The following is a 144,179-nucleotide window of genomic DNA, read 5'->3' as shown; positions in this document are numbered from 1 at the left end:
TGCATAGTAAAGCAGGGCAATAAGAAAAAAAGCATCCTGAGGATCCACTGCATGCGCAGAAAGTCTTTACTGCATTCAGCTACACTTTACTGCAGCTTGTTTCACTGACTCTGCAGCCTCTCACCAGATTGTCACCCAAAGACTTCTTTCGTCCTCCTTTTTTCTTTCCATTCAGTTCCTTCTTCCTCCCTTGTTATTTTTCTTCCTTTCTGGATCAGCACTCTGAGAGAAGAATAACAGACGAGAGAAATAAGAGAGAAAGATGGATGAGTTGAGCATGCTAAAAAATCTAATCAAATCAAAGTTTATTGGTCGCATACGCAGATTTGCAGATGTTATCGCAGGTGTAGCAAAATGCTTGTCTTTCGAGCTCCAACAATGCAGTAATACCTAGTTAAATGCTGGTGTTAATAGCTCCCACAGTCCAGAATTACCTAGCTAAATGCTTGTCTTTCGAGCTCCAACAATGCAGTAATACCTAGTTAAATGCTGGTGTTACTAGCTCCAACAGTACAGAATTACCTAGCTAAATGCTTGTCTTTCGAGCTCCAACAATGCAGTAATACCTAGTTAAATGCTGGTGTTAATAGCTCCCACAGTCCAGAATTACCTAGCTAAATGCTTGTTACGCTCGTCGTTGGAAGGAGTAGACCAAGGTGCAGCGTGGTAGGCGTTCATCTTTCTTTTATTGATGACACTGAAAAAAACAACATATACAAAACGAAACGCACAGTTTTGTAGGGCTGGACAGCAACAGTACAAAAACAAGATCCCACCAACAAAGGTGGGGAAAAAAGTAGTATGTAGTATGATCCCCAATCAGAGACAACTATAGACAGCTGCCTCTGATTGGGAACCATACCCGGCCAACAAATAAATAGAAAACATAGATTGCCCACCCTAGTCACACCCTGACCTCACCAAATAGAGAATTAAAAGGATCTCTAAGGTCAGGGCGTGACAATGCTGGTGTTATTAGCTCCAACAGTGCAGTAATCCCTAGCTAAATGCTGGTGTTATTAGCTCCAACAGTGCAGTAATACCTAGCTAAATGCTGGTGTTATTAGCTCCAACAGTGCAGTAATACCTAGCTAAATGCTGGTGTTACTAGCTCCAACAGTGCAGTAATACCTAGCTAAATGCTTGTGTTTCTAGCTCCAACAGTGCAGTAATACCTAGCTAAATGCTGGTGTTTCTAGCTCCAACAGTGCAGTAATAACTAGCTAAATGCTTGTGTTTCTAGCTCCAACAGTGCAGTAATACCTAGCTAAATGCTTGTGTTTCTAGCTCCAACAGTGCAGTAATCCCTAGCTAAATGCTTGTGTTTCTAGCTCCAACAGTGCAGTAATACCTAGCTAAATGCTTGTGTTTCTAGCTCCAACAGTGCAGTAATAACTAGCTAAATGCTTGTGTTTCTAGCTCCAACAGTGCAGTAATACCTAGCTAAATGCTGGTGTTATTAGCTCCAACAGTGCAGTAATACCTAGCTAAATGCTGATGTTATTAGCTCTAACAGTGCAGTAATAACTAGCTAAATGCTGATGTTATTAGCTCCAACAGTGCAGTAATAACTAGCTAAACGCTTGTGTTTCTAGTTCCAACAGTGCAGTAATACCTAACTAAATGCTGATGTTATTAGCTCTAACAGTGCAGTAATACCTAGCTAAATGCTGATGTTATTAGCTCCAACAGTGCAGTAATAACTAGCTAAATGCTGATGTTATTAGCTCCAACAGTGCAGTAATAACTAGCTAAATGCTTGTGTTTCTAGTTCCAACAGTGCAGCAATACCTATCTACAAAATAAATGTAAGAAACTATACACACATAATACAGACATTTTTTTTAAATTAAGAAATGTGTATAGACTGTATGGACAGTATAGGAATAGAAAAGGTGTGTATAGCAGTAGTTATATAGGATTAGCCATGACTAGAATACAGTATATAAAAACATCCCTTTTTCAGGACCCTGTCTTTCAAAGATAATTCGTAAAAATCCAAATAACTTCACAGATCTTCATTGTAAAGGGTTTAAACACTGTTTCCCATACTTGTTCAATGAACCATAAACAATGAATGAACATGCACCTGTGGAACGGTTAAGACACTAACAACTTACAGACGGTAGGCAATTAAGGTCACAGTTATGAACACTTAGAACACTACACAGGCCTTTCTACTGACACTGAAAAACACCAAAAGAAAGATGCCCAGGGTCCCTGCTCATCTGCGTGAACGTGCCTTAGGCATGCTGCAAGGAGGCATGAGGACTGCAGATGTGGCCAGGGCAATAAATTGCAATGCTCGTACTGTGAGACACCTAATACAGCACTACAGGGAGACAGGACGAACAACTGATCGTCCTCACAGGTGAGGACAGACCACGTGTAACAACACTTGCACAGGATCGGTACATCTGAACATCACACCTGATGGGCAGGTACAGGATGGCAACAACAACTGCCCGCGTTACACCAGGAACACGCAATCCCTCCATCAGTGCTCAGACTGTCCGCAATTGGCTGAGAGAGGCTGGACTGAGGGCTTGTTGGCCTGTTGTAAGGCAGGTCCTCACCAGAAATCACCGGCAACAACGTTGCACAACAGGTCCCAGCACATCTTGGACCTGTTGGATCGGATGGTGAGGGCTAGGGTCATTCCCCCCAGAAATGTCCGGGAACTTGCAGGTGCCTTGGTGGAAGAGTGGGGTAACATCTCACAGCAAGAACTGGCAAATCTGGTGCAGTCCATGAGGAGGAGATGCACTGCAGTACTTAATGCAGCTGGTGACCACACCAGATACCAACTGTTACTTTTGATTTTGACCCCTTTGTTCAGGGACACATTATTCCATTTCTGTTAGTCACATGTCTGTGGAACTTGTTCAGTTTATGTCTCAGTTGTTGAATCTTGTTATGTTCATACAAATATTTACACATGTAAAGTTTGCTGAAAATAAATGCAGTTGACAGTGAGAGGATGTTTCTTTTTTTGCTGAGTTTACATATAAAGTGGGTAAAACAGTGACCAGTGGTCCTTGACTATGTACATAGGGCCGCAGTCTCTAAGGCTCAGGGCAGAGTACCAGGTGATAACAGGCTAGAATAGTGATTAAGATTCAGGGCAGGGTACTGGGCGGAGGCCAGCTAGTGTTGACTGTTTAACAGTCTGATGGCCTGGAGATAGAAGCTGTTTATCAGTCTCTCGGTCCCAGCTTTCATTCACCTGTACTGTCTCTGCCTTTTCGATGGTAGCGGGGTGAACAGGCCGTGGCTCAGGTGGCTGAGGTCCTTGATGCTCTTCTTGCCGTTCCTGTGACACCCTGGGTGATATCCTATTCCCAGGCACACAGAGGGAGATATCCTATTCCCTGGCACACAGAGGGAGAAATCCTATTCCCTGGCACACAGAGGGAGAAATCCTATTCCCTGGCACACAGAGGGAGATATCCTATTCTCTGGCACACAGAGGGAGATATCTTATTCCCTGGCACACAGAAGGAGAAATCCTATTCCCTGGCACACAGAGGGAGATATCCTATTCCCTGGCACACAGAGGGAGATATCCTATTCCCCGGCACACAGAAGGAGATATCCTATTCCCTGGTACACAGAGGGAGATATCCTATTCCCTGGCACACAGAGGGAGATATCCTATTCCCTGGCACACAGAGGGATATATCCTATTCCCTGGCACACAGAGGGAGATATCCTATTCCCTGGCACACAGAGGGAGATATCAAATTCCCTGGCACACAGAGGGAGATATCCTATTCCCTGGCACACAGAGGGAGATATCCTATTCCCCGGCACACAGAGGGAGATATCCTATTCCCCGGCACACAGAGGGAGATATCCTATTCCCTGGCACACAGAGGGAGAAATCCTATTCCCTGGCACACAGAGGGAGATATCCTATTCCCTGGCACACAGAGGGAGATATCTTATTCCCTGGCACACAGAAGGAGAAATCCTATTCTCTGGCACACAGAGGGAGATATCCTATTCCCTGGCACACAGAGGGAGATATCCTATTCCCTGGCACACAGAGGGAGATATTCTATTCCCCGGCACACAGAAGGAGATATCCTATTCCCTGGTACACAGAGGGAGATATCCTATTCCCTGGCACACAGAGGGAGATATCCTATTCCCTGGCACACAGAGGGAGATATCCTATTCCCTGGCACACAGAGGGAGATATCCAATTCCCTGGCACACAGAGGGAGATATCCTATTCCCTGGCACACAGAGGGAGATATCCTATTCCCCGGCACACAGAGGGAGATATCCTATTCCCCGGCACACAGAGGGAGATATCCTATTCCCTGGCACACAGAGGGAGATATCCAATTCCCTGGCACACAGAGGGAGATATCCTATTCCCTGGCACACAGAGGGAGATATCATATTCCCTGGCACACAGAGGGAGATATCCTATTCCCTGGCACACAGAGGGAGATATCCTATTCCCTGGCACACAGAGGGAGATATCCTATTCCCTGGCACACAGAGGGAGATATCCTATTCTCTGGCACACAGAGGGAGAAAGAGAGGGAGAGAGAGAGGCACAGTGCTGCGTAGTGGTCAAAGTAAGAAACACAACTGGACTGGTTCTACTGGTCGGGCCTGTTCGGTCCTCTCTGGACTGGTCAGGTCCGCTACTTCCTCCTACCTCACTTCCTATTTCCTTCCTGTTACTTCCTTGCGGTTACAACAGTGAAGTGAGTGACTGGTGTATCTGGTAGAGAAGGAGAGGGGGAGTTAAAGCCACAGCTCACATATTTGCTCTCTCTCTTCTCTCTCACTCTCTCTCTCTCTTCAACTATGAGAAAAGGAGGATTGTAGATGATGTCTGGCACTATCCAAGCCAGTGAGAGTTGAGGACTGGGAATCACTGTACGAAGAGTTTAAAAGAGGAATGGTCTCACAATAGCGGTCATCCTTATCTGATTGACTATGTAGACTCTGGATTAGGTTTGTGTCTTTGTTTTTGAGGAAAAGGCACAACTTAGACCAGGATACAATATGTCTATTCAAATTACCTTTAGCCGAGCATGGAGTAGTCACGATATAATCAAGACTTGTTTTGATATGCAAACACACACAAATAGCCCTCATTTGTTATCGCCCCTCTCATCTCGTTCCTCCTCTCGGTTCAGCGGGTGGGCAGCCAAAAAGCATGCCTTCCCCCGACAATGTCACACAATTACCTCTTAACTGCTCAAACATCGGAACTGCTCAAACATCTTAACGCTGAAACAAATAGAGCAACCCACAGAGTGACATGGAATAAAAAAAAAACAGGTGATTGAGTCTTCTCATCAAGGCAACCCGTGTCATGCGATTGAAGAGAGCAGAAGTGTAGAGGGGGACAGTATATGTAATGGTAATGATAGGGAACCATGCCGGCTCTGCTCCTGAAAAGACATTGGATACTAATGGGGTTAGATTACATAGGGTGGAGGTTCTAGGGTGCATCCCAAATGGCACCCTATTCCCTGTTTAGTACACTATTTTTGACCAGGGGCACATAGGGAACAGGGTGCTATTTGGGAGGCAGCTCTACTAAACTCAGCCACATCACTGCTCTGCCATATAAAATACACACAGCTAATGGACAACACAGACAACTTTTATGAGGGAAATGCAATGATCCAATCACATGGCGACTCCCTTATGATTAGGTGATGTTGCAAATAATTTCATGTGAATAAATAAATAGAAAATAAGGTTCATTTAAATGTATGCATTATGCATACTGTATGCATTAGCCTAGGAAATGGAACCCAAACCAGATCCTGTATTTTATAATTATTTTCACACACAAATCATAGGAGAGAGAGGTGGGGGGGGGGGGGGGGGAGTGAGAGAGAGAGAGATTAGCAACAAGATGATGTTGTCAGTGGCTGATGTCAATTGGAGAGTGACAGTCAACAGACATGGCTGACTGGTTGCCATGGTAGAGCAGTGCGGTGGGGCCGTGACACTTTGGTCTGCAGGTGACAACTGTCCTGTTCCAACACAGACAACACTGATTGCCTGCCTCCAAAACCCCCTCCATCTCTCTTCCCTCTTTTCTCTCTCTCTCTCGTTTCTTCTCTTTTACCACAATCTAAAAATACACCACCCCCATTATTATTATTTATAATAATACACATAACAATAACAACAATATATTATACAGATGTTTAACAAAACATTCATACCTTCGTTTTTGTGGTAAATGTGAATGAAAAAAAAATCTGTTTTGATAAAGTTTTTCATACACATACCTTGTCCATAATGTAGAGGCCTATTTTTGTTGAAGAGGTAAGGGAAGAGGATGGTACATGTGATCTGCATAACATAACAATACCAATTTACATACCTTTGTATGCCTCCTCGTCTGTATACCTGCAGACACAGACACAAAAGCGAGCAGTTCAGTCATCTGCATCCAATACAGCTAGCCTTCAACATATTCTTATAGCCTTCAACATATTCTTATAGCCTTCAACATATTCTTATAGCCTTCAACATATTCTTATAGCCTTCAACATATTCTTATAGCCTTCAACATATTCTTATAGCCTTCAACATATTCTTATAGCCTTCAACATATTCTTATAGCCTTCAACATATTCTTATAGCCTTCAACATATTCTTATAGCCTTCAACATATTCTTATAGCCTTCAACATATTCTTATAGCCTTCAACATATTCTTATAGCCTTCAACATATTCTTATAGCCTTCAACATATTCTTATAGCCTTCAACATATTCTTATAGCCTACATATTCTCACCTCTTTGTTGATTGATATCCATTGAATTGTGCCCATTTTCTGTTTTAGAAAGATTTGCACAAATATGAAAAGAGAGATGGTATCATCATAAAACAATATCAATTTAGACTAACCTTACTTTAAATTGAGGAGATCTTAACATTTTTCAGTTAAATGCCTCAGATTCAAATCCAACTGTTCCAGTTGGGCCGTTATGTTCGTTTTTGCGTCTTTTACCTTCGGTTTTGTACACCAGCTTCAAACAGCTGAAAATACAATATTTTTGGCGATTGAAAATATATTTCACAGCAGTTTAAATGGTACAATGATTCTCTACACTATACTTGCTTGTTTTATCACAAAAACTGAAATTAGGCAAACTATTAGACTTTTAACAACCAGTAAAAAAAAGGCAGAGCGATTTCTGCATCGTGCATCCAAATCCCTATCTCCATCCGTGGCTAATTTAGGAAAGGGACAATTTTAACTAGCTAGCTAGCTACCGGAGAACAAAAACACAACAAAATGCAACAATTCAAGTTTTTGTCTGTTAATTACGTTTTGCTCTTGATGAAATATGAGGGAATCCCATCTGACTTCCCTTGACACGTCTTTCTGGTGCGCCAGGACCAATCACAGTTGAGCTCACTCAGTTTAGCCTAACGCTGATTGGCTATTATTTTATAGTTTTTTTAATCAACGGAGGCCAAATGCTTGCTGGCTTCCCTTGCATTCAATGCTGCGGGTGGCAACAATGTCATATTCTTTTTGACCAGACAGCATCAAATAGATGGCCTACATATACAGAGACAGAGGGGCGCTGTTTCGCTTGATTTCTCCATTGAAATACATTCAGCCTATTTTGAATTGAAGGGAAATTATGAAACACAGAGAGACGAAAGATACATTATTCGGTATGTTTTAAATTTTTTTTCTAGGTCCATTTTTTGGGATGCCTGGCTTCATGAATGCATGCCACTACTCCTTTAACAGATTTGCTGCTACTTCACTCAATCCTGTTTTAAAAGCCTCTCTTCCAAACTGAATGACATTCCCTGAGACCAACAACAAAAGTTTCCTTGGCCAAATATTCCCAGATTTTCATAAAACATTCAGGTGTGGCATGACCAATTTTTTTCTCTATGTACTCTTCAATGAACTCGTTCGGTGCAGCGGGAGCAGGGGTTTAGTCCTGCCAGAGCACACTGGAGCATCCTCCGCCACGTCACACTGGAGCGTCCTCCGCCACGTCACACTGGAGCGTCCTCCGCCACGTCACACTGGAGCGTCCTCCGCCACGTCTCACTGGAGCGTCCTCCGCCACGTCACACTGGAGCGTCCTCCGCCACGTCACACTGGAGCGTCCTCCGCCACGTCACACTGGAGCGTCCTCCGCCACGTCTCATTGGAGCGTCCTCCGCCACGTCACACTGGAGCGTCCTCCGCCACATCTCACTGGAGCGTCCTCCGCCACGTCTCACTGGAGCATCCTCCGCCACGTCACACTGGAGCGTCCTCCGCCACGTCACACTGGAGCGTCCTCCACCACGTAACACTGGAGCGTCCTCCGCCACGTCACACTGGAGCGTCCTCCGCCACTGGAGCGTCCTCCGCCACATCACACTGGAGCGTCCTCCGCCACGTCACACTGGAGCGTCCTTCGCCACGTCACACTGGAGCGTCCTCCGCCACGTCTCACTGGAGCATCCTCCGCCACGCCTCTCTCTCTCTCCCTCTCCCCCTCTTTCTCTCTCTCTATCTCTCTCTCTCTCCATCTCTCTCTCTCCCCATCTCTCTCTCTCTCCCCATCTCTCTTTCTCCCCATCTCTCTCTTTCTCTCTCCCCTCCACCCCGGCCCAGGACTCCCCATCTCTCTCTCTCTCTCTCTCTCTCTCTTTCTGTCTCTCTCGCTATCTCTCCCCTCCACCCTGGCCCAGGACTCCCCATCTCTCTCTCTCCCTCTCCCCTCCACCCCGGCCCAGGACTCCCCATCTTTCTCTTTCCTCTCCACCCTGGCCCAGGACTCCCCATCTCTCTCTCTCCCTCTCCCCTCCACCCCGGCTCAGGACTCCCCATCTCTCTCTCTCCCTCTCCCCTCCACCCCAGCCCAGGACTCCCCATCTCTCTCTTTCTCTCTCCCCTCCACCCCGGCCCAGGACTCCCCATCTCTCTCTTTCTGTCTCTCTCGCTCTCTGTCCCCCATCTCTCTCTCTCTCTCTATCTCTCGCTCTCCCCATCTCTCTTTCTCCCCATCTCTCTCGCTCTCTCTCCCCATCTCTCTCTCTCCCTCTCCCCCTCTTTCTCTCTCTCTCGCTCTCTCTCCCCATCTCTCTCTCTCCCCATCTCTCTTTCTCCCCATCTCTCTCTCTCTCCCCATCTCTCTTTCTCTCCATCTCTCTCTCTCCCCATCTCTCTCTCTCCCTCTCCCCCTCTTTCTCTCTCTCTATCTCTCTCTCTCCCCATCTCTCTTTCTCCCCATCTCTCTCGCTCTCTCTCTCTCTTCCCATCTCTGTCTGTCCATCAGTCCGCCCGTCCTTGTCTGTGTCTGTGTCTGTGTCTGTGTCTGTGTCTGTGTATGTGTATGTGTGTAAGGGTTGAGGGGGACAGATTTATCACTGTTGATCCGTCACTGTGATCATCTACAGCTGAGTGAGAGGAGAGAGACCCAGGCATCACACACTGTGTGCTTAGTGCATGTAGTACCAATTTGTTAAAATATATATTTAGTCATTTTATTGGGCGAATGCTTTGTGATGCCTGTAGTTGTTGTTCTCACAAGTAGAATACCATAGAAGTCTTGTGTGTGAGTGAGATATTGAGTGACACAGTGCATTTATGTCATATTGATATGCTCTTGTCTTGCAGAGCAATTAAAAAAAAACTTGCAGTACAACTCAGAAGCAGATCCGACAGGAAATTAGGAGTGTCTGCACCCTGCTCCAATTCCACCTCCACCCACCTTCCCATCCCTCCCTCTCGTATCCACAGGGCTAACCATGCCATAGCAGTGTCCACAAAGAAAATGAAAGAGAATGGTGGGTTGGGCGTCTGGGAAGCAGCCTTCCCCAGTCCATGCTGGGGTAGGAATCACACAGCAAGGCCCCTAACCTGGCCTCTGTCACAGCGGGTCAAGATTAATGATAATTATCGCCTTGACACGAGTACGCTTACTACAACACAGGATCAAGGACAGAGGCCCCTAGGGACCCTGAGACGCCGGTGGTCTATCGATACTCTCCGGAATATTGGCTCTCTGGGGCCCCAGATTGGGCTTCGGGCACTAAACAAACCATTATGTCCAGGGTGCGTGACAGCTTAGGGTCTGAATTTGTGAGTATGAGCTCTAACTCTCCTACTGCTTCTGTAGCATCCTTTCTCAGAGCTCAGGGTTCCCCCATGCCTCAGCACTCAATCTTCACCCAGCTGGGGTGGACAGTGGTGGGGCTGGTGGGTATACACATGCCCCTCGGCTCTTAGACGCTGTAACCATAGTGATGATGGAGAGAGCTAAAGTACAGTGTGAGATTGGATAAAGTGAGCAGTGGGCCTTGGTAATGTGACCTATAGATTGGATACAGTGAGAAGTAGGCCTTGGTAATGTGACCTATATATCTGATACAGTCAGAAGTGGGCCTTGGTAGTGTTCACCCCGTTACCATCCAAAAGGCAAGGTCAGTGCAGGTGTATCAAAGCTGGGACCGAGAGACTGAAAAACAGCTTCTATCTCAAGGCCATCAGACTGTTAAATAGCCATCACCAGCCGGCTACCACCTGTTTACTCAACCCTGCATCTTAGAGGCTGCTGCCCTATATACATAGACATGGAATCACTGGTCACTTTAATAACGGAACACTAATCACTTAAATAATGTTAATATATTGCTTTACTCAGTTCATATGTATACAGTGCCTTGCGAAACTATTCACCTCTATGGCATTTTTCCTATTTTGTTGCCTTACAACCTGGAATTAAAATAGATTTTTGGGGATGGTATCATTTGATTTACGCCGACCACTTTGAAGATGCAAAATATGTTTTAATGTGAAACCAACAAGAAATAACAAAAAAAACCTGAAAACTTGAGCGTGCATAACTATTCACCCCCCCCCCACTGTCAATACATTGTAGAGCCACCTTTTGCAGCAATTACAGCTGCAAGTCTCTTGATTATGTCTCTATAAGCTTGGCACATCTAGCCACTGGGATTTCTGCCCGAAGAATGGGCAAAACTGCTCCAGCTCCTTCAAGTTGGATGGGTTCCATTGGTGTACAGCAATCATTAAGTCATTTCACAGATTCTTAATTGGATTGAGGTCTGGGCTTTGACTAGGCCATTCCAAGACATGTTTCCCCTTAAACCACTCGAGTGTTGCTTTAGCAGTATGCTTAGGGTCATTGTCCTGCTGGAAGGTGTACCTCCGTCCCAGTCTCAAATCTCTGGAAGACTGAAATAGGTTCCCCTCAAGAATTTCCCTGTATTTAGAACCATCCATCATTCCTTCAATTCTGACCAGTTTCCCAGTCCCTGCCGATGAAAAACATACCCACAGCATGATTCTGCCACCACCATGCTTCACTGTGGGGATGGTATTCTCGGAGTGATGAGAGGTGTTGGGTTTGAGCCAGACATAGCGTTTCCTTGATGGCCAAAAAGCAACAACAGAGTACCTTCTTCCATATGTTTGGTGAGTCTCTCATGTGCCTTTTGGAAAACACCAAACGTGTTTGCTTATTTTTTTCTTTAAGCAATGACTTTTTTCTGGCCACTTCCATAAAGCCCAGCTCTGTGGACAGTATGACTTAAATAGGTACTATGGACAGATACTCCAATCACCGCTGTGGAGCTTTAAAGCTCCTTCAGGGTTATCTTTTTGCAGACTCTGGGGCCTTTCGAAACAGATGTATATATTTATTTTATTTTACTAGGCAAGTCAGTTAAGAACAAATTCTTATTTTCAATGACGGCCTAGGAACAGTGGGTTAACTGCCTGTTCAGGGGCAGAACGACAGATTTTGTACCTTGTTAGCTCGGGGATTTGAACTTGCAACCTTTCGGTTACTAGTCCAATGCTCTAACCACTAGGCTACCCTATACTGAGATCATGTGACAGATCATGTGTCACTTAGATTGTGCACGTGGACTTTATTACTTTTTTTTTCATTTCACTTCACCAATTTGGACTATTTTGTGTATGTCAATTACATGAAATCCAAATAAAAATCAATTTAAATTACAGGTTGTAATGCAACAAAATAGCAAAAACGGCAAAGGGGGTGAATACTTTTGCAAGGCACTGTATACTGTACTCTATTCTACTGCATTTTAGTCAATGGCACTCCGACATTGCACGTCCTAATATTTATATATTTCTTAACTCCCTTCTTTTACTTTTGATTTGTGTGTATTGTTGTGATTTGTTAGATATTACTGCACTGTTGGAGCTAGGAACACCAGCATTTAGCTAGGTATTACTGCACTGTTGGAGCTAGGAACACAAGCATTTAGCTAGGTATTACTGCACTGTTGGAGCTAGGAACACAAGCATTTAGTTAGGTATTACTGCACTGTTGGAGCTAGGAACACAAGCATTTAGCTAGGTATTACTGCACTGTTGGAGCTAGGAACACAAGCATTTAGTTAGGTATTACTGCACTGTTGGAGCTAGGAACACAAGCATTTAGCTAGGTATTACTGCACTGTTGGAGCTAGGAACACAAGCATTTAGTTAGGTATTACTGCACTGTTGGAGCTAGGAACACAAGCATTTAGTTAGGTATTACTGCACTGTTGGAGCTAGGAACACAAGCATTTAGCTAGGTATTACTGCACTGTTGGAGCTAGGAACACAAGCATTTAGTTAGGTATTACTGCACTGTTGGAGCTAGGAACACAAGCATTTAGCTAGGTATTACTGCACTGTTGGAGCTAGGAACACAAGCATTTAGTTAGGTATTACTGCACTGTTGGAGCTAGGAACACAAGCATTTAGCTAGGTATTACTGCACTGTTGGAGCTAGGAACACAAGCATTTAGCTAGGTATTACTGCACTGTTGGAGCTAGGAACACAAGCATTTAGCTAGGTATTACTGCACTGTTGGAGCTAGGAACACAAGCATTTAGTTAGGTATTACTGCACTGTTGGAGCTAGTAACACAAGCATTTAGCTAGGTATTACTGCACTGTTGGAGCTAGGAACACAAGCATTTAGCTAGGTATTACTGCACTGTTGGAGCTAGGAACACAAGCATTTAGTTAGGTATTACTGCACTGTTGGAGCTAGTAACACAAGCATTTAGTTAGGTATTACTGCACTGTTGGAGCTAGGAACACAAGCATTTAGCTAGGTATTACTGCACTGTTGGAGCTAGGAACACAAGCATTTAGCTAGGTATTACTGCACTGTTGGAGCTAGGAACACAAGCATTTAGCTAGGTATTACTGCACTGTTGGAGCTAGGAACACAAGCATTTAGCTAGGTATTACTGCACTGTTGGAGCTAGGAACACAAGCATTTAGCTAGGTATTACTGCACTGTTGGAGCTAGGAACACAAGCATTTAGCTAGGTATTACTGCACTGTTGGAGCTAGGAACACAAGCATTTAGTTAGGTATTACTGCACTGTTGGAGCTAGGAACACAAGCATTTAGCTAGGTATTACTGCACTGTTGGAGCTAGGAACACAAGCATTTAGCTAGGTATTACTGCACTGTTGGAGCTAGGAACACAAGCATTTAGCTAGGTATTACTGCACTGTTGGATATGGGAACACAAGCATTTAGCTAGGTATTACTGCACTGTTGGAGCTAGGAACACAAGCATTTAGCTAGGTATTACTGCACTGTTGGAGCTAGGAACACAAGCATTTAGCTAGGTATTACTGCACTGTTGGAGCTAGGAACACAAGCATTTAGCTAGGTATTACTGCACTGTTGGAGCTAGGAACACAAGCATTTAGCTAGGTATTACTGCACTGTTGGAGCTAGGAACACAAGCATTTAGCTAGGTATTACTGCACTGTTGGAGCTAGGAACACAAGCATTTAGCTAGGTATTACTGCACTGTTGGAGCTAGGAACACAAGCATTTAGCTAGGTATTACTGCACTGTTGGAGCTAGGAACACAAGCATTTAGCTAGGTATTACTGCACTGTTGGAGCTAGGAACACAAGCATTTAGCTAGGTATTACTGCACTGTTGGAGCTAGGAACACAAGCATTTAGCTAGGTATTACTGCACTGTTGGAGCTAGGAACACAAGCATTTAGCTAGGTATTACTGCACTGTTGGAGCTAGGAACACAAGCATTTAGCTAGGTATTACTGCACTGTTGGAGCTAGGAACACAAGCATTTAGCTAGGTATTACTGCACTGTTGGAGCTAGGAACACAAGCATTTAGCTAGATATTACTGCACTGTTGGAGCTAGGAACACAAGCATTTAGCTAGGTATTACTGCACTGTTGGAGCTAGGAACACAAGCATTTAGCTAGGTATTACTGCACTGTTGGAGCTAGGAACACCAGCATTTAGCTAGGTATTACTGCACTGTTGGAGCTAGGAACACAAGCATTTAGCTAGATATTACTGCACTGTTGGAGCTAGGAACACAAGCATTTAGCTAGGTATTACTGCACTGTTGGAGCTAGAAACACAAGCATTTAGCTAGGTATTACTGCACTGTTGGAGCTAGGAACACCAGCATTTAGCTAGGTATTACTGCACTGTTGGAGCTAGAAACACAAGCATTTAGCTAGGTATTACTGCACTGTTGGAGCTAGGAACACAAGCATTTAGCTAGGTATTACTGCACTGTTGGAGCTAGGAACACAAGCATTTAGCTAGGTATTACTGCACTGTTGGAGCTAGGAACACAAGCATTTAGCTAGGTATTACTGCACTGTTGGAGCTAGGAACACAAGCATTTAGCTAGGTATTACTGCACTGTTGGAGCTAGGAACACAAGCATTTAGCTAGGTATTACTGCACTGTTGGAGCTAGGAACACCAGCATTTAGCTAGGTATCAGTGCTCTGTTGGAGCTAGAAACACCAGCATTTAGCTAGGTATTACTGCACTGTTGGAGCTAGGAACACAAGCATTTAGCTAGGTATTACTGCACTGTTGGAGCTAGGAACACAAGCATTTAGCTAGGTATTACTGCACTGTTGGAGCTAGGAACACAAGCATTTAGCTAGGTATTACTGCACTGTTGGAGCTAGGAACACAAGCATTTAGCTAGGTATTACTGCACTGTTGGAGCTAGGAACACAAGCATTTAGCTAGGTATTACTGCACTGTTGGAGCTAGGAACACCAGCATTTAGCTAGGTATTACTGCACTGTTGGAGCTAGGAACACAAGCATTTAGCTAGGTATTACTGCACTGTTGGAGCTAGGAACACAAGCATTTAGCTAGGTATTACTGCACTGTTGGAGCTAGGAACACAAGCATTTAGCTAGGTATTACTGCACTGTTGGAGCTAGGAACACAAGCATTTAGCTAGGTATTACTGCACTGTTGGAGCTAGGAACACCAGCATTTAGCTAGGTATTACTGCACTGTTGGAGCTAGGAACACAAGCATTTAGCTAGGTATTACTGCACTGTTGGAGCTAGGAACACAAGCATTTAGCTAGGTATTACTGCACTGTTGGAGCTAGGAACACCAGCATTTAGCTAGGTATCAGTGCTCTGTTGGAGCTAGAAACACCAGCATTTAGCTAGGTATTACTGCACTGTTGGAGCTAGGAACACAAGCATTTAGCTAGGTATTACTGCACTGTTGGAGCTAGGAACACAAGCATTTAGCTAGGTATTACTGCACTGTTGGAGCTAGGAACACAAGCATTTAGCTAGGTATTACTGCACTGTTGGAGCTAGGAACACAAGCATTTAGCTAGGTATTACTGCACTGTTGGAGCTAGGAACACAAGCATTTAGCTAGGTATTACTGCACTGTTGGAGCTAGGAACACCAGCATTTAGCTAGGTATTACTGCACTGTTGGAGCTAGGAACACAAGCATTTAGCTAGGTATTACTGCACTGTTGGAGCTAGGAACACAAGCATTTAGCTAGGTATTACTGCACTGTTGGAGCTAGGAACACAAGCATTTAGCTAGGTATTACTGCACTGTTGGAGCTAGGAACACAAGCATTTAGCTAGGTATTACTGCACTGTTGGAGCTAGGAACACCAGCATTTAGCTAGGTATTACTGCACTGTTGGAGCTAGGAACACAAGCATTTAGCTAGGTATTACTGCACTGTTGGAGCTAGGAACACAAGCATTTAGCTAGGTATTACTGCACTGTTGGAGCTAGGAACACAAGCATTTAGCTAGGTATTACTGCACTGTTGGAGCTAGGAACACAAGCATTTAGCTAGGTATTACTGCACTGTTGGAGCTAGGAACACAAGCATTTAGCTAGGTATTACTGCACTGTTGGAGCTAGGAACACCAGCATTTAGCTAGGTATTACTGCACTGTTGGAGCTAGGAACACAAGCATTTAGCTAGGTATTACTGCACTGTTGGAGCTAGGAACACAAGCATTTAGCTAGGTATTACTGCACTGTTGGAGCTAGGAACACAAGCATTTAGCTAGGTATTACTGCACTGTTGGAGCTAGGAACACAAGCATTTAGCTAGGTATTACTGCACTGTTGGAGCTAGGAACACCAGCATTTAGCTAGGTATTACTGCACTGTTGGAGCTAGGAACACAAGCATTTCACTACACCTACAATAACATCTGCTAAATATGTGCATGTAACCAATAACATTTGATTTGATACAGTGAGAAGTGGGCCTTGGTCAAAGCTTACACTGAAAAGAGCAAACACACGCACGCACACAGATAGACAAACATTCCCCCTGATCTGTATGGTGGCAGCCTTCAGCTTCTCTCCTCTTTGATTTCTCAACAGTCCTCCAGATCCCTTGTTTTTCTCTTCTCCTTTTTTAATCCGGTCACACCTGTAATCGGGCTCTACGTCAGGAAACTTCAGAGAATCAATTAGTCCTCTCCTCATCCAGGAGCCAAGACGATTCCTGGACACTTGTGCCTCAAACTCCTTCATTTTGCCTTCCTAACACCCAGCCTCCTCTCTCCTGAGCCCGGATACGTTTGACTGTAAGCCTCTAAAACGTTGACAACGCAAAGCGCCTTTCTCTCTTTCCTCGAACTCCTACTGCCTGCCTGCCTCACCCCAGCACTTCTCTCTTCTCCTCTTTTCTTCTGTCTCTAAATAAAGCTACAGATGTAGGATATTAATTTGAGCCAGTTTGCTACAGCAGGAAAATAAAATCCTGCAACAGGGAATGTGAATTATTATATGGATTATAATTACTGGACATTTAGGTAGGAGTTTTTTGTTAGGGCAAACAAAGTCTGATATTTCAAAGTGGAAATGACAAAACTTTTGAAGCATTTTAAAAACTAAAAAACTCAAACTACAAGTTTGCATTTCCTGCTGTGCAGAAACATTCTCAGCAACAAAAAAGTGATCAAATTAAGATCCTACATCTGTAGGACTTGTTTTCACTTTTGCAGCCAGTGATAATGGCTGCCACGTTATATGGCATTTCATCCGCAATTAAATAAACAGTCCTTTTTAAGAATCTCTGAAACTCCCCCTTCTCTCTCTCTGCCACCGAAGCCTGCTCGGGCTCCTGCCTCCATTCCTCCCTTTCTCAAGGCTTGGTGACAAAGAACTCTGGGGGCAAAGCCAACGACTCAAGCCTTTCTTTTGTCGTCCTGGGTGAAATTAGCGACTGAAGAGGCTTCATTGTGGGGGCCGTTGTTTTTAAATGCTGACGCGTCACACAAAGGCAAACCTGGGGGCCTCTCCCTCCTCTCCGGACCCTCCAAAGCCCTCCACTCAGGGAACAAACAGCACATTGAGGGGTCATCTTTAATCCCCCTCCGCCCCTGCCTTTTGTATTCAGATTAGAGACTAAGAAGGATTTGCAAGAGCCCGAAGCCTCTTGTTAAAAGGCGGTTTCCCACTTAACCTGCAATTTACCTGTCACTTAAGCCCGCTGCAGAAATCATACACAGCCATTCACACACACACCTCCTGCAGTAAGAGGCACACACACACCTACCACAGTAAGAGGCACACACACACCTCCCACAGTAAGAGGCACACACACGTACCTCCCGCAGTAAGAGGCACACACACACCTACCACAGTAAGAGGCACAAGAGGTATATACATACAGCTCCCGCAGTAAGAGGCACACACACCTCCCACAGTAAGAGGCACACACACACCTCCCACAGTAAGAGGCACACACACGTACCTCCCGCAGTAAGAGGCACACACACACCTACCACAGTAAAAGGCACAAGAGGTATATACATACAGCTCCCGCAGTAAGAGGCACACACACCTCCCGCAATAAGAGGCACACACACACCTCCCGCAGTAAGAGGCACACACACACCTCCCGCAGTAAGAGGCACACACATACATCCTGCAGTAAGAGGCACACACACCTCCCGCAGTAAGAGGCACACACACACCTACCACAGTAAGAGGCACAAGAGGTATATACATACACCTCCCGCAATAAGAGGCACACACACCTCCCACAGTAAGAGGCACACACACACCTCCCACAGTAAGAGGCACACACACACCTCCCGCAGTAAGAGGCACACACACGTACCTCCCGCAGTAAGAGGCACACACACACCTACCACAGTAAGAGGCACAAGAGGTATATACATACAGCTCCCGCAGTAAGAGGCACACACACCTCCCGCAGTAAGAGGCACACACATACATCCTACAGTAAGAGGCACACACACCTCCCGCAGTAAGAGGCACACACATCTCCCGCAATAAGAGGAACACACACACCTCCCGCAGTAAGAGGCACACACACCTCCCGCAATAAGAGGAACACACACCTCCCGCAATAAGAGGAACACGCACACCTCCCGCAGTAAGAGGCACACACACCTCCCGCAATAAGAGGAACACACGCACCTCCCGCAATAAGAGGCACACACACACCTCCCACAGTAAGAGGCACACACATACCTCCTGCAGTAAGAGGCACACACATACCTCCCGCAGTAAGAGGAACACACACACCTCCTGCAGTAAGAGGCACACACACACCTTCCGCAGTAAGAGGCACACACATACCTACTGCAGTAAGAGGCACACACATACCTCCCGCAGTAAGAGGCACACACATACCTCCTGCAGTAAGAGGAGGGGGATAAACATGGGATAAACATGGGATAAACAAACATACAGTCAATAACACAATAGAAAAGTCTATATATAGTGTGTGCAAATGTAGTAAGATTAGGGAGGTAAGGCAATAAATAGGCCATAGCGGCAAAATAATGGTTCTCTCCAGTGATTCTCTCTCCACAGAACAAAGAGCATGTAGTTTTATAACCCAGCCCTAGCCTATGGTTGACCAATTAGAATTCCTTGCAATAAAACTAGCCAATGGCCAAATAACAAGTATCCTATTTCAGAAGTCATGTCTCTGAACCATTGATCGAAAATCCAGATAAAAACTATTTCCATTCCAGTTCTATTTTCATTCTCGGTCTCTGCTTTGTGTGTAGCAGCAGTGTACCAATGTAAGACTCTGGACAAATGGCACCAATATAAGGTTCTGGACAAATGGCACCAATATAAGGTTCTGGACAAATGGCACCAATATAAGGCTCTGGACAAATGGAATCAGTATAAAGCTCTGGACAAATGGCATCAATATAAGACTCTGGACAGAGGGCACCAATATAATACTCATGACAGATGGCACCAATATAAGACTCTGATCAGATGGCACCAATATAATACTCATGACAGATGGCACCAATATAAGACTCTGATCAGATGGCACCAATATAATACTCATGACAGATGGCACCAATATAAGACTCTGATCAGATGGCACCCATATAAGGCTCTGGTCCGTAGTGTGTTATACAGGGAATAGGGTACCATTTGGGATGTAACTTGAGATTCATGTGGCCAAATCAGAAACAGGCTAGGAAGACATTATTTATCCATATCCTCCCTCATGTGAGTTATGCTGTCTGTAACGGTCTTCTTGGTGAGAAGGAGAGTCGGACCAAAATGCGGCGTGTCTATTGCAATCCATGTTTAATGAAGTAACACACTAAACACAAACACTATCAAAACAATAAACTTAACGAAAACCGAAACAGCCTATACTTGTGTAACCTAACACAGAACAATGACATCAGGACACTAAGGACAATCACCCACGACAAACTCAAAGAATATGGCTGCCTAAATATGGTTCCCAATCAGAGACAACGATAAACACCTGCCTCTGATTGAGAACCACTTCAGACAGCCATAGACTTAGCTAGAACACCCCACTAGCTACAATCCCCATACATACACACCACATACAAAAACCCATGCCACACCCTGGCCTGACCAAATAAATAAAGATAAACACAAAATACTTTGACCAGGGTGTGACAGAACCCCCCCCCTAAGGTGCGGACTCCCGAACGCACCTCAAAACAATAGGGAGGGTCCGGGTGGGCGTCTGTCCATGGTGGCGGCTCCGGCGCGGGACGTGGACCCCACTCAATCAATGTCTTAGTCCCTTCTCCTCGCGTCCCTGGATAGTCCACCCTCGCCGCCGACCATGGCCTAGTAGTCCTCACCCAGAACCCCACTGGACTGAGGAGCAGATCGGGACTGAGGGGCAGCTCGGGACTGAGGCAGCTCGGAACTGAGGGGAAGCTCAGGAGTGAGAGGAAGCTCAGGAGTGAGAGGAAGCTCAGGAGTGAGAGGAAGCTCAGGAGTGAGAGGAAGCTCAGGCAGGTTGATGAATCTACCAGATCCTGGCTGGCTGGCGGTTTCGGCAGATCCTGGCTGACTGGCAGATCTGGAAGATCCTGGCTGACTGGCAGATCTGGAAGAGTCTGGTCGACTGGCAGATCTGGAAGAGTCTGGTCGACTGGCAGATCTGGAAGAGTCTGGTCGACTGGCAGATCTGGAAGAGTCTGGTCGACTGGCAGATCTGGAAGAGTCTGGTCGACTGGCAGATCTGGAAGAGTCTGGTCGACTGGCAGATCTGGAAGAGTCTGGTCGACTGGCAGATCTGGAAGAGTCTGGTCGACTGGCAGATCTGGAAGAGTCTGGTCGACTGGCAGATCTGGAAGAGTCTGGTCGACTGGCAGATCTGGAAGAGTCTGGTCGACTGGCAGATCTGGAAGAGTCTGGTCGACTGGCAGCTCTGGCTGCTCCATGCTGACTGGCTGCTCCATGCTGACTGACAGCTCTGGCTGCTCCATGCTGACTGGCAGCTCTGGCTGCTCCATGCTGACTGGCAGCTCTGGCTGCTCCATGCTGACTGGCAGCTCTGGCTGCTCCATGCTGACTGGCTGCTCTGGCTGCTCCATGCTGACTGGCTGCTCCATGCTGACTGGCTGCTCCATGCTGACTGGCAGCTCCATGCTGACTGGCAGCTCTGGCTGCTCCATGCTGACTGGCGGCCCTGGCTGCTCCATGCTGACTGGCTGCTCCATGCTGACTGGCGGCCCTGGCTGCTCCATGCTGACTGGCGGCCCTGGCTGCTCCATGCTGACTGGCGGCCCTGGCTGCTCCATGCTGACTGGCGGCCCTGGCTGCTCCATGCTGACTGGCGGCCCTGGCTGCTCCATGCTGACTGGCGGCCCTGGCTGCTCCATACTGACTGGCGGCCCTGGCTGCTCCATGCTAACTGGCGGCTCTGGCGGCTCCTTGCAGACTGGCAGCTCTGGCGGCTCCTTGCAGACTGGCAGCTTTGGCGGCATCCTGCAGACAGGCAGCTTTGGCGGCATCCTGCAGACAGGCAGCTTTGGCGGCATCCTGCAGACAGGCAGCTCTGGCGGCTCCTTGCAGACTGGCAGCTCCTTGCAGACTGGCAGCTCTATGCAGACTGGCAGCTCCTTGCAGACTGGCAGCTCCTTGCAGACTGGCAGCTCTATGCTAACTGGCAGCTCTATGCTAACTGGCAGCTCTATGCTAACTGGCAGCTCTATGCTAACTGGCAGCTCTATGCTAACTGGCAGCTCTATGCTAACTGGCAGCTCTATGCTAACTGGCAGCTCTATGCTAACTGGCAGTTCTGAACAGGCGGGAGACTCCGGCAGCGCTGTAGAGAAGGAAGGCTCTAACAGCGCTAAACAGGCGGGAGACTCCGACAGCGCTGGAGAGGAGGAGGGCTCCGACAGCGCTGGACAGGCGAGGCGCACTGTAGGCCTGATGCGTGGTGCTGGCACTGGTGGTACTGGGCCGAGGACACGCACAGGAAGCCTGGTGCGGGGAGCTGCTACCGGAGGGCTGGGGTGTGGAGGTGGCACAGGATGGGTTAGACCGTGAAGGCGTACTGGAGATCTTGAGAGCGGTGCTGGCACAGGACGTGCAAGGCTAGGGAGGTGCACAGGAGGCCTGGTACGTGAGACTGGCACCATCATCACCAGCCGACTAACACGCACCTCAGGACGAGTATGGAGCGCTGACCCAGGTGCCATCAAATCCCCGACACGCTCCGTCGGGCGAATTCCATGTTTAAAACACCAACACAGCAACTCCCTCATTTCTCTCTCCTCCAATTTCCCCATTAACTCCTTCACAGTCTCTGTTTCGCTCACCTCCAACACCGGCTCTGGTTCTGGTCTCCTCCTTGGCTCCTCACGATAAACAGGGAGAGTTGGCTCAGGTCTGGCTCCTGACTCTGCCACACTCTCCCTGAGCCCCCCCCCAAGAAATTTTTGGGGCTGACTATGGGGCCTCCGTCCGCGCCGCCTTGCTTGCTTCGCAAACTCCATTCTCCTATATCCTTCCGCGCACTGCTCCATCGAATCCCAGGCGGGCTCCGGCACTCTCCCTGGGTCAACCGCCCACCTGTCTATCTCCTCCCAAGAAGTATAGTCCATACTGTACTCCACTTTGGGCTGTTCCTGCCTGTTGACACGCTGCTTGGTCCCTTTGTGGTGGGTGATTCTGTAACGGTCTTCTTGGTGAGAAGGAGAGTCGGACCAAAATGCGGCGTGTCTATTGCAATCCATGTTTAATGAAGTAACACACTAAACACAAACACTATCAAAACAATAAACTTAACGAAAACCGAAACAGCCTATACTTGTGTAACCTAACACAGAACAATGACATCAGGACACTAAGGACAATCACCCACAACAAACTCAAAGAATATGGCTGCCTAAATATGGTTCCCAATCAGAGACAACGATAAACACCTGCCTCTGATTGAGAACCACTTCAGACAGCCATAGACTTAGCTAGAACACCCCACTAGCTACAATCCCCATACATACACACCACATACAAAAACCCATGCCACACCCTGGCCTGACCAAATAAATAAAGATAAACACAAAATACTTTGACCAGGGTGTGACACTGTCCAACACCACCACTGGGCTGCTGTTGGCTAATGCCCCTCTAAATCTTCCCCGTGACTTGGGCTCTCCGGGTCCACGATGGTCTTCAAGTGACCCATTCGTTCTCAATTGTAGAGCCAAAGAGAAAATAAGAGTAGCTTTGGTAGTAGTGTTGCTGAGACAGTCACCCATTTTTTAACCAGTCAAGAACAAATTCTTATTTACAATGACAGCCTACCCCTACCAAACCACAACCCGGAGGACACTGGGCCAATTGTGCGCCGCACTATGGGACTCCCAATCACGGCCGATTGTGATACAGCCTGGAATCGAATCGGGGTCTGTAGTGACGCCTCTAGCACTGAGATGCAGTGCTTTAGACCGCTGCGCCACTCGTGAGCCCCACTATGTAGGGAACAGGATGCCCCTATGAGCCCTGGTCAAAAGCAGTGCACTAAATAGGGAATGAGATGCCATTTTGGATGCAAACTCAAAACAGGCTGCCAAAGCTCTGCTCCAAGCCCTTCGTGCTTTTAAAACCATGAAGCATCAGCCATCCGTCGATACCCAGCACCAGACAACCGCTCCGTTTCTGTCGGAGCTTTGATTCATTCTCTCTAATCTCTCCATAAAATATCCCACTGGTTTTAACAGTAACACCCCCGATGGGTTAGCCTGTTTTATAACTCAAAAGAGTTTCTTGATATATGCGCAAAATATAGCTACGTTTTTTTCTCTGGATTTTAGAACTCTGCGCAGCTTGAGTGAGCAGCATACCGATTGATCCGTTGTCACAATGCAACACAGGACGGGTATATTGTTTGAAAAATGAGATCCCTACTGCCATTGAGCCATCTCAGATTAAAACCATTTGAAAACTCATCACTTCACCATTTAGGAAATACAATCATCTGGACAGTGGAGATCATTTCCCCTTCATCCTGATTTGTTTAAGTCCCCTACTACAACTGAGAATGCACCCAAAACAAAATACAACTTATTTTTTAAACGGCTTCTCTACTAGACCAAAGTAAAGAGCAGCAGTACGGTGTCCATATTAGTACAGCCTGACATTGAAACAAGTCTTGCGGAGACTGAGATTGTCCAAATATGGACACCGTACAGGAATATGGAGGATAAAAAACAGGTCCATCATCCAGTGGAAAACGACTTAATTTCCTCCTTGTGTTAAACTGGATCCGTTGCTGGCCTGTTTACATTTCCTCCTTGTGTTAAACTGGATCCGTTGCTGGCCTGTTTACATTTCCTCCTTGTGTTAAACTGGATCCGTGGCAGGCCTGTTTACATTTCCTCCTTGTGTTAAACTGGATCCGTGGCTGGCCTGTTTACATTTCCTCCTTGTGTTAAACTGGATCCGTTGCTTGCCTGTTTACATTTCCTCCTTGTGTTAAACTGGATCCGTTGCTGGCCTGTTTACATTTCCTCCTTGTGTTAAACTGGATCCGTGGCTGGCCTGTTTACATTTCCTCCTTGTGTTAAACTGGATCCGTTGCTGGCCTGTTTACGTTTCCTCCTTGTGTTAAACTGGATCCGTTGCTGGCCTGTTTACATTTCCTCCTTGTGTTAAACTGGATCCGTGGCTGGCCTGTTTACATTTCCTCCTTGTGTTAAACTGGATCCGTGGCTGGCCTGTTTACATTTCCTCCTTGTGTTAAACTGGATCCGTTGCTGGCCTGTTTACATTTCCTCCTTGTGTTAAACTGGATCCGTTGCTGGCCTGTTTACATTTCCTCCTTGTGTTAAACTGGATCCGTTGCTGGCCTGTTTACATTTCCTCCTTGTGTTAAACTGGATCCGTGGCTGGCCTGTTTACATTTCCTCCTTGTGTTAAACTGGATCCGTTGCTGGCCTGTTTACATTTCCTCCTTGTGTTAAACTGGATCTGTGGCTGGCCTGTTTACATTTCCTCCTTGTGTTAAACTGGATCCGTTGCTGGCCTGTTTACATTTCCTCCTTGTGTTAAACTGGATCCGTGGCTGGCTTGTTTACATTTCCTCTTTGTGTTAAACTGGATCCGTTGCTGGCCTGTTTACATTTCCTCCTTGTGTTAAACTGGATCCGTTGCTGGCCTGTTTACATTTGAGCCTCTCTCCTCTTCTTTCCTCTGCCCTTAATCCTCCCCTCAGAACCCAAGAGAGTTGCTCCCTTCCTTGTGGAAAAACCCACCTGTCTGGCTGCACATCAAGCAGCCTGTCCCGGTGGGGCCCTCGGTTGAATTCCAGTATTAAAACCCATTACAGAGCTATCAGCCCTCTATCAGCCCTCTATCAGCCCAGTCATAGGATGCGTCCTATACACTCTTTCTTTCCATGACACAGACTGACCAGGTGAATCCAGGTAAAAGCTATGATCCCTTATTGATGTCACTTGTTAAATCCACTTCAAGCAGTGTAGATGAAGTGGGGGAGACAGATTAAAGAAGGATTGAGACATGGATTGTGTCTGTGTGCCATTCAGAGGGTGAATGGGCCAGACATAAGATGTAAGTGCCTTTGAACGGGGTATGGTAGTAGGTGCCAGGTGCACCGGTTTGTGTCGAGAACTGTAACGCTGCAGAGTTTTTCACACTCAACAGTTTCCCAACAGTTTCTTGTATCAAGAACAGTCCACCAACCAAAGGACATCCAGCCAACTTCACACAACTGTGGGAAGCATTGGAGTCAACATGGGCCAGCATCCCTGTGGAACGCTTTCAACACCTTGTAGAGTCCACGCTCCAACGAATTGAGGGGTCTGGTGGCGCAACTCAATATTAGGAAGGTGTTCCTATTTTTTTGTACACTCAGACTAATGGCCCCTAGTCAAAAGTAGCACACTACTAAGGGAATAGGGTATCATTTGGGAAAAACTCATTATCACACATCTCTCTACGTGTTAGCCCTGTCAGTCACAGGAGGCTCCGTTGGCCCAGGCTGCCACCACACACCACCGCTGTCTGAGGTTTCCGTCCGCTGTGAAGCATCGGCATCTCCGCCACCCTCCGGCGCTGCGTGGCCAGTCCTCATCAAAAACAGGATAGAAATGCTCATTCCGTGGAAATATGTCAAGGCAACTGGGGAGGGAGAGATAGAGAGAAAAAAAACGCTTGGATATTAATCAGAGCAGCACAGTCAATCAGGGCCCCATTTTGATTTGAGGTCAGGCACAGAGAAGAGGAGGAGGAGAATTGGCACATGATGGCTAAATGGCTGCCGGTCATGGGTTGGCTATCCAAGCTCCCTCTTTTTACGACACTCTTTAGGACTGTACCCTCTCTTTAGGACTGTACCCTCTCTTTAGGACTGTACCCTCTCTTTAGGACTGTACCCTCTCTTTACGACACTCTTTAGGAATGTAGCCTCTCTTTAGGACTGTACCCTCTCTTTAGGACTGTAGCCTCTCTTTAGGACTGTACCCTCTCTTTAGGACTGTACCCTCTCTTTAGGACTGTACCCTCTCTTTAGGACTGTACCCTCTCTTTAGGACTGTACCCTCTCTTTAGGACTGTACCCTCTCTTTAGGACTGTACCCTCTCTATAGGACTGTACCCTCTCTTTACGACACTCTTTAGGACTGTACCCTCTCTTTACAACACTCTTTAGGACTGTAGCCTCTCTTTAGGACACTCTTTAGGACTGTACCCTCTCTTTACGACACTCTTTAGGACTGTACCCTCTCTTTAGGACTGTACCCTCTCTTTAGGACTGTACCCACTCTTTAGGACTGTACCCTCTCTTTAGGACTGTACCCTCTCTTTGCGACACTCTTTAGGACTGTACCCTCTCTGTACGACACTCTTTAGGACTGTACCCTCTCTTTACGACACTCTTTAGGACTGTACCCTCTCTGTACGACACTCTTTAGGACTGTAGCCTCTCTTTAGGACTGTAGCCTCTCTTTAGGACTGTACCCTCTCTTTAGGACTGTACCCTCTCTTTACGACACTCTTTAGGACTGTACCCTCTCTTTACGACACTCTTTAGGACTGTACCCTCCCTTTAGGACTGTACCCTCTCTTTAGGACTGTACCCTCTCTTTAGGACTGTACCCTCTCTTTACGACACTCTTTAGGACTGTACCCTATCTGTACGACACTCTTTAGGACTGTACCCTCTCTTTACGACACTCTTTAGGACTGTACCCTCTCTTTACGACACTCTTTAGGACTGTACCCTCTCTGTACGACACTCTTTAGGACTGTACCCTCTCTTTAGGACTGTACCCTCTCTTTAGGACTGTACCCACTCTTTAGGACTCTACCCCCTCTTTAGGACTGTACCCTCTCTTTAGGACTGTACCCTCTCTTTATGACACTCTTTAGGACTGTACCCTCTCTTTAGGACTGTACCCTCTCTTTAGGACTGTACCCTCTCTTTAGGACTGTACCCTCTCTTTACGACACTCTTTAGGACTGTACCCTCTCTTTAGGACTGTACCCTCTCTTTAGGACTGTACCCTCTCTTTAGGACTGTACCCTCTCTTTAGGACTGTACCCTCTCTTTACGACACTCTTTAGGACTGTACCCTCTCTTTAGGACTGTACCCTCTCTTTACGACACTCTTTAGGACTGTACCCTCTCTTTAGGACTGTACCCTCTCTTTAGGACTGTACCCACTCTTTAGGACTGTACCCTCTCTTTAGGACTGTACCCTCTCTTTACGACACTCTTTAGGACTGTACCCTATCTTTACGACACTCTTTAGGACTGTACCCTCTCTTTACGACACTCTTTAGAACTGTACCCTCTCTTTACGACACTCTTTAGGACTGTACCCTCTCTGTACGACACTCTTTAGGACTGTACCCTCTCTTTACGACACTGTTTAGGACTGTACCCTCTCTGTACGACACTCTTTAGGACCATACCCTCTCTTTAGGACTGTACCCACTCTTTAGGACTGTACCCTCTCTTTAGGACTGTACCCACTCTTTAGGACTGTAGCCTCTCTTTAGGACTGTACCCTCTCTTTACGACACTCTTTAGGACTGTACCCTCTCTTTATGACACTCTTTAGGACTGTACCCTCTCTTTAGGACTGTACCCTCTCTTTACGACACTCTTTAGGACTGTACCCTCTCTTTACGACACTCTTTAGGACTGTACCCTCTCTTTAGGATTGTACCCTCTCTTTAGGACTGTACCCTCTCTTTAGGACTGTACCCTCTCTTTACGACACTCTTTAGGACTGTACCCTCTCTGTACGACACTCTTTAGGACTGTACCCTCTCTTTACGACACTCTTTAGGACTGTACCCTCTCTTTACGACACTCTTTAGGACTGTACCCTCTCTGTACGACACTCTTTAGGACTATACCCTCTCTTTAGGACTGTACCCTCTCTTTAGGACTGTACCCACTCTTTAGGACTGTACCCTCTCTTTAGGACTGTACCCACTCTTTAGGACTGTACCCTCTCTTTAGGACTGTACCCTCTCTTTACGACACTCTTTAGGACTGTACCCTCTCTTTACGACACTCTTTAGGACTGTACCCTCTCTTTAGGACTGTACCCTCTCTTTAGGACTGTACCCTCTCTTTACAACACTCTTTAGGACTGTACCCTCTCTTTATGACACTCTTTAGGACTGTACCCTCTCTTTAGGACTGTACCCACTCTTTACGACACTCTTTAGGACTGTACCCTCTCTTTAGGACTGTACCCTCTCTTTAGGACTGTACCCTCTCTTTAGGACTGTACCCACTCTTTAGGACTGTACCCTCTCTTTACGACACTCTTTAGGACTGTACCCGCTCTTTAGGACTGTACCCTCTCTTTAGGACTGTACCCTCTCTTTAGGACTGTACCCTCTCTTTAGGACTGTACCCTCTCTTTACGACACTCTTTAGGACTGTACCCACTCTTTCTGACACTCTTTAGGACTGTACCCTCTCTTTAGGACTGTACCCTCTCTTTAGGACTGTACCCTCTCGTTAGGACTGTACGCTCTCTTTAGGACTGTACCCTCTCTTTACGACACTCTTTAGGACTGTACCCTCTCTTTACGACACTCTTTAGGACTGTACCCTCTCTTTACGACACTCTTTTCAATACAAGCTTCTTCCCTAATGCAGTTGGCTGTGATAGGAGAAAACTGATGATGGATCAACAACATTCAATCAATCAATCAACTGTATTCATAAAGTGCTGTACAGAAACCCAGCCTAAAACCCCAAACAGCAAGCAATGCAGATGTAGAAGCACGGTGGCTAGGAAAAACTCCCTAGATCGGCAGGAACCTAGGAAGAAACCTAGAGAGGAACCAGGCTCTGAAGGGCAGCCAGTCCTGGCTGCGCTGGGTGGAGATTATACAAGATTGTAGTTACTCCACAATACTAACCTAAATAGAGTGAAAAGAAGGAAGCCTGTACAGCACAAAAATATTCCAAAACATGCATCCTGTTTGCAACAAGGCACTGAGGTAATACTGCAAAAATTGTGCCAAAGAAATTCACTTTTTGTCCTGAATACTAAGCGTTATGTTTGGGGCAAGTCCAACACAATACATCACTGAGTACCACTCTTCATATTTTCAAGCATTGTGATGGCTGCATCATGTTATGAGTATGCTAGTCATCAGTAAGGAATACAGCTAAGTACAGGCAAAATCGTAGAGAAAAACCTGGTTCAGTCTGCTTTCCAACAGACACTGGGAGACTAATTCACCTTTCAGCACGACAATAAACTAAAATACAAGGCCAAATCTACATTGGAGTTGCTTACCAAGACGACATTGAATGTTCCTGAGTGGCCTTGTTACAATTTTGACTTAAATCGGCTTGAAAATCTATGGCAAGATTGAAAAATGTATTTCTAGCAATGATCAACAACCAACTTGACAGAGTATGACAACATTTTATAATAATAATGGTCAAATATTGTTAAATCCAGGTGTGCAAAGCTCTTAGAGAGTTACCCAAAAATACTCACAGCTGTAAATCGCTGCCAAAGGTGATTCTAACATGTATTGCCTCAGGGGGTGAATACTTATTTAATCAAGATATATTAGTGTTTTATAAATGTTAGAATTTTTCATCCACTTTAACATTACAGAGTATTTTGTGTAGATCGTTGACCAGAAATTACAATTAAATCCATTTGAATCCCATTTTGTAACAACAACAAAAAGTCAAGGGGTGTGAATACTTTCTGAAGGCCTTGTAGTGGAGTTGTTACCCTCATACTCCTGGTCATTCACCTGCAGCTGATAGCTTTGTCCAAAGATCGTCAAAAGACATGTTCACCTTGCTATTGTTCCATCTTCCAGAATCATCTCGCACATTGGTATATTTCCCCTGGGAAATGTGTGTTTTAGCACGTCAAGTGGGCAGACTAGAGCGGTTCAGGGCCAATGGAGGGCACGTCCTCTCTTTCTCTCCGAACAAAAAGTTGGAGAAATTGGGTGCCAAGGACATTGCATTAATATTCCTCTCCAGCGTTGCAGAATACCAATCAGGATTCTGGGAAAAACTCTGAATTTTTGCAACCGATTTCTTATTTGACTTCAATGACTTCAATCGATCAATAAATGATAATCCTTTGATCTACAGTACCAGTCAAAGGTTTGGACACACCTACTCATTCAAGGGTTTTTCTTTATTGTTGCTGTTTTCTACATTGTAGAATAATAGTGAAGACATCAAAACTATGAAATAACAAATATGAAATCATGTAGTAACCAAAAAAGTGTTAAACAAATCAAAATATATTTTATATTTGAGATTCTTCAGAGTAGCCACCCTTTGCCTTGATGACAGCTTTGCACACTCTTGGCATTCGCCATTTGATTAACTGTTCAGCCTTCTTATGGCTTGGGGGTAGAAGCTGTAAAGGAGCATTTTGGTCCCAGACTCGGGGCTCTGGTACTGCGTGCCGTCTTTCACAATTTTTAGGGCCTTCCTCTGACACCACCTGGTATAGAGGTCCTGGATGGCAGGTCTTAACTGAAAGGAAAAAACAAAAACTAGCAGACACTAGGCCCTCCATGGAATGAGTTTGACACCCCAGCTTTAGTAAAGCATTCCACTCACACTTTCTGCCTTCTGTCCTGTACTATGAATGGTTAGACCTCCCTCTAGTGACTAAATTGTACGCTACATACAAACTAACTGTTGGTGTCTTCCCCCCCACTCATATCCACTAGATGAGGATTGATAAACTTAGTCTGACTTTCAATTAAAACTCTTGCCTGAGTTGTAATAATGCTGTACGATGTGTTTCAACCAGCGCAGGTGAGCGGAGTTGAGTGTTTGGTGCTCCATGTTCCATGCTCCATGTTCCTACCTCTCCATGTCCTTTCCTACCTCTCCATGTCCTTTCCTACCGATCCATGTCCTTTCCTACCTCTCCATGTCCTTTCCTACCTCTCCATGTCCTTTCCTACCGCTCCATGTCCTTTCCTACCGCTCCATGTCCTTTCCTACCTCTCCATGTCCTTTCCTACCTCTCCATGTCCTTTCCTACCGCTCCATGACCTTTCCTGGTGCTCCATGTCCTTTTCTACCGCTCCATGTCCTTTCCTGGTGCTCCATATCCTTTCCTGGTGCTCCATGTCCTTTCCTGGTGCTCCATGTCCTTTCCTACCGCTCCATGTCCTTTCCTACCGCTCCATGTCCTTTCCTACCGCTCCATGTCTTTTCCTACCGCTCCATGTCCTTTCCTACCTCTCCATGTCCTTTCCTGGTACTCCATGTCCTTTCCTGGTGCTCCATATCCTTTCCTGGTGCTCCATGTCCTTTCCTGGTGCTCCATGTCTTTTCCTACCGCTCCATGTCCTTTCCTACCTCTCCATGTCCTTTCCTGGTACTCCATGTCCTTTCCTGGTGCTCCATATCCTTTCCTGGTGCTCCATGTCTTTTCCTACCTCTCCATGTCCTTTCCTACCGCTCCATGTCCTTTCCTGGTGCTCCATGTCCTTTTCTACCGCCCCATGTCCTTTCCTGGTACTCCATGTCCTTTCCTGGTGCTCCATATCCTTTCCTGGTGCTCCATGTCCTTTCCTGGTGCTCCATGTCTTTTCCTACCGCTCCATGTCCTTTCCTACCTCTCCATGTCCTTTCCTGGTACTCCATGTCCTTTCCTGGTGCTCCATATCCTTTCCTGGTGCTCCATGTCTTTTCCTACCTCTCCATGTCCTTTCCTACCGCTCCATGTCCTTTCCTGGTGCTCCATGTCCTTTTCTACCGCTCCATGTCCTTTCCAGGTACTCCATGTCCTTTCCTGGTGCTCCATATCCTTTCCTTGTGCTCCATGTCCTTTCCTGGTGCTCCATGTCCTTTCCTACCGCTCCATGTCCTTTCCTACCGCTCCATGTCTTTTCCTACCGCTCCATGTCCTTTCCTACCTCTCCATGTCCTTTCCTGGTACTCCATGTCCTTTCCTGGTGCTCCATATCCTTTCCTGGTGCTCCATGTCCTTTCCTGGTGCTCCATGTCTTTTCCTACCGCTCCATATCCTTTCCTACCTCTCCATGTCCTTTCCTGGTACTCCATGTCCTTTCCTGGTACTCCATGTCCTTTCCTACCGCTCCATGTCTTTTCCTACCGCTCCATATCCTTTCCTACCTCTCCATGTCCTTTCCTGGTACTCCATGTCCTTTCCTGGTGCTCCATATCCTTTCCTGGTGCTCCATGTCCTTTCCTGGTGCTCCATGTCCTTTCCTAACGCTCCATGTCCTTTCCTGGTGCTCCATGTCCTTTCCTGGTGCTCCATGTCCTTTCCTACCGCTCCATGTCCTTTCCTGGTGCTCCATATCCTTTCCTGGTGCTCCATGTCCTTTCCTACCGCTCCATGTCTTTTCCTACCGCTCCATGTCCTTTCCTACCTCTCCATGTCCTTTCCTGGTACTCCATGTCCTTTCCTGGTGCTCCATGTCCTTTCCTACCTCTCCATGTCCTTTCCTACCGCTCCATGTATTTTCCTACCTCTCCATGGTCTTTCCTACCGCTCCATGTCCTTTCCTACTTCTCCATGTCCTTTCCTACCTCTCCATGTCCTTTCCTACCGCTCCATGTCCTTTCCTACCTCTCCATGTCCTTTCCTACCGCTCCATGTCCTTTCCTACCTCTCCATGTCCTTTCCTACCGCTCCATGTCCTTTCCTACCTCTCCATGTCCTTTCCTGGTGCTCCATGTCCTTTCCTACCGCTCTGTTAAAAACTGCTAAGCAGCACTCACAGGTAAAATGCTCCAAATTCGCACCATTCATTAAAATACCAATTTAACCAACATCCATCTATTTTTGTGACTAACTGGACCTACCAATTGTTTTTTAAGTATTGAAACCAAACCATAAGGATTTGAAAGAAAAGTATTTGAATGTAAGAAGCAAACATAATGTCAAATAGCCAGACAGACAGGGAGCCTAAGTAACGAAAATGAATTATTTAGACTATATTATTTCTATTATTTTAAGGCTACTACGAAATACAGTGCGAATGATTTACGAGTGAGACACAAGAGGCTGGAAGGGACATACAACGTTCAGCAATAAACAACATTTCGTTGTATTAAATCATTATAGTCTATAAATTGCGCATAGAGGCTGTGACTTACTTATAATGAAATACACATTAAAACGAAAAGTGACTTATTAGTGCCTTTGAATTCATTTTTAGAATTCATTTTTAGAAACACGAGTTTGGCCAGTCTGGGGCTTCAGGCTCATGCGTTGGTGCCTGGAGAGCCGGCCAGCAGCGGAGAATTTCCTCTCCACACTAGTAGAGCCACTGCAGATGCTAAACACCATGTAGGCTTCTCTGGCCAGGCTGGGTAGAGATGCAGAGTTGTTTAAAAAATATATGTATAGGTAGGTCTAATGTTTTTTCAGCAACATTTCACAATCGAAACGGAAAGCTCATTGAACGTGGGAATATGCCAGGCCTATTGGGCCATTGTGTAGATAATAGAACGAAAATGAACAAAACGTTAATGAGATCCTATTTTTTGTTTATAACTACTTTGCTACAATGACACACTTAGTTATCTCCCCACCTCGTTCCTTCATATTAGCATGTGCACATATTAAGTACATCATCATGCTTTCGGGAAATGTGTCTTTTCAGATTCCACAATGATTCTTCAGTTATGGACACTAGCCGACATCACCGCACATTCTCTCTTGCTTTTGGTCCTCTCTTTGTAAGTCACCTTGATTTAGCACGTGTCTTTTATCAGTTGGTTAAAATATTTTGCGAATTCCATGACAGGAGCTAAAGCAAGGTTTATAGCAGAACACAAGTACACTACAAATGCATGCTGGGGCGGGCAAGCCCTGGGCTCGTGACGTGAGCACTACTGGAACGCAACTGGAGTGGGTGAGAAAGCCGATGCTCCAGACTTTGGGAATCTGGCTCCATGTTCCAGTCAAATTGGGCACGCTCAGCGCCTTGCTCCGCTCACATGCTCTGGTTTCAACCATGCATACTGCTCTTTTTTTCTGATGACAAGAATGAGAATGATCGGAATGACACATTATCAAACCCACATATTTGTATTTCCAATACCCCACTTTACTTACCTCCGAGTCAGAGTACTGAATGCATTCTTTATTCAAAGCGTCACATTTGCATGACAAGTGTTGCTTAATACATTTGTAATGGTCCTTAGCACAGGGCTAATAAGTGATGCAATGTCTTTCTGAATTATCTAGCCAATAGTCTTGTGCTCTGCCCCTGACAACCAAGTGATTAGGCCTTTAGTCTCAATGAGAGGAGAGACAGGGAGATGGCATTCAAATCACATTTGAATTTCTCTCTGTAAGCAATTATTGGAGCCAGTGATTGTGATATGGACAATATGTAAAGAATATTCCCATGAAGGTATAGAATTAATCTAAGGCCACTATGACCGTGCCTGTGCCCCAAATAGGTGTTATCTAGGATGCACTTGTGGCTCATCATAACACATCTAATCTTCTCTGAATGCATCCTAGCCAAATTAGATCACAGGAAACATAAATCATCCTAACTTCTGCTGTGCTGTCCCTCCTCCATCTCAAGACTGCCAACAAAGCCAGTCGCCAGATCTATACTGTGTTTTTGTGATACCAGATGGCCATTTTGTGTCATCTTCCTCTGTGGACAGTCTTGTCTGCTGTGATCTCTGCTTGTTGTAATGTGTAGTTGGGTGGCTAGCTGTGTTTGTGGATGGTGGATGAGTAAACAATCTCATCTTGCCACCAGCTGTTGCGTAAAATGTCAAGTGTTAGTGTTGGGCATCATGCTGGGGAAAGAGCTGAAGGAGCTGTTTGCATTGGCTGTCCAGGCTTGCTCCTCTCTGATTAGACAGAACTGTCCACACATTCTGCCTGGTCTAGACTATACTGGCCTGTCTGAAACGTGTACTGTTTGGTGTCAGCTACATGTTAACCTCGTTCCCAGGCTAGGGGGAGGAAGTCTGGTGTAACCTACATGTTTACCTTGTTCCCAGGCTAGGGGGAGGAAGTCTGGTGTAAGCTAAATGTTTACCTCGTTCCCAGGCTAGGGGGAGGAAGACTGGTGTCAGCTACATGTTTACCTCGTTCCCAGGCTAGGGGAAGGAAGTCTGGTGTAAGCTACATGTTTACCTCGTTCCCAGGCTAGGGGGAGGAAGTCTGGTGTAACCTACATGTTTACCTCGTTCCCAGGCTAGGGGGAGGAAGTCTGGTGTCAGCTACATGTTTACCTCGTTCCCAGGCTAGGGGGAGGAAGTCTGGTGTAACCTACATGCTAACCTCATTCCCAGGCTACGGGGAGGAAGTCTGGTGTCAGCTACATGTTTACCTCGTTCCCAGGCTAGGGGGAGGAAGTCTGGTGTAACCTACATGCTAACCTCATTCCCAGGCTACGGGGAGGAAGTCTGGTGCACGAGGCTAGCTACTTTAGACTCCCAGAATGTTTGTCCTCCAGTATATCTGACCTGTACACCTTTCCACATATCTGAGCCAGTTTTTTAGGGTGCAAACATTATTTTCTTTATGTACGTACATTTTTCAGAAGAAAACATCAAATGGTTCTTCATTTTTGCAATTATACATATCACTTTCATTGCACAAACATTACAGAACATTACTTTCTATAGTCAATAGTCCTCTTTTACAACATATTTCCTTCATCCCAGCATAGAAAGAATAAAATACAAAGGACATATATATGTTTACGTTGTACTATACATTAATATTAAAATGCAGCACTTGTAGTCGGTACAAAGAGCCAAAGAAAATGACAGCAGTCACATATTGCATCCCAAATGGCACCCTATTCCCTACATAGTACACTACTTGTGACCAGAACCCTGGTCAAAAGTAGTGTACTACGTAGGGAGTCGGGTGCAATTTGGGAAAAAGCCACCATTTCTGTGTGAATGACTGCTAGTCAATGAGTCATCAGCTTTCATTACTTAGGGAACCTTACTTTTCTGAAGATGCTAAGTTGTCCCTTTTACAGTATACAGTGTTCAAGGTAACAGGTTATTTTCAGTAAATAAACACAGTTATTTATTAGACACATGATGATGATTTATAGTGATGCATGTGGACTTGAACTGTACTTCATATGAGCTGTATCCTCACTAAAGGCGGTTTGGCTGTAAATGAAGCCCGCATCCCTCCCACAGTCCCCAGATCTGAGTAAACCATCTGAGTCATCCAACAAGATTAACAGTGATTATTCTAACATTGATGACTGAGCTCAGCCAGACAGCCAGACAGGGAGACCAATCTACACCAGATCAGAGACTTAGTTCTCCTCTTCTTCATCTTCTCTCAAATTGTTTGCATTTCAAATGTGACCCTCTTTCCTTTATAGTGCACTCCTTTTAACAAAAACCCTATGGGCCCTTGTCAAAAGTAGTGCACTATGTAGGGAATAGGGTGCCATTTGGGATGCAGTCTTTAACTTACAATACGTTGAGACTGACTGACAGAGCTTGCTCTCATAATATCTGAGATAATCTAGTCAACACCTCGTTCACGTATTAATTCATCTCGTCCTCCATCCGGCTCCCTATATGTGGTAGCAATATTGCCTGTGGACGAGGTTACATTTGAAGGACCTGCTGTAACAGTGATTTAAAAACAGGCAAAGTAGCACTTATTGATTTGTTTTGTATTTCAAACATTCATTACATCACCTTTTACGTTCATCACTTTTATGATGGCCTAGTTAATTCCTGCCAATGAGCCTGAAAAGTTCCAGGTTGACAGGAGTGGCTACAGAGAAGTATAAAGTACCAGTTTATAGTACCAGAGGGATATATAGTACCAGTTTATAGTACCAGAGGGATATATAGTACCAGAGGGATATATAGTACCAGTTTATAATACCAGAGGGGTATATAGTACCAGTTTATAGTACCAAAGAAGTATAAAGTACCCGTTTATAGTACCAGAGGGATATATAGTACCAGTTTGTAGTACCACAGGGATACAGTGGGGCAAAAAGTATTTAGTCAGCCACCAATTGTGCAAGTTCTCCCACTTAAAAAGATGAGATATGCCTGTAATTTTCATCATAGGTACACTTCAACTATGACAGTCAAAATGAGAAAAAAAATCCAGAAAATCACATTGTAGGATTTTTAATGAATTTATTTGCAAATTATGGTGGAAAATAAGTATTTGGTCAATAACAAAAGTTTCTCAATACTTTGTTATATACCCTTTGTTGGCAAGGACAGAAGTCTTCACAAGGTTTTCACACACTGTTGCTGGTATTTTGGCCAATTCCTCCATGCAGATCTCCTCTAGAGAAGTGATGGTTTGGGGCTGTTGCTGGCCAACACGGACTTTCAACTCCGTCCAAAGATTTTCTATGGGGTTGAGATCAGGAGACTGGCTAGGCCACTCCAGGACCTTGAAATGCTTCTTACGAAGCCACTCCTTCGTTGCCCGGGCGGTGTGTTTGGGATCATTGTCATGCTGAAAGAGTCAGCCATGTTTCATCTTCAATGCCCTTGCTGATGGAAGGAGGTTTTCACTCAAAATCTCACGATACATGGCCCCATTCATTCTTTCCTTTACACGGATCAGTCGTCCTGGTCCCTTTGCAGAAAAACAGCCCCAAAGCATGATGTTTCCACCCCCATGCTTCACAGTAGGTATGGTGTTCTTTGGATGCAACTCAGCATTCTTTGTCCTCCAAACAAGACGATTTGAGTTTTTACCAAAAAGTAATATTTTGATTTCATCTGACCACATGACATTCTCCCAATCTTCTTCTGGATCATCCACGTGCTCTCTTGCAAACTTCAGATGGGCCTGGACATGTACTGGCTTAAGCAGGGGGACACGTCTGGCACTGCAGGATTTTAGTCCCTGGCGGCGTAGTGTGTTACTGATGGTAGGCTTTGTTACTTTGGTCCCAGCTCTCTGCAGGTCATTCACTAGGTCCCCCCGTGTGGTTCTGGGATTTTTTTCTCACCGTTCTTGTGATCATTTTGAACCCACGGGGTGAGATCTTGCGTGGAGCCCCAGATCGAGGGAGATTATCAGTGGTCTTGTATGTCTTCCATTTCCTAATAATTGCTCCCACAGTTGATATCTTCAAACCAAACTGCTTACCTATTGCAGATTCAGTCTTCCCAGCCTGGTGCAGGTCTACAATTTTGTTTCTGGTGTCCTTTGACAGCTCTTTGGTCTTGGCCATAGTGGAGTTTGGAGTGTGACTGTTTGAGGTTGTGGACAGGTGTCTTTTATACTGATAACAAGTTCAAACAGGTGTCATTAATACAGGTAACGAGTGGAGGACAGAGGAGCCTCTTAAAGAAGAAGTTACAGGTCTGTGAGAGCCAGAAATCTTGCTTGTTTGTAGGTGACCAAATGCTTATTTTCCACCATAATTTGCAAAAAAATTCATTAAAAATCCTACAATGTGATTTTCTGGATTTTTTTTCTCATTTTGTCTGTCATAGTTGAAGTGTACCTATGATGAACATTACAGGCCTCTCTCATCTTTTTAAGTGGGAGAACTTGCACAATTGGTGGCTGACTAAATACTTTTTTGCCCCACTGTATATAGTACCAGTTTATAGTACCAGAGGGATATTTAACCTTTATTTAACTAGGCAAGTCAATATATATTGATACACAGGTCATTGTCACACAGGATATAGTACCAGTTTATGTAATAGCCAGTAGACAGCCATGCTACGTTGGGCAAGGCTTGTATAGTGCCGTCATCTGGATGCTCCCCTTATCTTCAATATCAGCAGTCAATGCCTGGTCCTCAGAGGTCAAAAGCTGGTCCTCAGAGGTCAAGAGCTGGTCCTCAGAGGTCAAGAGCTGGTCCTCAGAGGTCAAGAGCTGTTCATCAGGTCTCACATCTATATCATAGGCCTCTGAGCTGGCGAGATCACAGGCCATGGGGGCGGGGCCATCCTCACAGGCCCCTACTGCAGAGGTATCCCCATGGGCGGAGTTACTAGACTTGTGGGAGGAGCTCTGAGAGTTGGTGGGACTGAGCTGCACAGCAGTGGTGTCCTGCAGCGTGTGCTCGCTCGTCTCCATCTCAAATGTGACGCCGGCCCCTATCCGCGTCCGACCCCAGCTCTCGTCCCCCTTGGCCTTGCCGGCATTGTGGGTTGGTGGCCGCCGCCCACACACACAGCACGCCCCAAAAAAGGACAGGGCCACCAGTAGGAGGAGGGGTCCGATGACGATGGGTGGGTTGCTGGTGGGGATGAAGGACTTGAAAGCAAAGGCCCCCACCAGGGTGATGTTGATGCCCGCCAGCATAATGCACAGGCCACAGGCGCAGCACAGAGCCGGGGAGGGGAGACTCTGGGGCCGTTTCCCGAATACCGTTTTGGGCCCCGAGCTCTTATCGGGAAGGACCATCTCTCCAGGCTTTATGTTGTATACTGTCGAATTCAGATATTTTGGGGATTGCATATTACTTAATTATTTTATGGTGTCAGCTAAAATACAATTTAATAGTCTTGATTAATGACAACATAATCCAGCCCAAATGCAGGACAGGTCTGAGTTTTCTCTGCCCTACAAGAGATAGACAGAAGAGTCAGATGATGTGTTCCTGTCATAGACATAGGTTTTCGAACAAAATAAATCATTGTCACACAGGTCTAAAGGCAACTGACATTGAGGGAGAAAAGCTGATGTATTATGCATACATGACGAGTAATAAATGCTACAAAGACTAGATAAATCAACGGTATTATTATCTTCAGCTCTGCAACATATTGATGCCCAGTTTTTTCACAGAGAATAAAAAATTCGGAGTTTCTTGTCTTTTGTTCATATATATATATATATTCCTAAGTACACAATGAATAAGTACACTGGGTTCTGATATGTTCGCAGACGATCATTTACATTTTGAAGAGGTATTGGTCTTATATTACATGGTTAAAAGTGTATTAGACTACATAAATATATGTCTTAGACTGACACATAGCCAATAAACTGGAGCATTTTGACAGATTAGATTACCCTGATAAAACAGTAAAAAAATATAATTACCATTACAGGAGTTATTTTATTTAAATGGTCGTTTAAAGACCAATTTATATTCTATAATCACTGATTGGCATTGGACTATTCATTCAGAACAGAACATATTTAATATTATTTTGGTGATGAAAACAAATACGTCACTGACAGCAATTGCTTTTACTTACATATGATGAGTCCCATAGTACAGGTAATCTTGTTTGAAATACAACACTATTCCCGTCGTTTGTCTCTCATTTCAATCGAGTCGTGGACTTTCCATGACACTCTCTCACCCAAGCAGGTGGAATACGACAGAGGAAAAGAGAAGAGCGCTCGTGAGTTTTGTGCATGGTTAACCACTAGGGGCGCCATTTGAGCGTCGTTCACTGATGAACACACACAAGTACAGCGAGACTAATGGTTGAACAAACCAACACAGACACGTGTATTTATACAAATAAAACATGTAAAAAAGGTATTCGAGATATCTGTAGAAATTGATTATGAAAGCAAATTATATATTTTGCAGGAATTGAAAGAGCCCAATATGTATTATGGGGATAGTTATTGTTCATTTGGATTATTAATTAAGCAAATGCTTTGGATATAATCAAACTCTGATAGAAGCACTGTGAAATATTGCTTGCTTAGAAAACCATCCAGACATATAGCCCAGATAAACTGTACCACTCTTTGTTCTGAACTACCCACAATGCAACAAAGCATGATTCTGAACTACCCACCCCATACAGTGGTACAAAGTACTTAAGTAAAAATACTTTAAAGTACTAGTAGGTTTTTGGGATATCTGTACTTTACTATTTCTATTTTTTAGAACTTTTACTTCACTGCATTCCTAAAGAAAATAATGTACTTTTTACTAGACACTCTTAGCCAAAGCTACTCCCTGCGGGAATTGAACCCACAACCCTAGCATTGTAAGCACCATGCTCTACCAACTGAGCTACATGGGCCCATAACAGTGTCTGCTCGTACATCTTCACTGTTACCTTCTTCCTTTAGGCGCTCTAGACCAACCCCCATACTCCTCTCTTCCCTGTTACCTTCTTCCTTTAGGCGCTCTAGACCAACCCCCATACTCATCTCTTCCCCGTTACCTTCTTCCTTTAGGCGCTCTAGACCAACCCCCATACTCCTCTCTTCACTGTTACCTTCTTCCTTTAGGCGCTCTAGACCAACCCCCATACTCCTCTCTTCACTGTTACCTTCTTCCTTTAGGCGCTCTAGACCAACCCCCATACTCCTCTCTTCACTGTTACCTTCTTCCTTTAGGCGCTCTAGACCAACCCCTACACTCATCTCTTCACTGTGTGGTCAGGTGAATCACAATCATCCATGTCCCCGTTTCATTCACATGCTACAATAGGCAACTGGTGAGTGATGGGCCCAAAATAAACCCATTCAATCAGTTCTTCCAGCCATAAACTGAGCAGTCTCTGTTTATGTACTCACACTGAACCTGGAAGAACAGTCAATCTGCCTAACTTGTTACATGTCAGAGTTCTGCCTAGAAGTCAGAGAAAGAAGAATTTCATAAGAAAGAATGGGGTTTTATTGGGAAAACAGCATACCACAGGGGCTATTGATGTGCAACATTGTTAGAACATTTGCCATAAGACCTCATCCACATGGGTTATAAGGTATTTAGCTGCATAGCTTATGCCAATGAATGTATCTTATCCCATCTGATTTGAGTTTAGTGTGTGTCCCAAATGGCACCCTATTCCCTATGTAGTGCCCTACTTTTGACCAGGGCCTGTGGGCTATAGGGTGCCATTTGGGACTAATGAGAGTGAGAGGGCTTTACCATAGCCACTGGGAGATCCCTAATCTGTTGCACCCTCTCTGACGGAGAGTCCGTGCCCGCTTAGGAAGGCCCCTCGGTTGCTATAGCGATTGAGTATCCATGGCAACCGGGGGAGATCCAGGCATTGGGTACAAGCCGTTTTACATGGGGGTGGGGGATGCAATACATGAAGTTAAAGGGTGAGGGGAATAAGTGCTAGACTTCCATCAGTGTCCCCACATTAATAAAATGACAAGCTCTTAGAGGTGAAACAGTCAAACTGGTAGAGGTAAATCAAATAATTTCAGTAACCAAAGAGCATTTCAGTAACCAAAGAGCATTTCAGTAACCAAATAGCATTTCAGTAACCAAATAGCATTTCAGTAACTATGTTACGCAACCTGAAATGGCCGTCTGACCAATTTATGCTTAAAAATCTGAAACCAAATTAATGTGACATGCTAGCAATCACAGTCGTCACAAGTTATTTCTATCAGTCTCTATGGTTTCTTTGGCACACTTATTCAGATCCATTTGCTGACAAACCAACCGACAATACACAAATAAAACTAGTACTAAAAAAAACTGATAGAAAACTAGAATTCCCTTTCCGCCAGAGAAAGGTATATTTATAACAGCATCCCCTCTGGAATATAGAATATATAAAAAATTAAGTTATGGACGTTTAAAAAAACACAACATTAAAAAACAAAAAGACATTTCCAGATTTCTATATCACTTAAACAGATTCTAACAATATTCAGTGAAGTGTGAATAGCCAAAACAGAAATTAATTTGCGTAAAAAGAAAGCTGCAGGTTATTAGTGGTATGACTGAAAATAAGTTAAACACATTTGAAGCAAGCAAAGGCAGAATGGTCCTGTAATCATTTGGAAAAAATGTGCAAAGACATCATACAAATTCTAGCTTGGCCCCAGATCTGATTGTGTCATCATGTCAACTCTTTGTAATGTCATGTTTTGCATTAAGTGACAACATAACACAAACAAACTGGCAACCAGGCTAGTGCAATTCAGGTTTCTGAGGTAATCCTTATAGTTTATCAATACTTCAAATATGTCTAAAAAAATTAAAATACTGATGAAATGCAATCATTTCAAATAATCTCAAAATACATATGACGAGTGAGTTGTTTCAAAGTATAGAAGTGTTCCAGGTAGCTGATGTTTCGATAAGGAGATAAGAAATGGAATTTCAGGGTGATTCAAATAATAAAATGCTTTTCAAATGAATGATGCACTCTCAAATCATTCAGTAACCCACCTTCCACAAGCACAATGTCTTAAACGGTCTAGGCAAAACACTCACACTCAACATAGTGTAGATATCGACCCATCTGTCAATAATAGGGCCCCAGAAGGCTTACTAGGATAAATCAAGGAGAGAGTCCATTCCCTGAATACCAGGCCATAGTCACAGTGTCTGCTTGCCTTGCCATTACTGGGTTGCAGAATTCTCAAAACATTCCAAAAATTCCCAAAATATATTCCAGAAATCCTGCATGAAAAATTAGAGGTTGGATGCTTCATCCCTGCTGGTTCCAAAAATCCTAAAACTGGGATTTCTGGAAAAACCAAGACATTATGGGAAAGTTTTGAAACCCTCCTCACAGCCTATGTATGACCAGCCCTAAAAACAGGGTCATTATTAAGGGACTGAAAAGTAATGCTCTACTTTTGCAGCATTCAGTAACTCTATAAATAACGCTAAAACCTTTTCACAGCTTGACCAACACAACGTAAATTAAAATGTTTTTTCAAATTAAAAGTATTTTTACAATAAGACAGGCTAGCTACATGCACTGTACGTGTATTAAATGCCCCATGCGGACATCATCAAGAATCCATTCCTGACGGAAATAACCGTGCAATTAAGTATAGCTAGCATTAAGCAACCATCACTAGCAGTCTTAATCATAGAAAAAGAATCACTAGAACAGGCTTAGACCCGTTTTAGTGACTTTATTCCTGTCGTCTTAACATGGGATTGCGCTCTGTATAGACTGAGGTTATTATCAAATGCAGGAAACTACCTCAACCCAAACTAATCACTGAAACAAAGCTGGGACTCAGTGTGTTTTAGCTTAGTAGAGGATAAAAGTGCTTCCCTTTGTGGTCCGGTCTCTCTGTTTCTAGGTGATAAGAAGACCACTGGCCATGAGAGCTTGGACAATGAGGCTACCAACCCTGTGAAGCTACACAGGAGTCTCCTGCCAACGGAAGCTATTGTCCATCTCAGATGGTGTGACATGGTAAACACCACCTAGAGAGGAGGAGCAGGGGAGGAAGAGAGACTAGCACCAGGATGGAGGGAACAGAGGAGAAACAAAAGAGGGGAAAGGAAGGCACAAAGAGTCTGGCAGCAGTTCTGAGGCTGACATTGTTAAATCAGAGAATCTGACCCTGTTGGGATCTTAGAAGCACACGACTATATTAGAAGGATAAACCAGGTGCGAGGGAACTCCGAGCCTGCAGTAGCACCAAAACGGGGTCTTCTTGGGGTTAAACCAGGAGCTGGTTAGGTGACGAGAGTGTCGAGGTTGTCGTCATCAGCAGGCAGGAAGTCCTGGGTGGTGCGCTGAGCGTTGGACTGTGCCCGTCTGCGAGCCAGACGGGAGTTGGAGGGGGGCGAAAGCCTCATGGAGGTCACAATGGTGGTGACCACTTCCTCCTGCTCCTCGTCGTGCTGCGACAGCTGGCGGTTGAAGGCGATGGCGTCGGCGGCAAACTGGGTCAGGTCTTTGGTGCTGCTGTTCCTGTAGAGAACGAGCAGGCGATCAGTCAGAGATTGATCAAATTATAGATCACACGTTTAGCTCTAGGAGACATACACTCAATTTGTCAGGAACACTCCTAAATCTAATTGTGTCCGATGTTTTTAGGCCTCAAAATGTCAAGTTGAGTCCATTATGCTACTTTGTAGGTCTGGAAAACAAACTTTGATTTTGCAGTGTAACGTCCCTTCAACAATTGGCTTTATTAGCCATCTGCTGTAATGTACTGCACATTCTGTGAAATGAGCACTGAGTGGATTACCTTTGGAGGAAGTGTGGGGTTGGGAGACCTCTCTCTGGTGCATTCTAGGGGAAAATAAATAACACATTTAAATAAGATATAGCAGGAAAACAGAATAAATTTATTTTAATTGTACCTTTTCCTTCACAGATATACAGTTCTGAGGAAATGTACTGGTGAAAACAAGCCCACTGGTTTCTTGGATGTCTCTTTCACACATTCAGCCTTCTTAGATCAGTGTAGAATAGACAAGGCAAGAAAGCCACTTCAGAATATTGACATCCACCGGGAACAACATAAAGTACAGACCTGGGTTCATATACTGTTTAGGGTATTTCAATTGATTTCAAAAGTAATTTGGAACTTAAGAAATATAAGAATATTTCATTCATTCAGATCTAGGATGTGTTATTTTAGTGTTCCCTTTATTTTTTTTGAGCAGTGTGTGTATATACACACATACATATATATACACACATACATACATACATACACATACTGCTCAAAAAAATAAAGGGAACACTAAAATAACACATCCTAGATCTGAATGAATGAAATATTCTTATTAAATACTTTTTTCTTTGCACAGTTGAATGTGCTGACAACAAAATCACACAAAGATTATCAATGGAAATCAAATTTATCAACCCATGGAGGTCTGGATTTGGAGTCACACTCAAAATTAAAGTGGAAAACCACACTACAGGCTGATCCAACTTTGATGTAATGTCCTTAAAACAAGTCAACATGAGGCTCAGTAGTGCGTGTGGCCTCCATGTGCCTGTATGACCTCCCTACAACGCCTGGGCATGCTCCTGATGAGGTGGCGGATGGTCTCCTGAGGGCTCTCCTCCCAGACCTGGACTAAAGCATCCGCCAACTTCTGGACAGTCTGTGATGCAACGGATGTGCTCAATTGGATTCAGGTCTGGGGAACAGGCGGGCCAGTCCATAGCATCAATGCCTTCCTCTTGCAGGAACTGCTGACACACTCCAGCCATATGAGGTCTAGCATTGTCTTGCATTAGGAGGAACCCAGGGCCAACCGCACCAGCATATGGTCTCACAGTGGTCTGAGGATCTCATCTCGCTACCTAATGGCAGTCAGGCTACCTCTGGCGAGCACATGGAGGGCTGTGCGGCCCCCCAAAGAAATGCCACCCCACACCATGACTGACCCACCGCCAAACCGGTCATGCTGGAGGATGTTGCAGGCAGCAGAAAGTTCTCCACGGCGTCTCCAGACTGTCACATGTGCTCAGTGTGAACCTGCTTTCATCTGTGAAGAGCACAGGGTGCCAGTGGCGAATTTGCCAATCTTGGTGTTCTCTGGCAAATGCCAAACGTCCTGCAGGGTATTGGGCTGTAAGCACAACTCCCACCTGTGGACGTCGGGCCCTCATACCACCCTCATGGAGTCTGTTTCTGACCGTTTGAGCAGACACATGTACATTTGTGGCCTGCTGGAGGTCATTTTGCAGGGCTCTGCAGTGCTCCTCCTGCTCCTCCTTGCACAAAGGCGGAGGTAGCGGTCCTGCTGCTGGGTTGTTGCCCTCCTACGGCCTCCTCCACGTCTCCTGATGTACTGGCCGGTCTCCTGGTAGCGCCTCCATGCTCTGGACACTACGCTGACAGACACAACAAACCTTCTTGCCACAGCTCGCATTGATGTGCCATCCTGGATGAGCTGCACTACCTGAGCCACTTGTGTGGGTTGTAGACTCCGTCTCATGCTACCACTAGAGTGAAAGCATCGCCAGCATTCAAAAGTGCCCAAAACATCAGCCAAGAAGCATAGGAACTGAGAAGTGGTCTGTGGTCACCACCTGCAGAACCACTCCTTTATCTGTCTTGCTAATTTCCTATAATTTCCACCTGTTGTCTATTCCATTTGTACAACAGCATGTGAAATTTATTGTCAATCAGTGTTGCTTCCTAAGTGGACAGTTTGATTTCACAGAAGTGTGATTGACTTGGAGTTACATTGTGTTGTTTAAGTGTTCCCTTTATTTTTTTGAGCAGTGTGTGTGTGTGTGTGTGTATATATATATATTTTTTTATATACTCAAATACACAGTATTTAAACAAATAATTAAATTCCCATGCATTTCAACCAGGTCTGTTAGGTATTTGAAATGATGTATTTTCAAATACTTACCTCAAAATACTAGGCTATTTACAGGAAAGTACTTTCAAATACTTCCAATAGAAGTAGGTGATTCGAGCCACATTATTAGAAAATACTCAGATACACAGAAAATAAGTATTCAATAACAAATAATAGACATGTATTTGAACCCAGGTGTGGTATGTTATGACCATACACCCACACAGTGTACAGAAGGGTTAGGAAATTGACACTCACCCCCTGCACCCAGGAGTGCTGCAGGACCTGGGCAGCACTGAGGCGGAGGGTGGCATCCCGCACCAGCAGCCTGGAGATGAGGTCCTTGGCCTGGGCAGAGATGTGGGCCCAGTCCTTCTCTGGGAACTCATACTGGCCATCCTGGATGTTGTCAAACAGATTCTTCTGCAGGGGTGGGACACAATATATTAAAAGGGAAAATCATGAATAGTATAATGTTTTGGGCATTCACTTGTGACATGAATCAGAAACGGTTTCTAAATTACTATTAGTTTTTATGAATTATAATGGTTATAACACCAATAAATGCATGGCAGATTTTTTAAATTATTTTTTATAAACGGTCTTGAAGGTCCAGAGTTTGTGTTCCTTCGAGACAGACATCTACAGCACTATTTTTTTTTAAATCTAAGGTGAACTGGGAGTTTGAAGAAGACTGGTGATGGCTTGTGTACCTGGCAGGTGCGGCAGGTCTCTCCACGGTCCCAGCCACAGTCAGTCCCACAATGACCAGTGAAGGGGGGGCTGCCGCTGAGCAGAATATAGAGGATGACCCCCAGGCTCCAGAGGTCACAACGCTTGTCGTAGAACGATGCCTCGTCTGTGAACACCTCCACCACCTCTGGAGCCATGTACTCTGCCGAGCCACACTGAGTCGGGGAAACCAAACACCGTGAGGACATATGTCAAATCAAATTTGATTTAAAAGTACATTTAAAATCGCAACACTCTTTACAGTAAAAATGTAAAATGTGCACTTAGGGACAATTAAGACATCGCAAGATAGACAGACACACAAATATCAGGGTTAGTGGTAGGTTCAGGTTGTGGTATTTACCGGTGTGGTGAGCTCTGGAGTGGTGATTGGAATACAGGCACTGCTAAGCTTCACTCCACTGCCCAAGTCAAAGTCACAAATTTTCACCGGAGACACCTGCAGAGGGAGAGAAAAATAGCAAGCATTCACTAGCTATAACCACAATAACTGTTTGGTAAACATGACATTTTCTACAGAAAACACATGTTGTTGTTCCGTAGCACATTGGGGGAAACAAAGGTTACCTGGTCAGTAGACTCACACAGGATGTTCTCTGGCTTTAGGTCCCGGTGGGCGATACCTGTAGAACAGAGAATGTTAATGAGGAAACAATCACACTGTAATTCTATTCAGGCACAGCCCCATGTTCAGGGGTCCTACCTTTGTTGTGGAGGAAGTGAAGAGCTTTGGAGATGTCCCTGACCACACGGCTGGCCTCCAGCTCATCAAAGTGCTTACGGTTCTGGATGTGAGTCAGAATGGAGCCTGTATGGGTAAAGAGGAGAGCTTTCAGGAGCAGAGAGCTTTCAGAGAAACACCTAATAGTTTCATGTAATCTGGGTCATGTTCATTAGGCCACAAAGCACCACCATGTTTTGCAACAGAAAACAACATTGTTTTTATTGGACAAGTTCAGTTACAGCAGTATCTCCCCAGTTTACTTTTTTCTTCCATTTTATGCACAATGAACATGACCCATCTTCACCCTCACAAAAGTGGGATAATATGGTAAAAACAGGAAGACATACCTCCGCGCAACTTCTCAAACACCAAGTAGAAGCAGGAGTCATCTTCAAAAAACTGTATTAGTTCCAGAATGTTCCTGAAAATGTTAATAGGAACACATTAGTGGGCGACGTTTTTTTGTTGTAATTATTATTTAACCTTCAGAGCTTTCCCTTTGTAGAGTGAAAGAGCACACACTTGTTGCCCTGGCACTGGTAAAGGGTCTCCACTTCACGGAAGACGCGGCTGCGACTGTGCCCCGCGTTCTTCTCAATGATCTGAGACAAAACCAAATAGACACAGGTATCAGTGAGTGAATAAAGCTTAGTCACAGAACAATGAGCTTGATGTATAAATGTTTCCCAGCAGTGGGAAAATATGGAATCAGATGGATTTTGGCTGACAATCTGCACATTTTCTCATCAATGAAAAATTTGATCTCAATAGTTTTCTGTTCCCAAAACTAAAATCTGTTTGGCCAGAGTGGACTAAGTTTTGTAGACTTTACCCTTTGCCAAAGTTTCTAAAAATTACGTTGTCTAGGAGTCCAAGGGCGAATTGAGCTAATGCACAAGTGCACTTCACAGGCGTTCCCTAACGGAAATATGCAACTACATGCTAGAACGCACCAATAGGATCTCATTAGCTCGTGCTCTGCCTACCTCCTGCTAGTTCTGCCCACTATGATTAACTTGCTCCCATTTGAAATGGCAGGCTGTGGGTGTACCTTGGATTAGTTATAAAAAATATTTGGCTTAGTGGGTGGTATATGTGCACATCCATAAAACAAAAATATGTCCCAGGTGCTGGATCAGAGAGGACAATGTAGAACAAAAAGCTAATCTGCACACTGGTATAACGCTTAACTGTTTAATAGGACAACGTTTGGACCACAAACCAGGCAAAGAAAACACTGTTTGGGGTTGAAACAGCATCCGTTAGTGACTAATTATACTTCAACTACTCTGGAATGACAATAAAACCTTTGCATGTGATGTATGACATTCATCACAAGTCCCATATGTCCCCTATGCACCCTGGTCAAAAGTAGTGCCCTGAATAGGGAACCGTTTCATACGCAGCCTCAGACTCACCTTCACAGCATATTCATTCCCATTCTGAAGACTGATGCATCCTTGGACCTTTGCATATGCACCCTGACCCAGCATTTCATCTGTCAGTTTGTATAGGTCTGGAGAAAAGAGAAACGCACAAAAGCCTGTCTCTGGTATCTATGGTGTGGGTGCATTTATTAAAAAAACTCTACATTTTGAATGACATGAGTGATTGGATATTTGACAGGCTTGTCTGATTTATGTGCAAAATGATTACCGTTGAAGTTTCCTGTAAAGCTGTCGGTTGCTCTTGACCTCCTTTTCTTCTTCTTTGGTTTGGCTGAGTCTGGGACGCTTACTGGCTGGGTGGCTTCCATTGGTTTGGCTGAGTTTGGAATGCTTACTGGCTGGGTGGCTTCCATTGGTTTGGCTGAGTCTGGGACGCTTACTGGCTGGCTAGCTTCCACCTCTGTATAAACAAGTTGACTGTTAATTCACGTCAACCACAGTTACATTGTAAAATATTGCTTGAATTGCAAAGTGTTTGCAACGTGCATATTGACTATGTGCCAATCAACAAAAATAAAATGTTTTCTTAAATTGTGAATGATTGTTTAAAACTGTGACACATTGATAGAGCCTTGAATGGATTAACTATGTGCCAGCAAATAAATGATTGCTTAAAGCATAGTGTGTGCAATGTGTATATTGACTAACATGTAGGACTGCTATGTGCCAATGTGATAGCAAAGCAGACAGGGAGAAGCTGGTTGTGGAGCTGGGTCAGTATCCACAAAGCATCGGAGTAGAAGTGCTGATCTAAGATCGGTCCATATAAATCTTATTCGTTATCATCTAAAGAGGCACTGCTACTGATAAGGCCCTGGTCAGAGGCCTGAAGTGCAGTACCTGGAGGGCCCTTTGAGAGGCGCTGTCTCTCCTCTGTGGCAGTGGGGGGCACCACATTCTGCTGTTCCCCACAGCTGTCCCCTACTGGGCCAAGGGCCAGAGAGTTACTCTGTAACTGAAAGAGAGAGAGTGGGGAGAGAAAGTGTGAAAGTGAGAGCAGAGCCAGAGAGATCAGGTGGTGGAGAGGGACAGAAAGAACAAGAAGAAGCACAGTGTGTCACTTTTGTTCTTAAAGTACCAGTGCAGTCCTAAACCAATTTCAAATCTACTGATATGGCATATTCTAGATAAAATAACAATACAGTATAATTAGAACCAAGCTTCTGGTTTAAAACAAGGTTATCTTCCCCTGTGGCAGCCTGCCAATAGGGTACACTGATATGCAAACACAAACAGGAAAGCTTACAAAGACCTTATCTGACCCTGGATATTCCAAAACACACTTTCACATCCAGTGATAGCATAGGCATATTTGTATTACTCATTGAAAATGATGCAACATATCCAGTTTAACCTTAAGATAAGCATAATTACCGGCAGTCTGTTACTACTAGAAGCTACTCTTATCTGAGCAACAGGAAAGGTTAAGGGAAGTAACAAGTGTGACAAAACCAGAAGCTATGACAAGTTTGTAAAATAGCTAGTTAGCTAGCTATTTCTGACAGCAATATTGATTTACCTGGAGAGAGTGCTGGAAGGCTTGCAACTCTGCCACCGTGCTCTGCCTCACCATATCTGCCAACTGAAAAATAATGAAACATTTCAGATAGCTAGCACGTTTTCGAGTAGCGAGCTAGTACAGTAAAGTCATGTCGGCGGGGGCAGAAACAGGGAGAGAGTATTCAAAGTTACACTAAGGAATTCCATCAGTGATGATGTGATGTGTTTTCACTTGAACACACATTCCAGAACTGGTTGGACCTTTCCTTACACACATACGCCGGGCGGTTTTTTGTAACGTTGGTGTTATTCTGCTAGCTGTAGGTTATATGTCAAACCTATCTGGATAATTGGGTGAGTTATTGAGTCATTCCAGAAAACTCAGATCCAAATATGCTGATGAAAGCAGCCACGACTTGGTCGTACCTGACTGGAGGCGGCAAAAATACAGCTACTTAGCTAACACGTTATAGTTAGTTCAATCAGTCAGCAAAAGTAGGCTATGCAATCACACACATTAGCTAGCTAACTATAGTAAAGATACTCATAAGGTTATAAACAGGTCGACCTTATTAGCTGTCTAGCAATCCATATATCAGCTCAGTCATAACGATGTTCTGAAAATAATTGTATCAGATGAGTGTGTTATGAAAAGCCAAAACAAATACATTTGCGCTAGCTAGCTACAGTAACGTTACATAGTTAACTATTTTACGTTGGCTAGTTACTATGTCACCTAATCCGTCTTGCTAATGACGTTATGAATTACTGATGATATTAAAAAATATATCTAACCTGGAGTCTGTGTCCAAACAGGCCGAAATCCTCCTCCAGCGCCTCGGTCATCCTCTGGGTTTTGCGGTGGGTCAGGGTGGACAACAGAGTGAAATCCAGCTAGTGACGTAAGGCGGTAAACGCAGAGCTCCCGCCTCTTGCATGTCCTGTAGTTTATTCATTGGACGAAAAGAATAAGCCACTAGGACGTCAGGTATTGCAAAACAACTTCCCCTATTTCATAATAGGGAATTTCTGGTGTATGACAGCACTCTCATTCATAGAAAATATACTAGTAGTAGCAAGGTAGGTTATATTATAGTCTAAGGCGTCGTATTTAAGTTAAATAAAGGTTCAATAAAATAAAATACATTTGTAGTGCAAGTTATATTAATGAGTCATGAGTATTTTAAGATGAATGAATAATTTTCCTCAAAAATGAACACAATTAACTCAACAGGAGAGACCAGGAAGGGTAAATAGGCTCTTAATACTTGGAAATTGAATCAGTTACACATCAGATCAGTCTCACAGAGCAAGGTTTAAACTGGTTTTGTGGAAATTAAAATTAAGTCAGTAATTTCCAGTATGAGTCCATACTTGTCATTCTGCACATCCCTGGACACTTGTTTTTCAAGTTGTCTGGCTGGGACACATTCCACACATATTTGTCATAAAAATGCAAAACACTGGAGACAGGTCTAGTGTTGTTACCATAGAGAATGATAGAGGCCTCTAGTGGCCAAAAGGCCATATTAGCATGGGCAGCACCATTGAGAGCTTCCACCATTTTAATGTGGTCAACTGGGCTGGACTTCCAACTTCATTGGTTGATCCCTCCTGGTGACCCTGTTGGAGTCATGTCCAATCAGGTCATCAGGAGGGATCACCCAATTGTGAAGAAGAAAATGTACTACTTAAAAATGGAGATAGCCTCAATGCCCATGCTGTCACAGACTCTATAATTGCACAGATACAAAGATGAATCCTCTATCTATCTCTATGGTTGTGACCTTCCATCCATTACAAAATGTCTCAAACACCTCGAAGCCGCAAACATTTCCAAAGTTGATGATGTCAAGAACTATACATGCGTAATAAAACAGAGCTAGAATAGTTATTACTAAACATTACTACAATTACAATAAAGCTCAGAAGACTGGAGTGCTACATCATGTCACAGCACTATAGGAAGCAGAACAGTCCTTTTTCATAAAACATATAGACTATTGGCTGAAAATGTCACTTTATGAACAAACGTTGTAATGCTTGGGATGGATAGCACTTTAGTTCTTCAAATCCACTCAAAATCCATTCCTTTAGTTTGGGTGTTTGGTTGTATTGAAGTTGTGGGTCTCTTGAAGGCCACAGGGAATGCTGAAATGATGTAAACTCCATTTTCCAAGTGGTTTAGTTACAGATCTTCTCTGTCATTGCCCTCTGAGGGTAGAGAAGATAGAGTAGAGTTGGGGGATTAACATGATATTGACAAATAATTGCATTATATGCCTACCTTGCTGCAAAAACAAGACATAGGAATGGTTATTACAAAGCTTTCTCCATTGAACAGGGCTACGATTAAAGGGCCATCTGGGAAAACAAACAAAGCGGTCACTCGTCCCTGTTTTGGTAAGACATATTCTTCAAGAATAACTGTCTATCATTAAGTCCAAAAATGGATGTACCAATCCCAGATCGCCCTGTTCATTTGAGGTGACAGACAGAACTACATGCCTATGCTGACATGCTATATGATGATGCTAAAATCATTTCCTAACAGATAGGCTAAAGCCATAATCTGAGGAGAACTCATTCGGCTGTTTCCACTCACAAAACAGATGACTTATAGTCAACCAAAAGCAGAAAAGCTAAATGCTCAATCCATCACACTGTCTTATGTTAACAAGGTTGACTTCCCCTCATATTGCATTATTGACATAATGTCTCATTGTTATTTATAAGTAGAATCTGTACTTCATAATGATGATAACAGAAGACTTTCATTGTATACCTCAGAGCTCCTACCTTCAACGGTTCAGATGTAATGAAGCGCTGCACTAAAGAAAACAACTTGAAAGTGACATCATTCTTACGTATGGCTGACTAGACTGCAATTTCACTTATAATGGTTATATACACCAAACCACACTTTTTTTTTTTTTACAAAGACTAACAATTTTATTTTATGATTCAAATTTGGGAAACAAGTAGTGAGTGCATCACTAATTCCAATGACTGTGGCAAAGGGAACAATTAAAGATAAGCATCTCTTGTATAATTATCATATACCAGACTGTGATTTAGTCATTATGTTCTATGCCCAGAGAGTGATTCTGTATAATCGCCCAGGTTGTGGTTTGAGCAGACACGCTTGTGGTGTAAACTAACAGTGACAATCCACTGCTTCTGTTTTATGACAGTAAAGCTCCTCCTTCATTGAACTACAGCTAAATTAGACCATCTAAGTCTGAAGGACTGTACTTCAGTATGTGAAGGATATTCTCTCATAAATGAATATCCAGATACCCCCTGCACTACACTGCATTCGGAAAGTATTCAGACACCTTCCCTTTTTCCACATTTGTTCATGTTAAAGTCTCATTCTAAAATGGATTCAATCTTTTTTTTCTCATCAACACATAGCCCCATAATGACAAAGTGAAAACAGCTTTTTAGAAATGTTTGCATATGTATATATATATATATATAAAAATGAAATACCTTTTTTACATAAGTCTCCTGACCCCTCCTGTCTCAGCCTCCAGTTTTTATGCTGCAGTAGTTTGTGTCGGGGACTAGGGTCAGTTTGTTATATCTGGAGTACTTCTCCTGTCTTATCCGGTGTCCTGTGTGAATTTAAGTATGCTCTCTCTAATTCTTTCTCTCTCTCTCGGAGGACTTCAGCCCTAGGACCATGCCTCAGGACTGACTACCTGGCATGATGACTCCTTGCTGTCCCCAGTCCACCTGGCCGTGCTGCTGCTCCAGTTTCAACTGTTCTGCCTGCGGCTATGGAATCCTGACCTGTGCTACCTGTCCCAGACCTGCTGTTTTCAACTCTCTAGAGACAGCAGGAGTGGTAGAGATACTTTTAATGATTGGCTATGAAAAGCCAACTGACATTTACTCCTGAGGTGTTGACTTGCTGCACCCTCGACAACTACTGTGATTATTATTATTTGACCATGCTGGTCATTTATGAACATTTGAACATCTTGGCCATGTTCTGTTATAATCTCCACCCGGTACAGCCAAAAGAGGACTGGCCACCCCTCATAGCCTGGTTCCTCTCTAGGTTTCTTCCTAGGTTTTGGCCTTTCTAGGGAGTTTTCCTTGCCACCGTGCTTCTACACCTGCATTGCTTGCTGTTTGGGGCTTTAGGCTGGGTTTCTGTACAGCACTTTGAGATATCAGCTGATGTACGAAGGGCTATATAAATTTATTTGATTTGATAAGTATTCAGACCATTTGCTATAAGACACCAAATTGAGCTCAGGTGCATCCTGTTTCCATTGATAATCCTTGAGATGTTTCTTCAACTTGATTGGAGTCCTATTCTATAGATTGGACATGCTTTGGAAAGGCACACACCTGTCTATATAATGTCCCACAGTTGACAGTTCTTGTCAGAGTAAAAACCAAGCAATGAGCTCGAAGGAGTTGGCCGTAGAGCTCCGAGACAGGATTGTGTCGAGGCACAGATCTGGGAAAGGATACCAAAATATTTCTGCAGCATTGAAGGTCCCCAAGAACACAGTGGCCTCCATCATTCTTAAATGGAATAAGTTTGGAACCACCAAGACTCTTCCTAGAGCTGGCCGCCCATCCAAACTGAGAAATCAGGGGAGAAGGGCCTTGGACAGGGAGGTGACCAAGAACCCGATGGTCACTCTGGGAGAGCTCCAGAGATCCTTCGTGGGGATGGGAGAACCAGAAGGACTACCACCTCTGCAGCACTCTGCCAATCAGGTTTTTATGGTAGAGTGGCCAGAAGGAAGCCACTCCTCAGTAAAAGGCACATGACAGCCAGCTTGGAGTTTGCCTAAAGGCACCTAGAGGACCCTCAGACCATGAGAAACAAGATTCTCTGGTCTGATGAAAACAAGATTGGACTCTTTCCCATGAATGCCAAGTGTCATGTCTGGAGGAAACCTGGCACCATCCCTACAATGAAACATGGTGGTGGCAGCATCATGCTGTGGGGATGTTTTTCAGCGAAAGGGACTGGAAGACTAGTCAGGATTGAGGGAAAGATGAACGTTGCAAAGTACAGAGAGAGATCCTTCATGAGCACTCAGGACCTCAGAATGGGGCGAAGGTTCACCTTCCAACAGGACAATGACACTAAGCACACAGCCAAGACAACGCAGGAGTGGCTGCAGGACAAGTCTCTGAATGTCCTTGAAGGCCCTAGCCAGAGCCCGGACTTGAACACGATCGAACATCTCTGGAGAGACCTGAAAATAGCTGTCCAGTGACACTCCCCAACCAACCTGGGAGAATGGGAGAAACTCCTCAAATACAGGTGTACCAAGCTTTTAACGTCATACCCAAGAAGATTTGAGGCTGTAATCGCTGCCAAAGGTGTTTCAACAAAGTACTGAGTATATGAATACTTATGTAAATGTAATATTTCAGTGTTTTATTTTTTATACATTTGCAAACATTTCTACAACCTGTTTTTGCTTTGACATTATGGGGTACTTTGTGTAGATTGATGAGGGGGGAAAAAATGTGATCCATTTTAGAATGAGGCTGCAACGTAACAAAATGTGGAAAAAGGGGTCTGAATACTGTCCGAATGCCCTGTATATATGTACTGTACATATATTAATAAAAACCTCCCATCCAAGTGTAACAGAGTTAATATCGTGCCGTAAGCTCACCCCTAAGGTTGCATAATTCAGGTAACTTTCACCAAATTTGATGGTTTTCCAGAAATCATGGATGGAGGAATGTTCCAACCAGGATTTGAGAAATAAACTGGGAATTTGGGGAAAGTTACGGAAATGTGCAACCCTACTCACCACCACACCTCCTCTCTCACCAGGGGCTCCAGTTCTGAGTGCTCGATGAGGCTGAACTCAGAGATGAAGTAGTAGTAGTGTTTGTAACAGGTATTGATGTGAGCCTCGGCGCCCATGCTACAGATGCTGTCAAAGTGGTGGATGTAGACATGCACAAAGACCCGGAAAAGACGGCTCAGAATCTTCTTACACACCTGCTGGAAGTTCTTAGGGAAAGGAACACCTACAACAAGAAGGATAGAACAGTCAATGAGGAGGAACACTGTACAGTTAGTTACCTTATAATTAAGCATTGCGTCTTTGCAACCACATTAAATGCCTTTTAGAGACCATCCCTGGATGCATTAATGAAAATCAGTTTGTAATTTTCAGAATATCCTTATATTCCATAATATTCCATAATTATGTTCCATTATGTCCCAAACTGGGACGCGCAATGCCGTCAGGGGTACGTCAAACAAAAACGGTATTCACATTATTGTTTTTAAACAATAGTAATTCTTCACATTTTCAAATCCTGTATGGAGGAATCTTCCAACCAGGATTTGAGGAAAAAAAACTGGGAATTTGGGGAATGTTACGGAAATGTGCAACCCTTTGGGGCTATACATTTGGGTGAGTTTTTTCCCCTCGCCTGAGTAGCCTCATTTCATCTAGTGTTCAGCAAAAATAACTACACAATATCAAATACAGGTAGCCTAGTCAAATAATTAACATCCAATCACATAACCCATCAGTCTCTTGCGGGAATTCCACTAACATTCCGTATGTAGCCAAATGTAGCTGCTGCTCATTCAGTTTGCTCAAAAATGGATTAATGGATTAAAAAAAGTAAGGCCCATAGAGACACATACAGTACCAGCTCTACTGGTAGTACTGCTACTACCAGCAGTACTACACCTGCACCTGTCAACGACACAAGTTATTCTGTTTTTATGAGCACATCCAATGCTAGCATCAGTAACTACATTTGGTGTTAGCCCAGCTAGTATGGACACTGACAGTTGTGAATCTGATGTAGCCGAAGAGCTACTACCCCCTTACCCGGGAAAGCCCCGAACAAGAAACAGGGACGTTGGACCATCGAAGAGGTGCAAATATGATGAGAACTACATTGATTTGGGGTTCACATATATTGGGAGTAGTGCCTTTCCTCAGCCACAGTGGATTATATGCACAAAAGTACTATCTCACAACTTGATGAAACCTTCATTCTTCCGCAGACATTTAGAAGCAAAACATGCCCATTTGAAAAAGAAGCCACAGGAGTTTTTTGAGCGAGAATTAAGATGACTTTCGAGTAGTAAGACATGTATAAAAACAACAGATGCCATTAATAAGAAGGGTCTAGAAGCGTCTTATATGGTGAGCTACTGAGTGGCTAGGACAGGCAAGCCTCATTCTATTGTGGAGGACTTATTTCTTCCTGTTGCCGCAGATATGGCTGGGACAATGCTGGGGGAAAAGGACAAAAAAAACTATACAGACAATGTCTTCATCAAATAACACTGTTTCCCGATGCATCAATGACATGGCAGGAGATGATTTGAAACAATTACTGCTTCGCATACAAACTAGTGAATTATATGCGTTACAGCTGGATGAGTCAACAGACGTGGCGTGCCTGGCACAGCTCCTGGTGTATGTCCTTTATGTTTATGGGGGGTCAATTAAGGAAGACATCCTCTTCTGCAAACCACTGGAAACCAGGACAACAGGAGAGGATATTTTTAAAGTACTGGACAACTTTGTGACATCAAATGGACTTTGGTGATCAAGATGTGTTGGTATCTGTACTGATGGTGCAAAAGCCATGAGAGGGAGACATAGTGGCGTGGTAACGCGCGTGCAAGCAGTTGCTCCCGATGCCACTTGGGTAAACTGCAGCATCCACCGAGAGGCTCTTGCTGGCAGGGGAATGCCTGACAGCTTGAAAGCCGTTTTGGATACAACAGTGAAAATGGTTAACTTTGTTAAAGCAAGGCCCCTGAACTCTCGTGTATTTTCTGCACTATGCAATGATATGGGCTGCGACTATGTAACGCTTTTACAACAGAGAAAAGTTATCAAGGGGCAAAGTATTGGCACATTTTTTTTTTTTTTATTGAGAGACGAGCTTAAAGTTCTTCACTGACCATCATTTTCACTCGTGTGAAAAACTTGTCATCATGCAAGCGGTCAGACGTCTGGCCTGTCTGAGTGATGTTTTTCTCGCCTGAATGATCTGAATCTAGGATTACAGGGACACTCCACAACTATATTCAATGTGTGGGACAAAATTGAGGATATGATTGAGAAGTTGGAGCTCTTCTCTGTCTGCATTAACAAGGACAACACACAGCTCTTTTCATCATTGTATGATTTTTTTGTGTGCAAATGAACTCGAGGTTAAGGACAATGTCAAATGTGATATAGCAATGCACCTGAGTGAGTTGGGTGCGCAATTACACAGGTACTTTCCCGAAATGGATAACACAAACAACTGGATTTGTTATCCCTTTCATGCCCTACTTCCAGTCCACTTAACAATATCTGAACAAGAGAGCCTCATCGAAATAGCAACAAGCGGTTCTGTGAAAATTGAGGCTCAGAGTAGCCTGTTTTGATTTAATGATTTAAGACTGAGACTCTCCCCAATACAACCCAACACTGCAGAGTTATGTGCATCCTTTCAAGCACACCTTTCTCATTAACCTGTGGTGTGTTATTCACAATTTCCGATGAACAATAAGATTTTATATGTAAGATGGTTAAATAAAGAACAAAATGATTGATTATTATAATATTATTATTTGTGCCCTGGTTCTATAAGAGTCACTTCCCACGAGCTGGGTTGTGACAAAAACTCACACTCACTCTTATGTTCAATAAATGTATCGTATCATATAGTGTGTGTGTGGCAGGCTGACTCTGGTGCTAGAGGGGGTACGCAGCAGGAGGTTGAATGTTTGAAGGGGAACCACTGCATTAGATAATCTCCCTCCCTAAACAGAGGTTGATGACAACCCTTTAACAATGAACAATAGGCTCAGAGTACCTCATTCCATTTCTTCTAAATGCCACCCTCATTGTATAATTAACCTATCCTTGAACCTTTCTAGATACATTAAAGGTATTGTCAGAGAAGGTGGGGTATGATGCAACATCACAGAAGCATTCACTATCATCCACTTAGATCAACATCAAAGCGCTTTCGTTTTAATTACTGCTGTAAAATGTTCTGTACATTGACTTTCTATAGGACCATTGCAGCCAAGAATGTATCCTGAACATCAATATACCTTTGCACCCTGAAGCACCCTTATATAGCTAGTAGCTTCCATGGTCACACACCCCATAGATTCAACTCTAACTTCAAAGACAGTCCCCCTACAGAGGAGTCCCTCTGGGTTTAGTATGAGGTCCTCACACACCTACTCTTGTGGGGAAGATGTCCTCATTGTTGATGTTGGTCTCAATCCAGTCCATCAGTAGGTTCATGTATTTCAAGGCAGGTAGCTTGGTGGGCTTCTTGTAGTTGTCTCCGTCCTGCCACCTGTACTCGTAGCGCAGGCCCCCGGACATGATGGGGCAGGTGCGCTCGGTGCAGAACTCGCTGACCGTGCCGTAGATCAGGTTGATGCGGTTGAAGAAGTCCACCACATGCACAGCGATCCAGTCATTGATGTTCTCTCCTTCGGGAAGCTGGACCACTTTCCTCAGGTCCAGGCCGGACTTCAGAGAGGCCTGGGCCTTCTTGTATAGTTCAAAGCGCTGGGTCCCAGGCTCGAAGCTCTTCCGAGGCCTGAACGTTTTGTCTTTGCTGAAGACTTGTCCGAGACAGAGCGCCATTGTCTTAATGGTGGACTAATGGACAGTGTGTGTGTGTTGGGTGCGGGGGGTTCCTGAGAGGTAATTGGACAGGTTTCACGAACATAAGTTTGTTCAGGTTAAGGTGTTCTCTGAGGAGTTCTGAGGGCAGTGACCTCTACATTGGGGGCGGTTGGGAATGCAGGGACATTTCTCTGAAAAATAGAGAAAACAACGAGAAAGGTCATGAGAAGTTAGAATGGCTTCTACCCCCATGATATCATACCTGCAAACAAAGTACCACAATACTATCATGCCTGCAAATTAGGCAACATGATAGAAATCAGCAAACTAAATCAGCAAAGTATAAACAGTATTGTCAGCTTGTTTACAAAGGAAATAGCTTGAAGGACTTGATAAGCAAAGCTGTGATTGTTGTGATTGTGAAACTGCTCTGAATATAAAATATGACCCCAAATATGAGGACAAACCAACAGTGGAGTGAGTGTACAAGAATCCATTTGTGGCATTCATTTCTGGTGGCTGCTATGCAAAATGAGTTGTAGGTTACAATACTGACAACCATCTGGCCCTTGAAATAGGTCCTTGTATGTATGCATGTATTTGAAGTCGGAAGTTTACATACACTTACGTTGGAGTCATCAAAACTTGTTTTTCAACCACTCCACAAATTTCTTGTTAACAAACTATAGTTTTGACAAGTCGATTAGGACATCTACTTTGTGCATGACACAAGTCATTTTTTCAACAATTGTTTACAGACAGATTATTTCACTTATAATTCACTGTATCACAATTCCAGTGGGTCATTAGTGTACATACACTGAAACACAGCAACTCTGCCTTTCTGAATTATAGAAGGAGTTCAGTGCAGGGCAGTGGTAGCCCACTGAGTATCTAGCTACTTGTCTCCATGGTTTAGAAGGTTTCCTTTTCTTTACTGAGTTAGTTTCCATGACAGAGTTTCATGTGGAGAGCTCTGAGAAGTCGAGCCATATTTACAGCTCTCAAGAAGTCATACAGATATTGTTTCAAAAGGCATTCTGAATATAATACAAACAGTGTGATGTTCTAGAATAGTTTTGAATCTGCCGTTGCGCCTTTCAACCGTTCTAAATGACAATGTCTGGTGGTGATGTGACTGTATCCGCATTTATGTCCCACGTCCCGTTTCACACAGCAACTCTCAACACTTCCTGGGTTTGTTATGGTGCAGCTTGTGTGGTTAAACTGAGCACCAGTTTCTGTTCTTACAGTATATACACAGAGTGTACAAAACATTAGGAACATACAAGTAGACTGCCCAGGTGAATCCAGGTGAACGGCATGCCTTATTGATGTCACTTGTTAAATCCACTTCAATCAGTGTAGATGAAGGGGAGGTGACAGGTTAAAGAAGGATTTTTAAGCCTTGAGAAAATTGAAACATGGATTGTGTATGTGCGCCATTCAGAGGGTGAATGAGAAAGACAAAATATTGAAGTGCCTTTGAACAGGGTGGTAATAGGTGCCAGGTGCACCGGTTTCAGTGTGTCAAGAACTGTACGCTGCTGGGTTTTTCCACACTCAACAGTTTCCCATGTGTATCAAGAATAATCCACCATCCAAAGGACATCCAGCCAACTTGACACAAATGTGGGAACTGGGAAGCATTTGCGTCAACATGGACCAGCATCCCTGTGGATCACTTTTGACACCTTGTAGTCCATGCCCCGACTAATTGAGGGTGTTCTGAGGGCAAAGGGGGATGCAGCTCAATATTATGATGGCGTTCCTAATGTTTTGTACACTCAGTGTAAGACAATCATATTTGTGTGCTCTGAGCCTGAACTGTACAGAGTAATCCAGAATGAGACAAAGTAGAAATGTTGAATTCCACCTGGTTTAGTGTAATTTTACTGTAGTTTTGCTCTCAGACTGTAGCAGAAACTTCAGCTCTCACTACTCAGAACAGTAGGCCTAAAGTATGACTGTCATTCTTCTTCTGGACAGCTTCCTCCACATCTGTATGGTGTTTGTTACACAGTATGTGTGGTGTGAACAGGATCATCCTCTTTCTCAGTACTTCATTTATATTATCTCTAGTGGATCAGGCATTGGGTATTCACTTGGAGAATGACCATATGACAGAAGGAGCTGGTCCACAACTGGATAGGTAACTGATTTGATGATGTCCACTACACTCCCTTAGTTTTGGTATCTAAGTCTAAATCCATAGCAGTTCCACAAATGTGAATACCAGTCATGGGCAGTAAACCTCAGAGTCATTTAATAACAGTGACAGAAAATAAATGTCTATATAGACCAAGGTATAGGGGATATGTGTCCTTTCTTTTTGATTATGACCTCACTGCTTCTCAGTGTCTTCATGCCTCTCCAGTTACAGACTGGTGCATGTCTGATCATGTATGTGGGACGGTGGACCAGGTCCGCTATGCACCCTGATTACTTTACTGATTTTCCATGGAATTTCCTTCTGACACTGAAGAATAACAATAGATCTTTCAAGGTCCTTCAAAAATACAGTATGTGGGAGAGAGAAAACAGTAGCTAATGCACAGGAACAAATTCAGTAAATCTAGTCATATGGAACAAAGAGAAAGAGCGTGAGATAAAAAGGGAAGTTTCCCCACAGTACCTGGCCGGGGTCCGTGTGGATGGCTTGGAATGATGTGGGGAGTCTTTGGAAGGCCAAGGAGAGTTCCGTGGTCAGCCCCCTTTACTTTAATTCCCCCTGGACAACGATCCAGGCAGATCTGTCCCTCTCCGGATCCTATGGAGACTCTCTCCTTCCCAGCCACCAACAGACCTTGAGGCTCCAACTTCACTCAGCAGCCAGTTACACAGCAGCGCAGACAAAAAAAAGCTGAAAAAAGTTGTTTGGCTTCTCTTCCTGTGAGTGATGTCACATCCTGACTTTGTCTGCTAGGCCCCTGCTGTATCTGTGTATGTGTGTGTGTGTGTGTGTGTGTGTGTGTGTGTGTGTGTGTGTGTGTGTGTGTGTGAATGGAAGACCTACAAATCAACAGAGGAGGTTCCTGTACTATAGGGGCGGGAAGAAGCCACCCTGGCCCTCTCTTCCACTCCTCTCAAACCGCTCAGCTCTGCTTCCAGGACAAGATTCATCCCAATAAACCTCAACCTGCTATAATTTCTATTCCATTGTCAAGATGTAACCAAATCCATCAATGTTGACTTGCAAAAATGTATTGTCTGGTGCAACATACACAATCAAGCGTCACAAATCTACAAAAAAAATAGACTCGAGCCACTGAGACCTGGACCGTTCTCCACATGCTCCTGTAACGAGTGTTAATATTGCCTTGTGTATTTCACCTAAATCCTTTCATATCCATGGATTGTGAGTGTATCGATTGCTCTGTGGTATATTGCTCTGGTCTGCAGTACCTTCAAGTCAGACGCAGGAGTTCCCTCTCAGTATGTTTTAGTTCTACTGAGGAGAGGTATGTGTAAATGTATATGTTATAAATGTTTAGAAGTAGTAAATCGTCATATAATTGTGATATAATGTATTCCAATAGTGTTGTGTTGCTAGCCAACCGTTTCTTATGAAATATTCTGCTGAAAGAGTTTACGAAGTGGTGTAATTTTAGGCTAGCTAGTTAACTTACATGCTAGCAGGCTGTCTGTAATGTAACTTCCCTCGTGCAGGTACTTGCTTGCATTTCTTTTCCTCACGTTAGGTGTGCAGTATTGAGAAGCTCACCAACCAGTGCATTGCATGTATTCCATCCAATCCAGATAAATAAAAGACAACTACTGTCCAGACTAGACCTGTTCGTTACAAATACAGCAGACTACAACGCAGAAAAAGTAGCCAAACCGGCTACACTCCCATCCAGCAGGCGGGACCGGTGCATCAAGGCTCAGACCAACAGACTCCTAAACAGCTTCTATCCCCTGGCCATAAGACTGTTAATTGGCTAACAACTACAGCTCTCCCACAGACTATCCATACGGACTATATGCCCATCCACAGGTCTCTACGGGGTATGGTAGTAGGTGCCAGGCGCACGGTTTGTGTCAAGAACTGTCACACACATTTCCGTGTGTATGAAGAATGTTCCACCACCCAAAGCCAACTTGACACAACTGTGTACATTTATATTCATGCACGATCGGATACGAAAATAAATAAGTGTGTATATATATATATATATATATATATATATATATATATATATATATGTATTTATTTATTTTCTTCATTTGTGTGTATTGTCAGGTATTTCCGCATTGTTGGAGATAGAAACAAGCATTTCGCTGCACCTGCGATAACATCCGCGGAATGTGTACAGCCTATTGAATAAAAATACTAAATCAAATAGTGTTGAACATTGTTAATCAAAGTGTATTTTTCTAAATCATGAGTTCTGTATCTCACAGCTGCATTGAAGAGATGTTTAGGGAATTACAGGTGAAAGGCCCCCTGCAGTGATCCACAACATCCACAGGATGTCATCAGCTACATATCTTGCTTCCAAGGGCTCAGAAATGAGAGAAGTCCCTCTTGAAATCCAGAGCTTAAACAGAAGTCCCACATAAAATAAGCAATTGCCAATAATCAATGATGAAATTCATTTTCGATTTATACAAAATGTGTGCAATGCCAAGCTTTAACTGTAAGTGATCAGGATCACTAGGATAAAGCTAAATTGCACCCCTTTACAGTAGGCTACGGTGTCAACTGTCAAAAGATGTCAATAGCGTAATTGCAGCCATTATTACAGTTTTCAGACGGGAGCCAGTACTGTAGGCCTAAAGCGGTGCAATAAATGGTACATAGGGTGGCCTATAGGTGATGGGTTAGTTTAGGAGATCATTAAAACAGGTTTTTGAGTGTATGTTTAAAAAATATGTATATATTTTTTTCTCAGTTTGGGCAGACAATCAATGTCCTGATCAGTTTCAGCGTGCACATTGGTACGGGTCTAAACTAGTTCGACTGAAAAAAGACTCCACCTTTTCCTTTAACCGCCCACCCTTTCCTGTTTCATCAAAACGTTAAAAAAAGGAGTGCGGTACAATCGTTTTACGATGGGTGCGTTCAGTTTGATTAAACGTTCGCTACATTGCCTAACGGCTTCTGCTGAACGGAACGTTCTTCAGAGTTCTTGAACAGACGTTTGGTGGGTGTGGCGGAGTGTGGCTTGAAGAAATTAGTGACATTTATAGCGAAGCGGCCATGCTGACAGGGTTCCCCAACCCATTTTTAAAACTTTGTTTCCGTTTAATTGAACATTGCATTTCCTTTTTTCGTACTGAACTCAGCCCTGAAGGACGACACACCACACCACTTGTTTTAACGGTTCTCTCTTCTAACTTCTCACGCTCTCCACCACTTTGTTCCAGGTGGGTAAAACTTTTATTTCACTAATTATAGCATACTTGCTGTTCTGTATAAAATTCATTTGCGAATTCAACTTATTTTTCTAGTTTAACTATTGTAAAACAGGTAACCTATTTGGCTGAAGGCAATCTACATTATATGCTAATTGTTGGCTATGACAATGTCACTGTAGTCGCCTATTATATTACCATGCATATGATTAGTCATGGTAGGGGATTTGAAAACCACTTAACTTGATAAACTTTGTCAGTGAAGTTACACATTTCATTTTTGTAACTGCGTCATGTGGCTATGCAGACCCTATTCCCTACAACTTTGACTGTTTTGTTGTCAACATCATTGCGCACCCCATTGGCCACAAAGTGTTTGAATCAACGTTTCAACGTAATTTGTGGACCTATTGTGACGTGGAATCTACGTGGGAAATGCATTGGATTTGAAGAAAGTCATCAACGTAAACGGTTGATTTGAGTGTAAAATTTCAGCCACAGGATTACGTCACCATGGTAACCAAATTTCAACCTTGTATAATATACGTTGAGTTTTACCCTTAAAACAATGTCAGACCTTTGATATCCACTTATCAGATGGAAAAATATATATAAGCAGGGCAGCACTTCCTACTGGAAAATGTATTTAACTACAGCTACCCTTCGGTCTCCAAGCCAGGGTTTTAACAAGCCCAGCCCTACTTAGCTATGCTATTTGTCACTGCCTATTAACAACGGCTATAGTGAGAATGACTGACTGATTTCTGAGATATCTCCACTTAAAACCTAAATAGGTTCACTGCTACTATTGAAGTCATTCCAAAGGTTGGGATTAACAGTGCAAATTAAATGTGACAATACTATTGGGCATTTGCAAATTCAACAACCGCTATCGTTTCAATTCAAACCAGAGTAAAACAAAAAATAGACAATACAATAGGCCAAGGGTTTCAAGCTCTGGTTTCAAGCTCATTTAAAAAAAATAAATGTGATATTGAATTGTGTTTGGTTATCAACTCAACCAAGTGTGGAGAATCTGCAGTCTGAACTGAACACATTGCTTCTGTAAGTGCCAGGGCAAACCAACTTGCCCTTGAGCTTCCGTTGCAAAGCATTCCACTTTCCCATGAAGGCTCCTCTCACTTTCCGTTGCTCTCTTTTTGTCAAAGGATACTATCACTGTCACAATACACACTGATGCCAGCTATCAGCTTATCAACATTAATGATTATTCTGTGTATTTAACTCTTCAATGGTAGTGTGGATAAATGATTTGTTCCATTGTTAATGGTTACGTCCATGTATGTTGATTACGGAGGATTGTTATCTCTCACATCACAAGGCCATTTCTTTGACATGTAAATGTTTTGGGCCATTGGGGCAACGGTTTGAAACTATAGCCAAATATTTGAATGGCGTGTGAGAAACTGCTTCAAGGTGACTGGCCCTGTTTGTTTTCTGATGCTAATGTAAATATTAGGATCTTAATGGAGCGGTGTCACTGTTTACACACAGTATGCATCATGTTTCTATCGTCCGATGAGTGTCAATGGCTACTGCCTAAAGGGATAACCTTGTCTCGCGGCGAATTGCGCAAAGCAATTGCATCAGATGTGTAAGAACATTTTCAGCCGGATTCCCGGACACCGATTAAGCCCCAAAATAAAATATAGGCTTTTTAGTTCAGGACTGGGGTTAATCTCTGTCTGTGAAACCTACATTATACCTACAGTCTTTGGGTCATCATATTATGCTCTTGCTCATTGCTTGATTGTCCATCAAGCAAAAGACTGGTGCCCGAAAGGTTGCTGGATCGAATCCCAGAGCTGACAAGGTAAAAATATGTTCTGCCCCTGAGCAAGGCAGTGGATGTCAATTTAAGGCAGAGGGTTTGGGTTAAATGCGGAATACACATTTCAGTTGAATGCATTCAGTTGTACAACTAACTAGGTATCTCCTTTACCTTTCCTTTACCCATGTAATTTTCCCCTCAGCCATCTAGTAATTTGTTAATGTATTTAACTAGGCAAGTCAGTTAAGAACAAATTCTTATTTATAATGACAGCCTACCCCAGCCAAACCCAGACGACGCAGGGCCAATTGTGCGCTGTCCTATGGGACTCCCAATCACGGCCGGTTGTGATACAGCCTGGAATTGAACCAGGCTCTATAGTGACGCCTCTAGCGCTGAGATGCAGTGCCTTAAACCGCTGCTCCCTTAGACTACTGCACCACTCGGGAGCAGCGGTTTAATACAGAGAGGACAATGGCTTAACTTGTTCCTCTTAAGAGTTGGCCAATTGCTCTACTCTCCCATCAGATTAAGGCATTTGCTTGTGTCCTTAAGAGGAGCCTCGTGATAGCTAAAATGAAATCACTTACTTTGCCTCAGCACATTGAGTTGATAGAAGGCACTGAAGAATACTTTTTTTTCCGTAAGAATTTTGCGAACCAACTTTCTCTTTCACGTACGCTGTACTATGTGGAATGTTTAGTCACCTCAGACGGCCAAGAAATCTGCACCTGGATCGAACATCAACATAATTTCCCCGAGCAACTCATTCTAGGTTTACCATAAGCGTTCAATGGATTAATTAATTGATTTGATATGGGGTGCTTATTAGTGTTTGGAAGTTATTTTCATAAGAGGCAATGCATTCCTCACAGACATTATGGATGCTGTCATTCCATACATTGCGTAACCTACATAGTCTTGTATAATCCTACGCTGTCTGTGAGACCTGCTCTACACTAAAAGCTCAAGACGCACCAGTAGGATTGTCAAACGTTTGCCTGCCAACAGCACTTAGCACCTCTGAACAGTGTCGGCAGTCAACCTCTTTTGTGTTCACACAGCAAAGACCTTGGAAGCAGTCAGCCACTCAGCCTTGTTAAATTACTCCAAACCAGAAGGTGGCAGTAGTGTTGTTTGGCTTTGCATGTCCGTGTGTGTTGCTTATGGTCTTGATTCCAAGCTAGCTGCGCTAATGTTGTGATTTTGTAAGAAAGCCCTTGTTGATACTATTTTTATTTATTTTTATTTCACCTTTATTTAACCAGGTAGGCCAGTTGAGAACAAGTTCTCATTTCAAACTGTGACCTGGATACTAGCCAGATGGCCTCAGTTAGATAGCTACCTGGAAAGATGACGAAGAAACAATTTTATTCACTCTCCATAATTCCATACTGCAAGTGCCAGCTCAAAGCCAAATGTTTAGCATGCTAGTTAAGGTCAGCATATTCGCTAGCTAGCACAACATAGCTAGTGCAGTGTCCTTTGCTAACTCGGCAGCTAACACAGGCAGCTGTTTGATGGAAACTAGCTAATCCATTATGATTTAATTATAATGTCAATACTAGCTGCTGTGATTAGCTAGCTTGGAGGACGTATTTAGTGTTGTGTGCATTGCATCTGTGCACTTACCTAGCTCCTATCCCATAGCCTACATTGCATATGAAGTGTGACTGGCTTATCCGGAGATGTACGCAAAAAATGTTGTCTGATTGGCTCAAAGTCAAGATGTTGGCAAGCATTGCAATTCTACAAGTAGAATCACTAGGTTCATCGCTCCCGAGTCAGCAAGCAGCAAGTACCGCTTTTGTTCTACGTGCTTAGAAAACTTAAAAGGGTTCTTCGGCTGTCCCCATAGGAGAACCCTTTGAAGAAACCTTTTAGTTCCAGATAGAACCCTTTTGGTTCCAGTTCCAGGTAGAACCCTTTCCATAGGGTTTTACATGGAACCCTGCTGCTTGCTGACATGGAACCCATAAGGATTATACCTGGAACCAAAAAGAGTTATCGTATGGGGAAAGCTGAAGAATCCTTTTGTAATGAAGGAACGGCTGGTGATAAGTAGATATTGGCAGTCTAACGGCAGTGAGATTCTAGGCGTGTTTCATGCTTATTATGTAAAGTCTGACTTCAGGATGTTACCTTTTAACCACATGCTAGGGAGGGACCTTGGACCTTCTCCAATGTGATAGAAAAGGTGAGGATGTGAGGAATTTAGGAAAGATGAATTGAGAAAGCCTGTGTCAGTTGAACCCTTTATCTGGCAAATGAGTAACTACCCAATGGGCAAAAACTGGTTGAATCAAATTTTTTCCCCAGACCATTTCAACCCCAAAAATCAGAATTATGACGTTGAATCAATGTGGAAAAAGTCATCAACTTGTTTTTCACTTAACTTTGAACCTAAATCCAATGATGTGGTGAAACGTTTAATTGATTTCACATTGAATTCACAATAGTTGACACCTCAACCAAATGTAAATCAAAATGTTGATGTTGAACTGACATCTGTGTCCAGAGTGTAGTTCCTTTTTTCAAGTGCGGAGATAAGTAAAAAAAAAAAACTTTCTATTTATCAGAAGGGAAGTGGTGATCTTGTGTGACCACCCATACAGAACTTAAAAGAGGAAGGTGTTTTTGAAGTGTGTGTCAACCCTACACACAGTCCCACTTTGATACCAAAAGGTATAATCATGACAGTTGTAAAGAATGATTGACATGTTTTAGTATTGTGATGAGGGAGAAATACCTGCAAATATTTATCCTGACCAGTGACTCAAACCCTCTACCCCTCCTCCCTGTTCCCACCTTTAGAGGGTAGTAAACATCCCCGAGGCAGGTTTCATATGCATCTGATTGTTTGGAACAGTTATAATTCTGTAATGAGCACTTTTTCAAATGTCATCTGAAGCAGGTAATGTTATCCTATGTTGAAAACAGTTCTGATAAGATATACTTCAGTAATAATTGTGGAAGGGTGTTTTTGGAATGACGCTGTTGGAGTAATAATCAGTACTACCTCTTGGTTATTATCTTAAGGCAAATGCCAGGAATAGCCTAGTTTGAGGTAGGTGACCAAACTGACAGATCTGTCACCAGGGGCTCTACTCCTACACAACCTTGGAAAACTACTGACTGACACTTCTCTCTGTAGAGAAAGTGTGCCATCCCGCTGGCTTGCTGAATGACTGTCTGTCCCCCCCAGTAGTCAAATATGTGATGTTTTCACTAAGGTTTTAGTATGACAAAGATTCATTCAATAGATGGAGTAGTTAGATAAGGTAATGCAATGTTGAGTAAACATTTTGGTGGTTTACACAAGTAGTGAATATTTTATTTCAAGGTACGTTATTTTTAGTGCGGCAGTATGCTTATAGTGTTAAAGAAGGGTTGCTTATTTTTGTTTATGTATACAAATGTGCTTTTAAAAAGAGGCGAAAGCGCAAAGGCAAGCTTCTGATCCATTGCACAATCATAAAATAACAGAATATAACATTAATTTCAATGAGTGGTGAAATTGAACTTGTTCCACTTTTCTAAACAACTTCTTATATGGAACGAGTTCATACAGAACCATGCTGGGGGTGTTATTTAACCACATCCTGGCTTCAACTTCCCTTTCCTGTCAAATAAAATGGCTGGTGACTCGCAGTGGAGACACTGCTGGGACATGATAGGTTGTCCCTGCCTGGGAACACCAATTTTTGGTATCAACATAGTAAGTAGATCATTCTGTCACTGTTATTAGTCAATACATGTAATTTACATAATTAGAGGGGAGTGATAGTGCAATAATAACCTTAACAGTATACTGGTATTTGTGATTTACAATATCTGTTACTAGGAGCTGAAAGACTAGAATGTTAAACTGTCATGGTGAAGCCCCCCCCCCCCACCATAGAAATTAAACAAATATGCCTAAATCAAACAAAATAAATAAATATATATATGTATATGTGTGTATATACATACATACATACATACATACAGTTGAAGACAGAAGTTTACATATACCTTAGTCAAATACATTTAAACTCAGTTTTTCACAATTCCTGACATTTAATCCAAGTAAAATTCCCTGTCTTAGGTCAGTTAGGATCCCCACTTTATTTTAAGAGTGTGAAATGTCAGAATTATAGTAGAGAATTTCTTTCAGCTTTTATTTCTTTCATCACATTCCCAGTGGGTTTACAAACACTCATTTGGCAGCATTGCCTTTAAATTGTTTAACTTGGGTCAAAGGTTTCGAGTAGCCTTCCACAAGCTTCCCACAATAAGTTGGGTGAATTTTGACCCATTCCTCCTGACAGAGCTGGTGTAACTGAGTCAGGTTTGTAGGCCTCCTTGCTCGCACATGCTTTTTCAGTTCTGAACCCACATTTTCTATAGGATTGAGGTCAGGGCTTTGTGATGGCCACTCCAATACCTTGACTTTGTTGTCCTTAAGCCATTTTGCCACAACTTTGGAAGTATGCTTGGGGTCATTGTCCATTTGGAAGACCCATTTGAGATCAAGCTTTAAATTCCTGACTGATGTCTTTAGATGTTGCTTCAATATATCCACATCATTTTCCTACCTCATGATGCCAACTATTTTGTGAAGTGCACCAGTCCCTCCTGCAGCCAAGCAACCCCACAACATGATGTTGCCACCCCCGTTCTTCACGGTTGGGATGGTGTTCTTCGGCTTGCAAGCGTCCCCCTTTTTCCTCCAAACACAATGATGGTCATTATGGCCAAACTGTTCTATTTTTGTTTCATCAGACCAGAGGACATTTCTCCAAAAAGTAGAATCTTTGTCCACATGTGCAGTTGCAAACCGTAGTCTGGCTTTTTTATTGTTGTTTTGGAGCAGTGGCTTCTTCCTTACTGAGCGGCCTTTCAGGTTATGTCAATACTGCCGAGACTCATTTTACTGTGGTTCTAGATACTTTTGTACCTGTTTCCTCCAGCATCTTCACAAGGTCCTTTGCTGCTGTTCTGGGATTGCGTTGCACTTTTCATACCAAAGTACATTCATCTCTAGGAGGCAGAATGTGTCTCCTTCCTGAGCGGTATGACGGCTGCGTGGTCCCATGGTGTTTATGCTTGCATACTATTGTTTGTACAGATGAACGTGGTACCTTCAGGCGTTTGGAAATTGCTCCCAAGGATGAACCAGACTTGTGGAGCTCTACAATTTGGCTGATTTTCTTTTGATTTTTCCCATGGTGTCAAACAAAGAGGCACTGAGTTTGAAGGTAGGCCTTGAAATATATCCACAGGTACACCTCCAATTGACTCAAATGATGTCAATTAGCCTATCAGAAGCTTCTAAATCCATGACATAATTTTTTGGAATTTTGCAAGCTGTTTAAAGGTAAAGTTAACTTAGTGTAATTAAACTTCTGACCCACTGTTATTGCGATACAGTGAAATAATCTGTCTGTAAACAATTGTTGGAAAAATGACTTGTGTCATGCACAAAGTAGATGTCCTAACCGACTTGCCAAAACTATAGGTTATTTCTTCAATCCCAAAAGAATGGGAAAGATGGGTACCGTATTAATAATACCAGAATTTCAGACAGTACCTTTCTTCTCCACTTGGAGTTGAGGCCTATAGTTTCATTAACATAACAGAAGCCGTGGAACATGGGACTTACTTTGACATTAGGCCATTTAAGTGATCTTTAATTTGCCATCTGAGATTAAATGGTGTGCGACGTCGTAAATAGCTCAGCTATATTATTCAATTTCAGAACAGACTGCTTCTTTTGTGAAAAATCAGCATGTTGCCTTGGTAATTTTACTGTATATTTCATAGCCTGTAGCTCATTCCATTCAGAGAGTGGGGGAAGGCCTTGGTAGTGTTGCACCATAGTACAGCATACGGGTGGAAATATCAGGAGACATGTGCTTACTTGTTGTGTAACAATTTGAACACACAGACACTTGACGCAACCTCACTCACACAAACCTGGGGCGTTGGCCTATTCACTAGAAACCAAACAAGTTTCAAGATTTTATTAGTCGTATGTAGGGGATACGCATGGTATACACCGTCCAACGAAATGCTTATTTGCAGTTTCCTTCTTGACAATGCATTAATAAAAGATAAGAGTACGAACATAAAGTAAATGGTTCAGTAGATTGAATAAACATTTGAGCATAAGTATAATACAGAAAGGCACAGTTTTTATAGTCCCAATATTTACATGTGTATTGGGGAACGGGGGATGTGGGGGCAGTGTAATAAGAGTCTGGGAGCAGCGGTTGTTTTGTGTGTGTGTGTGCTCAGGTGCAGAGAATCAGAGCAAGTGGTCAGTCCAGTTCAAGTGTTAATCATTCTGATGGCTTGAAGATACCAACAGGGAGTACAGCAGAGGACTGAGGACTCACCCCTGGGGGCCCCTGTGTTAAGAGTCAGTGTGGAGGAGATGTTGCCAATCCTCACAGCATGAGGTCTGCTCGTCAAGAAGTCCAGGATCTAGTTGCAGAGGGTGGTGTCCAGACCCAGGGCTCTGAGCTTGGTGTCGAGCTTGGAGGAACCAATAGTATTGAATTTTGAACTGTAGTCAATGAACAGCATTCTCACATAGGTGTTCCTCTTGTCCAGATGTGTTAGGGCCACGTGAATAGTGATGGGAATGGCATTTTCCATGGATCTGTTGGAGCGGTAGGCAAATTGGAGTGGGTCCAGTGTGCTGGCCTTGATGTGGGCCATGACCAGCCTCTCAAAGCATTTCATGATGACCGGGGTTGGTACAACAGGGCGATAGTCATTTGGGCATGTCATCTTTATTTTCTTGGGCACTGGGATGATGGTGGTCTCCTTTTAAAGCAGGTTAAGACAACAGACTGGGGACTCAAACAAACGGTACAAATCGGGAAAGGACATACTTGAATTTATTCAATATAAACTCTTGTATTGTTGCAAAACGTATTCCGTTTTGAGTAAACGATTTCCGTTGCAAAATGTTTAGGATTTATGATTACACTCCAGGCCAGCAGGGAACAGAGGTCGAGTTAGTGCTGCAGTTTATGCTGACAGACATACAGCATTGTGGTATGAGAGGCCAATCAGGTGTTTCAATCAAGTAGAGTTGCACATTTTGGGGAACTTTCAGAGGTGGAAACTTTCCATGGGAATATATGGGAAATATGCTAATTAATATTAATAATAAATGTGGATGTTTTTTGCATTGGATATATTTACCGTATCATATGGAGACAAACAAAACATTTGACCTTTTCTTAAGAAGACATAATTGCAAATGATTAAATCCTTCCAATAGAAAAACAACAACAATTTAGTTACAAATTTAACTTTAATTAAAGGAGTTAACTCTTCACATGGGATGACTTCACTGAACAACAAAAGAAAGGATCACATCTCCCAAAAACGTTTTCAACATACATAAAATGATAGTCTAGAAACTAAAGCTTTGGTTGTCATCCTCTCAGGCTTCCATGTCTTCTCCCTGGACCTCCTCAATGTCCAGCTCTTGAACATCAGACTCTGAGGCCTCATCTTCACTGTCACTTTCCAACCTTGTTGAGGATGGCTCGTTGTCAGGCTCAAAAAGCCTCAAATTTGCCCGGCTGGCCACCAATTGTTCAACCCTTGTATTGGTCAGTCTGTTGAGTGCTTGGGTGTGTGTGTTCCCAAACAAGGACCAGTTGCGCTCTGAGGCAGCTGATGTTAGTGGGATTTGGAGGGTGATGGAGGCAACAGGGGAAAGAGCCTCAGATCCACAAAGTCACTTCTACCAGGTAGCTGATGAGATATGTTGGCACCACTGCCATTTTGCATCTGCATCCCGATGCCCTTGCTTGGAAGTGTACTTTGCCAGACTGCCAAGAACCTTGCCCTCATCCAGGCCAAAGTGGCGAGACACGGTAGTGATGACACCATAGGCCTTGTTGATCTCTGCACCAGACAGGATATTCTTGCCAGCATACGTGGCGTCCAACATGCACGCTGCGGCATGTATGAGCTTCAGGCAGAAGTCTTTTTGATGTATTTCAGAACTGCAGTTTCCTCTGCTTGGAGCAACAGTGAAGTGGGCAGGGCAGTACGAATTTATTCTCTTACATCTGCAAGCAGTCTGAACATCAGACAAGATGGCATTGTCATTGTCTCCCTCAATCTGTGCAATGGCTACTGCTATAGGTTTCAGGAGTTTCAGGCTGCTTACCACTCTCCCAAAATACATCACCAGGTGGATCCTCTTGATGGGGCTGTCCATACCTCTTGATGGGGCTGTCCACCATATAGATTTTTTTATAAAATGGCTTTTGGCGAATGTGTGAATTTAAAACCAACATTACCTCTGTATTTTTAATACCGTGGATAAAATGGGGTATGCCAGGTGTAATCTCTGCCTGAAAGAGATCAATTATGCTAACAAAGGGTATCGTGCTCTGCTGGCACATTGTAGAACAGATGTCCACAGGCAGAAAGTATACAATGTAATAAATGTGCAGTGTAGACCAAAGATATTAGCTTTAGTTGTGTTGAACTTGACAGTAACACGAGAGTGAGGGGGGGTTATTGAAATGTTTTACTAAGTGAATGTTATTTTTGCACACATGTAGCCTTGTGCACTTGATCGATATCTATAATAGAGCAAAAATAGAATGCCTGTTTGTTTCATTGTATTTCTACCCCCCCCCCCCAAGGGTCTGTGTGGTCACAAGCATTCTATTATAAAAGCCTTCATGGCTAACTGCAATATTAGTGTATTGTTCTTTCTCAAGACTTGTGTCGTTTTCAGTAAAGTCTAGGCAACAAATAACATTGGATTGCTTTCGTTACATTTTTTAGCTGTGAGTTGGGTTCATATGAACCACTTTTTATTTTACACACCGAGACATAGTTTTGCATGTTTCAGTGGGCCCTCACCAGTTTGCTTCCCTGTATATTTACCAATACCATATGTTGGTGTAGAGAATCATGCATGTAGTAAAAAAAACGAAATTAAAAAGGAATTAGTGCAGGTGCAAAAATAAGTGAACCCAAGTTGCATTGGTTAAATTAAGTAGTTAAGTAGAATCAGGTGGGTAAATAATTTGATACCAAATGAACCAATCAAAGGAGAGATCGTTTGGGCGGGACTCTGATAAATAGAGGTAAGAAACTTGGTCAGTTTGGTGTTACCCATCCATGTGAATACAAAGCACACCATGCCGAGAGTGAAGGAGATCTCAGAGGACATCAGTCTGGGGAAGGCTATAAAATCATCTCAAAAAGATTTGAGCTTCATCAGCCCACTGTCAGGCAAATAATCTACAAATGGAGAGCATTTAACATGTCAGCAACTCGACTTAGAAGTGGACGCCCTTCCAAAATATCCCCAAGAGCCACAAGAACAATAATAAATAGGGTAAAAGCCAACCCAAACATAACATCTATAGATTTGCAGACTTCCCTTGCTGCAGCTCAGGTGACAATAAGAGGAACACGAATCGAAATGCCATTCATGGGATGGTTGCTAAGAAGAAGCCTCTGCTATCAAAGAATCAAACTGCCCATCTTAAGTTTGCCAGAGACCACCTGGACAAACCTGAAGGTTTCTGGAAGTCCATTCTCTGGACCGACGAGTCCAAAATTGACCTTCCAATCGAGATACTGTGGCAGGACCTGAAGCGGGCAGTTCATGGCAGGCACCCCTTAAACCTGTAAGGAAGTGGGCAAAAATCATGAGACTGATTACTGGCTATAGGAGATGTTTACTCCAAGTTATTGCTGCTAATGGAGGTGCCACAAGCTATTGACTGAAGGAGGTCACATTTTTGCACATCAAATCTGAGTTTCTGTTAAACTACTTTTGTTCAATAAACAATCTAAATATATATATATATATATTTTGTCATTTACTTGGAATGTCTGTATTATGATTTGGGGTTTCGATAAGGATTTTGTTTATTTTGGTATTTTATAACAAGCACTATGTTTTTATTTTTTTATCTGACTTTGTTGGCTCTTCCATATTGTCTATTTCTGATAAGCTACCCAGGACAGGACTGAAAACAGCCCATATTAATATATGTAACCTTAGAAATAAGGTTAATGAAGTCAATAACTTGCTAACATCAGACGTTAAATAAAGTTTTATTTTTATTTTTTATTATTATTTTTTTTTAAAACTAGGCAAGTCAGTTGAGAACAAATTCTTATTTACAATGACTGCCTACCCCGGCCAAACCCTAACCCGGATGACTTGGGCCAATTGTTTGCCACCCTATGGGACTCCCAATCACGGACTCACTTAGATAATTAATTTGACGATATAGCAATAAAAGGATATAACATCTATAGAAGAGACAGGAATGCTTATGGGGAGGTGTTACTGTATATATATTCAGAGCCATATCTCTGTAATGCTTACAGAAGATGTTATGATGAGGTGTTGTAATTGTAATTGGTTAAACAAGTTTTTCCAACAGTTTGCTAAGAGCTGGCAGCAAGCTGATAGGCCTGCTGTTAGAACCAGTAAAGGCCACTTTACCACTCTTAGGTAGCGGAATTACTTTGGCTTCCCTCCAGGCCTGAGGACAAAGACTTTCCTCTTGGCTCAGATTAAAGATATGACAGATAGGAGTGGCTATAGAGTCAGCTACCATCCTCAATGGCTTTCCATCTACGTTGTCAATGCCAGGAGGTTTGTCATTATTGATCGATAACAATCATTTTTCCAAAGTGGGCAAACAGGCAGAAAATGCCAACAATGAACAGTGAGCCATCGTACTCATGCACACAAAAACAAATAATGAAAGTTTAGATTTTATACATTTTGTAAAAATTTACATTTTGAAAGTTAGTGCGGAAGAGGTGGAAAAATTGTTATTGATCAATAATGACAAACCTCCTGGCATTGACAACTGAGGTAGCTGAATCTATATCCATTCTTATCTGAGCATAGAGGAAAGTCTTTGTCCTCAGGCCTGGAGGGAAGCCAAAGTCATTCCGCTACCCAAGAGTGGTAAAGCGGCCTTTACTGGTTCTAACAGCAGACCTGCTAGTTCTTAGTATACTGTTGGAATTTTCTTTTGACCAATTACAATGCTATTTCTCGGTAAACAAATGAACAACAGACTTTCAGCATGCTTAGAGAGAAGGACACTCTACATGTACTGCACTGACACACATGACTGATGATTGGTTAAAATAAATTGATAATAAGAAGATTGTGGGAGCTGTACTGTTAGATTTCAGTGCAGCCTTTGATATTATTGACCATAACCTGTTTTTGAGAACTTGTGGGACTTTTCAACCTCTGCCATATCGTGGAATCAAATCAAACTTTGTCACATGCACCGAACACAACAGGTGTAGTAGACCTTACCATGAAATGCTTACTTACAAGCCCTTAACCAGCAGTGCAATTCAAGAAAGAGTTAAGAAAATATTTACCAAACTAACAAAAGTAATACAATACAGTATTGAGGCTATATTCATAGGGTACTGAGCCAATGTGCAGGGTTACAGGTTAGTCAAGGTAATTTGTACATGTAGGTAGGGTTAAAATGACTATGCATAGATAAAGCAGCAGTGTAAAAACAAATGACCCCACCCTCCCACCACCAATGTAAATAGGCTGGGTGTCCATTTGGTTAGTTGTTCAGTAGTCTTATGGCTTCGGGTTATAAGCTGTTAAGGAGCCTTCTGGTCCTAGACTTGGCGCTCCGGTACCGCTTGCTGTGCGGGTAGCAGAGAGAATGTTCTATGTAATAGAACTCAGAGGGTTTTCTTTAATGGAAGCTTCTCTAATGTCAAACATGTAAAGTGTGGTGTACCACAGGACAGCTCTCTAGGCTCTCTACTCTTTTCTATTTTTTCCAATGACCTGCCACTGGCATTTAAACAAAGCATGTGTGTCCTACGTATGCTGATGATTCAACCATATAAGTATCAGCCAACAACAGCTAATAATAAGTCACGAAAACCCTTAACAAAGAGTTGCAATCTGTTTTGGAATGGGTGGCTAGTAATAAACAGTATTGGAAAAAGTACCCAATTGTCATACTTGCATAAAAGTAAAGATACCTTTTTAAAAGAAAATGACTCCAGTGAAAGTCACCCAGTAAAATATACTTAAGTAGCTAAAGTATAAATAATAATTTCAAATTCCTTATTAAGCAAAGCAGATTTTTTTTTTCAGGTACGAATAGCCAGGGGCACACTTCAACAGTCAGACAATTTACAAATGAAACATTTGTGTTTAGTGAATTTGCCAGATCAGAGGCAGTAAGGATGACCAGGGATGTTCTTTTGAATTAGACAATTTTCCTGTCCTGCTAAGCGTTCAAAATGTACCGAGTACTTTTGGGTGTCGGAGAAAATGTAAGGAGTAAAAGGTAAATTATTTTCTTTAGGAATGTAGTGGAGTTAAAGTTGTCAGAAATATAAATAGTAAAAGTACAGATACCCTAAAAAACAACTTAAGTGGTACTTTTACACCACTGGTAATGAAATGGTCCTGAACATCTCGAAAACTAAGAGCATTGTATTTGTTTCCCTAAGTTTTAGACCTCAGTGGAATCTGGTAATGAATGGTGTGGCTGTTGATCAAGTTGAGGGGAATAAATGACTTGTTACCTTAGATTGTAAACTTTCATTGTCAAAACATACAGTGCATTGGGAAAGTATTCTGACCCCTTGACTTTTTCCGCATTTTGTTACGTTACAGCCTTATTCTAAAATGTATTGTTTTTTTCCCTCATCAATCTACACACAATGTCAAAGCAAAAACAGGTTTTTAGAAATGTTTCAAATGTATTAAAAATAGAAAACTGATATTTACATAGGTATTCAGACCCTTTACTCAGTACTTTGTTGAAGCACCTTCGGCAGCGATTACAGTCTCGAGTCTTCTTGGTTATGACGCTACAAAATTGGCACACCTGTATTTGGGAAATTTCTCCCATTGTTCTCTGCAGATCCTCTCAAGCTCTGTCATGTTGGATGGGGAACATCGCTGCACAGCTATTTTCAGATTTCTCCAGAGATGTTCGAACAGGTTCAAGCTTAGGTACTGGCTGGGCCACTCAAGAACATTGAGTGGCCACTCCAGCGTTGTCTTGGCTGTGTGCTTAGGGTCCTTGTACTATTGGAAGGTGAACCTTCGCCCCAGTCTAAAGGTCCTGAGCGCTCTGGAGCAGGTTTTCATCTGTACTTTGCTCTGTTCATCTTTCCCTCGATCCTACCTAGTCTCCCAGTCCCTGCCGCTGAAAAACATCCCCACAGCATGATGCTGCCACCACCATGCTTCACCGAAGAGATGGTGCCAGGTTTCCTCCAGATGTGACACTTGGTATTCAGGCAAAATAGTTATTGGTTTCTAATCTTGGTTTCATCAGGCCAGATAATCTTGTTTCTAATGGTCTGAGAGTCCTTTAGTTGCCTTTTGGCAAACTCCAAGCGGGCTGTCATGTTCCTTTTACTGAGGAGTGGCTTCCTTCTGGCCACTCTGCCATAAAGGCCTGATTGGTGGAGTGCTGCAGAGGTGATTGTCCTTCTGCAAGGTTCTCCCATCTCCACAGAGGAACTTTGGAGCTCTGTGACCATCAGGTTCTCCATTTTAAGAATGGTGGAGGCCACTGTGTTCTTGGGGACCTTCAATGCTGCAGAAATGTTTTAGTACGGTGCCTCGACACAATCCTGTCTCGGACCTCCACGGAGAATTCCTTCGATCTCATGGCTTGGTTTTTGCTCTGACATGCACTGTCAACTGGGAAACTTCATATAGACAGGTGTGTGTGCTTTTCCAAATCATGTCCAATCAATTGAATTTACCACAGGTGGACATCTCAAGGATGATCAATGGAAACAGGATGTCCCTGAGCAGAATTTTGAGTCTCATAGCAAAGGGTCTGAATACTTATGTAAATAAGGTATTTCAGCTTTTTTGAAATACATTTGCAAACATTTCTCAACCTGTTTTTGCTTTGTCATTAGAGGACATTGTGTGTAGACTGATGATAAAACATTTGAATCAATTTTAGAATAAGGCTGTAATGTAACAAAATGTGAAAAGGGAAGGTGTCTGAATACTTTCAATGTAGCACTGTCATAGGAGGCCACTTTTCCAACAAGTAAGCTCTGCTAGAGCTGCCACGGTCAACTGTAAGTGCTGTTATTGTGAAATGGAAAAGTCTAGGAGCAACAACGGCTCAGCCGTGAAGTGGTAGGCCACACAAGCACATAGAACGGGATCACCAAGTGCTGAAGCACGTAGCGCGTAAAAATCCTCTGTCCTCGGTTGCAACACGTCACTACTGAGTTCTAAACTTCCTCTGGAAGCAACGTCAGCACAAGAACTGTTCGTCGGGAACTTCATGAAATGGGTTTCCATGGCCGTTCAGCCGCACACAGCCTAAGATCATCATGCGCAATGCCAAGCATCGGCTGGAGTGGTTTAAAGCTAGCCTCCATTGGACTCTGGAGTAGTGGAAACGTGTTCTTTGGAGTGATAAATCGTGCTTCACTATCTGGCAGTCCAACGGATGAATCTGGGTTTGGCGGATGCCAGGAGAACGCTACCTGTCTGAATGCATAGTGCCAACTGTAAAGTTTGGTGTAGGAGGAATATTGGTCTGGGGCAGTTTTTCATGGTTCGGGCTAGGCCCCTTAGTTCCAGTTATGGGAAATCTTAACCCTACAGCATACATTGACATTCTAGATGATTCTGACTTTGGGGTAACAGTTTGGGAAGGCTCTTTCCTGTTTCAGCATGACAATGCCCCCTTACACAAAGCGAGGCCCATAGAGAAATGGTTTGTCGAGATCGGTGTGTGGAAGAACTTGACTGGCCTGCACAGAGCCCTGACCTCAACCCCATCGAACACCTTTGGGAAGAATTTGAGCGCCGACTGCAAGCCAGGCCTAATCGCCCAACATCAGTGCCTGACCGCACTATGCTCTTGTGGCTGAATGGAAGCAAGTCTCTGCAATGTTCCAACAACTAGCGGATAGCCTTCACAGCAGCAAATGGGGGACCAACCAACCATGATTTTTGAATGAGATGTTCAATGAGCAGTGTACACATACTTTTGGTCCTGTAGTATAATTCAATGGTTGTAAAGATGGGGAGAGGTCTGTCCATAATAGAAATGCTCTGCTTTTTTGACACCACACTCCACAAAGCAAGTCCTGCAGGCTCTAGTTTTATCTTATCTCTAATATTGTCCAGTCATATGGTCAAGCGCTGCAAAGAAAGACCTATTGAAGCTGCAGATACACTTACCCCCCACCCCCCCAGACATGTCACCAGGGGTCTTTTCAGGTCCAAAACAAATTCAAGGAAACAAAAAACAAACACTTGTCTTATATTTATTTATAAAAAATGTAGGACCCCAGTAAGACTAGATGTTGGCGTCGGCTAATGCGGATCCTAAGAACTCCTAAACTCATCAAATCCCTTGGGACAAAGCAACAGGTAAACCCGTCTCTGTCCACAGATAGGCCAGACAAGTACATCTACACAACTATTAACAGTTGATTGGACTAGGGTGCCAGTTGTGATGCACACTTTTAGTCACGACTAAGTACCTAATTGAAGTAGATTGATGTTAGATAAAATATTAGAGCAGTACTTGACGAGTGTCCTTCGCTCTGTTAGGGGTGGCTTGTTTGACAAATGTTTTACATCACAAAGGATCTGAGAGCTTGCTTAAAGTAAGAGAGGAATTTGTAGGCTACTTAACCTGTTAATATACAACTAAAGGGTGGAGTGTGTCTGACTCCCACCTGACTGTTCTGTATGGCCTAGGCCTGGAAAGGTACACCAAGACGTGAGTATGTGTGCTGCACGTGTTTGTTCTAGAGGGAGAGTGAGCGTCATAACTACATAGCTTTAAAGATTGTCTCAATATCTGTTCCTCCTTTTAAAACTGGGCTTGGTAGGGAGATCAGACTCTGATTTCATATGCGTGAGAGCAAGCAGAACGTACAATATGCTTACATATTTGCCAGTAAGTCACTGTCTTCCTGTAGGAGCCAAAATGGCCTTATCTATGTTAGCAGATTTATCAACCAGCCTTGAGTAACCCGTAGAATTATACTTTAGTTCCAACTGGTCTTTTCCTCATTGGTGTTCAGTCTCCAGAAGAAGTATTCCATATTGTTTGATGATCAATACATTTTTTAAATTACATTTTGGAAAGCCCCTATGATTGTTTTTGTAAGTGTCATTATGGAGTTGTAAATGTTTATTTTGGTAATGACTTTGACTTCCAGTCCAGATGGAGGGTGAAATGGATGTTAGCTTTGCTTTCGGGGTGTTGGCTGGGGAAAGAGACTAGCGGCACAACAACAGTCGCCACTGATTTCTCCCCGCTGTGTATGAGAATAATATAATCAGCCCACCCCCTAGGAGAGAAACCTGCAGGATGATGCCATATTCTGCTGTATTTAGCTTTGAGAGAGGGGGGAGGATGGAGGTAAGAGGGGAAGGGGCAACTCCTGTCAGACCAGGGCTGTGGTCACAAAACGGCCACCTACCTTTCCTTTATTTTGAGGTTTTCACACTGCCGGTTGAAATACAAGGCCAGCTTCCTCTTGTTTTCACTCTCTTAACCACCCAGCTTGCATTTACACTGACACATATACACTCCTCCCTCTCTCTCTCTCTCTGCCTGCCTCGCTCTCTCTTTCTGAACTCGTTATTCATTCACTGTGTGTGTGCGTCACGGTGGGTGGGGAGGACAGCAGTACCAGTCACACTTCATCCGTTTTCTCTGTCTCACTCACTCCTGCTTCCTCTTTCACTCCCTTTCTCTCTCCCTTGACTGCTATCCTGGCGCTTCTCTCCAAAAGGAGCAAGCAAGCTAGCTGTGCTCTTTAGTGTTGGTGTCCACACTGGCATCCTTTGGCCCGCTCTGAGGTGAACAAGAAATAAACCACATCAAAGACGAGGTAAGTCTGCTCACTTAGCACCAGATGGAGTACCCAGGAAACGAACCCTAACGTCTTCTCCCCCTTTATCTAATTTTGGCACGCTTGTTGAGCTAATGGTTTGGGTTTGTTTCCCTAAGTGGGTTTTTAGGTCTTGTGTTTACGTTATCTCTTCAGGGAAGGCCTATATTATGTGTCTTAACAAGCTGGGGTAAACACACAGATGTTGTTTTGACTTTGAAAACCCAGTGTGTGTGCGTACAGTAGGTAGAGCATCCCTGCCAACACTTCTGTTAAAGGCCCAGTACAGTCAAAAACGTGATTTTTCTGTGTTATATATATATATATATATATATATATATATATATATATTCCCACACTGAGGTTGGAATAATACTGTGAAAATTATGATTATGCACTTTTTTTAGTGTAAGTAAAAATACATTTCAGCCTGTTTTGTTGGTATGGAGTAAATTTAGTTAATAGACCAGTAAGAAAGAGTTTCAAACCTCTCTGTCAATAACCGCTAGTTTTCAGTTCCCCCCACTCCACCCAGACCACTCCCAGACAGCCTTAGAAAAATTATTGCTTGAGAAATTGTTCTTTGCTAATAAGCTATTTTTGTTTATTTTTGACCATTTTAATTGAAAACAATCACAGTAAGTTACATAATTGTTAATCAGAAATAAATGTATGTAGAAATAAAAACGTGTGCATTAGGCCTTTAAACATAAGCTGCACTGTGTTTTTTTTCTAATTGGCTCCCTCCCTCTCTCCCTGCGGACGTTTTTTACCCCTCCCCTCTGTCGTTTTGTTCATCATGAACTCTAACCTTTTGAACAAGGCTCCTTTTTTCATCACTATGATTAATTGACAGGCTTTCCATAACACATGCATTTTCCCCACCCTTTCCACTGTGCTACTCTTCCCTGCAAGTCATGAAAGAGGCACTTAGTCGACGATTTGAAGAGTTATTCCTAAACCAATATTTACTCCCACCTATTACCAGCGTCACAATTCTGTTCTGGGTTTTCTATGTCAATAGTGTAGTCACAGAGAATTGTATCTGTTCAAGGTCTCGAGATGGCTGATCATCACACGATAGGTTGATAGTTTTGAGGAAAGCTACACTCCCTCCATTCTGGAACGGAGAGGGATGAGGTGATCTGACAGTCTCCTCCCTCCTGGTTTATGGCTGTTAACTGTGTAGCCCTGTTGAGTCCAGTGTTAGATGACTGGAATACCAAAAAGAGCTACATTTAATTGGCTTCATCTGTCTGTCCGCTTTACAGTTAGCTATGCCGATATGGCGTTTCTTTCATGGAATTGAGGTAGTGTTTATCATTTATGCACAGTCACTTTAACTATACATTCATGTACATACTACCTCAATTGGGCCAACCAACCAGTGCTCCCGCACATTGGCTAACCGGGCTATCTGCATTGTGTCCCACCCACCACCCCGCCAACCCCTCTTTACGCTACTGCTACTGCTCTGTTCTTCATATATGCATAGTCACTTTAGCCATATCTACATGTACATACTACCTCAATCAGCCTGACTAACCGTTGTCTGTATGTAGCCTCGCTACTGTAAATAGCCTTTTTACTGTTTTTTTTTATTTCTATACTTACCTATTGTTCACCTAATACCTTTTTTTTGTACTATTGGTAAGTGTTTGTAAGTAAGCATTTCACTATAAGGTCTACCTGTTGTATTCGGCGCACGTGACAAATAAACTTTAAATAAAAATAAAAAGATTTGATTAGTGTAGTGCTTGGACTTTGACTCTCTGGTCAGGGTGATGGGAAGTGCCACCTTGTGATCCACCACAGTGCTGGTGGAAAGATTATTGCTGACTTAGTAGTCACAACACCATGAGGAAATTCTCCTGGAAGTCTTTACAGTAGCAGTCAGAATGCTTTGTTACAATGTGACTGTGGAGTTTAAACGTGTTTGTAGTGAGCTCATGGGATTGGTATGTCTGGACTCTTGAGACATTTCCGTAGAGTGAGGTTGCCAGATTGAAGTGATGGCACTGTCAGATCAGAACTGAAGGACTACTGTTATCGCACATTGTTTTAAAGTGAATCGAACAAATATGAACAGTGTCACAGTCCTCTGCTGCTTAACCGCTCAGTCAAGTTGAACTACTAGATTCTGATGGATGGTTTGGTGTTGCTAAAGGTTGGAATTAATGTCCTGACTGAGATTTTCCTATCCGTAGTTGTGGTTGTTTGCTTTAGTCTAGATACATTTATAGACTCGTACAAGAAGCCAAAAGGGTAAAAATAAATATCCTGAATATTCCGCACTCATTAGGTTATTGGCCTGTCTTCCTTCTCTGGTCTCTGACAGGAGAATGGGGTGTCTCTAGTCTCTCCGATGTTCTTTGGATATCTCCACTATGGCTATTGTACAGGTTTATTTCCTCCTCGCTGGTCTGTCTCTTTCTTTGGTGCCTTCGGATGTGGATTGAAAGAATCGTGTTGTGTTCTCCTGTGTCTGGTTAGGTCCCTCTTAGCCACAAGACAAGCCCCTGACACTATACATTCTCATACTCACACAGAGGCGTTCAGGTTTTTGACTAGAAAGATTGGCAATGCAAACTGCCCCTCTGTGTGCAATACTCAGATCTCTGGTGGTGAATTCCATTCAGTAAAATCCAGTTCTTCAGTGAGATTTTTAACAAATCACATGTCGGTTCAGGGTTATACACACTTGCTTTTGAGCAGATATGGCGTTTTAGGTAATGTTGTCTTGGGGGTTATGTTGAATATATTTTTGTCAAAGTAGAGGGGCACGGCAGAATAGGCTTAAAGTAGTGGCGGCAGGTAGCGTAGTGGTTAGAGCGTTGGGCCAGTAACTGAAAGGTTGCTGGATCTAATCCCTGAACTGACAAGGTAAAAATCTGTCGTTCTGCCCCTGAACAAGGCAGTTAACCCACTGTTCCCCGGTAGGCCGTCATTGTAAATGAGAATTTGTTCTTAACTGACTTGCCTAGTTAAAGGTTTCGTCTTTGAGTCAGAAATTTAGGCAAGATGCCAAAACATTTTTCTATTTTCGTTTCCAAATGGAAAGCGCAAAGAGGACTCAAAAAATAAATTAAAATGTAAATTTGCTCATCTTCCTCGCATGGGTACACTCAAACTAAGGACCAGTAGATTATCACTATCAATAGATATCTAACTTTTGTCATAATGTTCACATGATCTCTTAATGTGCAAGTGTTACTCCTCTGATCAAGACAGACGATTGATGTCTGAATCTGCCCGAGTTAGAGGCACTGAGATGTGTGTTGTCACCACAGATATGAGGCACACCTGCCGACTCACCTTGTTTTCAGGTTCCAAAGGAACAACAGCTATTTGTGTAAGAGCTTTCTGAAATTCTTCGTCTCTGGTCTAAATTAGCATGGAAATGAGAATCATACCGACAGGTGAGCACTCACTCAACAACCAGGAAACTCCCTGCCGGTGCGCTGTAAATCTGCATACAATGAACTTTGCCCTATATCACTTGTAGGCGCCCATGAAGCTTGGCTTTTCTGCTTGGAACACACAATGAATTGTGGTTTAGTAAATGCCAACCTCTGCCTTAGTTGCAGGCTTTTCCTTGAGGTTTTCACCTATTGCATCCATAATGTGACATGGCATGTGCATTTAAGTTCAAAGGCCTACATGTTCCGATTTCTCAGGAATGTTCTCATAATCAAGACAATAGCGGTTTAGCCTGATATCCCCCTTGCTGTGTGGTTGTTATCGGTGTCCTTGAAGGTTCCAGGTGAACAAAATGTGCAGGTGATCTTAGCTGCTAGATTAGATCTTGCAAACTGGATATTCCTTTGCCTCTTCGAGAATGTGCATTTGCTATACCTTCCCAGATGAAACAATACAACCGTTTTACTATAGAATACTACAGTACTTACTCTAGAATTCTATAATAAACTGTAGAATACTATACTAAATCAAATCAAATTTATTTATATAGCCCTTCGTACATCAGCTGATATCTCAAAGTGCTGTACAGAAACCCAGCCTAAAACCCCAAACAGCAAGCAATGCAGGTGTAGAAGCACGGTGGCTAGGAAAAACTCCCTAGAAAGGCCAAAACCTAGGAAGAAATCTAGAGAGGAACCAGGCTATGTGGGGTGGCCAGTCTTCTTCTGGCTGCGCCGGGTGGAGATTATAACAGAACATGGCGAAGATGTTCAAATGTTCATAGATGACCAGCAGGGTCAAATAATAATAATATTAAGGCAGAACAGTTGAAACTGGAGCAGCAGCACGGCCAGGTGGACTGGGGACAGCAAGGAGTCATCATGTCAGGTAGTCCTGGGGCATGGTCCTGTAGTATCCCTAGATCATGTGTAGTACTTGTAGAATGCTGTAGTAAATACTACAGTTTCATCCACACAAAAAACCCACTGGTAAATTCTACAGTAGTGTCAGCAAAAACACCACACTTTTTTAACTATAGTCAATACTACAGTTTTTAATTTGCATAGACCCTGCCCATTCCCCTCCCCATATCACAATTTGTGCCATCCATAAGTGAGAAACCTACATACCGTATATTGTGTTCCGAAAAGAGCAGAAGCTCTGAATGATCCTTTCAGACCCCAGTCCCTGTAGCTACCTACATGTTATGGAAAATTATAGCTCTTTAGTATTTCTCTAGTAGGTGTCCTCAGGAGAAAGCCTCTACTTCCATGTCAAAGATAATAGAACAAAAACACTATAGTCTGCAAAACCAAGACATTACAGTAAATACTACAGTATACTACATTAATTACTATAGTATATATTATATTTTTTATTTTCCTACAGTATTTAGACTAGTTAACTGTAAATGCTACAGTAAACACTAGTGAGTACTACAGTAAAGTCTGTAAAAACACTACAATTAATACTAATGTATTTTTACCATACTATAGTATTTCTTTATGTGAGTTGTGGCTAGTTGCTGGTAAACTACTCCGGACCTGTACCGGAGTTCAAGAGAAGTACAGATAATGCCAGTTAACTTTACATACAGATATGTGTGCAGGTTATATGATTTAAAGGCCATACATCTTATAGAAAGCCCTGTTGGTCTGAAAATGTCTGGCTGCTGATTTTAAGTTCATAATCACTGTTACATAAAAATAACAAGAGACTGCATTCGGCTCATTGAGTACAGATGCTAAAGTAGATAAATGGAGTGGCCTGCTATTCAACATACTTTAGAATATTGGATGCTATCTGTGAGAGCTCCCTTTACTGAGTGTTGACCAGCTTTTCTTTGTCATCGATTCAACTCTGACGTGTATATGTAGGTTGTCGTTCACACCACATGAGCCAAATCATGTTGGGCAAAGTTTCAAACCATGTTAAAGTGCATAAAGGACTAAATATTGACATGTACACAAAGCATTTATCTTGAATATTCCCTTTGGAAAACAGGTGTTGCTTGACATTCTTGCTGTGTGAAAGACCTCCAGCCTAGTGTTTGGTTAATTGAAAGGGCTTCTTTCCGTGAGCATACCAGTGGATGGGAGCTGAGAGCGAACACTTCCCACTTGAACTATTGTTGTAATCATGTAGGGTCCCTCCGATTTTCAACCATGTGTACACTTGACAATGTCTCCCATACTGTTCCCTGTATGCTCAGACGTTACTACTGTTCCCTGTATGCTCAGACGTTACTACTGTTCCCTGTATGCTCAGACGTTACTGCTGTTCCCTGTATGCTCAGACGTTACTACTGTTCCCTGTATGCTCAGACGTTACTACTGTTCCCTGTATGCTCAGACGTTACTACTGTTCCCTGTATGCTCAGACGTTACTACTGTTCCCTGTATGCTCAGACGTTACTGCTGTTCCCTGTATGCTCAGACGTTACTGCTGTTCCCTGTATGCTCAGACGTTACTACTGTTCCCTGTATGCTCAGACGTTACTGCTGTTCCCTGTATGCTCAGACGTTACTACTGTTCCCTGTATGCTCAGACGTTACTGCTGTTCCCTGTATGCTCAGACGTTACTACTGTTCCCTGTATGCTCAGACGTTACTGCTGTTCCCTGTATGCTCAGACGTTACTACTCTTCCCTGTATGCTCAGACGTTACTGCTGTTCCCTGTATGCTCAGACGTTACTGCTGTTCCCTGTATGCTCAGACGTTACTGCTGTTCCCTGTATGCTCAGACGTTACTGCTGTTCCCTGTATGCTCAGACGTTACTGCTGTTCCCTGTATGCTCAGACGTTACTGCTGTTCCCTGTATGCTCAGACGTTACTGCTGTTCCCTGTATGCTCAGACGTTACTGCTGTTCCCTGTATGCTCAGACGTTACTACTGTTCCCTGTATGCTCAGACGTTACTGCTGTTCCCTGTATGCTCAGACGTTACTACTGTTCCCTGTATGCTCAGACGTTACTGCTGTTCCCTGTATGCTCAGACGTTACTGCTGTTCCCTGTATGCTCAGACGTTACTGCTTGTTCCCTGTATGCTCAGACGTTACTGCTGTTCCCTGTATGCTCAGACGTTACTGCTGTTCCCTGTATGCTCAGACGTTACTGCTGTTCCCTGTATGCTCAGACGTTACTGCTGTTCCCTGTATGCTCAGACGTTACTGCTGTTCCCTGTATGCTCAGACGTTACTGCTGTTCCCTGTATGCTCAGACGTTACTGCTGTTCCCTGTATGCTCAGACGTTACTGCTGTTCCCTGTATGCTCAGACGTTACTGCTGTTCCCTGTATGCTCAGACGTTACTGCTGTTCCCTGTATGCTCAGACGTTACAGCTGTTCCCTGTATGCTCAGACGTTACTGCTGTTCCCTGTATGCTCAGACGTTACTGCTGTTCCCTGTATGCTCAGACGTTACAGCTGTTCCCTGTATGCTCAGACGTTACTGCTGTTCCCTGTATGCTCAGACGTTACTGATTGTCATTCCATGTTGATTGTGTACTGTGTTCAGCTCTAAGGAAGGATATATGTTTTTGCTCTGTGTTAGACACTTTTCTATACTTTTTGCTGTTGCCCCCCCCCCCCCCCCCCCCCGTACATTCCATTACCTCCAATGGTATTAGCTTAGGGTAGACTTTACTCCTAGGGCAGGGAGAGCTCAGTGTAGGTTTTCTCTGAACAATGGATCCCTCTTGCTCCATAGTGGGGCAAGAATGCTACCGCACCCACACATCCCAGCTATTGACCAATAACATTGACGACATGCCCTATATGGAGTTGAGATTTGATACGGATAGGTTTTGTGAAGACTGCGCTCAGCCCCTGTGTACACTTTTTTGTGTTACTGTATACACATTGTAGTCAGCCAATGTGTCGAGAGATTAGAAGTTTGAAGATTTTATACCAGTATTGATACTTGTAGTTCAGTTGTTGATATAAATTGCAGGTCGCTGAGTTCAGTCCAATTGTCCTTATAACCCTAAGGTAAATGTGCCAGTCTGTCCCCTGTAGCCCCTCCTCTCTGCTGTCAGGCCATGTCTGCCGGGACAGGGGCAAGGCATGCTGGGATGTGGGGGCAGAGTGTGGTATGCTGGGTCAGTGATATTTGTTCAGAACCAGAACACACTGTTGTTGACCTAGTCAACTGTAGCACACGCACATTTCCTGTCTCCTTCTTTCATGTCATGAAACCAAATAAAATTCTAGCTGTAAAGTGATGTTCTGTGTCATGTTTTTGTGAGTAAGGGTTGATGGTTTTGCCAAATACAACTGTGACTAGATTATTAAATATGATGCAGGCAGTTTAATACCATGAATGATGTTTGGGTAAAATATATTGTAAAGTCAGTACCTAAAGATATTGCAATACCATATCACATTAGATAGTATGTAAGGGATTTGGAGTAGTGTATTATTTTATTTTTTATATATAATACATGTCATTTTTTTATAGCGCTTTTCATTACAGAGTTATCTGAAAGCTCTACTGAGTAAAAAAACAAACATTTATATACAATATAATATATATTTTTTTATGTATTTTTTTTAAAGCGGGTAATGCAAAATCCATAAAAATGACATCATGACTAATTAATTTGATTTTCCACAGGTTATTGGGTGGTGATACCAGAGGCGGAAGCTAGTCAAAATGCTTCAGGACATTGGTGCTAGAGCCATGGGGGTTTATGAGTATCTCTTGAAGGGAACAGGTGAGAATTACTTAACTATACCTCTGCTTTGTGTACCGTGAAAGCTGTAAGCAAGTATTTTTTTTTTTTGTGGTCATAAACCTGTTTTGTAGTTTATTTTACAGCTCATGTTTTGTTTCTCAGACCCGCGACTATGGAGTTACCCACTCATGGGGAGTCCGGTGAACATGTCGGCCATCTTGCTGACCTACATCTTCTTCGTGCTGGTTGCTGGGCCTCGCTTCATGGCCAACCGCAAGCCCTTCCAACTCAAGGAGGCCATGATCACTTACAACTTCTCCATGGTGGCATTGAACGCCTTTATTGTCTATGAGGTGAAACACTATTATGCAAATCTCTTGTCTCTCAAAGATCGGGGTTCTTGATTGGTTATTTTGAGAGGCATCTCTACAGGACTTGGAGCCAGTCTTTTCCCTAGCAGTGTATTTGGTGTTTGGTATGTGGCAGCTCTGTCTGAATGGGTTATTGCCATACATGGCCAGAGTGTGCTGGATAATTGGAACACTAGCTAAAGGAACCATTGCCTAGATTGAGATTTACATGTAGAAGATGACCCATATAGTCAATATACACTTGCTTATGTTAATAACAGTATGGCTTCTTTACAATCTAGTTTGACTACCGGTAGCTACAGTATCTGTTTGTCTCAATTTGTTCTCTTGTCTTTTTAGTTCTTGATGTCAGGCTGGGCCACGACATACACATGGAGATGTGACGCCGTTGATTACTCGGACAGCCCCCAAGGCCTTAGAGTAAGTCTTGAGTCTTTGCTTCACACATGGTCCCCCCCCTCCCCCGTGATGGTCATGAGATGCATCATCTTTGAAAGAAAGTATGCAAGACAAGATACACATTCTTAGGATATTCCTACTGATCCACTGTGACAATACTATCTTTAGATTACTATTAATAGGCTGTTTTGTCCAATTTCTCACGTTTGCATGGTGTGCTGTGTTCCCTCACTAGATGGTTCGAGTGGCCTGGTTATTCTTGTTCTCCAAATTCATTGAGCTCTTGGACACGGTAAGACTTCAGATTATTTCCTACAGATTTGCATCTCTTCAGTCTTTCCCACCTGTTCATGTAATGGCCATCGTAGTTGTATTTGACACGTTTCTCTCGTTGGGTCAGGTGTTTTTCGTTCTGAGGAAGAAACATGGCCAGATCACCTTCCTGCACGTCTTCCACCACTCTTTCATGCCCTGGACCTGGTGGTGGGGTGTCAGTTTAGCTCCCGGTGAGTCCACAATATTTGGTATTGTAAAATGGTGGGAAGACAATTCTATTTGCAGTAGACAAAGGTATGTTGTTGGTGGATCCAGTGGAATATGGGCAGGGTTGGTTTGAAGTGTTCTGTGTGTTTTACCTCAGGGGGAATAGGCTCTTTCCATGCCATGGTGAATTGCATCGTCCACGTCATCATGTACTCTTACTACGGCCTGTCTGCGGCTGGACCACGCTTCCAAAAGTTCCTCTGGTGGAAGAAGTACATGACCGCCATCCAACTGGTATGTTTTCTTAATTTGAATGGATGTTTATGACATTGTCATTTCCAGTATAAATTTGTACAACAATTTTTTGTTGTTTCTCTAAAAGGTGATCTGTACTAGTTAAAAAAATGCAATATACTAAAGTAGTAAAATAATTAGTGTGAGATACCATTATTGATCAGTGCAATAGCTGTGCCACTTCAGAACATTCTTCTCCATATGCGATTTGTTCCTCTTCATTTCACCAACAGGTTCAGTTTGTGATGGTGTCCCTCCACGTCACCCAGTATTACTTCATGGACAGCTGTGACTACCAGGTCCCCCTGTTCATCCACCTCATCTGGATGTATGGTACCTTCTTCTTCGTGCTCTTCTCCAACTTCTGGTACCAGGCATATGTGAAGGGAAAGCGGTTGCCCAAGCAGGACTCCAAGCCTGGCCTCAACGGCAAGGCCAACGGGACCACCATGGTCGCCAATGGCAAGCACCACAAGAAAGGTAACAGTAATGGCACAAGCAATGGTTCCAGTCACCACGAAAATGGCAGTGCCCATGCGGGCAAGATGAAGAAGTCCTAGGGTCTTCGGAAAAGAACATCCGAGACGCGTGAATACGAGATCCCGCACAAACTACTGTGGATTCCAAAGATTGTTTTGGTTATGTTTATTTTCTGATCGTTTTTAGTTTTATTCAGCACAAAAAGCTGGGGAAATGACGAGGTCAATGACTTCTGCGGTTGGGGTCCCACATTTCGTTTTTTTGTTTTTTTTTTAAACTGAACTTACTATGGAACACAATTTATGAAGAGACATGCTATGACCTGATGTTATCTCTTTACTGATGTTGCCACCTATGATAAAGATGAGCAATAATGACTATATAAAATAAATAATAAAAATACTGAGCTATATTGTATACAAAAAAAATGGGAAATTATATTATTTTATACTAAAAGAAAGAGATTTTGTTTAACAAGTAACACTCTTTTTTTTTCTAAAAAAGGTAAGGTTCAAAATTGACACCTCTAAAGATTATTGTAAATAAAGTAGTCAAAAGTTTAGTATTTGGTCCCATATTCCTAGCACACAATGACCACATCAAGCTTGTGACTCTACAAACTTGTTGGATGGATTTGCAGTTTTTGATTGTGTGTCAGATTATTTTGTGCCCAATAGAAAGGAATGGTAAATAATGTATTGTCATTTTTATTGTAAATAAGAATAGAATATGTTTCTAAACACTTGATTATGGATAATGCTACCATGATTATCAATAATCCTGAATTAATTGTGAATAATGATGTGTGAAAGTTACAGAGGGTCAAAGATCATACAGACATGCTAATCGCTTTTCCAAAAACGGGAAATTTGATGTCTTGGCATTATCTTTGACCCTCTGTAACTTTCTCACTCGTCATTGTTCACCCAACCCACAGCTCTTCGTGTGGGGGAGGGGCCTGGTTCAGGGTTGGACTAGGGCAAACACATAATACCGGTATATGAGTTTGACTTTGAGCTGGTGACATGTGTACTGTAAATTACCTAATAATGCCAACGACACAACCTCTAATGGTAATGACTGTCTGGAAATGTCTACAGTATCTATGACGTGTCAAGGCTAATGCCATTCTTACTTCACAGGGCTGTAAGTCCAACAACCTCAATGAGTTGGTAAATGACCTGCTTGTCATGACAGAGCAACATTATGGTGCTTCTTTCAAAGCGTTTTTGTGAGACCTTGACACTGTAAATAAAGGTGGACATTGTCTCCTTACATCTGCTCGGATACTGATCCTGACGGAAAATTGAACTTTATACCTTGATTTCCACAAGCATTTCAAACAATGTTTGACAAATCCTTGTATGATGTCCTTTGTGTTCATGTTTATTCACCCTAGGTTGACTGTAAAGCATTTTGGGGGTAATCGAGAGGAATTAAAATACATCCGAATTTTAAAACGTTATTAAACATGAATGAATTCAGTTTGCATCAAACAGCTAGCTACAGGTCTACTGGTAAATAACATTTCAAGTCATTCTCATTTTCCCACTGGAACGGAATAAGCCCCCAGTTTAAAGGCATTCTCAAAATATGGGTATTTATTGAAAATATACAGAAATGTACCATTCTCAAGCCATGTAATATTTACTGCTGCAGAGGCCAAGGCAGGGTGAGCTTTGGTGAGTCAGACCCCTTACCATCCAGCCACCCGTTCTTATAGGCTGGCTGAGACATATATCCTGGAGGCGAGTTACTGTGTCCCATGAAAGAGCTTACTCCTCCAACCAATGCTGTTTTGAAGCTATCGAACTCACACCAGCACAAATGGAGAACCAGGAGAGAGGATGATGTGGGGATGAGTGTGTGCACTTTGACCCCCTTTCCCCTAGGAAATGTTCTCCAGGATATAGAAAATGAGCTCCATGACTAAGGGTTCTTCGCTCCTCTTGCGCCCCCTGCTGTGGATGATGGGGATCAGCACTGTTTCCAGGGCTTTGAGGTACGGGGCTGGGAGGGGCAGGCCATTACTGCCGGCCACAAACCCCACCTGGAACATGGAAAAGCGATGTTAACCACTACACATCTATGGGTTCAACTGCTAGCTTTGGTAATATTATGCAGGCCTATATCCGATCACTATTTAAATAAAGAATAACTTTATATTAAAAAGGTGGTCAACCACTCACATATTAGTCATTCAAGAAGTATTACAACTATTGAAGTCAGGCGGGAATAAAGTGATATACAATTTCAAAGATTACATTTCCTCAAAGGTCTAAATTGGCCAATGACCTACGTGCAGTATCTTCATCCTAGCCAATGGCGCCCTCACCTGGTGGGAGTCCAGCGTGACGCGCAGCCCCAGCTTAGCCATACCATCCTCCTTCAGCAACTTGAGGTGTGGGCCCAGTGCCAGGCAGAATGCCCGGGCCAGTCTCTCTGTGAGCCTGCTGTGTTCTGTATGGTGGTCACCCTGGCTCTTAGGATGACCCCCCTTCTGTAAGGAGAACACCTGAAGGACACAAGACAACAATGCACTTACAGAATACAGTAATAAAGAGGCTTTGAGTAGGAGTCAAGACTAGTGGTTAGATGTGTCCTAGATATTCCCTAGATATTGTTTGGTCCAAAGGCTGGGGTTAACCTCTGTCCAGCGGATGACCTTTCCATTGGCCTTGTACTCAGACTTCTGGAACATCTTGATACTGCTGATGGACTCCATGGACTTGCCATCAATGGGGCTAATAACCCTGGGGGGAAACACACACACACACACACACACACACACACACACACACACACACACACACACACACACACACACACACACAGGGTAATACAAAGTTGCAGGCAACGATAAAGAGTAGCCTACATCGATAGAGTGGTTAATGGGCAGGGGGCTCACAGGTCTGAGACAGACTTGGAGACTGGATGAAACGACAGTGGGTTAGGGTTAGTGAGAGGTTAAAGGTAGTATAATGATAGACTACAGAACTAGCCATGGAACACTGATCAGGGCAGATGTAATGACCAAACCATTACCCCTTGTTTACAGTGCATTCTTTCTCTTGCCATTGGACCTGGACATGCTCTTGGCTGTCTGATTGGTCGATCCGCCCACAGGAAATGTTGTAGTCTTTCATCTCCCGTAGCGACCGGCGAAGCTCCACCATGGTCTCCACGGTGATCTGCACCATCAGCCCATCTGGAGAGAGGGACAGCAATACAGCAAAAACACACACAGACAGCAACAAGGACACGCACACTCACCTGCACATACATACAGCCACACACACCTTAAGTGCACATGGACACACACATACACACAAACATTGAGAGACTCTAAATAAGGAAATCCTATTTAGGATGAAAGCTAGTAGTAATGCTCTCTTAATAAGACTATTTCTGTATGTGAATAGATGAAAATGATTAGTAAGGTAATGTTCCAGATCTAAATGAAGATACACACAGATGACAGTACCTTCAACGATGCTGGATTTGGCCAGATATCCTGATGCTGCTTTAAGGGCTCCACTGAACAAAAAAAAGCAGGAACCAGTAACTGAAACAAAACACCACATATCACCACTTGACTTGTAAACTTAACAAAAAAAGAAACGTCCTTTCACTGTCAACTGTGTTTATTTTTTTAGCAAACTTGGCATGTGTAAATATTTGTATGAACATAACGAGATTCAATAACTGAGACATAAACTGAACAAGTTCCACAAACATGTGACTAACAGAAATTGAATAATGTGTCCCTGAACAAAGGAGGGTTCAAAATCAAAAGTAACAGTGTGGCCACCAGCTGCATTAAGTACTGCAGTGCATCTCCTCCCCATGGACTGCACCAGATTTGCCAGTTCTTGCTGTGAGATGTTACCCCACTCTTCCACCAAGGCATTGCAAGACTTATTTGGGGGAATGGCCCTAGCCCTCACCCTCCGATCCAACAGGTCCCAGGCGTGATCAATGGGATTGAGATCCGGGCTCTTCATTGGCCATGGCAGAACACTGACATTCTTGTCTTGCAGGAAATCACGCACAGAACGAGCAGTATGGCTGGTGGCATTGTCATTCTGGAGGGTCATGTCAGGATGAGCCTGCAGGAAGGGTACCACATGAGGGAGGAGGATGTTCTCCCTGCAACGCACCGCGTTGAGATTGCCTGCAATGACAACAAGCTCCGTCCAATGATGCTGTGACACACCGCCCCAGACCATGACGGACCCTCCACCTCCAAAACGATCCCGCTCCAGAGTACAGGCCTCGGTGTAACGCTCATTCCTTCTACGATGAACGCGAATCCGGCCCTCAACCCTGGTGTGACAAAACCGCGACTCATCAGTGAAGAGCATGTTTTGCCAGTCCTGTCTGATCCAGCGACGATGGGCTTGTGCCAATAGGCGATTGTTGTTGCCGTTGATGTCTGGTGAGGACCTGGCTTTACAACAGGCCTACAAGCCCTCAGTCCAGCCTCTCTCAGCCTATTGCGGACAGTCTGAGCACTGATGGAGGGATTGTGCGTTCCTGGTGCAACTCTGGCAGTTGTTTTTGCCATCATGTTCGGATGTATCGATCCTGTGCAGGTGTTGTTACACGTGGTCTGCCACTACGAGGATGATCAGCTGTCCGTCCTGTCTCCCTGTAGCGCTGTTTTATGCGTCTCACAGTACGGACATTGCAATTTATTTCCCTTGCCACATCTGCAGTCCTCATGCCTCCTTGTAGCATGCCTAAGGCACGTTCATGCAGATGAGCAGGGACCCTGGGCATCTTTCTTTTGGTGTTTTTAAAGTTAGTAGGGAGGCCTCTTTAGTGTCCGAAGTTTTCATAACTGTGACCTTAATTGCCTACCTTCTGTAAGCTGTTAGTGTCTTAACGACCGTTCCACAGGCGCATGTACATTAATTGTTTAAGGTTCAGTGAACAAGCATGGGAAACAGTGTTTAAACCCTTTACAATGAAGATCTGTGAAGTTATTTGGATTTTTTTGCTGAGTTTAGTATATAAACACCTTCAATATTACAGTTGGACAAACCAAAAATAATGACAGAACTAAGCTTTCTCCACCTGTATCTTTCACCCTCTCACATGACACCACATTGCCCTCCAGTGGTAGCTCCAGTGGCACAGTTCTTGCAGTGAGCGCGTTTAAAAACATTGCAAATCATACATACGATTTTCCCTCGGCTGTCAAAGGACAGATACATGGTGGATGTTATGTGGCAGTCAGTATTACATCTCTGTACCATAATCTCTCTCTCCCTGATTGTAGGTGATGTGCTGCTGTGTAGCATTCCTTCTCTACTGGTGGTTCTCTTTGATTACAGGACAGGCAGTGGACTCTGTCTCAGTCTCCCTAATAATCTCTGCAACCTAGAAGTAAAATCTTGCATCATTTGTTCAGACTTGTATTTGTATTTATTAAGGATCCCCATTAGCTGCTGCTAATGTCCAGCAACATTAAGACAGTTATATACAATTTTAAATATTACATGCCCATGGGAGATTAAGGTCTCCCCTAGTTCACATCGCCCTCTGTTGATTCTAGGGGCGCTCCCACCTTTGCGAGGCTGATTGTGGATGCTGATGGCCTGGGTCTGGTACTCGCCATCGTCCCCCTGAACACAGATGAGGTGGGAGTCTGCCGCCACGTTGAAGCTGGCCCCCATGGCCAGCACATGCTCATTGGACTTATTCAAAGCCTTCATCAGCTGAGAAAGAGAGAGAGATTTTCTATTATCTATTTCACTTGCTTTGGTAATGTATACACATGTTTCCCGTGCCCCTTGAATTTAATTGAGAGGTGAAAGATAGGGGTAGAGAGAGAGCGAGAGAGAGAGAGAGAGGTGGAAGGGTAGAAAGAGAGGCATGATTGATATCAACCCTTGATCTATTGCTGAAAGAGTTGTTTATAACGGAGTTCTTTATAATTTATATGCATTTATAACACCGTATTCATTACAGTTATTATAAAGCGTAACCAAGTGCTGCTTCATGGTTTGCCTGTACCTCATCATAGCTGTTGGTAGGGATTTTAATGCAGGTCCTCTGAGCTTCCAGATCTACAGTGAGTCCAGGCACCACTGGCAGAGTGTACCGGTAATTCCTGAAGTCCTGGTAAGCAATGAGGCAAAAATGTGTGATTCATTAGGCCCCAAATGGAAGAAAACAGACCTAAACAGAGAGGGATTTTCTGAACTCGTCCAGTAAAAAACGCTCCATTCATTTTCCGTTGTAAAACACTTTGGTACGGTGTGCCCTAATGAACACAACCTTGGTGTTGATTGTTGTTAGTGTAATGAGAGGCAAAATACTTACTACTAGTAGTCTCATGATGGTGTGGCCGGTTTCCCCAAACAGAGCCTTCCTGAAGCGCACGCTGTACAGAGGACAGGGGTAAACTGGAAAGGGAGAGGAACGCCTTAATGGGATGACACTGGACGTGGCCGTCAAAAGCTGCACACTGTGTCTCTGATGCATACAGGTGCACACACACTTTCTCTCTCACTTACTCACACACATATTCTCTCTCTCACTATCTCTCTCTCTCACTCTCTCACACACACAAACTCCCATTAATATAGGTTGTATTAACAATGGTGTTTGTTATTCACTAGTTGCCCTTTTCTTGTGACAACAGGTCACAAATCTTGCTGCTATGATGGCACACTGTGGTATTTCCCCCAATAGATATGGGATGAGCCAGGTCTGCCTTTGCTCACTGAGTCTGTACATAGTCAAATATTTCCTTCATTGTGGGTCAGTCACGGTGGTCAGGTATTATGCTACTGTGTACTCTCTGTTTAGGGCCAAATAGCATTCTAGTTTGCTCAGGTTTTTTTGTTAATTCTTTCCAATGTGTCAAGTAATTATCTTTTTGTTTTCTCCTGATTTGGTTGGGTTGTTGTCCTGGGTTGTGTTATTGTCCTGGGGCTCAATGTGGTCTGTGGGGTCTATCTTTCTCTCTCTCTCTCTCTCTCTCTCTCTCTCTCTCTCTCTCTCTCTCTCCAGCCACACATCTCTCTCCTGCCTCCAGAGCGCTGACTCACATCTGTACTCAGCCCCCAATCTGAGCATGAGGCGCAGGGGGAAAGCCTTGGCCCAGGGCACCTCAGCCCGGTGGATCAGCAGGCCAAAGAGAAAGGGCTGGTTGGGCATAGGGAGACCCTGCAGGGACTGGAGGGTGGGGCGCACCCAGAGGAATCCTGCATGCTCCTCACAGCCCAGGAAACTACTGGAGAACTGGGAGAGACCCAGGTGGCTCAGTACCTTGCCTGCAGAAAGAGAGAGGGGGAGAAAGAGAAAGAGAGAGGCGGAGAGGGGGAGCGAACGAGAGAGAGAGAGAAAGAGAGAGAGAGAGAAAGAAAGAGAAAAAGAGAGAAAGAGAGAGAGAGAGAGAGAGAGAGCGAGAGAGAGAGATGGAGGGAAAAATAAAGATGGAGGGAGGGAAAGATAATCAATGACTGTACAAAACATTAGGAACACCTTCCTAATATTGAGTTGCCCTCAGAACAGCCTCAATTTGTCTGGGTATGGATTTTTCAAGGTGTCGAAAGAGTTCCACAGGAACGATGGCCCATGTTGACTCCAATGCTTCCCACAGTTGTGTCAAGTTGGCTGGAAGTCCATTTGGTGGAGAAGCTTTCAGGCTTAAAAACCCTACATCCCAACTCAGTTCCGCCACCTCTGGTCTCTTGGTCCCTCACACCCCTAAGGCACGAAAGCTCCCGCTCAGCCCAGTCAAAGCTGATCTCTGTGCTGGCACCCCAATGGTGGAACCAGCTTCTCCCTAAAGTCGGAGTCCCTGCCCATCTTTCGAAACCCTACCTCTTTGAAGAGTATCTTAATTAACCTTCATGGTGCACCCATCCCACTAACACTGACTTTGTTGATAACTACTATGTTGAGGGAAAATGTACTTGATACTATTGTGATGTGTTGTTGTCTGACCTAGCTATCTTAAGATGAATGTACTAATTGTAAATCCCTCTGGATATCTGCCAAATGACTAAAATGTAAAATGGAAGGAAAATGGGACTCTTTCAAGACCTGCTTCAGAGCTCAATCCAGTGCTGATCAATGGTAGCTAACTTGCCAGACCACGTCAATGCCAGTCTCACCTGTGAGGGCGTCCCTGTAGAGCTGTATAAAGTGGCTGAAGATGTCTTTGGGGAAGCTCTTCTCTTCAGGCAGACATTGCAGCAGCACCACCACTTCCACCTGGCCCACCGCGTGCATGCCCTTCGACGTCACACACCAGCACTTCCTGTTTACATCTGGGGAAAGCCAATGAGAGGTAGCGCTTCAATGTGAGGTTACATGTGACTTGAATGATTCTATAGTGAGCTAAGATGAAAACAGGGTGTCACACAGTGTCAATAACTGAAAAAAGGTTGACTGTTGAGAAAAAATGTCACATACAGTTGACTAGCTTGACCATGGCCAGTAGGTTGGCATTGAGGACAAAGACCAGGGAGTTTGGCCTGCCGCTCTCCAGGTCCTGGATGAGAACCCTCTCAGAGGGCCTTTCCTCCACCGTGTAGTCTGGTGAGACAGATGAAACGGTGACCTAGACATCCTTAGAAACTATTCAAAAGAAGTGTCCATTTGACAATCCCAGTACAGTGAACTAGCCAGCCATTAGCATCTCCAGTAGCTAACTACCTAACGCTATGACAATCCCAGTACAGTGGGCTAGCCTTCTGCATATCCTGTAGCTGACTACCTAACCCTATGACCCTCAAACTCAACCTCGAAGCCAGGTCCAGTTCCACTGCGTTTTTTTGTTGTTCCCTTCTAATTGGGGACTGATTTAGACCTGGGACACCAGGTGTCTGCAATTAAATATCAGGTATAACATAAAACCAGCAGGCACCGGTCCTCATAGGATAAGGGTTGTGAGTTAGCGGTTAGCTAAAGTGAGCTAGCGGTAAGCATCTCCAGTGTTGGTAGCCTGGTTGTACCTCCTTTGACTCCAGTAGAGGTGAGGATGGGAGGGAGGCCATCCAGTGGAATGAGGTTGGCAGAGCTACTGATGTGGCTACTGACCAGGGTTGCTGTACCCCAGCCACAGGGCCCACACACCTCCTGCAGAGGCTATACGGAGAGGGGAGAAGAAAACTTTATTCATCCATACAAGACAGACATTGGTCTTCTGTTGTACCACACACACACACAGTGGCTGGAGCAGTGGGCAGCTACTAGTACCACACCAGTGAGCACTTTAGGGGTTAAGTGCCTCGCTCAAGGCCACAACTGCAGGCGATGGCATCTAGGACACTCTCAATCAGATGTCCCCCTGTCAGACATGGGATTAGAACCAGCAACGACCCACTTCTCTAGCCTTGAGGCTCTCGGCTACCTGCTGCCCCAAGGAAGAGGAGAGAGGGAGGAGGAAGGAAAGAGAGAGAGAGCTTATAGATTACTTTGGGTTATGGATATCAAAGGTATCAACAGAAAGACTGATAGTACACTACATGTGAGCACATCCTTAGCTATTTTATGTTCATTTGAAATCAATGGCATGAAATGAGTCTTGTCTGACAATGGTTTGTTACATACATTGAGCAGGGGCGGCCCCTGTGCTATTGGTGTCCTCCTGCTGGTCTGTGGTGAGCCAGTGGCGCTTCTGATTGTAGCAGCTATACTTCTCCTCAATAATAGCGGTGAGAAGGTGGGGCCTCTGATTGGTGTACAAGGAGCAGAGTCTGATTTCTCATTGGATAGGATTTCATCAGCAAACCACACCCTCCGTCTCCCCCTGGGAGGGGTTCCTAAATAAAATAACAAGAGAGAGTGTCAATAATATTGACAGGAACATGTTTCTGCATGTTGCACCAATGAACTGTGTAAAACACCGTTGTTGCCTGTAGTGTCATGGTAACAGTGTTGTCAGGTGATACTCACCTTTCACTAGAGTTGAGTGACAGGAGACACAGACACGCCCCTCCTTCCCATCCAGGTGTGTTAGTCGGAACTTCAGACCGGAGCACACTGAACAGAATACCTGTAGGACACACAAGCACGCACATACGCACGCACGCACGCACGCACGCACGCACACACACACACACACACTAACGGGGTCAGCCTCCTTTCTCAGGGACAAGAGACCATAGACAAACATGCAATCCCTTCTTAATTTAAATACAACCAAGTAGTGTAAGACCCTCACCTTGCCACAGGCGCGGCAGTGGTGCCTTCTCTTTGTGAAGGTGAACCTGACTTCACACATCATACAGACCAGCGTATGGGCGTCAGGGACCCACACGGGGGCCACCTCCCCCAGGATAGTGCCTCGCTCCCTGGACAGAATGCCTGTGGGGCCGGCCTGTAGCTCATTGTCTGGATCCACTGACGGAGACATAGGGGAAGGCGTGCAGTCCCCCACAGCTCCCTCTTCACTGTCTACCTGTGCTCTGTTGGCATTAGTCACATCATTAGTTAGCCCGTTGGCTTTGGTCTGGTTCTGAAGCCCCAGTCTGGGCCCCTGGGTCTGGCTGCCTTCATAGAGCTCCTCCACAGGACGATCAGACGTGGCGTCCAGGTCAGGACCTATGCCATCTGAGCCACTGGGTGAGTCCTGCAGCTTACGTTCACTCTCTTCCAGCTCCTTCTCCTCAACCACAGAGTCCTCCTTGAAGGAGGGCAGCTGAGGCCTCTTCTTCTCCTCCTTCATCTCCACCTCTGGCACTTTGGAGGGTATGAGCATCAAAGGGGTGGAGGCCTTCCCGAAATGCCATGTGGAGAGAGTTGTCACAGCGCAGTTCCCCTCCTCCAGCTGTCTCATCAGCCTCTGAGCGGGGGTCTCTAGTTGGGAAATGGGACCCTCTTTTGTCGCCCCTGGGATTTTGGATTTTGCAGGGGACTCTGATCCGATGTGACCACAGCCCAGCTGTCCTGGCTTTGTGACATCACCATCTTCGAGCATCAGCAGACAGGGTCTGTGGAGCCAGTGGTGCTTAGCATCCATCAGAGACGGAGCATCCGATTCATCTGTTCATACAAAGATGTGGATGCAGATCAAAACCATTGGAAGAGAAACGTCAAATGAACCTGACAAAGACATTCTGCTTCACGCCGAGAGAAAAAACAGGCTATAAGGAACATAAAACATTCAGTCCACAAGCGCATACATACACTCACAAAAGCGTTCGTTGTATGCTTGCACACACACACACACACACACACACACATTCGATGACCATGACCCCAGATTTGACGGGCTGTGTTCCTAGGTGGTACTTGGCCATTTATCTTGTCACATCTAATAGGTTGAACCAGATCTATATATACAGTGGGGCAAAAAAGTATTTAGTCAGCCACCAATTGTGATATAACTCCCACTTAAAAATATGAGAGAGGCCTGTAATTTTCATCATAGGTACACTTCTACTATGACAGACAAAATGAGAAAAAAAAATATCCAGAAAATCACATTGTAGGATTTTTTATGGATTTATTTGCAAATTATGGTGGAAAATAAGTATTTGGTCAATATTCAAAAGTTTATCTCAATACTTTGTTATATACCCTTTGTTGGCAATGACAGTGGTCAAATGTTTTCTGTAAGTCTTCACAATGTTTTCACACACTGTTGCTGGTATTTTGGCCCATTCCTCCATGCAGATCTCCTCTAGAGCAGTGAATGTTTTGGGGCTGTTGCTGGGCAACACGGACTTTCAACTCCCTCCAAAGATTTTCTATGGGGTTGAGATCTGGAGACTGGCTAGGCCACTCCAGGACGTTGAAATGCTTCTTACGAAGCCACTCCTTCGTTGTCCGGGCGGTGTGTTTGGGATCATTGTCATGCTGAAAGACCCAGCCACGTTTCATCTTCAATGCCCTTGCTGATGGAAGGAGGTTTTCACTCAAAATCTCACGATGCATGGCCCCATTTATTCTTTCCTTTACACGGATCAGTCCTCCTGGTCCCTTTGCAGAAAAACAGCCCCAAAGCATGATGTTTCCACCCCCATGCTTCACAGTAGGTATTATGTTCTTTGGATGCAACTCAGCATTCTTTGTCCTCCAAACAAGACGATTTTAGTTTTTACCAAAAAGTTATATTTTGGTTCCATCTGACCATATGACATTCTCCCAATCTTCTTCTGGATCATCCAAATGCACCGTTCTTGTGATCATTTTGACCCCAAGGGGTGAGATCTTGCGTGGAGCCCCAGATCAAGGGAGATTATCAGTGGTCTTGTAGGTCTTCCATTTCCTAATAATTGCTCCCACAGTTGATTTCTTCAAACCAGGCTGCTTACCTATTGCAGATTCAGTCTTCCCAGTCTGGTGCAGGTCTACAATTTTGTTTCTGGTGTCCTTTGACAGCTCTTTGGTCTTGGCCATAGTGGAGTTTGGAGTGTGACTGTTTGAGGTTGTGGACAGGTGTATTTTATACTGATAACAAGTTCAAACAGGTGCCATTAATACAGGTAACGAGTGGAGGACAGAGGAGCCTCTTAAAGAAGAAGTTACAGGTCTGTGAGAGCCAGAAATCTTGCTTGTTTGTAGGTGACCAAATACTTATTTTCCACCATAATTAGCTAATAAATTAATTAAAAATCCTACAATGTGATTTTCTGGATTATTTTTCTCATTTTGTCTGTCATAGTGGAAGTGTACCAATGATGAAAATTACAGGCCTCTCTCAACTTTTTAAGTGGGGGAACTTGCACAATTGGTGGCTGACTGTCGTCCTTGAGAAAGCTTTTCTTGCATCCCAAATGGGACCCTATTCCCTATGAAGTGCACTACTTTTGAATAAATGTTACTTTTATTTAACTTTTCAGTTAAATAAATGTTAAATAAAAAATTCAGCCCATGGTTGACTGAAAACATCTTTATCGGTCTGCTAATACAGGACCGGTAAAGGCCCAGTGTACAACTTTTGTGAAAAATGTAAACAATGTATTTGAGTGTTTACCAGCATTTGTAACTTCAGTCTGATAATTATCTGTATCTGTATAAAACTAACAACTGAGCCACATCCTCACATCACATCATCACAAACCACTTGATGGCTCAATGTACTCAATTAATGCACTGTGCATTATTTTCCTTCATTGTGATGAAAAGCCTGCAGGTACAACCCTAGATGACCAGCCTATGTACAATACAGTAATGTACACTTACATTAAGTGGTTTGTAAGGATGGTAAATTAGTACTGCACAAAAAGTGGTTGTTTTCCACATAATTTGATTAAGAAAAATATTTAATTTGATGTGGACATTTTGTGTCTTGCCCATAACTTTGAACCTTTTGATGTAAATGTTTGAGGACAGGGTTTTGTTCTTTCTAGATCACATTAGAATGACAATTGCAGATAAGGGACAAGGCAATAACTCTTACAATTCTAACTATTGAATCCTACAAGATACTGTTCTCAATTATAAACTGGGTGATTCGAGCCCTGAATGCTGATTGGCTGACAGCCATTATATATGAGACTGTATACCACGGGTATGACAAAACATGTATTTTTACTGCTCTAATTATGTTGGAAACCAGTTTATAATAGCAAGAAGGCACTTCAGGGGTTTGTGGTATATTGCCAATATATCATGGCTAAGGGCTGTGTCCAGGCACTCTGCAACAGCCCTTAGCCATATACCACACCTACTCTGGCCTTATTGCTTACTTATACAACCACTGCACACGCAAAAAAAATGCCAGCACTATAGACTTCTATATCAGTCCGCTAATACTAGCAAAGGCCCAGTGCACTACTTTTGTGAAGAAAAAAAATATATATATATTTTTCAGGGGGTGCATGTTAGATTATATAGCCTGCATTATTATTCTACATTATGAATCAAGGTGTATACAAATAGTTATAGGCTTAATGACAAGATAATTAATGGATAACGACAAGAACACAAATTAAGACAATATTAATGTAATTCTACATCGTTTAAAAAATCTACTTCACTATCGACTGAAATGCGCCAAAATGTTATTACGGTGAGAGAGAAAATCGGAATCATAATTCAGATTTTGGGATATGCTGTGATTGATCTCTCCTCGGTTGGTTATTACCTCTATTGCACAATTTCACATAGCCTTTACTGGCGTTGGTGAATTATTTTCGGGGTAAAACTGCATTGCAGCTTCAACCCCGTTATCGCACCCCAACCCTTCCATTCATGCTGACGATTACTAAACAACAATAGGGCCCAACCTATTCAGCTGACTGAGCGTTTGCGGTACGGTGACTCAGTATCCAGCACACGTGCAACTGTTTTAAATCCCCTCAACCAGCGAACACGGCAATGCGACATTTGCTGCTCATCTCGCTTCATTAAATGTTGCAGAGTAATTAAGCACAATATTATCTTTATCACGCTATTCCCCAAAATAGTCGTATTTTTCCAGTAATTCATATAGGCTGAACAATATTCTCACTTGTGCCTCGATCTGTCGTTCTATGAATGTGTCGCGAGCAGCAAGACGCATGATTGCAGATCAGCTACAATTTCCCCTGATTGAAATACATCTTGCATCTCTATACAATAGAATTAAAAACCTTACCGTCTGTCAATGCACCCAAGAGGCTTTCATTCTCATCGTCCCGGGCACTGAAGAACTTCAACATTTTGTAACAGTAGCGAAGAAAATAAAACAGTCTTGCTCACTATCAGAGGGAGGTTTTCCCTCTATTCCCCCCTCTCCTTCTGCCCCCCTGATACACTGCAGGTCTTCTTGAATGAACTCAAGGATGTCCTCATATGTCCTTTTCTAAACCAGTGTACAATGTACAGTAGACCACACAAGCCAGTTTAATTTGATCTAAATCTTGCCCTCACTTCTAGTCAAGTGTCTACTGCACATAGGAATTAATGATTCCTGATAAAACATTTAAAAAGTATTTATCCCAGTGGTTAAAGTCTAAATCATAATACAAGTCATGTGTACATGAAACCTCAGAAAGAAAACATTTGTCTAAAAATACAACCACGAAAGGCCATTATCTTTGACCAGTGATATTATCATCCAAGTCAGGCTGTGCTGGAGTTGAATGAATTACTTGAGTTGAAGGCAACACCTGAATTTAAATATATAGTGACAAAGAAAAGCTATGCATCTTGATACTACAATAATGAACCAGGGTGGCAGACATTGTGAAAATTGTAGTATCCAAAAACAAAATACCCCCATTCAACAGCTAGAAAGACCACAGCACCATGTACAAAATGTTAATCACCTTTATTTTGTTTCATAAACAAAAAAACTCTGAAGACTAGCTTTATTTAAAGACCACCGCAATCCTGATCGAGACTGACAATGTGGTGCAAAAGTACTGAACTGTTGACCAATGTGTTGGGAGTTTAAGTGCGCAAGCCAGTCTGATAAGGGCTGCATCCGTGGGCCATTTCAAAATACACAAGTCTCCGGCTGATGGGATAGTGCTTGAAATGATATGCCTTCATAGCTAAAAGTTAAAACACAGGAGAAGTCGCCTTTCTTAATTGCAATTCCAATCCTTGTTTCGGGTCTCGAGGGGGAAGATCAATCAGTTTGCCTCGTTCTTTGATGCTTCGTCAAAATTCTCCACCAGGTCTGAAGAGAAGAGGAAAACAAAGGATGTTTTTACAGGTTGAAATGATGTGAGGTTTCCTCTGAAGTCTTAAACAGAATCATCCTTACCTGGAACATCATCATCTTCTTCTTCAATATCTTCTGCTTTAGGGGCTTTGTTGTCGAGCACTGAAACAAAACAAGAAATTGTACACAATAAGCATCAAGACGTTCTTTGGGTCTCAGGTTGCAGAATAATCCCCAGGGGTGTATTCATTAGTGCACACAGCAGAAAGCTATAGCAAAAGTTAAACAAAAACAAGAGTTTCTATTGGACAAATTCAGGTAGGTCCCTCCGTTTTTATTTACCCGTTTGGTTCCTCGTAAATACACCCTAGCCTACTGCATCTGCCAACCCACCTTGCCGAGGGAACTGCTCTGCCAGTTTACGCAGGCTGGTGAGGCTGTCGGCACCCAGCTGACTGAGGATGCCCGGGAGCATCTCTGTGAGCTGCTTGGTCTCGGCGTGGCCAGTGATAGCGAAGGTGTTGGCCGACAGAGATGCCTGCACTTTGGGGTTGTTGAAGTGGATCACCGTGCCGTCATCCTTGATCATGTTTACCTAGTGACAGAGCAGGTGGGGGTTTCGGTTACTTCAGATTCTTCTCCAAGTTTGGTGCCCAAAGTGACTGACATACAAGACTGTAGCCCATGCAAGAGTCATCAGAAGTGCAGTCGTTTCATTCAAATTAATCTATAAACTGGAGACAGGAGTCTCAAAGGAGGGAGGAAATATATATGAAACGCGCAATGCATGTGTTACAATACATTATCTACGAAATGCAAAGACGTGTGAAACGGTTGCTGTTGCTTACCTCTTCAATACCAGCAATGTTGTTGACAGCTAATTTCTTTAGCGAACTCTGAAGTTTTTTGTCATCGGCTGTTGCCGTTCTGTGTACGACCTTCTTCTTCCTACGTGCCGAGCCCTAAAAACAATACAGGGAGATGTAGGAACATACTTAGAGGTTAAACACAGCAGGGGTATATCCAGTCCTCTGAGACCTCCACCTGGTGATTTGTACCAGGCCTAAAGCACCCCAAAATTAAGAGCAATATTTATTTTTATTTTAAAAAGGTCCCTCTGGGCTTACAACGGCAACCAACTAAGACAGCCAACACAGTGGTTCTCAACAAGAACAGTGTTTGGACACTCCACGTGTCTATATTTCCTTCAATGGCACGTGCGTGCATCTCATGTTGTAGCCCTGGGGTATTCAAATCCGAGTCTGGAGGTCCCGAGTACTGCGTGTTTTCTGATCTACCTCATAATGAATTGCACAACAGAACAATGTTCAATGTTTAATTTCACGAAAATGGGCTGCTGAACGACCATTTGGAGAAAGGAGTGATTATGGTGGCCCAGAAGGCGATTGTCTATGGAGTGCTGCACGAGTTTTAATATATTAAAAATGGGTACAGCCATAAAAAAGGCCACACCTCATCAACCAGGAACAAATATACCTCAAAGGCTGTTGAAGACTGTGCACAACATTTTGAGGAAATGTGTTGTTCAGTACAAACCGTCACGCAATGTAGCAAACGTTGAACACAACACACCCCACAACACACACTGTCTAAATCAGTCCTTCATTACAGCGGGAGAATTAAAACATCATGTGCCACCGAGTTGAGGTTCAGACTTGAATTTGCCTGGTGAAGCCCATAGTCCCTAAATCAGGGGTGTGTTCAGTTCATTCAACGTTTATGTTGCGTGACTGTTTATACTGAATGATACCTTTCCCCAAAACGGTGCACATGTCCCTCAATAGTCTCAGTGGTACATATGCTACTGTTCAGTGGGTGTGGCCAGATCAATATGGGTGTGTGAGCATTTGAAAGAACACTCCTGCCTCCATAATCACATTCTTCAATTTGTCGTTCAGAACTGCACCGTTTTTGTTGAAATTACGACTGCACACCAAGGGAAGTAACCATCACTAAAGATTGAGAATTATCTTACCTTTCCTCCTATCCGGACCTGGGCTTGAAGTTTCGCTAATTTTTCTTGGTTCATGTTACTAACGTTTCCTGGAAAAATGAGAGGGGCTATGAGTTAGAGTAAAACATGACAATTTATCTGTTTTCAATTGGAGGCAGTCAATATGGGTTGGGAATTTATCAATCATCAAATATCAGTTAAACAATGTGTTCCATAGATGACCAGTGTCAGATAACCTCTCCACTCAGGTTACAACCCCATACGGCTGCTGCTAACTAGGATAGCTAATTTACTATGTTTAGTAATGAGCCCTTTATCTAGTTAGCTAACCACATTTAACATGGGGGGGGGGGGGGGGGGGTGTAACTAACTACGTTGAACAGTAAGTAGCGAACACAAGAACATGCAATTTGAAAACTAGTTTAATCCACGTGCGACACCTTTCACAAAATATGGTGTCTGTCGCCGACGTAATATAAACACATTTCCAGATATAACTAACATTAGCTAGCCAGGCTAACGTTAACCAGACAGGCTGGCTAGCAAGCTAATTTAGTGGACTTGCTGGGTATCACACGAAGTGTCAACGCCTCTTTTCGCCTAAAATACTTCGTTCCCGGTCAACTATCAAACACACATGTAATTGTAGACCACGAAACCTCTCGTATTTACGTAAACACGATATACCATACCTGATCCGAAGATATCCGAGGAAGCATGCGACAGCGAAAGATGGAGGATGACTATGAGCGATAAATGACGTAACTCACCATATGACTAATATCTTCTTCCGTGGTATCATAAAACCTTTACGAATCCCCCTACCGCACAGGAGTAGTATAAAGGGGACTGTCTGAGACAACATTTTGATAAGATTTCTTAGTTGAAATGCAATTAAACAGAACCATTCTAAGTCTCTGTATAAACAATATCCCTCATCACCTATCCCATCACTGGAAATTAATTTGAATTAAATCACTTTTATCACCTGCCAGCATAGCCTATAACCAAGACATCATCAAGGACCCCACACACCCCAGCCATGAGCTGTTTACTTCCTTACTGTCGGCAGATGGTATCAGAACTAACGTTCCAATAGCAACAGGCTCAGAGACAGTTTCAATTTACAAGCCAGACTGCTGGACACTTGAACCAGACTGACCACCTGCACTGACTCTCTCTCTCTCTCCACACACACACACACACACACACACACACACACACTGTGCTGCTACCAGACTTATTTACTATTGCACAATTTAAACACTTGCGACCCAATGATACATATGTAAATATTGTGCTTTCCTCTATTCTACTTATGCTAAAATGTCTATTCTATTGAGCATTTTATTATATTTACCTATTCTTATTTTTAAATGTCTTCTTCTTATTGTTGTTGCATTGTCAAGAAGGAAACTGCAAGTAAGCATTTTGTTGGATGGTGTATACCACGTGTATCCTCTACATATGACCAATAAAACTTTAAACTTGCTACACACCAGCGGTAATCAGTCTGGCAGACTGGTTAGTATGGGCTCCCGAGTGGCGCAGTGGTCTAAGGCACTGCATCTCAGTGATAGAGGTGTCACTACAGACCCTGGTTTGATTTCAGGCTGTATCACAATCTGCTGTGATTGTGAGTCCCATAGGGGGGTGCACAATTGGCCCAGTGTTGTCTGGGTTAGGCTGTCATTGAAAATAAGAATTTGATCTAAACGGACTTGCCTAGTTAAACATAAAAATTCAGAGGCTACATAGCCTAGAGTTAGTGCTGTCTGGAATCCTTGGAATGTCCCTACTCTAACCTTAATTCCTACTCTTTACCATAATAACCCTTACCTTTAACCGTTTTAATTTTCAACTTCATTGGGGTGACGAAATCCGAGTAAGGGTTGCCTTCCAGAGAGACATCAGAGATTGTAACATTCTCTGTTTCACGGACACATGGCTCATTCGGGATACGTTATCAAAGTTGATACAGCCACCTGGTTTCTTCACTCATCGCACCGACAGAAACAAACATCTCTCTGGTAAGAAGAAGGGTAGGAGTGTATGCCTTATGATTAACGAGTCATGGTGTAATCATAACAACACACAAGTCCTTCTGTTCACCTGACCTAGAATTTCTTACAATCAAATGCCGACCGCATTATCTACCAAAGGACATTCTCTTCGATTATAATCACAGTCGTGTTAACCGCTCCCCCCCAAGCAGACACCTCGACGGCCCTGAAATAACTTCAATGGACTCTATGTAAACTGGAAACCACATATCCTGAGGCTGCATTTATTGTAGCTGGGGATTTTAACAAGGCTAATCTGAAAACAAGGCTCCCTAAATTTTATTTGCATGTCGACCTGGGCTGGAAAATTTCTGGATCCTTGTTACTCTAACTTCCGCGACGCATACAAAGCCCTCCCTCACCCTCCTTTCGGGAAATCTGACCACGAGTCCATTTTGTTGCTCCCAGCCTATAGACAGAAACTAAAACAGGAAACGCCCGTGCTCAGGTCTGCTCAACGCTGGTCCGACCAATCTGATTCCACGCATCAAGATTGCTTCGATCACGTGGACTGGGATATGTTCCGGATAGTGGCGGACAATAACATTGATGTAGACATTGATTCGGTGAGCGAGTTTATTAGCATGTGCATCGGTGATGTTGTACCCACGGAGACAATTAAAACCTTCCCTAACCAGAAACCGTGGATTGATGGCAGCATTCGCACAAAACTGAAAGCGCAAACCACTGCTTTTACATGACCAAATACAAACAGTGTAGCTATTCCCTCCACAAGGCAATGAAACAAGCTAAGCATCAGTATAGAGACAAAGTAGAGTCGCAATTCAACGGCCCAGGCACGAGGTATGTGGCAGGGTCTACAGTCAATCACGGACTACAAAAAGAAAATCAGCCCCGTCGTGGACCCCGATATCTTGCTCCCAGACAAACTAAACAACTTCTTTGCTCGCTTTGAGGACAATACAGTGCCACCGACACGGCCCGCTACAAAAACCTGCAGACTCTCCTTCACCACAGCCAACGTGAGTAAACATTTAAAAGTCTTAACCTTCGCACGGCTGCCGGCCTAGACGGCATCCCTAGCTGCGTCCTCAGAGCATGCACAGACCAGCTGGCTGGTGTGTTTACGAACATTTTCAATCAATCCCTATCCCAGTCTGATGTTTCCATATTCTTCAAGAGGGCCACCATTGTTCCTGTTCCCAAGAAAGCTAAGGTAACTGAGCTAAATGACTATCACTTCCATCCTCATGAAGTGCTTTGAGAGACTAGTCAAAGGATCATATCACCTCCAACCTACCTAACACCCTAGTCCCACTCCAATTTGCTTACCGCCCCAATAGGTTCACAGACGATGCAAATCACACTGCACACTGCTCTAACCCATCTGGAAAGGAGGAATACCTATGTAAGAATGCTGTTCATTGACTACAGCTCAGCATTTAACACCATAGTACCCTCCAAACTCGTCATTAAGCTCGAGACCCTGGGTCTCAACCCCGCCCTGTGCAACTGGGTCCTGGACTTTGATGGGACGCCCCCAGGTGGTGAGGGTAGGAAACAACACCTCCACCCCGCTAATCCTCAACACTGGGGCCCCACAATGGTGCATCTGCTGTACTCCCTGTTCACCCACGACTGTGTGGCCATGCACGCCTCCAATTCCATCATCAAGTTTGCAGACGACACTACAGTGGTAGGCTTGATTACCAACAATGACGAGTCGGCCTACAGGGAGGAGGTAAGGGCCCTCGGAGTGTGGTGTCAGGAAAATAACCTCACTCTCAACGTCAACATAAAGGAGATGATTGTGGACTTTAGGAAACAGCAGAGGGATCACCCCCCTATCCAAATCGATCGGACAGTAGTGGAGAAGGTGGAAAGTTTTAAGTTCGTTGGCGTTCACATCACAGACAAACTGAAATGGTCCACCCACACAGACAGCGTGGTGAAGGCGAAACAACGCCTCTTCAACCTCAGGAGGCAGAAGAAATTTGGCTTGTCACCAAAAACACTCAAACTTTTACAGATGCACAATCGAGAGCATCCTGTCGGGCTGCATCACCTCCTGGTAAGGCAACTGCAACTGAGTAGTGAGGTCTGCACAACGCACCACTGGGGCCAAACTACCTGCCTTCCAGGACACCTACACCACCAGATGTCACAGGAAGGCCAAAAAGATAATCAAGGACAACAACCACCTGAGCCACTGCCTGTTCACCCCACTATCATCGAGAAGGCGAGGTCAGTACAGGTGCATTAAAGCTGGGACCGAGAGACTGAAAAACAGCTTCTATCTCAAGGCCATCAGACTGTTAAACAGCCATCACTAACATTGAGTGGCTGCTGCCAACAAACTGGCTCAAATTTCTAGTCACTTTAATAATTAAAAATTGTATGTAGTAAATGTAAATTGTATGTAGTATCACTAGTCACTTTAAACAATGCCACAATATAATGTTTACATACCCTACATTACTCATTTCATATGTATATACACTGAACTCTATACCATCTACTGCATCTTGTCTATGCCGTTCGGTTATCGCTCATCCATATATTTATATGTACATATTCTTATTCATTCCTTCCTTTACACTTGTGTGTATAACGGACGTGCTACCTGTCCCGGACCTGCTGTTTTCAACTCTCGAGACAGCAGGAGCGGTAGAGATACTCTTAATGACCGGCTAACTGACATTTACTCCTGAGGTGCTGACTTGCTGCACCCTCGACAACTACTGTTATTTGACCATGCTGGTCATTTATGAACATTTGAACATCTTGGCCATGTTCTGTTATAATCTCCACCCGGCACAGCCAGAAGAGTACTGGCCACCCCTCATAGCCTGGTTCCTCTGTTTTGGCCTTTCTAGGGAGTTTTTCCTAGCCACCGTGCTTCTACACCTGCATTGCTTGCTGCTTGGGGTTTTAGGCTGGGTTTCTGTACAGCACTTTGAGATATCAGCTGATGTACGAAGGGCTATATAAATTAATTTGATACAAGTTAGTTGTGAAATTGCTAGATATTACTGCATGGTCGGAACTAGAAGCACAAGCATTTCGCTGCACTCACATTAACATCTGCTGACCATGTGTATGTGACCCAAAACATTTGATGATCACCCATTTGACCTATGACCAAAGTCAAATAAATGACCATATGAAAACAGGAAAGTTGGATAAACACATTTAGATTGTATTTACTGCAAAAAGTAAAATGTTGAAATATAAACATTCTGCACCTTATGGCAAAAAAATATACACTTGCAGGTTATTACAATACAACATTCAAAATACAAAAACGTAACAAAACCATTACAGTAAGAATGTAGTTTGAGATTTCTAACTGTTTCCATCAAACAGGAAAACAAGAAGGTTGTAGAAATGGATTTAGATTGTAGATACAGCACTTTGCATTACCCATATAGGTATTTAATACCATACAAAATACAGAGTGCATTATCTGCATTTTAGGGGGCATAGGTCAAATCAGTGTTCATGGTTGATATGCATAAAGTATTACTCAATAATTGCATTTTCACTTATCTACCGAACACATTTGGCTGGCTAGTAAAAACATCTTTCAAGCCATTTCAGTTTCGCTGATGGCGTGGTTACGGAGTTTTGCCTTTGTAGGGCAGCATAGCCTAGGGCAGGGGTGTCAAACATATGCAAGGGGGTCCGATCCGACGGTGGTTTGAGTAAAACAATACATTTTGTACAATTTAAAAACAAACTTGATATTTAAAATGACTTAAACCAAATTGGGAAAAATTTTTTAAAAATCCAGAAAACCGTCAGACAAAAAGTACTCACTTAGGACAGAGACACATGAATCCTAAATGTGTTAATTTTTAATCTGCCAACCATCTGCCGGACACATCAGCAGCAGTGAAACAGAGCAATTAATTTTACCAGAGGAACACCTGCTGAGGCGATATTTCAATCACTCACTGACTGAGCTGTAAAACAATCAATTGGCCTTGTCATTATGCACTTGCTTTGAGGGCTGTGAGGGACTCTAGAGCTACAGATGTCTTTAGTTCTGAGCAGCTGGGTTTATAAGCCATAACTGTCTCAGAGAAGACGCAAGAAGACAACATTGACATCCTAGTGCTGATTGCAGAGTTCATCCTTTCAAGGTTAGGTAGTAAGGTACTAATAGGTTGGCTAGAAGCAATCAATAGGTGTCCGTCAGGTGTCCATCTGGGTCCAGCCATTAAGTGTTTGTCACTGTCAATGATGACTAACATGCCAGTGTCTTGTACTTCTCATGAATGTACAGCACAATATTGTGTCTGGTAGGCCTCTGACATTTCCATCCAAGTAGAAGCAGTCTGGCTTACTGCTGATGGAGGTGCCGTTGGTCTACTTCCAGTGGTTGAGAGGGTTGGGGTTGGACTTGGTGCACCAGCAGGAAGAGCTTCTTGAGGATGGCCTTCCTCAGGAGGATGGCCTTCCTCAGGAGGATGTAGACCCAGGGGTCCAGAAACACACACTCGCCCTGGACCTGGGTGCTCAGTATGATGACGTTAACCTAGCAGAACATAGGACATTATGTGAGACTGAATGTAATTACTTGAAGGGAACCGTTAAAAGCGTTGTTCTAAGTGTTTAGTTCAATACATTACAGTATACCCAGCTCCCTTGAATCAAGGGAAAATGACAAGGGATTTGCTTTCGCAGTGCATTACATTCTCAGCTTAAACTTCCACATATGACATTTGAGTCATTTAGCAGACACTTATCCAGAGCGACTTCCAGTTCGTGCAGTCATCTTTAGAAAGCTAGTTGGGACAACCACATCTAAGTCACTAGCTTGGTTTTCATACAATTGGCAAAAGACTTTTGCAAATATTTAAAAAAAAATCTGCATAAAGTAAATATGCACATTTTCCTGCCAGTGGTGTGTTTCCACCACACGGACTTGTTGCAGATAAAAAGCTGTGCGTAATGACAGTGCACACAAAATGTACTTTTTTTTGTTGCATAAGTTCTTATGTCCCGACTAAAAATCTAAAGTTCAATGTGTTTTCATTGCATGTTCAACTCTACTGATAGTTGTCACAAAAACTGTTGCTTTAAATATCAAAATGTGCCTAATCTAGTCTTGGCACATGTGCTCTAGCCAACAGCTGGCAGATTGTGCGGGTTGTTGTGCGGGTAGGCAAGTCTACATGATGATATTATTATGGATGAGAGTGAGAATATTTGTCATACGGCAGTCAAGCATCGATCATCATGTGACCAGAATAAAACCCTCAATATTTTTTGGAAAGTATCATCAAGATAATGTGCAGTTTTATCACCACCCTAGGAAATTAATCATGAAATAATTTATCTGTAGCCTAAAACTGTATGGAGCCCGAATTGTAGTGGGAGGACCACACACACCATATCACTTTACGAAAGGCATGTTTTTTTTGTTGACTATTCGAAGAGGTAGGATTTCAGATTTTTTTCAGAAGATGGGAAGGGACTCTGCTATCCTACCTTCAAGGGGAAGCTGGTTCCACCATTCAGTTGCCAGAACAGAGAAGAGCTTTGACTGGGCTGAGCTGTAGCTGCCCTCCCGTAGAGGTGAAAGGACCAAGAGACCAGAGGTGGCAGAATGGAGTACTAGGGTTGGGGTGTAGGGTTTGATCATTGCCTGAAGGTAGGAAGGGGCAGCTTCTCTTGCTGCTCTGTAGGCAAGAAACTATGGTATTGTAGTGGATGCAAGCGTCAACTGAAAGCCAGTGGAGTGTGCTGAGGAGTGGGTTGCCATGGGAGAACGTGGGAAGGTTGAACTGCAGTATTCTGGATAAGCTGCAGGAGTTTGATGGCAAGCGGGGTGCCCAACCAACATCAACTTGCAGTAGGTCAGACAGGAGATGACAAGTGCCTGGATTAGGACCTGCGCCGCTTCCTGTGTGAGGTAGGGTTGTACTCCACGGATATTGTAGAGCATGAACTTGCAGGAGCAAGTCCCTGCTTTGATGTCACTCCAAGGTTATTTTCATTCTGGGAGGGGGACATCATGGAGTCTTTAACCTTGATGGAGAGTTCTTGAAGAAGGCAGGGTCTTCCCCGAGAAGAAGAGCAGCTCCGTCTGGTCGAGATTGAGCTGATGGGCTGACATCCAAGCTGAGATATCTGCCAGGTGCGCAGAATTGTGTCACCACCTAGGTGTCAGAAGGGGGGGGGGGGGGGGGGAGTGAGTGGTTGAGTGTCATTCGCATAGCAATGATAGGAGAGACCATGTGAGGATATGACGTAGCTGAGTGACTTGGTGTAGAAAGAGAAGAGGTTTACTACCTGGTAGGAGTGGCCTGCCAGTAGTACAAAATCCAAGAGTGTGCAGAGCCTGAGATGCCAGCGCCCAGCGGTGAGAGGAGGATCTGATGGTCCATGATGTCAAAGGCAGTGGATAGATATTGGAGAATACACAGGAGAGAGAGTCCAAGCAGGTCATCCGTGATACAAGTCCGTATTCGACGTCCATCCATGTCTGAGGATGTCGGAAGATGATGTGGAAACCGGCCACAAGGGGCAACAGTGAGCACTGTTACTTTCAAGTAGGTTTTGCTAAAGCATTGTGGGCGGGGAAGGTGGATGGGCGTAAGCGTCGGCTTCTTATTCCAAAGGTTACATGTTCGAATCCAGCGATAGAGAAAGTTGTTTATATTTTTGTTTTCAGCCTTTAATAGTTAATGCCTAAACTTAACCTTAAATACTTTGAAATTTGGAACAACGTCAAAATGTGGAGTTTGATTAACATGGATGAACATTAATTTTGATGTGAGACTGAGTTTGTACAGTCAGCTTTGGCAGTGCGGAGAGCCTCCATGACACAGAGAAAAGCAGTCTCGGTGGAGTGACCTGTCTTGAAGCCTGACTGGTTTGGGCCAATAGGCGGAGTGAATGAGGAGCGAATGTTGCCTTTTTCTTCAGCCGATTAGGGAGGGTTTTAAGGTTAACACACACCGTCTATGGTCAAACTATTTCTACCATGCATTGAAACACGATCTGACGTCACCTTCCATGAAAAAAAAAAAGCACAGATCATAAAAGTTCATACCAATTCTGTTTCAGGAAACTAGACAAACATTGACTATATGTCGCATTATGACATTAACCTTTTCTTTATACCCTCTAAGACAAAATGTAAAAAAATATATAAATGTTACCGCTAAAAACTATTTTCTAAATGAGTCCATACTCCCTTATTCTATTGGTGACCTCTAGGATGGTTATCAGATCATGAAGATAGCCGTACACATATCACATTCCTTTTGAAGTTGCTGTTATCCCTTATTAACATATATTTTCCTTTCTATGTGCAGCCTGAACACAGTACCACTGTATAAGTACCCCAAGACCAGGACCTCAGAGAACTGGTCATTTACCGCTTTCAAACACGTCATTAATAAAAAAAACACATTGAATCAAAAAATAAATTCTAATAACTAATCAACTTAGAATTACAACTCTTTATACCTCCCCATGGAAAATAATAATAATAGTCTCCCAAAGTGATGCTACAATTTGGATAGAGAATGGTGATTTACAACTTCACTCTGCTTACACTCCTACTAAAGACTATAATACCCTAGTATTAAAATTCTAACAGAGCTACACACATCTTCTTCATCATCTTCTTATGATTCTCAAACATTTCCCACACACACACACAATTTCAGAGTGGAACACTTTAGCCATTATCTTAAAACATACCAATTATTCTATCACTGAGTGAGGGAGAAAATAAAACCACTTAGGAGAAATTAGTAGCTCTGTGCTACCGTCGCAATGACCAGATGCTCTTGGAATATGAGAGAACATATAATCAGATGGAGAGCAGCAGTGTCTCCAACAGGGCCAAAAAGTCTAGGGATTGAAGGGTAGCATAGGCCGAGTTCATCTCAGCCTTCCAAATGCTGCCGGACACCAGGAGTTCCACATGGGTTGTGCGTGAAGGGTACACTAAATTACACTGAACAAAAATATTTACAAAAAAAATGCAGGATGTAAAGTGTTGGTCCTTTTCCATGAGCTGAAATAAATGATCCCCAAAAAATTCCATATGCACAAAAGCTTATTTCTCTCAAATTGTGCACAAATTTGTTTACGTCCCTGTTAGTGAGCATTTCTCCTTTATCATGATAATCCATCCACCTGACAGATATGACCTATCAAGAAGCATATTAAACAGCATGATCATTACACAGGTGCACCTTGTACTGGGAACAATAAAAGGCCACTCAAATGTGCAGTTGTCAGACAAAACAATGCCGCAAATGTCTCAAGTTGAGGGAGCATGCAATTGGCATGCTGACTGCAGGAATGTCCACCACAGCTCTTGCCAGAGATTTGAACATTAATTTCTCTTCCATAAGCTATCACCTAAGTCGTTTTAGAGATTTTGCAGTACGGCCAACCGGCCTCACAACCGCAGACCACGTGTATGGCTTTGTGTGGGCGAAAGGTTTGCTGATGTCAACGTTGTGAACAGAGTAACCCACGATGGCGGTGGGGTTTTGGTATGGGCAGGCATAAGCTATGGACAACTAACAGAATTGCATTTTATCAATGGCAGTTTGAATGCACAGGAATACTGTGACGAGATCCTGAGGCCCATTTGTTTTTAAAGCTATCTGTATTCCCAGTCATGTGAAATAGATTAGGGCTCAATGAATTGATTTCAATTGACTGATTTCCTCATATGAACTGTAACTCAGTAAAATCTTTGAAAATGTTGCGTTTATATTTTTGTTCACTAGAGAAGGGATACAGGCCAAGGTATAGAAAACACAGACATAGTTGACAAAGCTACAAAAGAGAAAAATGACAAAAAAAATCTAGGTAAAATACTCAAGTGAGAGAGTGGTGTGAATGAAACCTTATCTTTCCGTCCTCGAACAACTCCACGGAATCGTCTTTGTTTCAGCGATGAGACTGCAGCTAACACGACTGCCGCTGAGAAAACAGGGGAGACTGAAGTACTAACACTAATTTCTAATTGCCTAGAAGAGGTAAAGAGCACACCTCCTGGTACTAATTGCTGATTGCCTAGGAGAGGAGAAACCACTCCCTCTCCAATACAGCCACTGATTGCCAAAACAACAACAGTCATAAATTCCTGCCCGTAATCCTGGTTGATGTGTCAACAGTCTGCTGCAAATGATGTGCAGTCAGCAGTTCACACACAAAGTAGACTACTGGGAAGACAGACAGCTCTTAATTAAAGCCTTTTACAGCAGTGGGCTAAATCAGGGTCATGCAGAGTGCTTCTTGGGAGTCTTAAACAAATCTACTTTGAAGCAAAAGTATACACCTCACACACATGGTTATGGGCTTATAAAAAAAGAAGACACCTACCTGTATCATACCAGATCTAGAGTTGTAATGTATTAGATTTGGAGTTTGCATCCCAATATTACACTTTATTTACATCACAGAAGACTGAAATATAACAACATTGTTTGACATAGAAACACCAGATTTTTGGTGGATTTTTAAAAATAACATTTATTAATTATTATTATGATATTATGAAAAATATTAATAACATCCCACCCATGAGGCCACTAGAGGGAGATTTGGTCCATTGACTGCAGGAATGGGTTTGAAGTAGATGGCCCTAGCTGGTAAAAAGACAGTACTATACAACAACAGATTAAAAAATATATATACAGTCCATTCAGAAAGTATTCAGACCCCTTGACTTTTCCCACATTTAGTTACGTAACAGCCTTATTCTAAAATTGATTACATTGTTGTTGTTTTTTGCCCTCATCAATCTACACACAAAACCCTATAATGACAAAGCAAAAAACATTTACAAATGTATATATAAAAAACTGAAATACCACATTTATATAAGTATTCAGATCTTTACCTCAGTACTTTGTTGAAGCATCTTTGAAAGCAATCTCTAGTCTTCTTGGATATGATGCTACAAGCTTGACACAACTGTATTTGGGGAGTTTCTCCCATTGTTCTCCACAGATCCTCTCAAGCTCTGTCAGGTCGAATGAGGAGCGTCGCTGCACAGCTATTTTCAGGTCTTTCCAGAGATGTTCCATCGGGTTCAAGTTCTGGCTCTGGCTGGGCAACTCAAGGACATTCATAGACCCCTGAAGCCACTCCTGCGTTGTCTTGGCTGTGTGCTTAGGGTCGTTGTCCTGTTGGAAGGTGAACCTTCGCCCCAATATGAGGTACAGAGAGGTGCAACTGGAGGTTATGCACTATGAACTTAGCAACATTTTAATTTTATTCAGAGCTTCTTTTGAGACTCTTTTTTTCAAAACAGGCAAACCCTTTGGGAAAGGAGGTGAACTTTGCATAAAACTTCCAGATAACACTTTCCCTAGGTTGGGGATCCAGTTAGCTAGCAAGGTAGCTAGCTACGACCGCAATTAGGATACTGACATCATGAACATGCACAGACAGGGCTCTACCTGTGCAGAGCACATGCCCCTTTGCCCTTCCAGTCTCCAAAGTGCCCTTTTCAGTGGTTTTATAATTTCCCCCAATTTTGTATTTTTTTTTGTATAAAATGTTTGCCATTGCTGTTCTGAACCCACTGTCCGCAAGTTGTCGATAAAGTGTCATCTATTCTTCAGATCCAAAAAGTTGCGCGTCTTGATTGTTGACCAGTGACCAGTCATCAGCATTGAAGAGCAAAGGCGGCCCTCATATCCAGATTAGCGACCAGACATAACTTGTTTAATTTCCTCCAGTTTTGCAGAAACAGAGTAGGCCTACATTCATCATCCATATAAAATTTAGTTTTGCAATCTACTAACTCATCTTTTCCAGAACAATAGGCTACCTGGTGATTTGATTGATCAGAGATTTTCTAGTTTGGGTGGCTACTGGCTATATGTCTGAAGATAAACAGCTGCCTTCAATATTATGGGATTAAGACCTAACATTCTGGAAAATTTCTTACGAAGAACAGGGCTATCCGGCGGGCAAGGAATCCTCTGCAAGCAAGCTGCAGATAGCAGTGGAGTCTGCTGAGGAGAGGACGGCTCATAATAATGGCTAGAGTGGAGCGAATGGAACGGCTACCATGTGTTTGATGCACTGTATTTGATACCAATCCACTGATTCCGCTCTAGCTATTACCACGAGTCCAACCTCCCCAATTAAGGTGCCACAACCTCCTGTGGTAGATAGAACATGCTTTCCCATCCGATCCTGCAACCTCAGCCACAAGAAGGTCTTGTGGTTTTGCTTGCTTTGGACATAGAAGTGACATGATACTGTATATCCCTGGTTGATATTGGCTGCTAAGATGAATGACTTTTAACTCGAAATGCAGGTGTAAAACTCAGTTTTTGTAGCCTATCTTGCATTTCGTATTATAGTTTATGGCTGTAATCAAATCAAATCAAATTTTATTTGTCACATACACATGGTTAGCAGATGTTAATGCGAGTGTAGCGAAATGCTTGTGCTTCTAGTTCCGACAATGCTGTAATAACCAACAAGTAATCTAACTAACAATTCCAAAACTACTGTCTTGTACACTGTGTAAGGGGATAAAGAATATGTACATAAGGATATATGAATGAGTGATGGTACAGAGCAGCATAGGCAAGATACAGTAGATGGTATCGAGTACAGTATATACATATGAGATGAGTATGTAAACAAAGTGGCATAGTTAAAGTGGCTAGTAATACATGTATTACATAAAGATACAGTCGATGATATAGAGTACAGTATATACGTATGCATATGAGATGAATAATGTAGGGTAAGTAACATTATATAAGGTAGCATTGTTTAAAGTGGCTAGTGATATATTTACATAATTTCCCATCAATTCCCATTATTAAAGAGGCTGGAGTTGAGTCAGTGTCAGTGTCAGTGTGTTGGCAGCAGCCACTCAATGTTAGTGGTGGCTGTTTAACAGTCTGATGGCCTTGAGATAGAAGCTGTTTTTCAGTCTCTCGGTCCCAGCTTTGATGCACCTGTACTGACCTCGCCTTCTGGATGATAGCGGGGTGAACAGGCAGTGGCTTGGGTGGTTGATGTCCTTGATGATCTTTATGGCCTTCCTGTAACATCGGGTGGTGTAGGTGTCCTGGAGGGCAGGTAGTTTGCCCCCGGTGATGCGTTGTGCAGACCTCACTACCCTCTGGAGAGCCTTACGGTTGAGGGCGGAGCAGTTGCCTTACCAGGCGGTGATACAGCCCGCCAGGATGCTCTCGATTGTGCATCTGTAGAAGTTTGTGAGTGCTTTTGGTGACAAGCCAAATTTCTTCAGCCTCCTGAGGTTGAAGAGGCGCTGCTGCGCCTTCTTCACAATGCTGTCTGTGTGAGTGGACCAATTCAGTTTGTCTGTGATGTGTATGCCGAGGAACTTAAAACTTGCTACCCTCTCCACTACTGTTCCATCGATGTGGATAGGGGGGTGTTCCCTCTGCTGTTTCCTGAAGTCCACAATCATCTCCTTAGTTTTGTTGACGTTGAGTGTGAGGTTATTTTCCTGACACCACACTCCGAGGGCCCTCACCTCCTCCCTGTAGGCCGTCTCGTCGTTGTTGGTAATCAAGCCTACCACTGTTGTGTCATCCGCAAACTTGATGATTGAGTTGGAGGCATGCGTGGCCACGCAGTCGTGGATGAACAGGGAGTACAGGAGAGGGCTCAGAACGCACCCTTGTGGGGCCCCAGTGTTGAGGATCAGCAGGGAGGAGATGTTGTTGCCTACCCTCACCACCTGGGGGCGGCCCGTCAGGAAGTCCAGTACCCAGTTGCACAGGGCGGGGTCGAGACCCAGGGTCTCGAGCTTGATGACGAGCTTGGAGGGTACTATGGTGTTGAATGCCGAGCTGTAGTCAATGAACAGCATTCTCACATAGGTATTCCTCTCGTCCAGATGGGTTAGGGCAGTGTGCAGTGTGGTTGAGATTGCATCGTCTGTGGACCTATTTGGGCGGTAAGCAAATTGGAGTGGGTCTAGGGTGTCAGGTAGGGTGGAGGTGATATGGTCCTTGACTAGTCTCTCAAAGCACTTCATGATGACGGATGTGAGTGCTACGGGGCGGTAGTCGTTTAGCTCAGTTACCTTAGCTTTCTTGGGAACAGGAACAATGGTGGCCCTCTTGAAGCATGTGGGAACAGCAGACTGGTATAGGGATTGATTGAATATGTCCGTAAACACACCGGCCAGCTGGTCTGCGCATGCTCTGAGGGCGCGGCTGGGGATGCCGTCTGGGCCTGCAGCCTTGCGAGGGTTAACACGTTTAAATGTCTTACTCACCTCGGCTGCAGTGAAGGAGAGACCGCATGTTTTCGTTGCAGGCCGTGTCAGTGGCACTGTATTGTCCTCAAAGCGGGCAAAAAAGTTATTTAGTCTGCCTGGGAGCAAGACATCCTGGTCCGTGACTGGGCTGGATTTCTTCCTGTAGTCCGTGATTGACTGTAGACCCTGCCACATGCCTCTTGTGTCTGAGCCGTTGAATTGAGATTCTACTTTGTCTCTATACTGACGCTTAGCTTGTTTGATAGCCTTGCAGAGGGAATAGCTGCACTGTTTGTATTTGGTCATGTTACCAGACACCTTGCCCTGATTAAAAGCAGTGGTTCGCGCTTTCAGTTTCACGCGAATGCTGCCATCAATCCACGGTTTCTGGTTAGGGAATGTTTTAATCGTTGCTATGGGAACGACATCTTCAACGCACGTTCTAATGAACTCGCACACCGAATCAGCGTATTCGTCAATATTGTTATCTGACGCAATACGAAACATATCCCAGTCCACGTGATGGAAGCAGTCTTGGAGTGTGGAGTCAGCTTGGTCGGACCAGCGTTAGACAGACCTCAGCGTGGGAGCCTCTTGTTTTAGTTTCTGTCTGTAGGCAGGGATCAACAAAATGGAGTCGTGGTCAGCTTTTCCGAAAGGGGGGCGGGGGAGAGCCTTTTATGCGTCGCGGAAGTTAGAGTAACAATGATCCAAGGTCTTTCCACCCCTGGTTGCGCAATCGATATGCTGATAAAATTTAGGGAGTCTTGTTTTCAGATTAGCCTTGTTAAAATCCCCAGCTACAATGAATGCAGCCTCCGGATAAATGGTTTCCAGTTTGCAAAGAGTGAAATAAAGTTTGTTCAGAGCCATCGATGTGTCTGCTTGGGGGGGGATATATACGGCTGTGAGTATAATCGAAGAGAATTCTCTTGGTAGATAATGCGGTCTACATTTGATTGTGAGGAATTCTAAATCAGGTGAACAGAAGGATTTGAGTTCCTGTTTGTTTCTTTCATCACACCATGTCACGTTAGCCATAAGGCATACGCCCCCGCCCCTCTTCTTACCAGAAAGATGTTTGTTTCTGTCAGCGCGATGCGTGGAGAAACCCGTTGGCTGCACCGCCTCTCTCCAGTGAGCCATGTTTCCGTGAAGCAAAGAACATTACAGTCTCTGATGTCCCTCTGGAATGCTACCCTTGCTCGGATTTCATCAACCTTGTTGTCAAGAGACTGGACATTGGCAAGAAGAATGCTAGGGAGTGGTGCACGGTGTGCCCGTCTCCGGAGTCTGACCAGAAGACCGCCTCGTTTCCCTCTTTTTCGGAGTCGTTTTTTTGGGTCGCTGCATGTGATCCACTCCGTTGTCCGGTTTGTAGGGCAGAACACAGGATCCGCGTCGCGAAAAACATATTCTTGGTCGTACTGATGGTGAGTTGACGCTGATCTTATATTCAGTAGTTCTTCTCGACTGTATGTAATGAAACCTAAGATGACCTGGGGTACTAATGTAAGAAATAACACGTAAAAAACAAAAAACTGCATAGTTTCCTAGGAACGCGAAGCGAGGCGGCCATCTCTGTCGGCGCCGGAAGTGGTAATGACAGGCTATATTTGTGCAACGATTGTGCGCGCATGTTCACGTTTGCAAGTGCATGTGCACCCATGGGAGGGGCTTAAGTTTAGTTCGATATGCACAAAAAGCAAATTTCTCTCAAATGCTGTACACAAATTTGTTTACATTGCTGTTCCTGAGCATTTCTCCTTTGTCAAGATAATCCATCCACCTGACAGGTGTGGCATATCAAGAAGCTGATTAAATAGCGTGATCATTACACAGGTGCATTTTGTGCTGGGGACAATAAAAGGCTACTCTAAAATGTGAAGTTGTCACACAACACAATGCCACAGATGTCTCAAGTTTTAAAGGAGCATGCAATTTGCAGGATTGTCCACCAAAGCTGTTGCCAGACAATGGAATGTTAATTTCTCTACCATAAGTCACCTCCGTCGTTTTAGAGAATTTGGCAATAACACACCAGCCCAGGACCCCCACATTCGGCTTCTTCACCTGTGGGATCGTCTGAGATCAGCCACCTGGACAGCTGATGAAACTTAGGAGTATTTCTGTCTGTAATAAAGCCCCTTTGTGTGGAAAAAATCAGTCTGATTGGCTGGTCCTGGCTCCCCAGTGGGTGAACCTGGCTCCCAAGTGGGTGGGCCTATACCCTCCCAGGCCCACCCATGGCTGCTCCCCTGCCCAGTCATGTGAAATCCATAGATTAGGGCCTAATTAGATTAGGGTCCACATCACCAATGAGCTATCATGGTCCAAACACACCAAGACAGTCTTGAAGAGGGCACGACAAAACCTTTTACTCCTCAGGAGACTGAAAAGATTTGGCATGGGTCCACAGATCCTCAAAAAGTTCTACAGCTGCACCATCGAGAAAATCCTGACAGGTTGCATCACTGCCTGTTATGGCAACTGCTCGGCATCTGACCGTAAGGCGCTAAAGAGGGTAGTGCGTACGGCCCAGTATATCACTCGGGCCAAGCTTCCTGCCATCCAGGACCTATGGTTGAAGTCGGAAGTTTACATACACTTAGGTTTAGTCATTAAAACTTGTTTTTCAACCACCCCACAAATTTCTTGTTAACAAACTATAGTTTTGGCAAGTCGGTTAGGACATCTACCTTTGTGGATGACACAAATCATTTCCCAGCAATTGTTTACAGACAGATTATTTCACTTATAATTCACTGTATCACAATTCCAGTGGGTCATAAGTTAACATACACTAAGTTGACTGTGCCTTCAAACAGCTTGAAAAATTCCAGAAAATGATGTCATGGATTTAGAAGCTCCTGATAGGCTAATTGACATCATTTGAGTCAATTGGAGGTGTACCGGTGGATGTATTTCAAGGCCTACCTTTGCTTGACACCGTGGGAAAACCAAAACAAATCAGCCAAGACCTCAGAAAAATAATTGTAAACGTCCACAAGTCTGGTTCATCCTTGGGAGCAATTTCCAAACACCAGAAGGTACCACGTTCATCTGTACAAACAATAGTACGCAAGTATAAACACCCAGCCGTCATACCGCTCAGCAAGGAGACGTTCTGTCTCTCCTAGAGATGAACGTACTTTGGTGTGAAAAGTGCAGATCAATCCCAGAACAACAGCAAAGGACCTTGTGAAGATGCTTGAGGAAACAGGTACAAAAGTATCTATATCCACAGTAAAACGAGTACTATATTGACATAACCTGAAAGGTCGCTCAGCAAGGAAGAAGCCACTGCTCCAAAACCGCCATAAAAAAACAGACTACGGTTTGCAACTGCACATGGGGACAAAGATCCTACTTTTTGGAGAAATGTCCTCTGGTCTGATGAAACAAAAATAGAACTGTTTGGCCATGATGACAATCCTTATGTTTGGAGGAAAAAGGGGGAGAACACCATCCCAACCGTGAAGCACGGTGGTGGCAGCATCATGTTGTGGGGTGCTTTGCTGCAGGAGGGACTGGTGCACAACTCAAAATAGATGGCATCATGAGGGTAGAAAATTATGTGGATATATTGAAGCAACTTCAGTCAGAAAGTTAAAGCTTGGTTGCAAATGGGTCTTCCAAATGGACAATGACCCCAAGCATACTTCCAAAGTTGTGGCAAAATGGCTTAAGGACAACACAGTCAAGGTATTGGAGTGGCAATCACAAAGCCCTGACCTCAATCCTATAGAACATTTGTGGGCAGAACTGAAAATGTGTGTGCGAGCAAGGAGGCCTACAAACCTGCCTCAGTTACACCAGCTCTGTTAGGAGGAATGGGCCAACATTCACCCAACCTATTGTGGGAAGCTTGTGGAAGCCTACCTAAATTGTTTGACCCAAGTTAAACAACTTAAAGCCAATGCTACCAAATACTAAATGAGTGTATATAAACTTCTGACCCACTGGGAATGTGGTGAAAGAAATAAAAGCTGAAATAAATAATTATCTCTACTATTATTCTGACATTTCATGTTCTTAAAATAAAGTGGTGATCCTATCTGACCTAAGACAGGGAATCTTTACGAAGATTTAAATGTCAGGAATTGTGAATTGTGTTTAGTTAGTGGGTTTTCGGTTGTGCAGTAAGTGTACATGTGATGTGATCCGTCCTCCAATTAAATGGGTGGAGTATAAGGCCAGCAACACTCCATATTCTTCAGAACCCTATGAAATGACACCATATATACATTCTACACTCTACTGAGTATTCCCTACAATAGTTCTACAGCGACACCCAGAATAGTTCTTGCATTATGCCAATCTGTATTCCACATACGTGATTCAAATGGGGGGCATTGGGGGCATTTATTTGATCTTGGAACATGTTTTAAAACTCACATTTTATTCAAATGTCACCTAAATATGAACAAATATGATTCATTGTTAATGTTTAGACAATTGTTTTTCATATATCATGAATTGTTATTGACAATTTTCTTCTATTACGTGGGGGACTTTTATTTTGAATATTTCAGAAATTCTGTGACACGGAAGGACTTTTTTAGTGTTGCCTTCAAGACGCTAATCATGTGATCACTTCGCTAATCAAATGCCCCGCTTGTGCTGCCACTGGACAGCAAAAAGCTAGTAAGTGAACCTTAGTTTATTGTAATTTAAATTAGTTTGTATTAGTTTAGTGTTGATTTAGATGACAATAGCTACCTCAATTATTATTTCAAATAATTTGTGACTTCACAGCAATTGCTAGCTAGCCTAAATTTAGCTAGCTAGCAGGCTCAGCTAAATACAAATCCCCCTGGATGCAGCCATGTCTCATAGTCACGTAATGAGATTTGTAAATGAAAGAGGAATATAATAATATACATTTAATAGAGCTTCCCATTTAGAGTTTCTGACACAGCACAGAAATGCCCTTATCCAGATGGTGTGCAAAAGCAACTCCTAACAGACCTGCTAACTTTTTGTGGTTGTTACCTTTAAGGTTGGAACCAACATGCAATACCTCCAGCAGAAAAAGAGGCAAGAACAAGCCCTGTGTAATGTTCAATGTAATTGCATTGCTGGACTTTTTGAAACTTCATGTATTTTTATTGTTTTAAAAATGAACAAATAAATGCTATCTAAGAGACTGGAGTCATGTCTTCCCCTTTTGGTCAACCAACTGGCTTCATAATTAATAGATTGTCTTCCAATAATCTCAGAAAGTTCTTTGATATAATTCATCTCGCTAACAAAAACAAAATACCTGGTGTAGCAGTCTCCCTTGACGCTGAAAAGGCCTTTGATAGGGTTGAATGGCCACACCTCTTTCGCGTCTTGGAAAAGTTTGGTTTAGGTACCATGTTTGCAAATTTGATAAAATCACTCTACAAATCTCCTAAAGCTAGGATTGCTACCAATGGGATTACTTTCTCCTCTTTCCCTCTCTATAGGGCGAACAGACAAGGTTGCCCAATTAGCCCCCACCTCTTTGCCCTCGCCATCGAACCGCTGGCTGAGGGTATTAGATCGTGCCCTGACATACATGGCTTTGAGGTGGGCCCCCATACCCATAAATTAACTCTTTGCGGACAACTTTATCTTATTTCTAACTAACCCAGAACATTCCCTCTCTCACTTGCAGATCCTACTACAGTGTTATAGTTCTTTCTCTGGATAGAAGGTCAATTTTGATAAAAGACAAATCTGACCATTGTCTGTCTTTGACCACCATACCATCAAGCACAAGTTTCCTTTTAGATGGTCTCCTATGGGCTTCACATATTTGGGCATAATGGTGGATGGTAACCTGAAGAACCTCTATAAACTCAATCTGGCCAGCTTGTTGCAAAAGGTGGAGGGTGACCTGTGTAAATGGATGGACTTGCCTCTCACTCTACTGGGTAGAATCACTGTAATTAAAATGAAAGTTCTGCCCAGATTTCTATATTTGTTTCAATCTCTCCCTATCCCTGTGCCCGCAGCATTATTTTCCTCTCTCGACAAGCTGACCAGACGGTTTATCTAGCACGGCAAAACCCCTAGGGTAGCCTGGATAAACAGCCCTGTAACGGTTTTCTTGAGTCGAAGGAGAGGCGGACCAAAACGCAGCGTGGTTATTATTCATGGTTCTTTAATAAAGAAACTATACATGAATAGACTAACAAAACAAGAAATGTGAAAAACCAAAACAGCCCTATCTGGTGCAAACACAGAGACAGGAACAATCACCCACAAAACCAAACAGGCTACCTAAATATGGTTCCCAATCAGAGACAATGACTAACACCTGCCTCTGATTGAGGACCATATCAGGCCAAACATAGAAATAGACAAACTAGACATGTAACATAGAATGCCCACTCAGATCACACACTGACCAAACAAAACATAGAAACATACAAAGCAAACTATGGTCAGGGTGTGACACAGCCCCTTGATTATGGTCAAGGGGGCTTAACCTACCCAATTTTAGCATATACTACTGGGCTGCACAGTCTAGGTTTCTCAGTTTGACAATTGTCCCTCTCCCTCATTATTGAACATTGAAAAGTTTGAGGTAAATGATGACACTGGGGCAGAATTGTTTTACAAATGGGACAGAAAATCTATAAAAACCATCACAGACAACCCTTTAATCATACATTCTGTCCTGTCATGGCGCAAACTGTATGAGCTGTTCAGACGAGGGGGATTCCTTTCCCCTAAAACCCCTTTATGGAACAATAGATTGATCCCTATGTTTTTCCAGAATAGTAACTTTAGACCATGGTCTGATAAGGGGATCACTCTTCTGGAACATTGTTACGAGGAGGGAGTTCTTATGTCTTTTGATCAGCTGAAACAGAAATACCACCTGCCTAACAAGGACTTCTTTAGCTACCTACAACGATGTCACCTATTGAAAAACTCTGCCACACAGACCAACCACTGTTCAAGACCATTTCCCATGTTTACGATGCTCTTATGTCAGGACTAACACTGCCTGGGCTAGATAAACATCGGCTTAGATGGGAAAAAGATCTGGGTATTAATCTTCATGAGGGTCTATGGAGTGACCTATGCAGGGATGGTGTTACATCCACATTGAACTCCAGATACAGACTGATCCAGTTTAATTTCCTCCATCAACTCTATATCAGCCTATCTAGACTACACAAGTTCAACCCAGATTTCTCCTCCCTATGTTTTAGATGTGGCTCAGATGAAGGAACATTCCTCCATTCCACTTGGCAGTGTTCAAAACTACACGGTTTCTGGCCATATCCTCAATTCACGGGGTTGCATTCCCTTTAGACCCGGAGGTCTGTCTACTGGGTAGCTTTACTAATTCCAATCTTAGGCAAAGCCATACTATAAAGCTAACAGAAATATTGCTAGCGATTGCCAAGAAATGTTTTGCCTTGAAATGGTAATCCGATTCCCCCCTGCCAGTTGCAATGTGGCTATCAGAAGTTAATAGTTGTATCCCTTTGGAGAAAATCACTTACTGCTTGAGGAATAAGTTAAAGACATTTTACAGAATTTGGCAACCTTTTATTGACTATATGCAGATTCTCCCCTCACATCACATTGATTGAATCTCTGTATAATCCTCACATAATGTTTCACACGTAATGTATAATATGTACAGTAGCCTACGACAGGTGACCGACCATATGATCCAATGTCTCATTATTATTATTTTATATTATGACTTATTTATTGTATGTTTGTATGTATAATTATTATTATTATTATTTTTTTAAATGCTCGTCTGTCACTGTCACTTTGTCATATTGTTGTCTAATATTGTTTTGAATGTTCTTAATTGGAAAATGCAAAAAATCAAATATGCAAAAAAAATGAACAAATAAAAGGAAATGTTTAACCATGTTGTCATGACTGTCCTGTGAGTATCACAATGGGTCAGATCAGCTCAGCGATGATTGACAATAACCAGACCCCTTCTTTCCCCCACAGAAAAGGGGAGGAACAGGGCCGGTTTGACAGTTGTTGTTGTAAATTACAGGAGAAGGGGGAGGCTCTTTCTCCCCTTTTAGTATCAACCAAAGGAATGTCTTTGTTTCACAGACAGTTTTCACTCTTAAACTCTAACACGGTCAAAAGTGGATACTGGATCAATATTTCTAACATAACAATGTGGGGAATGGTCAGTGGGGAGCTATAGAAAACAAATGTCATATGGGTTTTCATTTTGTGATGTCATTAAAACTGGTGAAAAATAAATAATGTAACTCGAAAAGTAACACTATGAAGTCTCCATCCTTAACGTTGTGCACATAATATAAACAATTATGAAAGTATTTTTGTTAAGATATGAATGTGATTTTAGGAGGTATGAGAGAATCTATCTCCTATAAACTATGCATAAGTAAGTAGCCACGCCCTGAGTGAGGTCGGAGAGCATGTCAGACAGAAGGAACAATGCGCCTTTGACGAGAGGGCATTAGAAGCATTGCCAACTAAATTAACATTAGACCAGGAAAGACAGGGAGTTGCAGCCCATCTCTGAAGTGGTTTAAATGCTGAATCTCAGAGACCAGGAAACGTGAGCCGAGAGCTACATGTTTGAAATGGTTGGAACTTTGAACCTCAACTCGAGGTGAAGAAATAAACTCACCTTCCTTTAGACCAGAGAGACGGCGAGCTGCAGCTCATGTCCATTGTGGTCCGAATCCTGAATACCATCAAGAGGGGGAAAACAAACTCCCATCAGACAATCCCTAAAACAGCTGATGAGCTGTCTTGAGTCAGATATCAAGAAAAGCTAGTCCAAGTGAGACTATCCTACTACGCTCATCACTAATGGGAACCGTTGACACGGCTGGCTATCTTTCAGAGTGAACAACAGTAGAAGACGGGAAAGGGGAGACCCCTTTTGGACAATCAGAGCCATACAGCTTGCCACTGAAAGGCCAACAATCTTCCTAAGGAGGGCTGGATTCGACCGAACAAAGGCACTCACATGTAAATACATGAATGATTTCGTATTCCAAACGGGCAGTGGTTCGTATGCAATGTATATGATTAGTATGAGAATAGTTCTAAAATGTATCCACTAAAAGTGTCCCTTTTCCTCTCTCTCTCTCTCTCTCTCTCTCTCTGTCTCTCTCTCTCTTTCTCTCTCTCTCCTCCCCACCACTCTTCATCCGTTGTGTATAAGCCGCCATATTTTGTCAGTCCACTAGGGACCTTTGTCTCATGTAAAGGCTGTATGTTCATTCTGTGTTATTATTTAGTTAGTTAGTAAATAAATAATTATACCAATTTGTGTAGTACTGAATCATGAGTGAGACTGGGGATTTAGCAGATGCATGAGGTTACGACTGTTCAGAATGATGATATGAAATGAAGTAATGATTAATAAGATGACAAATCAGAATGATGATATGATAAGAGGTAATGATTAATACGATGACAAATCAGAATGATGATATGATAAGAGGTAATGATTAATAAGATGACAAATCAGAATGATGATATGATAAGAGGTAATGATTAATACGATGACAAATCAAAATGATGATATGATAAGAGGTTAATGAGATGACTGGTCAGAATGATGATATGAGAAGAGGTAATGATTAATAAGATGTTTATTTAACTAGGCAAGTCAGTTGAGAACAAATTCTTATTTGCAATGTTGGCCTAGGAACTGTGAGAAACAGTGTTTCTTTGTGTAAAGTCACCCCCGGGCTATTGCACACATTTCCACAATGTATCTAATTAAAATTGTATTTTAAACTTAACCCTAACTAATGAAGGCCAAGTTTGATGTGTTTGTCCACCAGACCTTCCGCACATTTGGGAGGAAGTGTCTGGGAACGAGATTAGGTGTAATGTGACTAACATGGCATCACTTTAGAGTGTATGCAGTCCTTCAGCACAACATGTCACCCTTTATAAAGCACATGTTTATATTATGTTCGACAAAGTGGGCTATATCACATTTGACATGGTGATTATGTCACACAGTTAGGCCACATTTATGAATCCTTTATAAAGTATGACATAATGGTTATAGATGCTTTGTAACACATTTATGTAGTGCTTATGAATGCCTTATGAAGGCTTTATGAAGCCTTTATAAGCTGAACGTCATTTAAAGTGGGATCCCTTCGGTCAAATCCTTCTCCCTCCTGACTCTGCCTCTTTGAGCCTACTCTACTCCCTTTCCACATCCTTTGACTCTCACTGTCCCCTTTCCTCCCGGCCGGCTCTTCTGTCCCCTCCCGCTCCATGGCTGAGTGACTCATTCCATGCAAAACAAATATGGCTGCGGGCAGTTGTTGGCAACTGTAACATTGAAGCTAACCCTAACCCTAACCCTTTTCCTAACCTTAACTTCAGTCTTCTGACCTGCCACGCTAATTTACCTAACATGCCACGTTAGTTATCCTAACCTGCTATGTAAACAAATCATTTTTGTCGAGAAACCATCAGTCTCATAACACCGGAACTGACCAATGGCAGGTATCAATGAGCATTTCCTGATATCAGGGAACACCCACATAAAGAAATGCCCCGAAATACAGTCCGCAATTACACCCTATTCAAGAATTTGACAAAAGCTGTAACCCTTTTAGCCATGACTCAACAAAAGATGAAGGATATGAGCAAGAAATTATCACTTATCATATGACTAATATCTTCTTCCGTGGTATCATAAAGCCTTCATGAACCCCCTACCTTATGGGAGTGATTTAAAGGGGCGTCAGACATAACATTTTGATAAGTTTAGTGTGTTGAAATGCAATATAACAAAGCTATTTTCTAACAAGTCTCTGTATAAACAATATCCCTCATCACTTATCCATCACTGCAAATAAATGTTATTGCCTGTCTGTCGGCATAGCCTAGGCCCAGCTCCAAAAGCCTTCACAGTTTGAACATAAATGGCAATGACAATGTGTAGAAAAATAAATATAATTTAGTTTTTACTGAAGGAGATCATTGCACAAACGAAGTGGTAGCCTATATCGTTTATCAAGTAGAAAAGAGCAGATATGGAGGATAAAATTATGTGCTTACGATACAACAATACAATATCAATGCGTTTTAATTTACATACATCATCGTTTTTCACTCTTGCAGGTCTTTGGCATGCATATTGTTGGCATGATGGTTGACACAGACACAACATAGTTATCTTTGTTCTGTTTCGGCAATAAAATAAAATAGTAGCACTTTACATTACAATAACTCCACGTAATAAAGAATGTATTCTGGCTTAATAAATAGTTGAATCCTCATTTGCTAACCTTTCCTCCCACATTGTAAATGCTAGTAATCTAGTATACACTGAGTGTACAAAACATTAGGAACACCTGCTCTTTCCATGACACAGACAGACCAGGTGAATCAAGGTGAACGCTATGATCCCTTATTGATGTCACCTTTTAAATCCACTTCAATCAGTGTAGATCAGGGATGGGCAACTTTGATGGGGGTGGGGGCCACAAAAAAACGGAACTCATCATGAGGGGCAGCAGTGGTTTCTCTGGTCTGGGTACCCACATCCACCCCCCCCCCCCCCCCCCCTTCAAAGTTATGTTTTAAAGTGAATTTCCTGCAGTTCTGCAATTTTGCCAGTTCTGCAAATGTTAGCCGTTTTCAATATGATAACTGAGAGCTAGCTGATAACTAGATAACTAGTACTAGCCCCGGAGAGCTAGTTACCCCACGCTACCCTATGTTTAGAGAGTTACTATATTTAAAGGTCCAGTAGAGGTGACACCAAACAAAGCCATGTGTGAAAATAGTCTGCAGTTAAAAGACTGAAGCACTGGAAGCATTTAAAGTTTATACATATACCATTTCTACCTTTTTTTCTACCTTTTACTCCTCAGGAGACTGAAAAGATTTGGCATGGGTCCACAGATCCTCAAAAAGTTCTACAGCTGCACCATCGAGAAAATCCTGACAGGTTGCATCACTGCCTGTTATGGCAACTGCTCGGCATCTGACCGTAAGGCGCTAAAGAGGGTAGTGCGTACGGCCCAGTATATCACTCGGGCCAAGCTTCCTGCCATCCAGGACCTATGGTTGAAGTCGGAAGTTTACATACACTTAGGTTTAGTCATTAAAACTTGTTTTTCAACCACCCCACAAATTTCTTGTTAACAAACTATAGTTTTGGCAAGTCGGTTAGGACATCTACCTTTGTGGATGACACAAATCATTTCCCAGCAATTGTTTACAGACAGATTATTTCACTTATAATTCACTGTATCACAATTCCAGTGGGTCATAAGTTAACATACACTAAGTTGACTGTGCCTTCAAACAGCTTGAAAAATTCCAGAAAATGATGTCATGGATTTAGAAGCTCCTGATAGGCTAATTGACATCATTTGAGTCAATTGGAGGTGTACCGGTGGATGTATTTCAAGGCCTACCTTTGCTTGACACCGTGGGAAAACCAAAACAAATCAGCCAAGACCTCAGAAAAATAATTGTAAACGTCCACAAGTCTGGTTCATCCTTGGGAGCAATTTCCAAACACCAGAAGGTACCACGTTCATCTGTACAAACAATAGTACGCAAGTATAAACACCCAGCCGTCATACCGCTCAGCAAGGAGACGTTCTGTCTCTCCTAGAGATGAACGTACTTTGGTGTGAAAAGTGCAGATCAATCCCAGAACAACAGCAAAGGACCTTGTGAAGATGCTTGAGGAAACAGGTACAAAAGTATCTATATCCACAGTAAAACGAGTACTATATTGACATAACCTGAAAGGTCGCTCAGCAAGGAAGAAGCCACTGCTCCAAAACCGCCATAAAAAAACAGACTACGGTTTGCAACTGCACATGGGGACAAAGATCCTACTTTTTGGAGAAATGTCCTCTGGTCTGATGAAACAAAAATAGAACTGTTTGGCCATGATGACAATCCTTATGTTTGGAGGAAAAAGGGGGAGAACACCATCCCAACCGTGAAGCACGGTGGTGGCAGCATCATGTTGTGGGGTGCTTTGCTGCAGGAGGGACTGGTGCACAACTCAAAATAGATGGCATCATGAGGGTAGAAAATTATGTGGATATATTGAAGCAACTTCAGTCAGAAAGTTAAAGCTTGGTTGCAAATGGGTCTTCCAAATGGACAATGACCCCAAGCATACTTCCAAAGTTGTGGCAAAATGGCTTAAGGACAACACAGTCAAGGTATTGGAGTGGCAATCACAAAGCCCTGACCTCAATCCTATAGAACATTTGTGGGCAGAACTGAAAATGTGTGTGCGAGCAAGGAGGCCTACAAACCTGCCTCAGTTACACCAGCTCTGTTAGGAGGAATGGGCCAACATTCACCCAACCTATTGTGGGAAGCTTGTGGAAGCCTACCTAAATTGTTTGACCCAAGTTAAACAACTTAAAGCCAATGCTACCAAATACTAAATGAGTGTATATAAACTTCTGACCCACTGGGAATGTGGTGAAAGAAATAAAAGCTGAAATAAATAATTATCTCTACTATTATTCTGACATTTCATGTTCTTAAAATAAAGTGGTGATCCTATCTGACCTAAGACAGGGAATCTTTACGAAGATTTAAATGTCAGGAATTGTGAATTGTGTTTAGTTAGTGGGTTTTCGGTTGTGCAGTAAGTGTACATGTGATGTGATCCGTCCTCCAATTAAATGGGTGGAGTATAAGGCCAGCAACACTCCATATTCTTCAGAACCCTATGAAATGACACCATATATACATTCTACACTCTACTGAGTATTCCCTACAATAGTTCTACAGCGACACCCAGAATAGTTCTTGCATTATGCCAATCTGTATTCCACATACGTGATTCAAATGGGGGGCATTGGGGGCATTTATTTGATCTTGGAACATGTTTTAAAACTCACATTTTATTCAAATGTCACCTAAATATGAACAAATATGATTCATTGTTAATGTTTAGACAATTGTTTTTCATATATCATGAATTGTTATTGACAATTTTCTTCTATTACGTGGGGGACTTTTATTTTGAATATTTCAGAAATTCTGTGACACGGAAGGACTTTTTTAGTGTTGCCTTCAAGACGCTAATCATGTGATCACTTCGCTAATCAAATGCCCCGCTTGTGCTGCCACTGGACAGCAAAAAGCTAGTAAGTGAACCTTAGTTTATTGTAATTTAAATTAGTTTGTATTAGTTTAGTGTTGATTTAGATGACAATAGCTACCTCAATTATTATTTCAAATAATTTGTGACTTCACAGCAATTGCTAGCTAGCCTAAATTTAGCTAGCTAGCAGGCTCAGCTAAATACAAATCCCCCTGGATGCAGCCATGTCTCATAGTCACGTAATGAGATTTGTAAATGAAAGAGGAATATAATAATATACATTTAATAGAGCTTCCCATTTAGAGTTTCTGACACAGCACAGAAATGCCCTTATCCAGATGGTGTGCAAAAGCAACTCCTAACAGACCTGCTAACTTTTTGTGGTTGTTACCTTTAAGGTTGGAACCAACATGCAATACCTCCAGCAGAAAAAGAGGCAAGAACAAGCCCTGTGTAATGTTCAATGTAATTGCATTGCTGGACTTTTTGAAACTTCATGTATTTTTATTGTTTTAAAAATGAACAAATAAATGCTATCTAAGAGACTGGAGTCATGTCTTCCCCTTTTGGTCAACCAACTGGCTTCATAATTAATAGATTGTCTTCCAATAATCTCAGAAAGTTCTTTGATATAATTCATCTCGCTAACAAAAACAAAATACCTGGTGTAGCAGTCTCCCTTGACGCTGAAAAGGCCTTTGATAGGGTTGAATGGCCACACCTCTTTCGCGTCTTGGAAAAGTTTGGTTTAGGTACCATGTTTGCAAATTTGATAAAATCACTCTACAAATCTCCTAAAGCTAGGATTGCTACCAATGGGATTACTTTCTCCTCTTTCCCTCTCTATAGGGCGAACAGACAAGGTTGCCCAATTAGCCCCCACCTCTTTGCCCTCGCCATCGAACCGCTGGCTGAGGGTATTAGATCGTGCCCTGACATACATGGCTTTGAGGTGGGCCCCCATACCCATAAATTAACTCTTTGCGGACAACTTTATCTTATTTCTAACTAACCCAGAACATTCCCTCTCTCACTTGCAGATCCTACTACAGTGTTATAGTTCTTTCTCTGGATAGAAGGTCAATTTTGATAAAAGACAAATCTGACCATTGTCTGTCTTTGACCACCATACCATCAAGCACAAGTTTCCTTTTAGATGGTCTCCTATGGGCTTCACATATTTGGGCATAATGGTGGATGGTAACCTGAAGAACCTCTATAAACTCAATCTGGCCAGCTTGTTGCAAAAGGTGGAGGGTGACCTGTGTAAATGGATGGACTTGCCTCTCACTCTACTGGGTAGAATCACTGTAATTAAAATGAAAGTTCTGCCCAGATTTCTATATTTGTTTCAATCTCTCCCTATCCCTGTGCCCGCAGCATTATTTTCCTCTCTCGACAAGCTGACCAGACGGTTTATCTAGCACGGCAAAACCCCTAGGGTAGCCTGGATAAACAGCCCTGTAACGGTTTTCTTGAGTCGAAGGAGAGGCGGACCAAAACGCAGCGTGGTTATTATTCATGGTTCTTTAATAAAGAAACTATACATGA

The 144,179-nt window shown here is 43.3% G+C and overlaps 5 protein-coding genes, 1 long non-coding RNA gene, 1 other non-coding gene and 1 pseudogene across 15 annotated transcripts; 3 read left to right on the top strand and 5 right to left on the bottom strand.

The window, feature by feature from the left end:
- Window positions 1-39,173: 39,173 nt before the first annotated feature.
- LOC110538273 (transmembrane protein 275 pseudogene) lies at window positions 39,174-41,692 on the bottom strand (annotated as a pseudogene). The gene has a single exon (XR_016483045.1). The product of XR_016483045.1 is annotated as a transmembrane protein 275 pseudogene (transcript).
- A 451-nt stretch (window positions 41,693-42,143) lies between these two features.
- mknk1 (MAPK interacting serine/threonine kinase 1) lies at window positions 42,144-54,181 on the bottom strand. The gene is made up of 14 exons (XM_021624280.3): window positions 52,763-54,181; window positions 51,987-52,049; window positions 51,308-51,422; window positions 50,676-50,867; window positions 50,438-50,535; window positions 49,542-49,621; window positions 49,367-49,440; window positions 48,999-49,103; window positions 48,863-48,918; window positions 48,639-48,734; window positions 48,256-48,450; window positions 47,801-47,965; window positions 45,457-45,500; window positions 42,144-45,176 (listed from the first exon to the last, which is right to left on the bottom strand). The coding sequence occupies exons 1-14, from the start codon at window positions 52,811-52,813 to the stop codon at window positions 44,939-44,941; spliced, it is 1,572 nt and encodes a 523-aa protein (XP_021479955.3). The 5' UTR covers window positions 52,814-54,181; the 3' UTR covers window positions 42,144-44,938.
- On the bottom strand, window positions 53,149-65,673 carry LOC110537958 (MOB kinase activator 3C-like). Of its 6 annotated transcripts, none has more exons than XR_016483117.1 (5): window positions 65,211-65,452; window positions 64,217-64,444; window positions 61,186-61,772; window positions 57,789-57,991; window positions 53,149-54,181 (listed from the first exon to the last, which is right to left on the bottom strand). XR_016483117.1 is itself a non-coding variant. In XM_021624483.3 (5 exons), the coding sequence occupies exons 3-5, from the start codon at window positions 61,597-61,599 to the stop codon at window positions 54,152-54,154; spliced, it is 651 nt and encodes a 216-aa protein (XP_021480158.2). In that variant the 5' UTR covers window positions 61,600-61,772; window positions 64,217-64,400; window positions 65,211-65,624; the 3' UTR covers window positions 53,149-54,151. The 6 variants fall into 6 exon arrangements, 3 of the variants coding, with proteins under 3 accessions (XP_021480158.2, XP_090039623.1, XP_021480246.2); XM_021624483.3 differs by having other exon boundaries at window positions 61,182-61,772; window positions 64,217-64,400; window positions 65,211-65,624; XM_090183497.1 differs by having other exon boundaries at window positions 61,182-61,772.
- LOC149985415 (uncharacterized) lies at window positions 64,950-65,921 on the top strand. Its single transcript, XR_016483166.1, has 2 exons — window positions 64,950-65,042; window positions 65,341-65,921. It is a non-coding gene; the product is annotated as an uncharacterized LOC149985415 (long non-coding RNA).
- Window positions 65,922-66,813: 892 nt separating this feature from the next.
- Window positions 66,814-96,181, top strand: elovl1b (ELOVL fatty acid elongase 1b). Of its 2 annotated transcripts, none has more exons than XM_021623933.3 (8): window positions 66,814-66,951; window positions 93,666-93,765; window positions 93,889-94,079; window positions 94,437-94,517; window positions 94,732-94,788; window positions 94,897-95,002; window positions 95,137-95,273; window positions 95,507-96,181. In XM_021623933.3, the coding sequence occupies exons 2-8, from the start codon at window positions 93,705-93,707 to the stop codon at window positions 95,831-95,833; spliced, it is 960 nt and encodes a 319-aa protein (XP_021479608.1). In that variant the 5' UTR covers window positions 66,814-66,951; window positions 93,666-93,704; the 3' UTR covers window positions 95,834-96,181. The 2 variants fall into 2 exon arrangements, with proteins under 2 accessions (XP_021479608.1, XP_021479525.1); XM_021623850.3 differs by lacking the exon at window positions 66,814-66,951 and adding an exon at window positions 85,282-85,630.
- LOC118966746 (U7 small nuclear RNA) lies at window positions 90,261-90,315 on the top strand. The gene has a single exon (XR_005053623.1). It is a non-coding gene; the product is annotated as a U7 small nuclear RNA (small nuclear RNA).
- A 937-nt stretch (window positions 96,182-97,118) lies between the features above and the next one.
- zfyve9b (zinc finger, FYVE domain containing 9b) lies at window positions 97,119-110,532 on the bottom strand. The gene is made up of 16 exons (XM_021623328.3): window positions 110,302-110,532; window positions 105,940-106,760; window positions 105,672-105,771; window positions 105,327-105,538; window positions 104,729-104,861; window positions 104,187-104,309; window positions 103,886-104,041; window positions 102,815-103,039; window positions 102,084-102,166; window positions 101,775-101,879; window positions 101,326-101,476; window positions 99,238-99,318; window positions 98,799-98,961; window positions 98,401-98,506; window positions 98,089-98,268; window positions 97,119-97,803 (listed from the first exon to the last, which is right to left on the bottom strand). Exons 1-16 carry the CDS (start codon window positions 110,363-110,365, stop codon window positions 97,642-97,644), a joined length of 2,865 nt encoding a protein of 954 aa, XP_021479003.2. The 5' UTR covers window positions 110,366-110,532; the 3' UTR covers window positions 97,119-97,641.
- A 429-nt stretch (window positions 110,533-110,961) lies between these two features.
- On the bottom strand, window positions 110,962-124,260 carry btf3l4 (basic transcription factor 3 like 4). 2 transcript variants are annotated; one of them, XM_021624163.3, is made up of 6 exons: window positions 124,199-124,260; window positions 113,312-113,379; window positions 112,164-112,277; window positions 111,709-111,910; window positions 111,418-111,477; window positions 110,962-111,330 (listed from the first exon to the last, which is right to left on the bottom strand). In XM_021624163.3, the coding sequence occupies exons 2-6, from the start codon at window positions 113,363-113,365 to the stop codon at window positions 111,284-111,286; spliced, it is 477 nt and encodes a 158-aa protein (XP_021479838.1). In that variant the 5' UTR covers window positions 113,366-113,379; window positions 124,199-124,260; the 3' UTR covers window positions 110,962-111,283. The 2 variants fall into 2 exon arrangements, with proteins under 2 accessions (XP_021479838.1, XP_021479752.1); XM_021624077.3 differs by lacking the exon at window positions 124,199-124,260 and adding an exon at window positions 113,983-114,084.
- Between the last annotated feature and the right edge of the window lie 19,919 nt (window positions 124,261-144,179).

This window comes from Oncorhynchus mykiss, chromosome 1, assembly GCF_057628025.1.
Source record: "Oncorhynchus mykiss isolate SJ-2025 chromosome 1, ASM5762802v1, whole genome shotgun sequence".
NCBI lineage: Eukaryota > Metazoa > Chordata > Actinopteri > Salmoniformes > Salmonidae > Oncorhynchus > Oncorhynchus mykiss.
The sequence above is the reverse complement of the archived record's forward strand: the minus strand, read 5'-3'. Positions and strand labels throughout refer to the sequence as shown.

Bases quoted from the DNA above. Each gene is read 5' to 3' on its own strand.
- mknk1 (XM_021624280.3), bottom strand. From the start codon at position 52,813: ATGACCGAGGCGCTGGAGGAGGATTTCGGCCTGTTTGGACACAGACTC. The intron at 51,423-51,986 runs GTAAATCAATAT...TCTCTCTTTCAG, and splicing joins CCTTCCAGCACTCTCTCCAG to TTACAGAGTAACTCTCTGGC. The intron at 49,622-50,437 runs GTGAGTCTGAGG...GTTTTGTCTCAG, and splicing joins GGAATGAATATGCTGTGAAG to ATCATTGAGAAGAACGCGGG.
- LOC110537958 (XM_021624483.3), bottom strand. From the start codon at position 61,599: ATGGCGCTCTGTCTCGGACAAGTCTTCAGCAAAGACAAAACGTTCAGG. The intron at 57,992-61,181 runs GTGTGTGAGGAC...TTCTTGTTGTAG, and splicing joins CATCTTCCCCACAAGAGTAG to GTGTTCCTTTCCCTAAGAAC. The intron at 54,182-57,788 runs GTGAGAGAGGAG...CTCTACCCTCAG, and splicing joins ACTCAGAACTGGAGCCCCTG to AGGGCAATGACAGAGAAGAT.
- elovl1b (XM_021623933.3), top strand. From the start codon at position 93,705: ATGCTTCAGGACATTGGTGCTAGAGCCATGGGGGTTTATGAGTATCTC. The intron at 93,766-93,888 runs GTGAGAATTACT...TTTGTTTCTCAG, and splicing joins GTATCTCTTGAAGGGAACAG to ACCCGCGACTATGGAGTTAC. The intron at 94,518-94,731 runs GTAAGTCTTGAG...TTCCCTCACTAG, and splicing joins ACAGCCCCCAAGGCCTTAGA to ATGGTTCGAGTGGCCTGGTT.
- zfyve9b (XM_021623328.3), bottom strand. From the start codon at position 110,365: ATGTTGAAGTTCTTCAGTGCCCGGGACGATGAGAATGAAAGCCTCTTG. The intron at 103,040-103,885 runs GTGAGACTGGCA...CTCTTTCTGCAG, and splicing joins CTACAGGGACGCCCTCACAG to GCAAGGTACTGAGCCACCTG. The intron at 97,804-98,088 runs GTGAGGGCGCCA...TCCATGTTCCAG, and splicing joins TCACGCTGGACTCCCACCAG to GTGGGGTTTGTGGCCGGCAG.
- btf3l4 (XM_021624163.3), bottom strand. From the start codon at position 113,365: ATGAACCAAGAAAAATTAGCGAAACTTCAAGCCCAGGTCCGGATAGGA. The intron at 112,278-113,311 runs GTAAGATAATTC...TATTGTTTTTAG, and splicing joins AGGTCCGGATAGGAGGAAAG to GGCTCGGCACGTAGGAAGAA. The intron at 111,911-112,163 runs GTAAGCAACAGC...CTCTGTCACTAG, and splicing joins ACATTGCTGGTATTGAAGAG to GTAAACATGATCAAGGATGA.